At 39.2% G+C, this 130390-nt stretch overlaps 1 protein-coding gene and 1 pseudogene across 1 annotated transcript; one reads left to right on the forward strand and one right to left on the reverse strand.

Moving 5' to 3' along the window:
• Positions 1–26578: 26578 nt before the first annotated feature.
• Gab3 (GRB2 associated binding protein 3) lies at positions 26579–121339 on the reverse strand. The gene is made up of 10 exons (XM_060374772.1): positions 121252–121339; positions 71201–71504; positions 63217–63436; positions 62187–62665; positions 51810–51865; positions 50700–50907; positions 47985–48066; positions 46098–46194; positions 30692–30808; positions 26579–29610 (listed from the first exon to the last, which is right to left on the reverse strand). The coding sequence occupies exons 1-10, from the start codon at positions 121321–121323 to the stop codon at positions 29494–29496; spliced, it is 1752 nt and encodes a 583-aa protein (XP_060230755.1). The 5' UTR covers positions 121324–121339; the 3' UTR covers positions 26579–29493.
• LOC110539966 (cyclin-dependent kinases regulatory subunit 1-like) lies at positions 65045–65346 on the forward strand (annotated as a pseudogene).
• Positions 121340–130390: the final 9051 nt, after the last annotated feature.

Here is a 130390-nt window from a genome sequence, read left to right on the forward strand (position 1 = left end):
TCAGGTGTCCATAAGTGTGTGGGTTTATTTCTGGGTCTTCTATTCAGTTCCATTGATCCACCATTCTGTTTCTATGTCAGTACCATGCAGTTTTTATTACTGTTGCTCTATAGTACAGCTTAAGATCAGGGATGGAGATATCTCCAGAAGATCTTTTATTGTAGAGGATTGTTTTAGCAATTCTGGGTTTCTTGTTATTCCATATGAAGTTGAGAATTTTTCTTTCCAGGTCTGTAAAGAATTGTGTAGGTATTTTCATGGGAATTGCATTGAATCTGTAGATTGCTTTTGGTAAGATGGCCATTTTTACTATGTTAATCCTGCCAAGCCATGAGCATGGGAGATCTTTCCATCTTCTCATATCTTCTTCTAATTCTTTCTTCAGAGACTTAAAATTTTTTCATACAAGTCTTTGACTTGCTAGTTTAGGGTTACACCAAGGTACTGTATGTCATTTGTGGCTATAGTGAAGGGTGTTGTTTCCCTAATTTCTTTCTCAGTCCTTTTGTCTTTTGTATACAGGAGGGCCACTGATTTTTTTGAGTTAATTTTGTATCCAGCATCTTTGCTGAAGGTGTTTTTCAGCTGTAGGAGTTCCCTGGTGGAGTTTTTGGGGTCACTCGTGTATACTATCATATCATCTGCAAATAGTGATAATTTGACTTCTTCCTTTCCAATCTGAATCCCCTTGATCTTCTTCATCTGTCTTATTGCTCTAGCAAGGACTTCCAGAACTATGTTGAAGAGATGTGAAAAGAGTGGGCAGCCTTGTCTTGTCCCTGATTTCAGTGGGATTGCTTTAAGTTTCTCTCCATTCAGTTTGATGTTGGCTATAGGCTTGTTGTATATCACCTTTATTATGTTTAGATATGTGCCTTGTATCCCTGATCTCTCCAATACTTTAAACATGAATGGATGTTGGATTTTGTCAAATGCTTTTTCAGCATCTAGGGAGATTATCATGTGTTTTTTTTTCTTTCAGTTTGTTTATATGGTGGATCACATTGATGGATTTCCGTGTATTGAACCACCCCTGCATACCTGGGATGAAGCCTACTTGGTCATAGTGGATAATATCTTTGATGTGTTCTTGGATTCGGTTTGCAAGGATTTTGTTGAGTATTTTTGCATCAATGTTCATAAGGGAGATTGGCCTGAAGTTCTCTTTCTTTGTTGAGTCTTTGTGAGGTTTAGGTACCAAGGTGACTGTGGCTTCATAGAATGAGTTTGGTAGTGTTCTTTCTGTTTCTATTTTGTGGGATCGTTTGAAGAGAACTGGAGTCAGCTCTTGTTTGAAGGTCTGGTAGAATTCTGGGCTGAAACCATCTGGTCCTGGGCTTTTTTTGGATGGGAGACTTTAGATGACTGCTTTTATTACCTTGGGGTATATAGGACTATTTAATTGATTTATGTGATCCTGATTCAGCTTTGGTAAGTCGAATTGATCAAGAAAATTGTCCATTTCATTTAGATTTTCAAATTTTGTGGCATATAGACTTTTGAAGTAAGTCCTAATGATTGTTTGGATTTCCTCAGTGTCTGTCGTAATGTCCCCCTTTTCATTTCTGATTTTATTTGGATGGTGTCTCTCTGCCTTTTAGTTAGCTTGGCTAAGGGTTTGTGTATCTTGTTGATTTTCTCAAAGAACCAGCTTTTGGTTTCATTGATTCTTTGAATTGTTTTATTTGTTTCTAACTGATTGATTTCAGCCCTGAGTTTGATTATTTTCAGCCATCTACTCCTCTTTGTTGTGTCTGCTTCTTCTTTTTCTAGGGTTTTCAGGTGAGCTATTAAGTTGTTTGAATGAGCTGTCTCAAATTTCTTCTTGAAGGCACTTAATGCTATGAACTTTCCTCTTAGCACTGCTTTCATTGTGTCCCACAAGTTTGGGTATGTTGTGTCTTCATTTTCATTGAGTTCTAGGAAGACTTTAATTTCTTTCTTTATTTCTTCCCTGACCCAGCTGTTATTTAGTAGCAAGTTGTTCAGTTTCCATGTGTGTGTAGGCTTTTTGATATTTCTGTTATTGTTGAGGTCCAGCTTTATTCCATGGTGATCAGACAGGATACAAGGGATTATTTTAATCTTGTTGTATCTGTTGAGGCTCACTTTGTAACCAAGTATATGGTCTATTTTGGAGAAGGTTCCATGAGGTGCTGAGAAGAAGGTAAATTCTTTTGTGTTTGGGTGTAAGGTTCTGTAAATATCTGTTAGGTCCATTTGATTCATGACCCCTGTTAGAGACATTGTTTCTTTGTTTAATTTCTGTTTTGTTGACCTGTCCTTTGTTGAGAGTGGGGTGTTGAAGTCTCCCACTATTAATGTGTGGGGATCTATATGTGGTTTAAATTTTATCAATGTTTCTTTTACAAATATGGGTGCTCTTGTATTTGGGGCATAGATTTCAGGATTGTGATGTGTTCCTGGTGGAATTTTCCCTTGAAGAGTATGAAGTGTCCTTCCCCATCTCTTTTTATTAATTTTGGTTGAAAGTCTATTTTATCAGATATTAGAATGGCTACTCCTGCTTGCTTCTTGGGTCCATTTGCTTGGAAAGTCATCTTCCAACCTTTTACCCTCAGGTAATGTCTATCTTTGTGCCTTAGGTGTGTTTCTTGTATGCAACAGATTGCTGGGTTTTGTTTACGTATCCATTCTGTTAGTCTGTGTCTTTTACTGGAGAATTGAGTCCATTGATGTTGAGAGAGATTAATGACCAGTGGCTATTTGATTCTTGATTTTGATGTTAGCTGTGGTCATAAGGTTGTGTGCTTGATTGCTTTTTGTTTTACTGTAGTGAGGTTAATTATTTCCTGTGTTTTCTTGAAAGGAGCTAGTTTTCTTGGGTTGTATTTTCCCTTCTAGTGTCTTCTGTAATGCTGGATTTATGTATAGGTATTGTTGGAATTTGTTTTTGTCATTAAATATCTTGTTTTCTTTATCTATGAGGACTGAGAGTTTTTCTGGGTATAGTAGCCTGGGCTGACATCTGTGTTCTCTTAGGGTCTGCATGATATCCGTCCAGGCCCTTCTGGCTTTCATAGTCTCTGTTGAAAAGTCAGGTGTGATTCTAATGGGTTTGCCATTATATGTTACTTGGCCTTTTTCCCTTGCAGCTTTTAGTATTTTTCTTTGTTCTGTATACTTACTGCTTTGATTATTATGTGGCAGAAGGATTTTCTTTTCTGGTCTAATTTATTGGGTGTTCTGAAGGCCTCTTGTATTCTTATTGGCCTCTCCTTTAAGTTGGGGAAGTTTTCTTCAATGATTTTGTTGAAAATATTTTCTGGGCCTTAGAGCAAGGAATCTTCTTTTTCCTCTATTCCTATTATTCTTAGGTTTTGTCTTTTTGTGTTGTCTTGAATTTCTTGGACTGTCTGTGTCAGGAATTTTTTTAGATTTAACATTTTCTTTGACAGATACATCGATTTCTTCCATTGTATCTTCCACACCTGAGATTCTTTCTTCCATCTCTTGTAGTCTATTGGTTATGCTATCCTCTGTAGTTCCTGTTTTCTTCCCTAAGTTCTTTCTCTCCACAATTTCCTCTATTTGTGTTTTCTTTAATTTTTCCAATTCTATCTTCAGATCTTGAGCCGTTTTTTTTATTTCCTTCACCTGTCTGACTGTATTTCCTGTTTTTCCTTCAATTCCTTCAGCTGTTTGTTTGAACAATCCTCTGTTTCTTTTATTTCTTTCAGTGATTTAAGCATTTCCTCTCTAAAGGCCACAAACTGTCTGCAACTTCCTGTATTTCTTTATGGATGGCCATAATCTGTTTGTTTTTATCTTCCTCTAATTCTTTACTGATGGCCATAATATGTTTGTTTTTATCTTCCTCTAGGTCTTTACGTATTTTATTTGTTTCCTCTGTTATCCTCTTCATGAGCATAGATGTTAGGTCATCTTCTTGAATTTCAATTATGCTGGGGTGTCCGGGGTTACTTGCCCCTGGATAACTCGGTTCTGGCAGATGCCATATTGCTCTGTCTTTTGTTGGTTGAGCTTTTATGCTGGCCTCTACCCAATGGGCTATCTTAGGTATTTGAAGTTAGTTTCTGGTGGTTCCTGGAATCCTGTGGTGGAGAGAATCCCCTTGGCAGGAAGATGTTTTTTCCTGAAGGAAGCCTTCTCAGCTTTTTGTGTATAATCACTGGATGGCCTGTGTTTTTCAGGAGTTGCCACTGCTCACCTCAGGCATAGAGACCTGAGTGGTAACTGTGGTCCTTGTTAGTCGAGAGGGCTCTCCTCTCACCCGGAGAAGTCCTGGAGACAGCTGTCCTGCTTCTGGGTTTCTTGCTGTAAATTTAGTGAGCTGCTGCTGTAACCTGTGTGTCCCTTGGTTTGGTCAGTTTTGTTAGGGATAACTGGTTGCCCCTTGGTGCAGTATCTAGGGGTTGATCTCGGGGATACTGGGCTGTTGTATGTCTGAGTTTGGGGCTCTGTGCCCCAGTACCCAAGTGGTAATCTATGGCGGGTAAGTACTGCTCTCCTGGTAACAGCAGGCTATCTGGTGCACAGTTGATCCCTGGGTTGGGCCAGTCTGCAGGACCTTTTCTGGAGATATACTGAACGGCCTAATTTTGTCCCCTTTGCTTCGTTCCCTGTGAGGATCTCTCCTAACAGTGACTCCAAGTCTCTGGTGTCTTGGGGCGCACAGTTCTGTCTGAGTGGAGTAGTTGGTACAAAGCAGGTCTCTGGGCTGGCGGAGCGTGCCAACCTGCTATTCTGTGGGACCTTTTCCAGGGATATACTGGATGACCTAATTCCGGTCCCCATTTCCTTCCTTCCCTGTGGGGTTTACTCCCGACAGGGACTCCCAGTCTCTGTTGCCCTGGGGCACACAGCTCTCTCTGTGCCAGAGAGCTGTGCGCCCAACAACTCTCTGTGTTCCCAGCTTGGGCCCAGTTCAGTGATGGTGGCTCATGCTGGCTGGTCTGTGAGACCTTCCCCAAGCAAAGCCTGGGTGCCCCAAGTCAGCACTATTTCCTTCCTTCCCTGTGGGGGCCTCTCCCGACAGGGACTCCCAGATTCTGTTGCACTGGGGTGCACTGCTCCATCTGTGCCAGAGAGCTGGGCGTGCAGCCTCTCTCCGTGCTGGCGGCGGGAGGCCAGTTCAGTGATGGCGGCTCATACCCAGTGGTCTGTGAGACCTTTTCCAGGTAAAGACTGGACGACCCAAGTCAGTCCCACTGCCTTCCTTCCCTGTGGGGTTTTCTCGTGACTGGGACTCCCAGTCTCTGGTGTTTTTGTGCCCACCGATCAACCTGGGAAGGTGATCAGGACACGCAGGCTTGTGGCTCTGGTCTGGCGACCTAGTGCCTGCTCTACCCGGGATCTCTTCAGGGTTCTGGCTGGGGGACCTGAGAGTAGATCCGACTCATTCCCACACTGTGGGGGTTTCCTCTCACCTGGGAAACACGATTGCTGTTGTTTTAGGGCCCAGAGTTCAGTCTCTTGGTCGCTGTACAGAAAATGTTGTCCTGCTGCTCCTCAGACGCCCTGTTCTCCTGGTGCCACCATCTTGTCCTCTCCTGGTGTCTGATTTCTTGAGTTCTTTATGTATTCTGGATAGCAGCCCTCTATCGGATGTAGGGTTGGTGAAGAACTTGCCCCAGTCTGTAGGCTGTCATTTTGTTCTACTGACAGTGTCCTTTGCTTTACAGAAGCTTTTCAGGGAGTAAGAGGTGCTGTGCTGACCTAGGTTGGGCCACTGATGCTGGTTAGTGCCAGAGAGAGGGTGATGGGTTTGGAGCTGGGATTGACTGCTCTGTTAGGATCTGGCTGCTATATTCTATCCTGCACTTCTGGGGTGGGAGAACTGGTTTGGTAGCCCAAGAGTGGAGAAAGGTGGAAGGTGCGGGGTTGCCCCACACAGGGTGCATTTGCCTTCAGCCTGTCCCTGAGGTGTGGAAGTATGCTTTTACTAGCTGACACTGTCTTGATGTTTGCTGCGCTCATGAAGATCTTGGCCTATCTAGAGGAAGTGGAATTTCTGGGCTCTCCTGAGCTTATAGCCTGCCAGAGCTTTCTCTGAAGGTTACTGATGTATTGGAATCCTAACACAACCTAATGTCACTTGGAGATTGTCTAGATTAGATTGGCCTAGGGGATTGCTTTGCTTATGTAGTTGATGTGGGAAGACCCAGTCCACTGGGAGTCTCACCATTCCCTGAGTCTTGGACTGTCTAACAGTAAAGAAGCCAAGCTGAGCACAAGGAAGCCTGTGTGCATTCCTTCCCTCCCTGTTCTTGACTAGGGTTGTGACTAGCTGCTTTAAGTTACTAATGTCTTGACTTCTTGCCAGTGATGGACTATAACCTAGGACTCTGAAGTTTTTTTTCTCCTGTTTTATTTGGGGAGAGGGTAAGTTAGGGCTCTGGGTATTTTATCACAGCAACTAGAAATGAGATTGAAACAAATGACTGCTAAACCCTAACATATTAGTTAAGACAGGACCTAATCACTTCTCTAATTAGTTTCGGAAGTGGAAGAATTCCCTTGGGGATGGACACAACATTTGAGATGTAGGAAGGAGATACTTATATATGTGTGTGCTTTACTTTATAAGAAATTATCAGTGAGAGATGTTTAGAATATTTGTTGTTATTAGATCTGAAAAATTCCATTATAGCTCAGAATCATTGATCAAGGCATGGTGCCATGTTACATTTATAATGTGTGTGGGTGTTTTTGTGCATTTATTGTTGGATTTCCACCAGAGAATTTGTATTAAGAAGAAAGTCATATAGTATGTATAAAAGCATAAAGTGGAATGCTAAGATCAGAATAAACTAGATAGTCTGAAGATATTTCTTACACGTTCCAATAGTTAAGCATTAGTGCTGACTCTACTCTGCTAACAATATTTGTTGATGTCCAGAGGTATTTATGATCATTCTACATAGAGATAGGAAACACAATCTGTTTCATCTGTGGTGTAGTGCGTAACACAACTAAGAACTACTACCAACAGCCTGATGACTTCTCTTAATGTATTAGGGACATCCACACAAGTAAAGTTGCTTCTTGGGTTTTGTCATAGAAAATAATGTTGGGATGAGCCAGTGTGAAGCAGAGAGTTGGGAAGAAAAAGGCACCCCAGAAAGCATGGGTGTGAACTTCTCAAAATAGTGTCTTTGCCATAGCCATGTGTAGCACTTTGTTATAATTCAAAGGGCTACTAAGAAATCTCAATTGAGAAAATGCCTCCATAAGACCTGGCTAGGGATCTGGGGTGTAGGAACATGGATATTTTGACCTGATGATGCTTTGTTACCTTAGAGCAGCTGTTATTTGGTAACAGTTCATTCAGGGTTTTTTAAGTAGAAAGATTTTTAGGATTTTTTCTTTCTCAATGGAAAGACCTGTGAGCCGTAGCATCTTTAGTTTCTCCTTTCTCCACATAGTTGCCATTTACCTTTTAGTTTTCTAATAAGTGACAATGACCTCACTGTGTAGAGGATGGGAAAACAACAACAACAACAAAAATAAAACAAGAAGCTTTTTAGTTTCACTAGGTCCCATTTGTTAATTGTAGATCTTAAGAGCCTGGGCTGTTGATGTTCTTTTCAGAAAATTGTCTACTACACCAATGAGCTTGAGTCTCTTCCCCACTTTTTCTTCCAACAGATTAGTGTTTCTCTTTTTATGTTGAGATCTTTGATCCTCTTGGACTTTAATTTTGTGCAGGGTTATAAATATGGGTCTAGTTCCATTTTTCTACATGTAGACATCTAGTTAGACCAGCATTTGTCCATTGTATGCTTTTGGTATCTTTGTCAAAAATCAGGTGTCCATAGGTGTGTGGGTCTATTTCTGGATCTTCAATTCGATTACATTGATCCACCAGTCTGTTTCTACACCAGTTACATCCAGTTTTTATTACTGTTACTCTATAGTACAGCTTGAGATCAGGGGTGTAAATACCTCCAGGTGATCTTTTATTGTACATGATTATTTTTTTAGTTATTCTAGGTTTTTTGTTTTTCCATATGAACTTGAGAACTTTTCTTTCAAGGTCTGTAAAGAATTGTGTTGGTAGTTTGATGGGAATTGCAGTGAATCCGTAGATTGCTTTTGGTAAGATGGCCATTTTCACTATGTTAATCCTGCCAAGCCATGACCATGGAAGATAATTCCATCTCCTGCTATCTTTTTCTATTTCTTTCTTTTGAGGCTTGAAGTTTATTTCATACTTGTTTGGTTAGAGTTACACCAAGTTACTTTATGAAATTTGTGGCTATTATGAAGGGTGTTGTTTCCCTATTTTCTTTCTCAGCCCTTTTGTCTTTTGTATGTAGGAGGGCTACTGATATTTTTTGAGTTAATTTTGTATTCAATGACTTAGCTGAAGGTGTTTATCAGTTGTAGAAGTTCCCTGGTAGAATTTTTGGGGTCACTCATGTATACTATCACATCATCAGCAAATAGTGATATTTTGACTTCTTCCTTTTAAAATTGAATCCCCTTGAGCTCCTTTGTCTTTTTGCTTTAGCAATTACTTCAAGTACTATGTTGAAGATATATGAATAGAGTAGGCACCCTTGCCTTGTCCCTGATTTCAGTGAGATTTATTTAAGTTTCTCTCTGTTTAGTTTTATGTTAGCTATAGGCTTGCTGTGTATTGCCTTTACTATGTTTAGAAAAATGCCTTGTATCCCTGATCTCTCCAAGATTTTAAACATGAACTAGTATTGGATTTTATCAAATGCTTTTTCAGCATCTAAGGAAATGATCATGTGGGTTTTTTTTTCTTTTAGTTTGTTAATATGGTGGATCACATTGATGGATTTTCATATAATGGACCACCCCTGCATACCTGGGATGAAGCCTACTTGGTCATGGTGGATGATATCTTTGATATGTTCTTGGTTTCAGTTTTTCAGATTATTTGGTTGGGTATTTTTTCATCAATGTTCATAAGTGAGATTGGCCTGGAATTCTCTTTCTTTGTTGGGTCTTTGTGAAATTTAAGTATCAAGGTAACTGTGGCTTCATAGAATGAGTTTGGTAATGTTCATTCTGCTTCTATTTTGTGGAATAGTTAGAAGGTTGTTGATGCTAGCTCTTCTTTGAAGGTCTGGTAGAATTCTGTGCTAAAACTGTCTGGTCCTGGGCTTTTTTTGGATGGGAGACTTTTGATGACAGCTTCTATTTCTTTAGGGGATATAGGGCTATTTATTTACCTGATCTTGATTCAGCTTTGGTAAATGGAATCTATCAAGAAAATTGTCCATTTCCTTTCCATTTTCAAATTTTGTGGCATATAGTCTTTTGAAGTAGCACCTAATGATCCTTTGGATTTCCTCAGTGTCTCTTTTTACGTTCCCCTTTTCATTTCTGATTTTGTTGATTTGGATAAGTGTCTCTCTGCCTTTTAGTTAGCTTGGCTAAGGGTTTGTCTATCTTGTTGATTTTCTCTACAAACCAGCTCTTTGTTTCATTGATTCTTTGAATTGTTCTCTTTGTTTCTAGTGTATTGATTTCAGCCCTGAGTTTGATTGTTTCCAGCCATTGTTTCCAGGAAGAGGAGGAAGACGACGATGATGACGGCACATCATCATCGTCTTCCTCCTCCTTCTCTTCTTCTTCTTTCTTTTTCCTCCTCCTCCTCCTTCTTCTTCTCTCTCTCTAGGGCTTTCAGGTGAGCCGTTAAGTTGCTTGTATGAGATACTTCAAATTTCATTTTGAAGGCATTTAGTGCTATGAACTTTCCTTTTAGCACAGCTTTCAGTATGTCCCATAAGTTTGGATATGTTGTGCTTTGATTTTCGTTGAATTCTGTTTAAGTCTTTAATTTCTTTCTTTATTTCTTCCCTGACCCAGCTGTCATTGAGTTGTTCAGTTTCCATGTGTGTGTAGGCTTATTGCTATTTCTGTCCAGCTTTAGTCCATGGTGGTCAGATAGAATACATGGGATTATTTCAATCTTCTTGTATCTGTTGAGGCTTGCTTTGTGACCAACTATATGGTCTATTTTTGAGAAGGTTCCATGAGGTGCTGAGAAGATGGTAAATTCTTTTGTGTCTGGGTGAAAAGTTCTGTAGATGTCTTTTAGGTCCATTTGATTCATGACCTTTGTTAGTGTCATTGTTTCTTTGTTTAGTTTCTATTTTCTTTACCTGTCCTTTGTTGAGAGTGGGGTATTGAAGTCTCCCACTATTAATGTGTGGGGATCTCTGTATGGTTTAAATTTTATTAATGTTTCCTTTATAAATGTGGGTGTCCTTGTATTTGTGGCATAATCAGAACTGTGATGTCTTCTTGTTGTAATTTTCCTTTGATGAGTATGATGTGACCTTCCCCATCTCTTTTGATTAATTTTGTTTGAAATCTATTTTATTAGATATTAAAATGGCTCCTTCTGCTTGCTTCTTGGGTCCATTTGCTTGGAAAACCATTTTCCAGCCCTTTACTCTCAGGTAATATCTATTTTTGTGACTTAGGTGTGTTTCTTGTATGCAACAGATTGTTGGGTCTTGTTTATACATCCATTCTGTTAGTCTCTGTCTTTTTATTGGAGAGTTGAGTCCAATGATGTTGAGAGAGATTAATGACCAGTGACTGTTAGATCCATTTTTATTGATGTTGGTTGTGGTAGTGTGTGTGCTTGGCTACTTTTAGCTTTGCTGTAGTGAGGTTATTTATTTTCTGTGTTTTCCTGGATGTGATTAGCTTTCTTGGATTGTATTTTTTTTTTAATTCTAGTATCTTCTGTAAGACTGGATTTGTGGGTAGGTATTGTTTACATTTGTTTTTGTTGTTAAATATCTTGTTTTCTCTGTCTATGATGACTGAGAGTTTTGCTCAGTATAGTAGCCTGGGTTGACATTTGTGTTTTCTTAGGGTCTGCATGATATCCGTCCAGGCCCTTCTGGCTTTCATAGTCTTTGTTGAGGAGTCAGGTGTGATTCTGATGGGTTTGCCATTACATGTTGCTTGGTGTTTTTCCCTTGCAGCTTTTAGTATTTTTTTTTCTTTGTTTTATATATTTCCTGTTTCGATTATTATGTGGCTGGCAGATTTTCTTTGCTGGTCTAATTTATTAGGTGTTCTGTAGGCCTCTTGTATGCTTTTAGGCTTCTCCTTTAAATTGGGAAAATTTTCTTCATGTTGAAAATATTTTCTAGGCCTTGGAGAAGAGAATCTTCTTTTTCCTCTATTCCTATTAATCTTAGGTTTTGTCTTTTCATGCTGTCTTGAATTTCTTAGATGGTTTGTGTCAGGAATTTTTTAGATTTAACATTTTCTTTGATGGATACATTGATTTCTTCCACTGTATCTTCCATACCTGAGATTCTTTCTTCCATCTCTTGTAGTCTGTTGGTTATGCTTACCTCTGTTGTTTCTGCTGTCTTCCCTAAGTTCTTCCTCTCCGTGATTTCCTCCGCTTGTGTTTTCTTTAATTTTTCCAGTTCTTTCTTCAGATCTTGAACCATTTTGTTGATTTCCTTTACCTGTCTGACTGTATTTTCCTGCTTTTCCTTCAGTTCCGTAACCTGTGTGAACAATCCTCTGTTCCTTTTATTTCTTTCAGTGATTTAATTAATTCCTCTCTGAAGGCCACAAACTGTTTGGCTGCATCTTCCTGTATTTCATAATCTGTTTGACTTAATTTTCCTCTATTTCTTTAAGCATTTTATTTGTTTCCTCCCTTATTCTCTTCATGAGTATAGATGTAAGGTCATCTACTTTAATTTCACTTATGATCAGGTGTCCAGGGCTACTTGGCTTTGGGTTCTGGAAATGCCATACTGCTTTGGCTTTTGGTGATTGTGCTTTTACACTGCTCTCTACCCAAAGGGCTGTCTCAGGTGTTGGCTGTTAGTTTCTGGTGCATGCTGGAATCCTGGAGTGAGGGAATACCCTTGGCAGAAAGATGATTTTTCCTGAAGGAGGCCTCAGCTTTTTGGGTATGGTCATCGAATACCATGGTGTCCTTCTCAGGGAATTGCCACAGCTCTCCTCAGGTGTATGGACCTGTGGGGTAACTAGGCTTGTTGGAAGTCCAGAGGCTGTCCCCTCACCAAGAAAAGTCCTGGAGACAGCTGCCCTGCCACTGGGTTTTTTGCTCTGAATTTAGTGAGCTGCTACTGCTCATATACTGTGTTTGCTGGGTACAGCCCTCTTGAAGAACCAGGGAGGCCTGTGGTTTGGTAAGTTTAGCTAGGGGAGACAGGCTGCACTTTGGAGCAGTGTCTGGGGGCTGATCCCATGGGTCCGGGCTTCTGAAGGTCTGAGGTTGGAGCGCTGTGCCCCAGTACCCAAGCAGTAATTGGTGGCAGGTGAGCATAGGACATAGGCATGAGGCTAGAGATGGGAGCCTGCAGGAATCCTGGAGCTTTTCTGGGGGTTAGCTGGGTGTCCTGGGATCTGATGTTTCCCCCACCGTGGGATTTCCTCCCCAAAGGGAGACTCAGTCTGTGGTGTTTTGGGGTCCACAGTTCAGTCTGGGATGTTGAGTAAAGTACACAGGAGCAGGAAATCTGCTCCCCGCTGGCAACTAGGCACCTGCAGGATCCTGGGAACTTTTCTGGGGCCTTGGGAGGGGGTGGCTGGGTGCCCTGAGATCAGCCCTGATGTTTACTTCACTGTGGGGTTTCCTTCTGACAGGGAAACCCAGTCTCTGGTGTTTCAGGGCCCACAGTTTTTCTGGGACAGTGAGTAGTGAGTGGGCATGTGTCTTTGGGCTGTTGACTGAACCTGCCGGAGCCTGAGACCTTTTCCAGGGATTGTCTGGGTGACCTCAGGTTGGTCTCAATTGCTTCCTTCACTGTGGGGTTGTCTCTTGGCTAGAAAACCCAGTCTGTGGTGTTGTGGGGCCCACAGTTTAGTCTGGGATGGTGATCAGAGCACGCAGGTGTGTGGCTCTAGCCTGGTGACTGAGTGTCTGCCAGGACCCGGGAACTCTTCAGGGGTTTAGTTGGGTGACTTGAGAATGGACCCAATTCCTTCCCACACTGTAGGGTTTCTTCTCATCTGGGAAACACAATCGCTGGTGTTTGAGGGCCCACAGTTTGATCTGTTGGTGGCTATGCAGTCACTGCTGTCCTGCTGGTCAGACATAGTGTGCTCTTGGCACCACCATGTTGGATCCACCATTGATGATTTCTTTTAAAGAATTAATAAAATTATTGCAAAATAAATGATATAAGCTTTTAATTACCCAGGATAACAGGTGCTAATTAAAAGGCATAGGAGAGGCAATCAGGGTTAACAACCAACTCCTCTTTGGAAAGGCCTTTTGTTTTTGTATTTTCATCTTCTTCAGCCATCAAACTCTGGGAACCTCGAGCTGGATTTATCATTTCTCAGTTGAGGCACACTTTGAAACAAAATTCCCCAAAATACTCAGGTGAGTTCTTGGGACAATAAATACTAAGTGACCTAAAATACCTGTTCAAATGAAAAGATGAGTAAATGTTTTATTGCTTGTTCCTTCCTCATTAAAAAGTCATGTGGTATTGCTTGTCTTTGGTTCTGGGTTTTAATTTCTGCCTTCCTATGGTACCCAAGGTGAACAATAATTTCTTATATAGGTCAAGGTTATGCCCCCAAAAGTACACAAAATAATTGTTTGATCTATGGACTCTAGTATTTATGGTACTTCTCAACTTCCGTGGTTGGTATCCTCTCTTCTAAGGGATGGTTAGAACCTATTACAACAGTGCATTAGAAAGTTTTTCTTTCATCTGAAATGTGGTTGATGAATAAGTTGTTTTCCAATGACCTATTCATATAGCTCAACATCAAAAAGGACCCAGAAAGAACTTTTCAAAGGAAACTATGATGTAACCAGAACTTTTGTTTACTTTATTGGGTTCTTTTATCTACCACCCTTCTCTGCTCCAATCCCTTCCAACTCCACAACCCTAGGTAGGCAAGAAAGAAGGTTAGATGGAAAAGGAGGGGCAGACCTCACTAGACTACTTCCTGTTGGTTAGGGGCATCCACTTCCTTGGGACATGTCAGAATATCTTTGTCAGAATTTCTCCAATAACCAGCAACCCTGCAACAAGCCAGCAATAGCAAAAGCAGCAGCAGGGACCAGCAGTAGCAGCCACCACAGCCCTTCTCAGGGCTCTCACATTTATACCCTTTCCAGAGTCCTCAGAATTCCAAATGTAAACTATCCTCAACTGACAAAATTATGCCCCTGCTAGAGCACAAGACACATTATCATTAGCTGTTGTGGACAATCTGAAATAGCCCCATATATCACCCATGGTATTAAAATGAAAACATTCACGTAACATACCTGGGCTTTTTAAGAGACCAAAATTCTCACTACATTCTCCCCCGTTCTGTCTTAAACCATAGATTTATACTAAGCTTAGTGAGAAATTATAAACAGACATTTTAAATACACTAAATGCTTTTCAGATCAGTGGCCAAGGTTTTTTTAATTAATTAATTAATTAATTAATTAATTAATTAACTTTGTGACAGAGTCTCAGGTATCTTAGGCCTGTGGTTTGGTGTGTAGCCTGGGATGGTCTTGAACTCCTGACCCTCCTGCTGCCATATGGTTCCTAAGTGTTGAGATTACAAGTGTACACCACCAGGCCTGGTCTATTGGTAGCAGGGCTTCATTCACGGTAGGGTGTCTCCCAGCCTGAAAAACATTTTCTTTATTTTAAAATTTTAATTTTGTGTATGTGTCAGCAGCTGTGTGCAAAGAGAGGTCTTCGGAGGGTGGAAGCCAGCATCAGATCCCAGGATCTGGAGTTAGAAGAGGCTCTGAGCCACTGTCTGGGTGCTGGGATTGAACCCAGGTCAAGGTTTTTTCTATGAGCTAGCGAGTCTTCGGCTTTTCTTGTTTGAAAGGGCTCATACTTTTTACTGGTAGCTTGAGGCCGTCTGTTTTGTTCGTACAAATCTCAGGAAGCCTAAGTGTTCTTTTTGAAAACCCCTTGCCACCAGAAATGGCTTGTTTGCTTCTCCAGAGGCAAGTACCATATTTTTCACAGCTGCCACACCTAACAGTTTTGAGATCTGAGGCTTTTAGTGGCATGGTCCTAATTTCTTTGTTAATGGCTGAATTTACCACAATTAAAGCACTGGGCATTTTGATACCAAAGACCATTAGTTTGTTCTATGATATTGGCATGATGCTCTTGAAAGCCAATATCAGTCTTGTCCCTTATCCACTTGTCCATTAGTGCTGCTCATGCCTTTAACGTTTTGATAACATTTTATATTCAGTATTCACATTCTCAAATACCAAGGTCTCTATCAACACCTGTCTCAAATCAGGGTCTGATATGGCTTTGTTTACAGCTGAAACCAGAGCCTTGTACAATCCTAGCAACTGAGGTGGACCTTTTCCTGGACTCCTCGACTTTGCCCCAAGCTCTTAAAGCTGCCAAGTGACATTGTTCTCTAACAGCATCATCAAAACAAATCAGTTCTTCTACTTCTTTTCACCAAGCAATTGGTCATCTTTTTTTAAAAAAATTATTTTTATTTATTAATTTTATATCCCGTTCATATTCACCTCCCTCCTCCCCTGTCAGTCCCACCCCCTCCCCATTTCCCCTATTCCTCCTCCCCTACTGCTCAGAGAAGTGGAGCCCCCCTACCCACCCACCCTAGCATATCAAGTCACTTCAGGACTGAGCCTATCCTCTTCATCTTTGGCCTGGCAAGGCAGCCCCACCAGGGGGAAAGTGATCAAAAAGCAGTTAACAGAGTCCATGTCAGAATCAGCCCCTATTCTCCTTACTAAGGTACCCATATGAGGACTGAGCTGCTCATCGGCTACAACTGTGTAGGGGGCCTAGGTCCAGTCCATGCATGGTCCTTTGTTGGTGCTTCAGTCTCCACAGGCCCCCTTGGGCCATGGTTAGTTGGCTCTGTTGGTCTTGTTTTGGAGCTCCTGTTCTCTCTGGTTCCTTCTATCCTTCTCCCCACCCTTCCTCAAGATTCCCTGTGTATCTGTTTCTATCAGCTCCTGGATGGAGCCACTCAGGGCAGCTAGGCTTGGCTCCCATCTACAAGCATAGCATAGCATCTCTAATTATGTCATGGAGTGGTTCTCTCCTGGGGTGGGTCTCAGGTTGGGCCAGGCATTGTTTGGACATTCCTTCAATCTCTCTTCTACCTATACCACTGCACATCTTCTAGGCAGGGTCAATTTGGGGTGGGTGGGTTGGTGTTCCCCATCTTCCACTGTGTCAAGAGGGTGACCTCTTCAGTCTCCATGACCCCTGCACTAGAAGTCTTAGCTAGAGTCACCCTCATATCCTCCCAGGAGTCTATCCTGTCGTACGGCTCCAGCTTGTCTCAGAGAAGTCCCAGTCCAAGGTTTCTCTTCTCTCTGCAAGTCCTCTGTCTCCAACCACCCACTCTCCCCAGGTCTGAACAATCCACTCATTTCTCTTCATGTTCCCTCTCTTCAACCACTTCCACTATTTATTCTATTTCCACTTCTGAGTGGGAATTAAGCATCCTCACTTGGGTCCTCCATGTTACTTATATTCTTCAAGAAGTTGATCTTTAACAATATTCATTCTCCGTGCTCCATTTCAATATTCATGGTTCAAAATTCATGTTCCCTCCCTTCACCACATTAACACTTGTAACTGTTGACCAGGCTGTAGCACCACTGTGACCAGATGACCTTTCCAGTCTTGAGGAATAACTCTATTTTGGGTAGCATGGTTACTTAATATCTTTTACATAAGAGGAAGGCATTCTGTAGGAAACAACAGACTCTTTAAAATGCTTCAGATCTATCATTTCTATAGGATGGCATATTATCTCATCATAATCATGACCAGCATCATTAGCAGTCAAGTGATATTCAATTACTAGAAAAACTGATGGTGATTTTGTAATCCCAGTCCAGCAAAGTTGGTTCAAGAGTAAACTTTTCTCTCTAAATGGGTTGTTTTTCATTAACCCTGTCACCCTGCATGGCCTTCCCCTCTTTCCAGCTTCCCACCCAACCCAGAGGCTTCCCAGAACTTGAAACTAAAAGTGCACAGTGCTGGGTGGGGCCACAAATATGCCTTCTAGCCCAGTTTGTTTCCCTCTTTTATCCTTCGGGGAGCTTCTGTTTTCTTGTTCAGTCACCAGGTCTAAGCTCTTCTATTCTCCGTTTTCCAGTACTACTCACTTTCCAAGTGATTCCTCTTCTACCCATAACTTTTCCAGCTACATAGTCAACTCTGCAACCTTTTCAGAAATGATAGAATAGAGTGACCCCTTTTGGGTTTCCATTTTTTTCCCCTCAGATTCCTTCATTTCCACACATAAATTTTCAAACTGTTCAACCATTCTCTCAAGTTTTTTGAAATGGAATATATAAATAACAATAATATATAGAAAATCCCCTCTAGGAGCATAGCAGGAGAGAACCCAGTGGCTTCTACAATAAATGTTTAGCTGATGTCCTGAAACAAAATATTCATCCCTTCTTCTTTTGCCCCTTCCACTGGTATTAGAAACCAAGTTTCACATTCTGCCTAGCCAACATGAATGGTGCACCTGGTTACAGGTGGCACCTGTAACCAGGATTTTTGGCTACTTATTTGGGTTCCTATACGTACCACCCTTCTTCACTCCAACCCCTTCCAACAGTTATTTGCTGTGGACAATTTGAAGCAGCCCCACATCCCACACCAGGGATTAAAACAAAAACATAATCACATAACATAACTGTTTTTTTTTTTAAGAAATCAAAATTTTCACTACACATAACTAAAAAAACAAAAAACCAAAAAACCCCATCTATTTTATGCTAGACATCCATCTTGTTACCCACTAGTCTCTGACTCCAGTCCCTGGAACATCAGTTTCCAGTAACTCTAACTTAGTGTCCATTCCCCACAATCCAAAAATGTACAGACATGACTATCTTCTTGTCATGTTATGACTAACTGCTTTTTGGCTTCTGTAACCTTCTACAGACATTCAAGTTGCCTTCACTACTTAATCTGGGCAGTATGAAACAACTCTTGGCTTGCTTGTGTAAATATGCAAGGTCTTCTTGTTGTTTTTGCCTTTTAAAATCCTTTACTTGCCCTCCTTCTCACAGCAATCTCAAGTTTGGCTTGAGATTGTTGCTCTGCTAGCACTAATCAATAAAATCTTTACTTATAATTGCATTGAGTCTATGGTCTTTTCACAGGGATCAAGAACTCCATGATATACAAACAACACAGTTATATAAAAATTTCCTTTTCTAGTACTCCTCTGCCAACAATTAAAGAAAATAATAATAGATATCAAGGTGGATATTTTCAAATGTTCTGTGTATGGATGATTTCAACAAAAAGCCATTTAAGCCAGCTAGTCCCTTTATGCTGTCAACAACAAAACCATCCTCAGTGGATGTATCCTAGGTGATCCATATCTAAGATGAATCTCTCCTGACTTATTAAAACATTATTGTCACCACTAGGGAGATAGCTCAGTCAGTAAAGTACTTGCCATGTAAGCATGAGGATTTGTGTTTGAATCCCTAATGCCCATATAAAAAAAATCCAGGTATAGTGGCAGGTGCTTGTAATCTAAGTACATGGAAATAGGCATATTCCTGGGTTCTCTGGCCAGCCAACCTGGTCTAATCAGCAAGTTACAGGTCCCAGGGAGAGGCCCTGTTTTGTTTGTTCGCTCTTTTAAAAAGGTGGACAGCACCAGAGGAGGAACACTCAAGGAGATATCGCCATCCCTGATTTCAAGCTGTACTACAGAGCTATAGTAATAAAATCAGCATGGAATTGGCATAAAAACAGATAGGTTGATCAATGGAATTGAATCGATAACCCAGAAATAAATATACACACCTATGGACACCTCATTTTTAAGAAAGAAGCCATAATTATACAATGAAAAAAGAAAGCATCTTCAACAAATGCTGGTCTAATTGTATGTCTGCATGTAAAATAATGCAAATAGATCCATATATCTCACCCTGCACAAATCTCAAATTCAAGTGGATCAAAAACTTCAACATAAGACAAAATATACTAAACTGATAGAATAAAAAGTGTGTGTTGGGGGGAGCCTTGAACTCATTAGCACAAGAGACAACTTCCTGAACAGAACACCAACAGCTCAGGCACTAAAATCAACAATTTATAAATGGAACTTCATGAAACTGGAAAGCTTCTGTAATGTAAAAAAATACAGTCAAAAGGAAAAATGTCAGCCTACAGAATGGAAAAAGATCTTCACCAAGCCTAAATCCGACAGAGAGCTAGTATCAAAAACATATAAAGAACTCAAGAAATTAAATATTAACAAACAAAATAACCCAATTTAAAAATGGGGTACAGAGATAAACAGAGAACTCTCAACAAAGGAATCTTGAACGGCTAAGAAGCACTTAAAGAAATGCTCAACACCCTTAGTCATCAGGGAAATGTAAATCAAAACAACTCTGAAATTCCATCTTACACCAGTCAGAATGGCCTAAAATAAAAAACACAAGTTACAGTTCATGCTGGTGAGGATGTGCAGCAAGGAGAACCCTCTTCTATTGCTGGTGGGAATGCAAACTTGTACAACCACTTTGGAAATCAATATGATGGTTTCTCAGAAAATAGAGAATCTACCTACCTCAAGAGCCAGCTATGGTATTTCTGGGCATATATCTAAAGGACGCTCCATCTTACCGCAAGGACACTTCCTCAACTATGTTTATGGCAGCTTTATTTGTTATAGCCAGAATCTGGAAACAACCTAAATGTCCCTCAACTGAGGAATGGATAAAGAAAGTGTGGTACACAATGGAATACTACTCAGCTGTTAAAAACAAGGACATCATGAAATTTTCAGGCAAATGGGATAGAACCGGAAAATAGCACCCTGAGTGAGGTAGCCCCATCTCATAAAGACAAACATGGTATGTATTCACTTATAAGTAGATATTAGCTGTAAGGTAAAGGATAATCATGCTACAATCCACAGACCCAGAGACGCTAAGAAACAGGGAAGGCTCAAGGGGGAATGCATTAATCTCTCTAGAAAGGGGAAATAGAATAGATATTGTGGGTGGACTGAGGACAGGTAAGAACAAGAACAGGAGGGATCGGGTGGGGGGGAAGATGAAGGGAAAGAGTACTGGGAAAGACAATTGGAGTTGAGGGGCATTTGAGGGGCAAGGTAGAAACCTAGTGCAATGTAAACCCCATAACCTATGAGGATGACCCCAGCTAAGACTCCTAATAAGGGGTGTTATGGAACCTGAACCTGATATCTCCTGTAATCAGGAAATACTTCCAGTCAAGGGATTTGGGACATCAACCTGGCCACAAAACCTTTGACCTATAGTTTGTCCTGCCTACAAGATGCACAGGGGTAAAGATGGAACAGAATTTGAGGGACTGGCCAACCAAAGACTGGCCCAGCTTGAGACCCATGCCATGAGAGGGAGCCTACCCCTGACACTGTTAGTGATGATATTCTGCTATACTTGCAGACAGGAACCTATCATAATCATCATCAGAGAGGCTTCACATAGATGCAGAGATCCACAGACAAACATTAGTCAGAGCTTGGGGAATCCTGCAGAAGAGGGGGAAGAAGGATTGTAGGAGCTAGAGGCATCAAGGGTACCACAAGAACACAGCCCACAGATTCAATGAACTTGGGCCCACAGAGGCCCACTGAGACTGAACTGACAATCAGGGAGCTTGCATGGGTCTGACCTAGGCCCTCTGCATATACATTATGGTGGTGTAATTTTGTCTTCTTACGGGAGTAGGGGCTGTCTCTGACCCTTTTGCCTGCTTATAGGACCATTTTTCTTCTACTGGGATGCCTTGTCCAACCGAACATGAGGTGCCTACTGCAACTTGATATGCCAAGGCTGGATGATATCCATGGGAGGGCTGCCCGTTTTTGAAGAGAAGAGGAGGAGTGGATGTGGGATGGGGAGAGAAGGACTGTGAGGAGAGGAGGGATGTAGGCATTATTTTTTTAATCTCTTTTATTTGTGTTCTTTTATCTTTCTCCCTTCCAAGCCTTATTCTACCCTAATCCCTTCCAACCTCTGAACACGAGGTAGGAGAGAAAGATTAGAGGGGGAAAGGGGCCTAGACCACTATAAGCTACTTCCTGCTGATTAGGGCTGTTGAGTTCCTTGGGGCAAGTCTGTCTTGTCAGGATATCTCCAACTTCTTGTATCTTTTCTATTGATCACTTAACAAACCAGCAACAACAGGAGCCGGAACCAGCAAGAGGAAAGCCGAGCCTCCTCTCTTGGGACAGTGGTCTTTTTATACCCTCTCCAGAGTCCCCAGAATTAAACTATCTTCAGCTGGCAAAGATCATGCCCCTGATAGTGCATAAGATCATCAGAGTTAACTGCTGTGAAAAAAAACTGAGTCAACCCCATTTGGGATTAAAACAAAAACATAGTCACATAACATAACTAGTTTGCTTTTTTTTTTTTTTTTCAAAGAAACCAAAATTTTCATTTCTGAGGCAGTGGAAACTGCTATTGGGATATAATGCATGAGAGAAAGAAAAAAATTTAAAGGTGGACAGCACTCAAACAGTGATCAAGGCTGATTATACTGATCTTCGCAAATATTGCATACTTGTACACCTAAGCACAAACAAACCATTATTGTCTTTCTTTCACCAAAATCATTTGCTACTGAGGGTGTCATGAGGTTCCAGGAATATATGTTGGGGAGTCCCTAATGGCACCCAGTGGCACTGTAGTACTTACCTTTGGCCCTGGTTATCCCCAGGATAGACTGGCAGATGTCCTCCAGGATTTCTTTGGATGCAGGGTGACAGATTAAAATATCTAGATCTTGAAATGTTTTCTGTTGGTGTCAGTGCTTAACTTTACTTGTATTCTATCTGTAGATATAGATTATGCCATTTGGCATATTGGAGCTCTTACTAAACATATTCAGAAGGCTTTCAATTACACAACCAAAGGAATTTATGTTCGTAATTCTGAAGTTCAAGTGTTAGGAAAACCCTAATTATAAAACATTGAATGTTATTAGATTATCTTCATGACTGCTCAGGATAGTACTTGCGGTATTATCAAGATTAAATAATGTGTGTGCATTTCTGGTGTTCACACTAATGTCTCATCTCCCTTACAAAATCTACAATATCATATGCAAAATATGTCAAACTACCTCCTTTGGCAAATAGCTTTGAAACTGGGTCTCTGCATTGTGGTGGACAGGGGTTGTATATATAGTTGTTATATAAATCATAGTTGTTATTCCATTAATCTTTCGACCTTGTGTGCTTAGCTGTTACCTTGATTTTATCTCCTCTCACTTATAGTCAGTTCATCATTAGATGGCCCTGTGGCAGTCTAACTCCACGTACTTGGATCCCTTTCATCAAGGAACCAGAGCAAGATCTTGTGACATATGGAATATGTCTTGAACTGTAGTTCTTGAGCTGCACCTTTGAAATAGTATAAATCCAAAGCCTGAAAGTCAGCAAGAGCGGAGGCCCTAACCCTTCCATATTCCATTTCAGCCAGAAGCAACTGACTGGCTTAGCACTAATCTCCTAAATGGTTTTTGAGTTGTTGTTTTTGAGGGGTGGGTTGTTTAGGCAGCTAGTTAGATATTAGCAAGTTCAGAAGACAGTAAGGATGGACCTTTTCCTAATAGTCATCAACTTATAAAACCAAGGATTGGAATGCTAGTATTTAAATTGTTGACTTGAGTAATTTAAATAAAATTATGATTGAGTCCATTGTCCTTGGAAGGTAATGCGACACCCTGAATTATCTAGAAGGTCACTGATGTCTCTCCTGGCTAATTTTATGTCGACTTGACACAAGGTAAAATCATCTGAGGGAAGGGAGTCTCAATTGAAAAAAATACCTCCATAAGGCAAACCCGTAGGGTGTTTTAATAACTTGTTATTGATGTTGAAGGATAGTCCATTGTGGCTGGTGCCATCCATGGGCTAGTGGTCCTGGGTCCTATAAGAAATCAGGCTGAACAAGCCATGAGGAGCAAACCAGTAAGCAGCAGTCCTCCTGGCCTCTGCAACAGCTCCTACTTCCATGTTCCTGCCCTATTTGAGTTCCTGTCCTGATTTCTTTCTATGATGAACAGTGCTGTGGAACTATAAGCCAAATAAGCCCTTTCCTCCCCAAGTTGCTTTGGTCATAGTGTTTCATCACAGCAATTGTAATAAACCTGCTTCCAGGAGCCCTAAACCTTCTAAAATTACAGTGCAGCATGAAGCTTTCTAATAAAGAATAAAGAACATACCATTGTCCTAAGAACTGTCTATATTCTTATAGCACAACTCAAAGTGAACTAGTCTCCTGAACAAGATAAAGATACTCAAGAAAAGCTACCTGTCCTAGAGACTTTAGAAACAGTATAAAACCTGCCATAACAGGTATAGCAACAATCCCTTTAGACCTCTTCAGAGTGTCTTTCACTTTTCTCTGAAATAATCTCTATCTTCTACACCATGCCCTGTATGTCTTGTCTGAAGTCTTTGCTTTTGCCTGCATGTGTATGTACATGCACCACCACCACTTGTATCCTAGAAGTCCAGAAGAGGGCGCTGGATCCTTTGGAACCTGAGTTACAGGCGGTTGTGAATTGCCATATAGTTCTAAAAAACAAACCTGTTTCCTTTTCAAGAGCAGTAAGCGCTCTTAACCACTGAGCCATCTCTTTAGCTTCTTGTCTGAATTATTTTGACCAAGACCACAAATACCAGAGAATCAAGGGAAAGACTAGAGCAAGATCCTAGTGACATTAGGACTTTTTCCTGCTTTAAAATTTTTGCCTCAAACATACAATGGAGGTTGCAGGAGGGCAAAAGGAAAGGAGAGAAATGAGTAGGAAGCAGTATTGCCTTGTATGATCCTGCCTTAGGAGTCAGTGTCCCCTCTGATGTTCACCAGAGACCAAGGTAGTGACTGTCTAGTCCTATCCAGGTTCCAGGTAGGCACACAGTCTCCACCACTCAATGAAGAGTGGCTTGAGTTGCTAGAAAACTAAGCAGACAGGAAACATTTCTGTGGCCATTTCTCAAGAAGGGCATGCATTGAAATTGGGTTCTATAAATTGGGAGAAATGAAACAAGAAAATCCAGAGTCCCAGGAATGCTGGTTCTCTGAATCAGGAGCTTATTGAGGCTGGGAGTACCACTGCAGACAGAGAAAATGGTCACTGGAGCCCTATTTAGTGTTCACTATATCCTACTACAATGTAAGTGACTTCATAAAAGATCCTTAGTTCACTAACTAATGTATCTCTAGTGTCATCAAGAGGGCCTGACACAGAGTAGGCAGTCATTAAAATTTGTTGAACTGAATGGGACTGTCAGTAAGAAATGTGCATTTTTTAATGCCTTGCTGCTTAATGTCTTCTATATACAAGACAATAAATGTTTCCTGTATATTTTAGTTGTTTTATAGTTGTATATCTTACAGGGACTTGCTAATGTCCCAGGAGCCTTATTCTTTCCTCTTCCATGGTAACTGTTTTGTCATGGTATACTTTATATGCAACAAAAGTACAAATTCAGATTTTTGTTTAGTTTTGTTTCACTGTATCTACCACCCATACTGAGAATCAGAACATTTTCTCCATTCCAGTTTTTTTCCCCTTTCCAATCAATAATAATTTCCCCAGGAACTAGAAAAATGGCTCAGTAGTTTGAGCTTCTGCTGCTCTTCCAGGAGACTTGAGTTCAGTTCCCAGAACACATGTGATGTAGCTCACAACTGCCTAAAACTTTAGAGTATGTTGGTAGCCATGGAGGGGGGTCCCCTTCTCTGAGGATAAGGGGATGGGAAAGGGAGGAGGGATATGAGGGTGAGACTAGGAAGGGGGGCTTCTATCAGGCTGAAAGTAAATTAAAAAAAAAAAAAAAACTACCAAGCCAGGCACGGTGGTGCACACCTATAATCCTAGCACTCTGGGAGGCAGTCAGGCAGATCCCTGTGAGTTCAAGGCTAATCTGGCCTACAAAATGAATCCAGGACAGCCAAGGTTACACAGAGAAACCCTGTCTCAACCCCCTCAAAAAAACAAAACAAAAAACAAAAGCAACAACAACAAAAAACCCCCTACCAAACCCTTCTGTTTACTTCTGTATAATCAAATTAAATGTATACTAAATATCTTCAAAATTGAAAAATGAAAATAGAGACGGTGGGGGAATAGAAGCAAACTGGGTTTGACAAAGTAGAGGTAATATGTGAAGTTGATCTCTTCTTTCGCGTGTGGAGGCAGCATTAGGAAAGGCCCATTCTGTCATCTGGATGCCCACCCCATAATGGGGCTCCCTGTACTGGGAAAGCCATCCTATTGCAGTGGCTCATCAGCACCCCCTGTGTCATAAACGAATCTAGAGTGTTATTTAAAACATTTAAATTTTTTCTTTGTTCTCCATGAACATGTGTAAAATATATAGTGTGAGTATGGACATAGATTCATGTGTGAGCCTGGGTGCAACCGCATGCCATGATGTCCATATAGAAGTCAAAGGACAACCTTGGATTGACAGTCTTTGCCTTTTACCTTGTCTTTCTTTTAGTTGTTCACCATTGTGTATATCCTACTAGCTGACTTGTGAGTTTCCCGGCTCTGGCTCCTGGCTCCCATCCCCCCTCCCTGGGATTATGGACAACTATGCCCAACTTTACACATGTAAAATATCCTCACACTTGCAAAACAAACACTTTTAACCCACAGCCCTTTCCACAACCATGAATCTAGTTTTTTTAAAACTTTTATTAATTACACTTTATTCACTTTGTATCCCCCCTTAAGTCCCTCAATCCTCCCTTCCCAATCCTATCATCCCTCCCCCTTCTTCATGCATGCCCCTCCTCAAGTCCACTGATAGGGGAGGTCCTCCTCTCCTTCCTTCTGATCTTAGTCTATGAGATCTCATCAGAAGTGGCTGCATTGCCATCTTCTGTGGCCTGGTAAGGCTGCTCCCCACTCAGGGGGAGGTGATCAAAGAGCAGGCCAATCAGATTATATCAGAGGCAGTCCCTCATCCCATTACTACGTAACCCAAGAGAGGGTCATCTCTCTTGATTAGTTTCTTTAGATGTACAGATTTTAGTAGATTTATTTTGTAGCAGCTTTATTTGTAATAGCCAGAAGCTGGAAACAGCACAGATACCCCTCAACTGAAGAATGGATGCAGAAATTGTGGTACATCTACACAATGGAATATTACTCAGCAATGAAAAATAAGAAAATCATGAAATTTGCAGGTAAATGGTGGGACCTGGAAAGGATCATCCTGAGTGAGCTGTCCCAGAATCAGAAAGACACACATGGTATATACTCACTCATATAGACATATAATATAGGATAAACCTACTAAAATCTGTACATCTAATGAATCTAGTTTTTGATGAAGAAAAAAAAAGATGTCAAGATTTGGCTGAGTAGAAGCATTGTTTGTGACAGCCACCTACTCAACTATTTGCACTCAGATAACATGGGTATGTCATTGCACCTGAGTATGATTAAGTTTGTCACACTTGAAAACTGTAATGAAGTCTTTTTTCAAATGCCCAGCTTTCCAAACATGCTTCTTATTTACAACGAGTGCCACCACTTAAAATTAATGAGAACTTCAGTCACAATTCCTCCTTATAAAACTTTTATTAATGCCAGAAATGAAATAGTAAAAGTGAAATAAAATTGAAAAATCAGTGTCATTGTAGGTACAAAAATTATATGAGTTGGGGGACTACGGAGATCATTAAGAAGAGGAATGCTTAGTGGGCTTCTTAAGTTTGGACACTGAACTACAAGTCATGATGGTTCATCTGATTCCAGCTGTATAGTGAAACAACTATAGCTACATTATTTTTTCCTTCTACAGGCAGGCTGTGTGTGCCTCAGGCCTCCTTCCCTAAGGAAAGCTAACTCCTCACTGCTCCTGGATTTGCAGCTTTCCCACTTGCAGGCTGAAGGCCTCCTGTTCCCCATCCTGCACTGGGAATAAAAAAGAAAGGAGCCACAGAAAACAGAGTAAAATTGACAACAGCACTGTCTTATTGAATTGGTCCCTAGAGTTCTCAGAAAGGTGTCCGTTGAACAGTGTAAAGCTAAGCCATGTACATTTAACTCAAAATGTTCTCTGCTATCATTCCTATAGCAAACACCAGGCCCTCGGCTAAAAACAGAAACCTCTCTTACATATATGCTGCTTCCGTAAGGAAACAAGATTTAGATGGCACTACTCTGACTGAGCGGTAACTTTCTTAGGGGCACTTGTTACTTCCAGTTTTACAAATTCCTTTGCTTTGTTTCACTGTGCTCTTAGGCAGCCATCTTTTAGCAGGTTTATCAAAGCAGGCCATCCTAGAAATAACATCTTTTACCTTGTAAAAAAGTTATTACTTAGGGTACTCTTGTTTTTAGCATATCCAAAAGGGTTGTATTAACTTACATACTAATCCTGAAAATACATCCTTAGAAATGTTTTGTAGGTAAAATAAATTTATACGTTGACTTGACATTCCATGCGGGCAACTTGAGCTATAACTTCTGTCTTCATCACTGTGTGGTTCCTGACCCTTCACTAGCTTTTTCCAGGTAATCAATGATCCAAACACAAGTATCTTATACCTGGGGAAGGTTGGCTCCTGTCTATAAGCATTTATAGCTTTGGATTTCTGCTTGGGATTTATGTGGTTGTTTGTCTATTATAGGGAGAAGAAGGAAACTCCTCACAGGCCTGTGTGTTATGGCATGGGGCTGGATATGAGGTCCAAATATACTAAGATCCTTGAACTTGTTTAAAGCCTCTGGCAATTTCTCCACTTCCACATGAAAAAAAAAAAAATAAATGATGTAGTAACCAGAACCCTGCTCTTTTGAAAATCAAAGTGATTTCTTACATGGCATTAAAAAAATTTTTTTTTACTTATTTGTATTTGAGGTAGTATGAAATGCTGACACCATATGACAAAGCCTGGCTATGCTGTCTCTCATAGAGATGGCTGCCTATTTGATCTATTTTCATATATAACACACAATAGCCAGGTTGAAGTGGCAGAGCTGGATCTATTAATTTCGTAGTTCATTTATATCGTCTAGTTATAAGTTCTCTGAAAGATCAGAAAGGAAATTAAGTAACACTCCAATCTCTAATGAGACCTTTGGTTTGGGTTCCTCAGCCTCCAGAATCATAAAGGGAAACAAGCAAATTTTCAGTCTTAGGAGTTAGTCATTTCTCAAGTATAGGAGAAATACAGTCAGGAAATCTGAGAGTAGAACTTGTTTTTAGATTTTTTTCAGGTCATTTTTATCACATAAAAGTATGAGTCATTCACAGGGACTATTGACAGCTTATGTCTTCCCTGAGGTGCTAAAAATTCCTCTGCCAGCACCAATCATCTCACAAAGCAAAGAAAAATGTTGATTGTATATGAGACTATGTGGTCAAGAATGGATCTCAGACTGGCCACCAGGAGGTACTGTAACATCATACAGAGGCCCTCACTGCAAATGTTTCCCTTTCAAATATCAAAAGCATCTGTGCACATCATCATGAAAAGGTGAGGTGATGGTTCATCTTATGTCTGCAGGTATCTCCCACAGGTCACCAAGACTGACTCAGTTGGTGGAGCTCTTCTGACTTCTCAAGGTAATATAAGGCAGAAGAATAAGCCTGCAGCTCATAGTCTGGACAGCCCTAAGCCTGACATTATGTCTCAATTTTGTGAGTAATCTTGAGCAATATGTTTACTCTTCTGCTTTTCATTTTTCTTTTCTTCAAAGTGAGAGTAACAGTCTCTGAATGTCTTACTTCTGAAGTCTTTTGGAAGATATGAGATGATACACACAAAAGCATGCTGGGCAAAGGGCAAACAGCTACAGAATAGCAAACAGAAGCCATGTTTTCAGTTCTCCTAGTGTCATCTGATATGTTCATCATGGAGCCTTTACTGAGGAGTTACACTTCGACTTCTGCCATCCCTTAATGCCTAGACAGATCCACTACCCATCACTTCAGTTATATTGCTTTGGGAACAGAAATGACTGGCCCAATGAAATCTTTGTTGTAAAGATATAAAAGCACCATTGCTAGACTTGATCTCCTCAACTATGTCTTCAGGGGTTGTGGCAAGACCATCACTAAGTCCCCTTCCTTTGCTAGGATAATTTATTATTACAATCAAAATGTAGGGGATAGGAGAGAATTTCAGATACTGAATGCAAATAACATCATCCTGTTGCTGTTAATACTGGTTCCAAATTTGGCCTCAAAAACTCCATTTGACAAAACTTTAACAGAGTGTTTGAGAAAACACTTTTGTAATCCTTTCTTGTTGTTCCTACTCTGCCTGAATGAATTACTTTTTTTTTTTAAACATTAACATCTGTGACTATAGCATTCACTTTCTCTTTTTCTGTGAGTTTTTGCCAAGACTCCCCAAACGACACTCTTGGTTTTGCCCCATACCGATCACTGGTATATTTTTAGTGGAGAAACTGAAAACATATTCGTAAGCTTCCATGTTGCACACTTTGCCCAAGCCCACACCTCTCACGCTTTGGATTGCCTCTCATCGGTCCACTCCTGCTTGGTGCTCTGGAGAGCTTGTGTCTTCTGCTCATCCACTTGGACATAATCCACTCTCTGCTCTTCTGAAAGGAAAGGTTTCTAAAGGGGGAGGACAAAATGGTTTTAATTTCATCTCAATTTAGACGTTCTTTGGCAGGTTACATTTACTTCCTCTTCTCCCTATAGACACTTGATATTACATGTATATGTGTGCTTGTAAGCATCTCTTTAGTTTTTTGATTTGCTTAGATCAGTAGGATGCAAGTGGAAGTGATGTGTACTGACGCTAAGTAGAAGGATGCTGGAATTCAGTATCTCTGTTTTTCCCTCAGCCAAGAGCCCTAGGTTGAAGTCTGTCTGTAGCACAAAGGCCGTGGCCTGCAATAGTCTTCCTTACTAGTAATAGCTAAATGCTTCTTTTTTTCCTATAAGCACCTGAGCTTGTCTGCTTTGAGTAGATAGTATACTCAAACTGACAAATGTGCCTTCTGTACTTGTTGCTCTTACTTGTCTCAATGACTTTTCTTCAGCATCGGAGCAGTGTTTGGGAATGTAAACAGATACACAAATGGAATCATTGTATATACACTATGAAATGGATTGTTTTTTACCTACCAAACAATACATTCTTAGTGTGAATCATGACTGCCTCTTGCTTACATACCATCATCCATTTTATGACTATTGCTGTTAACTAAGTGACATCAGTTAATAGCTAACACCACTTATTAATCACTCAGTCCTCACAGTCCTAATGATGCCTACTATACAGACAATAATACTACCCAATGGAGTTGAAACTGCATTCAAGGACTTTCACTGAGATCCACTTCAACTTAGAGCTCCTTTGTATCATTCTTTAACAACTAGATAGACTAAGCTATTATTAGTTCTGTAAACTAGCCCTTCCTATGCCTCAAGAGCCCTGTGTACCCCACTCTCATATCTGCAAAAGAAATTTTTCTATAACTTTTGGGGCCCCCAAATTTGAAAGTATGAATATAATATTACATGTATCTATACACAGGTACCCAAAGAAAATACCATAAAGGAAATATAGTGGAACTTCATTTTTTCTAAGTTGCAGGACTAAGGTTAATTTTAGTATTTTGATTAAATACATGATTTGATCAATAGAAAAATCTAAGCAGAAATAGAATTACCTAGGAATCGTTCCTACCTGCTGCACAGGAGCTGGTGATGCTGAATTGAAGTCCAGGGCCAGATAATCCAGGCTGAATTTCTTTGTCCAAGTAAGAGCACTACTGCTCAGGGAATTGACTGCTCTGTATTCCTCCTGTGAACAAACATCACAAGACTGAGTCAAATAATGAAGAGCTAAGCTGCATTTGGGAAAAAGGCTAGTTTGTGTGATCTGAGTTCTTCACATTTGAGTAAGAGTAGACATTTCAAACACAGTACAGCAAGGGGATAGAGGCACCTGTTACCATGTCCAGATTTTTCAATGTGTGATTTTTCTGGGGATCTGAATTTAGATCCTCTTGGTTGTGCACTAGGAACTTCTGACCTGTTAATGTTCTTAATTAATACAATAGATATTCCTGGCTTATTATTTTAATAGCTCATCTTTGAGTATTAGTAATAATATAATTTTTAAAGGTTTATCCTTCTAGCACAGTTTTATTTTCTCCCATCTGTTTTGGGCCCTCTCTTTCATGCCATAGCTTTTCAAAAATGTCAGATAAAATTTCTGTTCTTATTTATATCTTACTTTTTTATTATTTTTTATTTTTTAATATTAGTTACAGTTTATTAACTTTGTATCCCAGTTGTATCCCACTCCCTCATTTCCTCCCAATTCCACCCTTCCTCTCTCATCTCCTCCCTGCCCCTTTCCAAGCCCACTGATAGGGGAGGACCTCTTCCCCTTTCATTTGACCCTGGTTTATCAGGTCTCTTCAGGACTGGCTAAAAGTCCTCCTCTGTGGCCTAGCAGGGCTGCTTCTGTCTCGGGGGGTGGGGAGAGGTCAAAGAGCCTGCCATTGAGTTCATGTCAGAGACAGTCCCTGTTCCTCTTACAAGGGTACCCACTTGGATACTGAGCTACCATGGGCCACATCTGAGCAGGGGTTATACGTTATATCCATACATGGTCCTTGGTTGGAGAAAGAGTCTCCTAAAAGACCCCTGTGCCCAGATATATTTGGTCCTTGTGGAGCTCCTGTCCTTTCCAGGTCATGCTAACTCCCCCTACTTTCCCCCTTCTGCACTCTGCCGAAAGTTTGGTTTTGAGTCTCAGTATCTATACACCTAAAGAAGATAAACAAGAAAGAGGACCCGGGGTAAGATGATCAATCCTCACTTAGAAAGACAAATGGGATGGACATCAGATGTACGAGAAAACAGGCAACAAGATAGGAGCCTACCACAGAGGGCCTCTGAAAGACTCTACCTAGTATTGTATCAAAGCAGATACTGAGAGTCATAACCAAACCTTACTTATATTTTAAAATGAAAGATCAAATCCAAGAGTGGTGGCACACATCTTTAATCCCAGTACATGGGAGGCAGACACAGTTGGTTTGAGGCCAGCAGGTCTACATAGTGAGTTTCAGGAAAGCCAGGGCTTTCATAAAACAACAAAAAGCAAGCTAACCAACCAACCAACCAACAACAAAAGCAAATTGTAAGATTAACATATGGGGCTGGAGAGTTGGCTTAAGAGTTAATAGCATACACTGCTCTTCCATAAAGAAGAGCCAAATTATGAATCTCATGACTCTTGCCTCCAAGAATACCTACAATCAAGAGCACATAACTTCCCCCTACACACACACACACACACACACACAACACACACTTTAAATATTTTTTAAGGTCTAACACAAAGGTATGTATATGTGAGTGAGGTTTGTCAGCCCTGTACTTTACTAAAGGGGATTTTACTGGCTGGTTTTCATGGCTAACACCTAATATCAGAGCCTAGGACCTCTAGAGCTGCTGATAGAGCCCAGAGAACTATCATCTTCCAACTTCCAAAGCCAGTTGTAAAGGTCTAGTTGTCAATTAGACCTGAAAAAGAGAGGGCTGAGACAGAGGGAGAGAGAGAGAGAGCTTGGTATTATTCTCATATCCACTTTCTCACCTTGATTTTATTATTGTATCATAAGACAAAGGGGGGAATGGCAGATAACAAAGAGTAATACACTAGTGTGTATGCTCAAAGTATATTATACATATAGCGTAAATGTCATAATAGAACACCTTTGTACAATCAATACACATTAATAAAATTTTTCTCAACATAGTATTTACATGCTAGTTTGCTTCCTAGCACACTGTGGCTTGGATGGATGAGTTGGCAGATCTTGAATGGTAGGCGGCTCATATTGCGTAGCCTTCCTTGCTGGGGAAAAAGAAAGAGAAGCATAATTGCCCTGGGCCTGGTAAAACACTGACGGAGCTGTGCAGGGCATAAGGGCCCAAGACTCTGAATGTAGGTTAGGATAGCTACCTAATCCAGCTCCTTCTTTCTTTTCTTTTTTTCTATTTTTTTTGGCGGGTGGGGTGGGGGTTGAGACAATGTTTCTCTCTGTAGCTTTGACTATCTTGGACTTGCTTTGTAGACCAGGCTGGTCTTGAACTCACAGAGATCCACTTGCCTCTGCCTCAGTGAGTGCTGGGATTATAGGCATGCACCACCACAGCCAGTTCCCAGCTGTGTCTTATTTGTCCTTCTATTTTTTCCATGTCCCCTTATGTAATTTCCTGGTATACATTGTGTAGCATTTAAAATCAATATACATAATACATAGTTTATATCCCTAGTATATAATAATGCCTAGAATTGACCCATTTTCATTTCACCCTTTTTTTTGTTTTTGTTCCTCTTTATATTGTTCATATGACAGAAAACATGATATTTATCTTTCTGAACATGACTTATTTCAGTGAACAAATCTACAGCCAGCTATATACTAAATGGGAAAAAAAACTAAAGCTTTTCCTCTAAAATTGGAAACAAGACAAAAATGTCCATGTTCAACTTTTTCAATATAGTGTTTGATGTCTTATCCAGAGCAATAAGGCCCACAGTGACCTTTGACATATGTTCCCGTCCAAGGAAGTGGGAAGACTGAATAGATTTATTTTTATTAGCCACTGATAGTGTGCCAGAGAATCTTAAATATAAACAGATAATTTTTAGAGTGAGTAGGAAAGATCTCAACTGTTTGTATGCTTGTCTTACTTCAGTGTGCAGTGAAAGTAAAGTACCCTTTGAGAAACAAAATTGTAACTGTTCCTAGATGCAGAATGTGGTAGGAATTGATTATTACCAACTCTGTAAGAAGGAGATAGGAATTTGATGGTGACTATAACTAGATGAATATTATATGGGAGCATAAAATTGATTAGGAGGGCTAAAGAGATGGTTCAAAGGTTAAGAGGACTGGTGGCTCATAACCATCTAGAGTGAGGTCTGTTGCCCTCTTCTGGCCGGCAGGCACACATGCAGACAGAATACTGTATAAATAATAAATCTTTTTTTAAAAAAGTAATTAAGGATAAAAATGTCATAATGAAATTTAATGTTTTGTATAAATAACAAACATGTGCTAATTTTTTGCAAAAATAAGTACTAAAGCTATACTGAAATATCACTGTACACGTATTAGAATGTCAAATTTAAAAAAAATCTGGTAATTCCAAGTGTTTAGAGAAGGATGGAGAAACACTGAAGTTCTCATATTTTACTAGTCAGGAGAGTAAAATGATGCCAGTATCTTATAAAGTATGCTTTAGAAAGTGTCTTATAAAGACACAAAGGTACTGTATAGAGTATTTTACAAAGTTAAACATACATTTGATGATGTAGTCAAACACACAGCTAATAACCAGCAATCTAACTTCCTAGTGTTAATTTTGGAACCCATTCTCTTCAGAGCAGCATCTTTACATTTGAAGCTTGACAGTTTTGTGCTTCCTTCCCCCTCAGGGGTTGTGCTGTGTATTATAGAATATATAACAACATTTATTTTTTATATATTTTACTTATTTTTATTTGTAAGAGTGTTTTTTCTGCATTTATGTATGTGACCACCTGCATGCTGGGTGCCCACAGAAGTCAAAAGAGGGAATCAAATTCTCTAGAAGTAGAGTTACAGATGGATTTGAGCCATAATATGGGCGTTGAGAGCTGAACACAGGTCCCCTGTAAGGATAAGGGCTCTTGATAACTTGAACCATCTCTTTAGCACACTAGAAACTAGTCACACCACTCTGTGACTCTGTGAATCCTGATACTGCCTGTGTCCTTTAAGGGGCAAAGTCATAGCCAATTTGGAACTATTGCCCTTAAGAAAATAAACTTTCTATCTACGTAGGCAGAGAAACACTTAAAGAAATGCTCAACGTCCTTAGTCATCAGGAAAATGCAAATCAAAACGACCCTGAGATTTCACCTTACACCCATCAGAATGGCTAAGATGAAAATCTCAATTGACAACACATGCTGGGGAGGTTGTGGAGAAAGGGGAACCCTCCTCCACTGCTGGTGGGAATGCCAACTTGTACAACCACTCTGGATATCAATCTGGCACTTTCTCAGACAACTAGGAATAGCGCTTCCTCAAGATCCATCTATACCACTCCTGGGAAAATACCCAAAAGATGTTCTACCATTAAGGACAGTTGCTCAACTATGTTCATAGCAACTTTATTTGTAATAGCCAGAATCTAGATGTCCTAGATATCAACCTAGATGTCCCTCAATAGAGTAATGAATGGTTGCCTGCTCTTTGATCACTTCTTCTTGGCAAGGTGGCCTTAATAGGCCACAGAGAAAGGGTATCCAGACAGTCCTGATGAGACCTGATATTCTAGGGTCAGATACTAGGGGAGGACGACCTCCCTTATCAGTGCACTAGGGTAGGGACATAGGGTAGAACCAGGAGGAGATGAGGGAGAGGGCTATAGCTGGAATACAACATGAATAAATTCTAAATAATAATAATAATAATAATAATAATAATGAAAAATAAATAAAAATAAAAAAGAAATTTTGGCATATTTACACAATGGAATACTGCTCAGCAATTAAAAACAAGGAAATCATGAAATTTGCAGGCAAATGGTGGGAACTAGAAAAGATCATCCTGAGTGAGGTAATCCAGAAACAGAAAGACATGCATCGTATACACTCATTTATAAGCTGATATTAGCTGTATAGTATAGGATAGCTATCTATAGACCTAAAGAAGCTAAACACTAAGGAGGACCCTAGGGAGGATGTTTAAATCTCATTCAGAATGGCAAACAGGATAGACACCAGAATAAGTGGAAGAGAGGAAACAGGACAGTAGCCTACTATAGAGGATCCTCTGAAGGGCTCCACCCAACGGGGGATAGAAGCAGATGCTGAGACTCATGGCCAAACTTTGGGAAAAAAAAACAGGGAGTCTTATGGAAGAAGAGGGGGTGGGGATAGAAGGGCATGGAGGGGACAGGAGCCCCACAAAGCTGAAGGATCTGATCCCAGAGGCTGATGCACTAGAGACTGATGCACCAACCAAGGACCATACATGGAGATGATCTAGACCCCCTGCTCAGATGTGACCAATTGGAAGCTCTGTCACCATGTGGATCTCCAAGTAAGGGGAGCAGCGGCTGCCTTTGTCATGAACTCAGTTGCCTGCTCTTTGATTACTTACCCCTGGCGATGCAGCCTTGCCAGGCCACAGCAGAACAGGATCCAGGCATGCTGATGAGACTTGATAAGCTATGGGCAGATGGCAGGGGAGGAGAACTGACCCTTTCAGTGGACCAGGGAGAGGGGGTAAGAGGGTAGAGGGAGGAAGGGTGGCACTGAGAGGAGTTTAGGGAGGGGGCTTCAATCGGGATATATAATGAATAAATTGTAAAATAATAATAATAATATAAAAAACAATACAACTTGCTCACAGGGAAAAAAGACTGTAGAAGATCTGTAAGTTTAGGGAACAGATGAAAGAGAGAAAAGTTAGCTCATAGAACTGGAAAAACATCAATAAATTATACATCTGATAAGGGTTAATGTTCATAACATATAAGTGCCTGCAACTCAATAACAAAAATGGCCTCATTAAAAATTGGCAATATATTATAGATATTATTCCAAAGAAGATAAAATGGCAAGCAAGCATATTAAAGATACTTAATATCACTACTCATTTGGAAAAGACAAATGAAAACCACAATGACAGTCTACTTGATATTGATTAAGATAACTATTATAGAAAGGGGAAAATAAAAAAAGTTATGAGGTGAAAAATTGGGAATTTTTATGTTTTGCTGGTAGGAATGTAAAATGGCGCAGTGACTGTGAGTGACAAGTTTGGTGTTTCCTTAAAATGTATACATACATAGAATGTATGTTTACGGTCCAACAATTCAACCTGTTCTCAAACACTCAAAAGATTTGAGAAAGCAGGTGCTCAATTAGATTCTTGTACCTGATGTTTACAGCATTATTATTCATGGCAGCCCAAAGGTGGAAACAACCCACATGCACATCAACAAATAAATGGACAAAGAAAATACAGTATGCTCTTATTAAAAATTATTTACACACATACTATATAGAGATATAGATATCAATCTTAAAAACACTATGTTGAGTGAAAGACAGGTACAAAAGAATAAGTATCATATGCTTTCACTTTTTAAGTCTGTTTAAAAGCCACATGCCATATGCATATGGAGGTCAGAGGACAACTTGTGGGAGTTAGCTGTCTCCATAGTGGAAGAGGGCTCAAGTCATAACTGTTGTCAGGCCAAATACCTTTACCTGTTGAGCCATCTTAACAACTCTAGTTTCCCTTTTATAAGGGACCTAAAATATAAAGATATAAAATAGACAGACGTTACAAGGAGCTTGGGGAAAGGGAAAGAGGAGTATGTGTTTAATGGGCGCAGAGTTTGTGCATGAGCCGATAAAAATAGCCTGGAAATGAGCAGTGGTGTTGAGTATGTAACATTGTTAATCATACAGCTAAAATGGTAAATTTTGTGCTATGTATATTTTACTACAATAAATTGTTTATTAAATACTATAAAATGTTTATAACTGTTCTACTTGGCCCCAGATTTGAAGAGTCCAAATGTCCTTCAGTGGGTGATTTAATAGACAAAATGTGGAACATTAGTACCAGGAAATGCTACTCAGCAACAAAACACAAAGAAGTACTGAAACATCTGATTGAATTTCAGATAATGCTCTGAGTAAATCAATCCAGACCCAAAAGTATTGTATGATTCTCTGTATGTAACATTCTTGACAAGCCAAAATGATAGTTATGAAGAATAGATCAGTTACTACAAGGCGTTAAGAGTAGCAGTATGATATAAAGAGATAGAATGAGTATTTGAGGTTGATGCCATGTTCAGTATTCTGATTGTAGTAAAGTTTACACAAGTTTTACCTATCTATCTATCTATCTACCTATCTATCTATCTATCTATCTATCTACCTACCTATCATCTATATACCCGAACTCAAAGAACTGCAAATCAAGAAAGAACAATTTCCCTGAATGGTGAAAAACTTAAAAGTATTATAGGAGATACGATAGTAGCTTATACAACCCATCTTCAGAGGCCCAACAAGAAAGGAATGCACTTCAGCTTTTTCCTCTAGCAAATCTCCATCCCTTTGTGTTACCTACTGAATTATGGAAACACTTTCTACTAGAGACCCCAGTGGCCAGACTAGGCTAAGAGTCTTCCCAACTCCATTCCTTTGCAGCACTGCCAAACCACAAAAACACTCTACCAGGGATGTTACAACTACAATATTTGGCTAAGATCCAGAGAAGGTAACAGTAACCAAAGAATGGAACACCTGCCCAACAAAGACAAGAAACACAGGGTCCTACCCCTAACTAAAAAAGTTATTAGCAATTGTTAAAGGTTTGCAAAGGGAAAATCTGTTTTCTCCAATGGAATATCAATGGATGTATCAAACACACTCTAGGGTGTCAGTTCAAGGTCAAAGAATGACCCATGGTGAACAACACCTTGGAAACTGTGAGAGAGGCTCCAGAAAAAAGCCAGTTGGGTCTTTTACCTCAGGTGGATTTTGTTTCCTGGATTGTTCTTGGACAATGATCTCATGTCTCCTGTGACAAACATTTATATTCAATTCACAAGACATGTTTATTTGTATTGGATGTCAGAACATAGCTATAAAACCCAATCTGGTCAGTGTACACTGAATCTGGCTATCACCTTCTGCCTTGATTTCATTTTTTTTTTCAGATATAATCTATAGTATGTGCCAGACAATTGTGTTTAAATTGGTCTGTCCTGACAAAGTTCTGGGAAAGGGCTACTTTGTTAATATTTAGTATGTGCTTACTGGCGTTTATTTACATATTTTTCTGATCGTGTTTTTCTGAACTAAAACAAACTTACTTGGATCATTACTTTCTTTGTTACATTTGTGTATAAAAGTACACTGAAACTGAAGTAAGATTGTCTACAGCATTAGAGTGTAGTCCACCCCATTTTTTCAGGTCCTCAGATCCCAAGTCCACAGACAAGATCTGCATAGGCCAAACACAAAGTCAACACCAAGGTAATTTCTATGCTCAGAAATCATTAGCCAACACTATATGATTTATTTTGTACCTTTTGTTTTTTGTCATTTTTTGTCTTATTGTATTTTTCTGTCATTTTTTTTCTTCTCTGTTTTTGTGTATTTATCTTGTGTCTTTGTTTTTCTGGATCTCTCTCTCTCTTTCTCTCTCTTCTCTCTCTCTCTCTCTTTCTCTCTCTCTCTCTCTCTCTCTCTCTCTCTCTCTCTCTCTGTGTGTGTGTGTGTGTGCGTGTGTGTGTGGTTTTTTTCTTTTTTGGTTTGGTTTCTTTGAGACAGTTTCTTTGTGTAGCCCCGGCTGTCCTGAACTCACTTTGTAGACCAGGCTGGCCTTGAACTCACAGATATCCACATGCCTCTGCCTCCTCAGTGCTGTGATTACAGGCATGTACCACCATGCCAGGCTTGTGTGTATCTTTTAAGAGAGATAGAAAGAACATAAATTTGGGGATTTGGGGAGGTGGGAAGGTGGGGGAGGATCTGGAAATAGTTGGAGAATGAGAAAATAATGCTCAAAATATACTCTATGATAAAATAACCTAAACTAATAAGAAGGAAAAAAATATTTTCTTCAAAATGGAAAAAGAAAGTATAGGACAGGAAGATAGTTAGCAACTGCTTGCCTTTCAAGCATGAGGACCTGAGTTTAATCCCCAGAACCCACATAAATAAAAGCCAGGCACGGTGATATGAATTTATAACCCCAGGACTGGGGAAGTGGAGACAGGTAAATGCTTGCAGCACACCTCCCAGCCAGCCTAGCCTACTTAGTGAGCTCTAGCTCAGAGATGCTGTCTCAGAAAGCAACTCGGATAGCCTTTGAAGAATGACACTTATGTTTTCTATCTTCCACATGAATGTACATGTACACATGCATTGCTGCACATAAGAACATACATATACACTCATATACACATACAGATGTACAAAGCATTGTATAGCTAGGGGTTTATTTTTTATTTATTATTTTTATATTAATTATAGTTTATTTACTTTATATCCCAGCTGTATCCCTCTCCCGTACTCCCTCCCAATCCCACCCTCCCTCCCTCATTTCCTTCCTGCTCCTCTCTAAGTCCACTCATAGGGGAGGTCCTCTTCCCCTTCCATCTGGCTCTAGCCTATCAAATCTCTTCAGGGCTGGCTGCAATGTCCTCTTCTGTGGCCTAGTAAGGCTGCTCCTCCCTGGGTGAGGGGGAGATCAAAGAGCCAGCCATTGAGTTCATGTCAGAAATAGCCCCTGTTCCCCTTACTAGGGTACCCACTTGGACACTGAGCTGCAATGGGCTGTATCTGGGCAGGGGTTCTAGGTTATATCCATTCATGGTCCTTGGTTGGAGAATCAATTTCAGAAAAGACCCCTGTGCCTAGATATATTTGGTCCTTGTGGAGCTCCTGTCCTCTCCAGGCCATGCTAACTCCCCCTTCTATCATATGATTCCCTGCACTCTGCCCAGTGTTTGGTTATGAGCCGCAGCATCTGTTTTGATACAGTGTTAGGAAGAGTCTTTCAGGGGCCCTTTGTGGTAGGCTCCTGTCCTGTTACTTGTTTTCTCCTATTTCCAATGTCCATCCCATTTGTCTTTCTAAGTGAGGATTGATCATCTTACCCCAGGTCCTCTTTCTTGTTTATCTTCTTTACGTTTATAGATTTGGGTACAGTTATCCTATCTTACAGATCTAGTACTGACTTATAAGTGAGTATATGCCATGTGTGTCTTTCTGCTTCTGGGATACCTCACTCAGGATGATCTTTTCTAGGTCCCACCATTTGTCTGAAAATTTCATGATTTTGTTTTTAATTGCTGAGTAGTATTCCATTGTGTAAAAGTACCACAATTTCTGTATCCATTTCTCAACTGAGGGACATCTGGGTTGTTTCCAGAATATTGTTTACGAACAAAGCTGCTGCAAACATGGTTGAGCAAATGTCCTTGTTGTGTACTTGAGCATCTTTTGGATATATGCCTAGAAGTGGTATAGCTGGATCTGGGAAGTACTATTCCTAATTGTCTGAGAAAGCACCAGATTGATTTCCAGAGTGGTTGTACAAGTTTACATTCCCACCAGCAATGGAGGAGGGTTCCCCTTTCTCCACAACCTCTCCAGCATGTGTTGTCACTTGAGTTTTGATCTTAGCCATTCTGATGTGTGTCAGGTGAAATCTCAGGGTCGTTTTGATTTGCATCTCTCTGTTGGCTAAGGACTTTGAGCATTTAAGTGTTTCTCTGCCATTCTGTATTCCTCTACAGAGAATTCTCTGTTTAGCTCTGTACCCCATTTTTTAAATCAGATTGCTTGATTTGTTGCTTTTTAACTTCTTTAGTTCTTTATATATTCTGGATATTCAGCCCTCTGTCAAATATAGGGTTGGTGAAGATCCTTTCCCAGTCTGTAGGTTTGTCATTTTGTTCTGACAACAGTATCTTTTGCTTTACAGAAGCTTTTCAGTTTCATGAGGTCCCATTTATTGATTGTTGCTCTTAGAGCCTGTGCTTTTGGTGTTTTGTTCAGGAAGTTGTCTCCTGTGCCAATGAGTTCTAGGCTTTTCCCCACTTTTTCTTCTAACTGATTTAGTGTATCTGGTTTTATGTTGAGGTCTTTGATCCACATGGACTTTAGTTTTTTGCAGGGTGATAAATATGGATCTATTTCCATTTTTCTGCATGTACACATCCAGTTGGACCAGCACCATTTGTTGAAGATGCTGTCTTTTTTCAATTGAAAGGTTTTGGCTTCTTTGTCAAAAATCAAGTATTCATAGGTGTGTGGATTTATTTCTAGGTTTTCTATTCGGTTCCATTGATACACCATTCTGTTTCTGTGCCTGTGCAATGCTGTTTTTATTACTATTGTTCTGTAGTACAGCTTGAGATCAGGGATGGAGATGTCTTCAGACGATCTGTTGTACAGGATCGTTTTGGAAATTCTGGGTTTTTTGTTTCTCCATATGAAGTTGATAATTTTTCTCTCAAGGTCTATAATGAATTGTGTTGGTATTTTGATGGAAATTGCATTGAATCTGTAGATTGCTTTTGGCAGAATCGCTATTTTCAGTATGTTAATCCTACCGATCCATGAGCATGGGAGATCTTTCCATTTTCTGATATCTTCTTCAATTTCTTTCTTCAGAGACTTGAAGTTTTTCTCAAACAGGTCTTTCACTTGCTTGGGTAGAGTCACACCAAGGTACTTTATGTTATTAGTGGCTATTGTGAAGGGTGTTGTTTCCCTAATTTCTTTCTCAGCCCTTTTGTCTTTGTTATACAGGAGGGCTTCTGATTTTTTTTTAAATTAATTTTGTATCCAGCCACTTTGCTGAAGGAGTTCTCTGGCTGAATTTTTGGGGTCGTTCATATATACTATCATATCACCTGTGAATAGTGAAACTTTGACCTCTTCCATTCTAATTTGTATCCCCTTCATCTCCCTTAGTTGTCTTATTGCTCTAGCTAGGACTTCAAGTACTATATTGAGGAGATATGGAGATATGCCTTGTCCCTGATTGCAGTGGGATTGATTTGAGTCTCTTTCCATTGAGTTTGATGCTGGCTATAGGCTTGCTGTATATTGCCTTTACTATCTTTAGGTATGTGCCTTGTATCCCTGATCTCTCCAAGACTTTAAACCTGAATGGATGTTGGATTTTGTCAAATGCTTATTCGGCATCTAAGGAGATGATCATGTGGTTTTTCTCTTTCAGTTTGTTTATGTGGTGGATTACATTGATGGATTTCCGTATGTTGAACCACCCTTGCATGCCTGGGATAAAGCCTACTTGGTCATGGTGGATGACATCTTTGATGTGTTCTTGGATTCGGTTTGCCAGTATTTTATTGAGTATTTTTGCATCAATGTTCATAAGAGAGATAGGTCTGAAGTTCTCTTTTTTTGTTGGGTCTTTGTGTGGTTTAGGTATCAAGGTAACTGTGGCTTCATAGAAAGAGTTTGGTAATGTTCCTTCTGTTTCTATTTCGTGGAATAGTTTGAGGAGGATTGGAGTTAGCACTTCTTTGAAGGTCTGGTAGAATTCTGCGCTGAAACCATCTGGCCCAAGGCTTTTTTTGGAGGGGAGACTCTTGATGACTGCTTCAATTTCCTTGGGGGATATAGGGCTATTTAGTCTTTCTACCTGATCTTGAATTAATTTTGGTAGATGGAATCTATCAAGAAAATTGTCCATTTCATTTTGATTTTCAAATTTTGTGGCATATATGCTTTTGTAGTATGACCTAATGATTGTTTGGATTTCCTCAGTATTTGTAGTTATGTCCCCCTTTTTATTTTTTATTTTACTGATTTGGATAGTTTGGCTAAGGGTTTGTCTGCCTTGTTGATTTTCTCAAAGAAGCATCTTTTGGCTAGGGGTTTATTAATAGTTCACTTAGTACAGTGCTTGCCTGACGCTCATGAGGCCTGGAGCTTTTATTCTCCAGCACCAAATAAACCTGGCATGATGGCCCATGTCTGTATTGGGCGGTGGGAGCAAAATGATTTGAAGTTCAGGGTCAACTTGGGATACATACAGAGTTAAGGCCAGCCTGAGTGACAGGAGACTCTTTCCAAAAAGGGTATTATAATACTATAATGAAAATTAATTAATGTGAGTTTTAACATTATAGTATTCTATTCCCACAAGTTGTCCTCTGACCTCTACATGTGCACTGTGCCATGTGCACACAAATACATGCAAATGTAGATACATAAGTAGATAAGCACATAAGTAGATACAATTAAAAGAGAAAAGTCTTACAAATTGTTTAAATTACAAGGTTTGAAAAGCCGATATGTAGAAATAGCATTAAAATTATGTTTAGTCTTCTAAACTTTCATTTCATAAGAATTTGTAGGATATATAAAAATATTTGCATAGTGATAAGAAAAAACCTGTATTTCAACTCCTGGCCTCACTTTTTTTAAAAAATATTTTTTATGTATATGAAATTTTTGTCTCCATGTGTATCTGGCTACCGCTTCTGTGGCTGATACCAGCAGAAGCCTAAAGAGGGCATCAGATCCTCTGGAACTGGAGTTTCAGATGGCTGTGAGCCACCATGTGGGTGCTGGATCAAACCTGGCCAGTGATCTTAACTGCTAATCTAGCCTCACTTTTTAATAATAAGATGAGAAGTTTTCTTTAGTGGAAAAAAACCACATTTGATTACTTTCAAAATCAAATAAATCATGTTAGTTCTGACTATCATACTGGGCCACTGTGTGGCACAAAGTAGAGAATATAAACCAGTTATTTCAGAGTATATTGTTAACTGAAGCTAAACACAGCTGTAAGACACGCCTTTATTTTTTTCACATAGTACTTTACTCAAACCTACCATCAACCAGTGTTGCCTGCTGTTCAATGGCTGTGTCATATTGTTCGGTAATACACGTTCATTGACCACCTGTACACACTTAGGCAAGCAACCAATGTTTAACTGTGTTGTTTTACTGTCTGAAATATCAGAAGCAAACTGTTGGTGTCTGAAATAACTTTGCACTTGCTTCCATAATGTTTTAGGTTCACTTCCTTTTTCTGCTCTCCAGAGACAGAGCACAGCTGTTCAGAATCATTTATAGGAATGTTTTCTTCTAGAAGTTTCCCAAGGGCCATTACTAAGTGTAGAAAATATTGGGAAGAACACAGCAGATTTATAGATGAGTCACTTCCCACCTGCATATGGTTAAGTACATTACAGCACAACTTTTATCAAACAAGGCAAATGAAGCATTCAGCTGTTGCTTTCCTACAGACAATTCATTTTAGACTTTTATTTTGTTATATTTTAATATAGTCTTTGAATTCTTTTATAATGCATACAATTGTTTTAATTGCCTTTGTATCCTCATGCATTGAAGAATAAGATTATCTTCTCAAGAGCATATTATCAGTGCCTTGAACATCATTCTGTTAAGACCTCTTTAAAATCTAATGTTCATACTGAAGGTCTCTCTGGAACTCCCTGTTTCTATGTTGTGAATAGACAGTTCAGGCTAAAGTGCTCCATAATTGCTAGAGATGCTAAAAGCATTTTCAAAATCCATGATCTCAATAGAATCCACATTAAGAGAATAGACAGGACAATAGGAAGGAAGGAGATATTAGTACTCTTAGCTGTGGATGGCTAATCAAAGAACAAAGTTGTCACATCTCTACCCACTCAAGTCTACAGAAAGACTCTAAAACACGAATGTCCAGAGAATTCAGAGGCCATTGTTTTTTACAAAATAAAGCCTCCAATAAATATATTTTCACAGCCTGGACTTTGGACATTTAGAGAATTACAAATCCACTGGAATAAAAAAGAATATCACAGTTTCTGAAAAAAGAATTGGCTACTATTTCTATTTTCCATAACGTAGTCTTCAGTCCTGGGTTCTCCTGAAATATTGTGAACTTCAACTGGTATAAGATGCTAAACACTGCAAAAAGAAAACTAGCTTCAAGGTTGCTGAGAAGTGGCTCAGTAAATAAAGTGCTTTGCACTCAAATGTTAGGATCTGTGTTCAGATTTCCAGAACCCACATAAAAGCTAGGCACGATTACATACATATGTAACTCAGGTACGTGCTGGGAAGGAGAGACAGATGAATCCCTGAAACTTTCTGGCCAGGCAGTCTAGCCAATCCTAAAATTAACTTAAACAAAATAAAATATAAGGTGAAGAGAAATAGTAGAAAACTCCTAATGTCAACTCTTGGCTTTCACACACATGTGCATACACATATGCACATGCACCAATATGTACATATACATACTTATACTGTAGCCATGTACACACTTATAACACACATTAAAATGAAAAATAAAAAAGGAAATTACCTTCAAAATTATTTTCTCCCAATCTAAAAAAAAAAAAAATGGTGACCTGGTTTTATAATCAAGTGTGCTTTATGACTGTACAGAGACTTTTAAGGAATGTGCTTTCATCATAATGAACTCTCAAGATCATAGATTTGAAGAAAAAGAAGAACACACAAAAAAACACAAGATTACCATTTGGATGTAGCTTTCTTCTTCTTTGGAAGGAGTGGCAAAAAATCTTGCAGAATTAATACCATTTCTTTGTGGAGAGAGAAAGCTTGTTCGATTGCTAAGACGAAAAAATACAGATGAGGTCAATGCAATGTCTTACAGCTGCTCTGAAACACAGCCAGGAACAGACACAGCCCTGTGGGGTTTGAGCCCTCCCCTTCCAGACACAGCTTCCTTTTGGTCCAAACAATTCTTGAAGAAGACACTTCCCAGCAGCCCTGTCCCACTCTGGAGAAAATGTTTCCCAATTGCTTTTTCCAAAACCCTCCATGTAACACAGACAAATGCATTGTATTTAACAAACAACAAAATTAACAAAAAATGATCCAAAATAATAAAGCTGGCTGATAGAATAAAAAAAATACTCCACAACAAAATCTAATCAACCAACTAAACAACCAGAGGTCCTCCCCACTTCCTTGGGGTCTTTTTGCTTCCAAAGTACACAGGAGACGTAAGAAAGTGTACTCATTCATCTGACAGGAAAAGAAGAGACAGTGTATTAATTTCCATCTTCCTCCTAAGACAGAAGACAGGATAAATGTCTCTGCAGCTTGGCCTGGAAATAAAACTCTCTGCAGAATTCTGCTTTACAAAGTTAGCACGTCCACATGAGCATGGTGGTACATGCTTTACCTTTAATCCCAGAAGTTGGGACACAGAGACATGCAAATTTCTGTTAGTTCAAGGCCTTCCTAGTCTACGTAGTGTGCTCCATGCCAACCAGGTCTACATAGAGAGACCCTATCTCAAAAAAGTTACCATGTCCTATCGTATTTGTCATGTGCTAGGAAACTCCTGGGTCAGCCTCGGATTCTGAAAGTGCAGCTTTTAGAAGGTAAGATGACCAGGCACAGATGTGTTGACGTTTGTCCATCCAGCCTGTAAACTATAGCACTTTCTCTGAGAGGTCTTTTCTCAGATATAAATCATGAAGTTGAGCTTCTGGAAGTCTAGTTAGTAGTACTATCCATGCATTCTGTGTCATAGTTGATTCCAATCTGCCAGAATCCTAAAATTTGTCTCCCTTGGGTATCTGTACTGGGATTGAAAAAGAATCCATCTTTGTTGATACTGCTTGAAGTATGTCATGGATAATCTTTGTTGTCAACTTGACTACATCAGGAATCAACTAAAACCCAAACAGTTGGGCATACCTGTGAAAGACTTTCTTTATTAGATTATCTGAGGTGGAAAGACCCACCCTAAATCTGGATCACACCGTCTGAAAGCAGTTCACATAAAAAGATGTGGAAGAAGAGCACTTTGTTTTTGCCTGCTTGCCTTCACTCTCATTGGCAAGTTCATCTATCTTATTCCTGAGGCATTCCTTCACTGGTGTTAGTACCTACTTCCTTGGGATCCCAATGTAGAATGAAGAGCAACATCCCTCTAGGAATTCCCTGAGACTCTAGTACCAGATTGGGACTGTTGAGACATCCAATATCTTAGACTGAACAGCTACTGGATTTATTGCCTTCCCATTGTGAGACAGCTGTTGTTTGACTACTCGGATCACAGACCGTAAGCCATTTAACAAATGCCCTTTTAACATATACACATTCGTTCTCTGGGTACTGTTTCTTCAAAGAACCTGCGTAAAATAGATCAGGGTCATGCAACAAAAAAAAGAGTTCTGCAGAGAACAGGTGTAGCAGGAATAGAAAGAAATTCCCAAAACTGCTCTATTTCCAGGCTTTAGAATCCAGAGAAACTCAGTCAACACACCTTCCTTTGTGGTCTAGAAATCATGTGTGACTCTTGATAACAAGACCAACTCCTCCTTTGGTTCCTTTAAGCAAGATTAAATGAGCTTCAACCATAAGAGTCTTAAGGTCTGAGGCTTACCAAGGCACAGTGTGAGTCCTGGTTAGAGAGGTGTGTTCTCGGATGGTGGAAAGGTTTCTCAGGTCCAAGGGAGGCGGCCGAGCTAAAAAATAAAACAACAAACAAAACAAACAAACAAACAAACAAAAAACAGTTCACAGTATTCAGTATGATTAGTACTCAGGAGCTTTAAGAAGGGAATCCAAAAATTGAAAAAACTATCAAAATCCGCTTTCTTTACATGCAAAATTCAAATGTACTAATGGGAATTACTGGTGATGAGTGAGAATTTCATTATCTTATTATTGCCTGATTCCCTGCGGATAAGGACAACTACTGAACAAAAGGCCTTATAGCATGCTAAAGGTAACAAAATGAGACCATACATTTAGTCAAGATGCAGTTTTTGGAGGCTCAGTCTATCAGTCCCGAATCAAGTGTTGGAAACACAGTATTAACCAAATATACAGAAAGCTGTAGCCCCAGGAAGATCAATGTATTCCAGACAGTAGATACATGTCTGAGAGACCAAGATATTCACAAGGCTGTAGTCCCCATGTCTTCACCTAATGGTCCTCCCACCTAAAATATTCTTTGTCATGATGTTGCCCAGTTATTCATCTTCAAATCTCAGTTCAATGCCCCCTGCCTTCAGTGGTCGCTGGCCTCATCACAGGCCTTGTGCTTTTGTTTGCTTATCATCCATGCACTCCTCTCACAGTTTATGATGAAACAATATCTGTGATTATTTGACCATATTTGACTGTGATCGTAGATGGCAGGGTTTCTTTTTGGCTTGCTCAATCCTCTGTACTTCGTACTTGCCTCAGTGGCCTGTCTGCTACTTTGATATTTTTTCCTCCACTAACTAACAAAGGTAGAAAGACATGCTGACAGAGACTTTCCTGCTGCCCAATTATTTTCTCAGGTATCATGGGTCTTGGGCTGGGGAGACAGAAACACATGACTGAAGTCCCTGGAGAGGGTGTCTCTCCTAGTAGCCTGAAAATAGCCAGCTGTCTTCAGTCTTCACCACCTGTTCACCTATACAAACTCCAGGATTCATTCCACAATTCATCTGTTCTTATATCCACTTTCACCTACCTACCAAGCCGCTACCTCTAAGTCTATCAAATACCTTCCCTTTCTTTAAAATGGTCTGATGATGTTTATGACTACACTAGCTAGTTATTTCCTCCATACTCTACAAGACAGAGTCTGTTATATTTAGTACTGACTTTTTAATGCTTCTTGTTTCTTCCAGGTGGCCTTGCTAAATGATCATACTCCTCAGACCAAAGCTCCTCCTTGATTTTCATCCCTGTATACTACCCAGTTCCTAACACACCACTGCATGTATGGCTAATGCTATACATATGTGGTTGGCTTACAACCAAAAAGATGTGGCTGGAATGAACTATATCTGAGTAAGGTCTCAGCATCTTTGGGCATACCACCCAGAAGGGGTAGTTTTTCCAAAGAGCAATGAGAAGCAGAAGCAGACCATTGTATGTCAGGGATCACAGTCCCCGCACCAAATGTTTCCTTGTAATCACAAAGCATAATGGGCAGGTAAGGGTAAAGTAAGAATGAAGCTAAGCATTCACTTTGAGGGAGAGATGGCTCAGTGGTTAAGAGACCTTGCTGTTCTTCCAGAGGATCTGATTCTGTTCCCAGCACCTACATGATAGCTCACACACACCTGTAACTCCAGTTCCAGGGGATTTGATACCCTCTTCAGCCTCCATGGACACTGAATGCATGTGGTACCCAGACATAAATGCAAGCAAAATACCATCATATATAAAGATAAGAGAATCTAAAAAAAAAGTTTTAAGAAGAATTCACTTTGATGTATCTTTTTTCTTTCTCTCTTTTTCTACCAGAAGGGCTACCTGGGAGTTAATACACAGGGACTAAAAGTTACCCTGTGTACACAGGAATCATGTGGTTCATAGTTGAAGTTCTCCACTACCACTGCCTTTACTGACATACGGTATGCACAGAGAAAAAAAAATTCATTGTACTTGAGTATGAAGGACATTAAGAAATTTTTGTCAAAGACCATGGTTGGCTGCCTTCCAAAAGGCCAGCTCTATACATTCAAGCATTATTTAAATTAGATATCTGGTAGCTTCCGTTATGGTTATCATCACTTACTTCTGAGACTTCATTATAGAAGTAGGGAAAAATGAGCCCTCTGGTGTGAACTTGGCTTTGTAGGTTGCATTTGCAGAGCCGCAGTACCCTTAGGTCTCCTGACTCTTTTTATCATAACAATCTTGGAACACAAGAAAACCCCAAATTATAGCAGGACTTTCAGACCTGCCAGCAGTATGGAACTACATCCTGCTACATGGCTACCTCTACCTCTCTGTTCCACTCTGGTCCATTTGTTCACCTCCATGTCTGCTGACAAATCTTTCTTGCCTCTTTTCTTCTCCCAGTCTCTCTCTGTCTCTGCGTTCCATTTCCTACCCAGCTATTGGCTGTCAGCTATTTATTACAACCAACAGGCAAGTGAGGATAGACAAATATTTATAAAGTATAAAACCGGTGGTGGGCCAACATCCAGGTAGTACTTAGCTCTCTAACAGTTTAGCAATCAACAATTGAAAATATAGAGACACACCTTCACACAGCCAACATCCTAATTCTTCTCCATCTATTTCTTTGTAATAATCATAAGGAGATTGCCCTCCTACCCAACACAGCAGTCGTACTCAAATGCCTTACATTTTCTCTGGGGCTTGAGGTCTCTGTTCACTGGGGGTGGCTCCAAGTCTGCAGGCAACTCGGACAGCATGATTGAGCTCATTGGGATGTAGTCATCCTGGCTATCGTGGGGTATAAGACCAGAAGTAGTGCCTTTGGGGCTCATGGGCACATAGCCATCTTCAGCACTGGGTGAAGCTGTGGGATACATCGGTGAAAACTTACACGGCTACAAGACAGAACAAGTATAGGTTAGGAAATATAGACCATAAATGCAAAACTGCGACTAGTAGGTACTACAACTACAATATTGTTTAAGTTCCAAATTACCCCAAAGGAACTCTGAATTTCTTTGGAAAAACTGGACAAGCATGTAGTTAAAGTTCTGCTTCAGACTCACATGAGGATAGGTGATAACTCCTCAAGATCTGATGCCAGGACACTAAGGTTTTGAATTAATGATTTGCTCTGTGATAGTTAACTTGGCTAGACCTGGGATCCCCTGGAGACATATCTTTGAGGGCATTTCTAGAGAAGTTTAACTGAGAAAGAAAGTCTCACTCTGATGTAGGTCATATCAACCTTCTGGCTGGAATCCTGAACTGAATAAAAAGGGGAAAAGAAGAAATCCAGGTGAGTGCAAGCCGTTATCACCAAGAACTCTGCCAGGTCTTCCCTTTTAGACCATGAAGCAAAATAAACCCTTATCTTATGTGGCTTCTGTCAGATATTTTGTCATAGCAATGAGTAACAATATATGCTTCAAGTAATATATAGTGCTTTAACAGCTACCCCAAGTAAGCAAAAGTTTAATTTATTGTCTCTGAAGGGTCTAACAGCAAATCCAGTAGTTTCCAGAGAGATGGAGAGATGGTTTAGTGCTTAACAACATGTTTTGCTCTTGTAAAGCACCTGAATAGCACCCACATAGGGTAGCTCACAAGTGTCTGTAACTCCAGCTTCAAGGAGATCCAATGCCTCTGACCAGTTCAAATTTTTGAGGTTTACTCAAAGAGTTCTCAGATAACTTCAGAATGCTGAATCTCAGAAGACTTAAAGAAAACATCACATATAGGTCAGGTTGTTTCTGGTCAAACTGAAACTTAAAGAAATGCAAGAGCCAAAACCTACCAGATTTAAACTGAGCCGCTTATCTCGGTGTCTTAAGGACTGGCTTTGTACATCACCTGAAAGACAGAGGCTGCAGAGGTGAGTGCTGCAGGACAATATCCACCGAAACTAAAGTCCAAGCCTCTCTCCTCCCAGGGCCTATGCCTAGAGCTCCAGAGTATCTGGGAAGGATAATACATAATTTCCATACAGAAGGTTTGCAATTAAATGTAGCTGGAAGTCAGAACCCATTTCCCAAGTGAAGGAAAAAAAAAATCAGGCCAGATTCTAATGAAATTTCTATTGTCTGATGTTTTTTGTTCTCTGCATAAATCAGAAGGAGATACCGGAAGGAATTAACAAGTGTTTGCTGAATTTATTAAAAGAATCTTTTCTGAACTTTGAGACAGTAGAGATAGACCTTTGGGTCTCAGGAGAAAATGTTTGAAATGTCCATTGTAGTGAGTAAATCAAGTTTAGCAGCACTGTGGGCAGCATTAAGGGCCCAGCTGAGCTCTGCCATCATGAGTCTCTGACTGTGATCTTTCCAAAACAATAATCAGAGACTCAGGTATAGGCATGAGAAGACAGAGTATCTGAACTGATCTAGAATTGGAAACTTGTTATATGGACTTAAAAATGAGACAAAATTTAGAATAGTTGTTAAACTAAAAGAAAAAATGTCCATACACATATTGAATACTAAACTCATTCAATAAGGCTGGAATTACTTTAACACAAAGCCAAAGATATTATAAGGAAACTATAGATCAAGATATTTCACAAATATAATGCAAACATTCTAAAATATATATTAACAAATTTGACTTGATGATGCTTAAAAAGAACTATATAAGATGATCAAGTAGGATTGGTAGTAGTTATGCAAGTCTTGATTCAACATTTGAAAATCAATTACCATATTCCACATTAAGTACTAGGAATACTGTGGGGCTTTGATCTCTTTATGAAATTGGGTTGTGTGCATTTTCAAATGACACTTTTTGCTGTCATTTGTAATACTCAAAGAAAAAAAGGCTAACAAAATCACATGATCATATCCACAGATCCGGAAAAAAGCATTTGACTATACCCATTCATGACATAAAAGGGGGTGGGGCTGGAGAGATGGTTTAGTGCTTAACAAGATGTTTTGCTCTTGTAAAGCACCTGAATTCAGTCCCCAGAACCCACATAGGGTAGCTCACAAGTGTCTGTAACTCCAGCTTCAAGGAGATCCAATGCCTCTGACCCCCATAGGCACCTGCACTCATGTGCACATAACCAAACACACACACACACACACACACACACACACACACATATACACAACTTTAAAAAAGTAACCTTCAGTAAACTAGGAATAAAGAGAAATTTCCTCAACTTGATAAAGAAAGTTGCAGGACAGAAGATGTAACTAGGTAGTGGAGTGCCTGCATAGCATGCTCAAGGCCTTCAGTTCAATCTCCAGTAATAAGGAAGAAAGGTAGTGAAGCAGAGGGGATGAAGAGAGGGAGGGAGGAGAGAGGCAAGGGGAAGGAGAGGGGGAGGGAAAGAAAAACCTACAAAGAAATCTATAGCTAACACTATACTTAACGGCAAGAAATGGGCTGCGTCTTTGATCACCTCCACCTGAGGGGGGAGCAGCCTTACTAGTCCACAGAGGAAGACAAAGAAACCAGTCCTGATGAGACCTGATAGACTAGGGTCAGATGGAAGGGGAGGAGGAACTCCCCTATCAGTGGACTTGGACAGGGGCATGGGAGAAGATGAGGAAGAGTGGGTGGGTTTGGGAGGGACAGAGAGAGGGAGCTATAGCTGGGATACAAAGTGAATAAACTGTAATTAATATGAAAAATAAAAATTTAAAAGAGAAAAAAATAAAAGTAAATATCTTTAAAGTAAATACTAGAGAAATATCCCATTCTCATAAAAATTTATTGATTTATAAATAAATCAATATCATTATAATGTCCATTCCCATGTTCATTATAAATACAGTGTAATTCTGATTAAAACACAGAAAGCCTGGGGATGGAGAGATGGCTCAGCAGTTAAGAGCACTGGTTGTCCATACGTAGGACTTTGGGTTCAATTCCCCTCACCCACATGGCAGCTCACCATAGATCTGACACCTTCACACACACATGTGTATTTCAAGGCACATAAAATAAAAATGAATAAATTTTAAAATTCAGAAAGCTATTATGTCTATATAAGTAGTTTCTATATAAGGTATATGTGGATAGAAAGGCAAAAAATACAGAAATGTTAACACTATTAAAAGAGATGCACAGATGTAGCCCATGGCAGTTTAGTGTCCAAGTGGGTTACCTAGTAATGGGAAGAGGGACTGTCTCTTATAGGAACTGATTGGCCTGCTCTTTGATCACCTCCCCCTGAGGGGGGAGCAGCCTTACCAGGCCACAGAAGATGACAATGCAGCCATTCCTGATGTGATCTGATAGACTAAGATCAGAAGGAAGGAGAGGAGGACCTCCCCTATCAGTGGATGTGGGGAGGAGCATGCATGAAGAAGGGGGAGGTAGGGTGGGATCAGGAGGGGAGGAGGGAGGGGCTTATGGGGGGATACAAAATGAATAAAGTGTAATTAATAAAAAAATAAATAAATAAAATAAATAAAAGAGATTAAGAAAGTTAAGGAACTGATACTATCTGACTGCATGACTTAGTAATAAGTAATATATTAATATTACTATAAGTAATATATTACTATATTAATATAGTCATCAAGACAGGGTAACACTGAAGGAGAACTCAGTCACTATTCTACCTCTATTTTACCTCTCTCTATCTTTATTGTGCCTTTTTAAATTCTTCCCTCTTAAGTCATACTCTTCTTTAGGTACCTTGAATTCTAAGAAGGTTAGGACTAATGAACAAATGTCATTATAACATAGGGCTGAAACTATCCTCAAGAAATGAACAGATTAATCACCATGATTAGGTTGTTCCCAAAATTTTTCCATGAATGAAACAGAGGCAACTCCCTGGACCAGAAACAATCATCTTTTGGAAATCAGATTATTTCCTTCAAGTGATGACTATAATAAAAAAAAAATAATAATAATAAAAACTTTTCTAAAACCAGAACTGAGACAATGATTGATCAGATCACCATCTTGAACAAGATTATGTACTCTGTCAGCTATGTTACATTGACCCCCAAATCCGCCAACTATGCAAACTAAATTATCTGATTTATTTCCTCTCCTATAAATTCTCAAAGTTTCCTGGGGTCAATGAATCTGTCTGTTTTGTTTTCATTGTTTTGCTTTGTTTGATATACTGTGATCCCATTGGTTAAAGTTTCTTTCTCTATTTCTTTAAGTAGCATGTTCAAATAAGAAGCTGAACCTGGTCCACTGGAATCTTCCCTGAAGCCTAAAATTTGTCCTAAAACCCTGGTAAGGGTATTGGTGAAAGGACAGAGAAATATTTCAGTGAGTTAGAACAGAAAACGCAGGGCTGGAAAGATGGATCAGCAGTTAAGAGCACTGGATGATCTTCCAGAGAATGTGGGTTCAATTCCCAGGACCGACATGGTACCTCACAACTGTCTTTAACTCCTGTTCCAGGGGATCTGACACCCTCACACAGACGTACATGCAGGCAAAACACCAAACTACGTAAAACACAAAGAAATCAATAATTTTAGAATCAAGAACACTAAAGTCGAGCCACACAAATACGTTCGTCTAAAGTTTGAAAAAGAAGTGACCACATCTTTCACAAAAATGAATTCAAAGTGGGTCTGAGGCTTAAATACACAATGAAAAACTGAGGTACGGCTACTTGGATAAATCCTAGATGATCTTGTATCCAGTAGGAAAAAGCCAAAAAGAACTGATGTCATTAATTAAAAATATAAAACTATCAAGAGAAAAGAAGAAAGCAAATACGAACTAGGAAGAAAGATTGCAAAAATAAAACACACCTGATAAAAGACTGCTATACAACACATAAAAAAACGTTAAAAGTAAACAATAAGAAAACAATCTTACTAAAAATAAGCCAAAGACCTTAACAGACACCTTACCATAGACTAAATATATAGATGGCAAATAAATCTATGAGAAGATAGATTTATAAAAATCTATGAGAAGATTTATAAAAAATCTATGAGATTTATAAAAAATCTATGAGAAGATAGATTTACAAAAAGGAAATAACCAACAGAATGGCTAAAAGCCAGACTATTGACACAAACACACACTAGTGAAGATGTAAAGTGACAGAAACTATAATTCCTAGCTGGCAAGAATGCAAAATGATAAGACCACTTTGGAGGATACCTTGGCATTTTTATAAAAACCTAAACATATTTCAACCAGATGGTCTAGCAATTGAATTATTTGCTATTTATCCAGAAGAATTAAAAATTTACCAACATACAAAAAGTTGTACATGATGTTTAATAGCTTTATTCATAACTGATATGGGAGTTAAAAGTAAGAACATGCGACTGCTATTCCAACCAAGGACTATGCATGAAGATAACCTAAGACCCCTGCACAGATGTAGCCCATGGCAGTTCAGTATCCAAGTGGGTTCCATTGTAATAGGACCAGGGACTGTCTCTGACATGAACTGATTGGCCTGCTCTAGAATTACCTCCCCCTGAGGGGGAAGCAGCATTACCAGGCCACAGAAGAAGACAATGCAGCCATTCCTGATGAGACCTAATTGACTAGGATCAGAGGGAAGGAAAAGAAGACCTCCCCTATCAGTGGACTTGGGGAGGGGCATGCGTGCAGAGGGTGGAGGAAGGGAGGGATTGGGATGGGAGGAGGGAGAGAACCACAGGGGGGATACAAAGTGAATAAAGTGTAATTAATAAAGAATAATATATATATATACATTTAAAAAAGTAAAAGCATGTTATTATTACTACAGATAATATATCTATACAAAAATAAAAATAATCTACATATTAGAAAAATGTATGAAATCAAAATGCAAAGTCAATTTGAATTTTAAACAACAGCAAAAGAGTCAAATGAATGTCTGTGACAGTACACAAAAAATAGTAAATATATGAGACTATAAGAAACTCAAAAACAGCAACAAAAAAAGCAAGTATCTAATTTTAAAATGATCGGTGGTTGGAGAGATGGCTCAGCAGTTAACAGTACTAACTGTTCTTATAGAGGACTAGGGTTCAGTTCCCAGAACCCACCTGGGGGCTCACAACCATCTGCAACTCTAGTTCCAAAGGGTTGTACACTTTCTGAACTCTGAAGGTGCTGCATAAACATTGTACATATACATGCAAGCAAAAACCTATACCCAGGGAATGAGAATAAAAAATAAACCTTGAAAAAGATAATGGATGTTTCCAAGAAGGCAGTAAATGGTCAACAAATACATGAAAATGTCCAACATTGTTAACCATCAGGGAAGTTCAAAATTATATCATCTCAATCCAGCTACACCTGTAATCCCTGCACTTGGGGAGGCAGAGGCAGGTGGATCTTTCTGAGTTTGAGGCCAGCCTGGTCTACAAAGTGAGTCTAGGAGAGCCAAGGATATACAGAGAAAACTTGTCTTGAAAAACAAAACAAGGCAAACCTTTACATGCCATTGGTGGGAATGTGAATTAGTGCAGAAACTATGGAAAATATCATAAATCTTCTTCAAAAATTGTTTAAAAAGGCCTACTATATGGCCCAGCAGTCCCAGTACAAGGATTATATGTCCAAAGGAAATGAAATCATTATGTCAAAGAGATACCTGCAGCCTCTCACTTACTAACTATTTTAACAGCAACAGGTAAAAGGGAAAAATGTGTCATAGATACATGCACACATATGCATAGGTACATACACACATGAACATCATATATACACATAGTAATATATACATGTATATAGTGGAAGGTCATTCGGCCATAAAAATAGGAGATCTTTTAATTTGCAAGGTCATAACAAGTGAAATCAACCAGACAAAGAAAAACTGCTGCATGAACTCACATGTTAAATCTAAAATGATTAACTCATAAAAATGGGGCCTAGACTTGTGGTTGCCAGGAACATGGAAGTACAAAGAAATGAGATATTGATCAAAAGATTTAAACTTTTAGCTATACATAAGCAAGTTCTGAGGATCGAATGTAAAACATTGACAATTACAGGTATGCTAAATAATCTACGATCATCCTTACAGATTGCATATAAATAACTGGAGGTGAAAAAATTTTCTAACTGACTTCTTTTTTAAATTTTTATATTAATTACAGTTTATTCCTTTTGTATCCCAGCTATAGCCCCCTCCCTCATCCCCTACCAATTCCACCCTCCCTCCCTCATCTCCTCCCATGACCCTCCCCTAGTCCACTGATAGGGGAGGCCCTCCTCTCCTTCCATCTGACCCTAGCCTGTCAGGTCTCATCAGGACTGGCTGCGTTGTCTTCCTCTGTGTCCTGGTAAGGTTACTTGCCACTCAGGGGGAGGTGATCAAAGAGCCAGCCACTGAGTTCATGTCAGAGACAGTCCCTGTTCCCCTTACTAGGAAACCCACTTGGAGACTGAGCTGCCATGGGCTACATATGTGCAGGGGTTCTAGGTTATCTCCATGCATAGTCCCTGGTTGGATTATCAGTCTCAAAAAAGACTCCTGGGCCCAGATTTCTTGGCTCTGTTCTCTCATTGTGGAGCTCCTGTCCACTCCAGGTCTTTCTATCTCTTCCTTCTTTCATAAGATTCCCTGCACTCTGCCTAAATTTTGGCTATGAGCCTCTGTGTCTGCTTTGATACCCTACTGGGTAGAGTCTTTCAGAGGCCCTCTGTGGTAGGCTTCTGTCTTATTCCCTGTTTTTTTCCTCTTCCAGTGTCCATCCCATTTGCCTTTCTGAATGAGGATTGATCATCTTACCCAGGGTCTTCCTTCTTGATTATCTTCTTTAGGTGTACAGATTTTAGTATGTTTATCCTATATTATATGTCTAATATCCACTTATAAGTGAGTCTATAGCATGTGTGTCTTTCTGCTTCTGGGATGCCTCACTCAGGATGATCTTTTCTAGTTCCCACCATTTGCCTGCAAATTTCATGATTCCCTTGTATTTGATTGCTGAGTAGTATTCCATTGTGTAAATATACCACAATTTCTGTATCCATTCCTCTGTTGAAAGACATCTAGGTTGTTTCCAGAATCTGGTTATTACAAGTAAAGCTGCTACAACCATGGTTGAGCAAATGTCCTTGTTGTGTACTTAAGAACATTTTGGATATATGCCTAGGAGTGGTATAGCTGGATCTTGAGGAAGCACTATTCCTAATTATTTGATAAAGTTCCAGATTGATTTCCAAAGTGGTTATACAAGGTTACATTCCCACCAGCAATGGAGGTGGGTTCCCCTTTCTCCACATCCTCTCCAGAGTGTACTGTCACTTGAGTTTTTGATCTTAGCCATTCTGATGGGTGTAAGGTGAAATCTCAGGGTCATTTTGATTTGCATTTCCCTGATGACTAAGGATGCTGAGCATTTCTTTAAGTGTTTCTCTGCCATTCAACATTCCTCTATAGAGGATTCTCTGTTTAGCTCTGTACTCCTTTTTTTAATTTTTAAAATTTATTTTATTATTATTGTTATTTTGTATTTATTACAATTTATATTCTTTGTATCCCTGCTGTAGCTCTATTCCTCATCTTCTCCCAGTTCCACACTCCCTTCCTCTTCCCTCCCTATGTCCTCTAGTCCACTGATAGGGAAAGTCTTCCTCCCCTACTATCTGACCCTAGACTATCTTCAAGTCTGTCTGGATCCTCTTTCTCTGTGGCCTAGTTAGGCTGCCTTGCCAGGAGGAAGTGATCTGAGCAAGCAACTGTATTCATGCCAGAGATTGCCCCTGCTCCCCTTACTAGGGAATCTCTATGGAGACTGAGATACCCATAGGCTACATCTGAGCATGGGGTCTAGGTCCTCTCCATGCATGGTCCTTGGTTGATTCATCAGTCTCTGAAGGACACCCTGGGCCCAGATTTTTTGGCTCTGTCTCCATCCCTGATCTCAAGCTGTACTACAGAGCAATAGTAATAAAAACTGCATGGTACTGGCATAGAAACAGAATGATGGATCAATGGAACTGAACAGAAGACCCAGAAATAAAATCACACACCTATGGATACTTGATTTTTTATAAAGAAGCCGAAACCATACAATGGAAAAAAGACAGCATCTTCAACACATGGTGCTGGTCTAACTGTATGTCTACATGCAGAAACATGAAAATAGATCCATATTCATCACCCTGCACAAAACTAAAGTCCAAGTGGATCAAAGACCTCAACATAAAATCAGACATGCTAAATCTATTAAAAGAAAAAGTGAGGAATATCCTAGAACTCATTGGCACAGGAGACACCTTCCTGAACAGAATACCAGCAGCACAGGCTCTAGGAGAAACAATCAATAAATGGGACCTCATGAAACTGAAAAGCTTCTGTAAAGCAAAGGACACTGTCATCAAAACAAAATGATTGCCTACAGACTGGGTAAGGATCTTCACCAACCCTATATCTGACAGACAGCTAATACCAGAATATATAAAGAACTCAGGAAGTTAAACACCAACAAACCAAGTAATCCAATTTAAAAGTGGGGTACAGAATGGCTAAGATGAAAAACTCAAGTGACAATACATGCTGAATCCTATTTTTAATTGGATTACTTGATTTGTTGCTTTTTAACTTCTTGAGTTCTGGATATCAGCCCTCTGTCAGATATAGAGTTGGTGAAGATCCTTTCCCAGTCTGTAGGCTGTCTCTAACTGACTTCTATCAAGACAGAAAGATTCAGCGTTTAAGAAAGTGTGATCCTAGTGCAAGCTGAAGACAGGAAGCAGAGCTCAGACTGACACCATGGGTTTTATTTAAGACAGAGGAAACAGGACAGCCTTCCTTATGCAGGGATCACTGTCATCAGATGGACATCCAAATTAACAAAAAATGAGACTTTGCCAAACATTGCCTTTGTACACAAACCTAATATCCTGGTGGATGGCAATGGGGAAAGGAGCAGTCAACTTTACATATCCCTCTGCTTTCTCCAACACAATTTGCTTCTACTTCCACTGATGTTTCATGGTGAAAAATCTCTACTTCTCATCTATTTTAACCTGTCTAAAATAGGCAGGTTGTATTTTTTTCATATATTTGTCTCAAGACTTTCAATTTATTTTCATACTCTTATTTTTTATTATTATCATTTATTACAATTTTTTTCAATTTCTATGTTACACTCTTATTATTCTATTATCTTTATTCATTTCAGTTTCTAAATTTTGTTTACCCACTTATATTTGTCCCCACTTTTTGTCACTATTCCCGTGCATTAAAAACCTTTGTTCAATTAGCATCCACCCATTTCACTGGGGTTGTCTGAAGGAAGCAACATGTGTCATGGTTAGTTACATCATTAGGGATTTTGAGTGTTTCCAGAGTGACATAGTTCTTTATTCAGAATAAGATATTTGAAAACCAATCGCCTTACTTACACTTTGACTAACTCCTTTCATATATGGTCTTAGTAAGTAAGAGTCTGTGATTGCATTTGGAAGGAGGGAGGGAAAGAGAATAAGGGGATTTTGTGTCTGTCTGAGACCCACTGGGTAGCATAAAAAGAAAAAGAATATGATACTTAGGCTGACAAATTCATGACAAAACGTGAGAATCCCTAAAGAAGCAGTAAGGTGTTTACTAAGCCACAGTGAGGAGGATGCTTATGTGTCAAGCGGCTTTTGAAAGCCTCAGAGAGCTGAAATGCAAGGGCAGAGTAGTAGAAAATGACGGTATATACAAAACTGCAAGTCATTCACACTGGAGGGTATTCCAGTAGCTCAAATTGATGAGGCTAGGTGAGAACTACATATAGCCAACTAGGATCTAGAAAGAACGTGTGAATTGGGATGCTGAAATGATACTAACAAAATTGAAATACGAGGGGCTATGATCTAGTCTCCAGGATCATTATGCCGATGAGAGGCAGAGAAGAGAATGGAACTGAGCTGAAACAAAATGATATGACCTTCTGTGCTAAAAAGTACATCCTCAGGTACTCCGAATAAAAATCATTAGCCTAGTCTCAGATGAGCTGATTACAACCTGGGCAAGGACTCACAATGGGCAGGGGCTCTGGCCTTTTACCCAGTCTGTAGCAACCTAAGAATGTTCCCTGGTGGCTAGGCTAAAAAGAGGAGTGGGTGTACCTAGAAACAGGAGAGTTCTGTGTGCTCTCACCACACACTCAGCTTCATTAGAAGATTAGGCTGGTTTCAACAAAGAATGCTACCATATGGACACAAAATATGATAAGGAATTGTGAATGATAGTCCTTGCCCATAATTTTGTATCTGAATATTAGTACCCAACACTTACCTTTCCAGGACCCCACATGGTCTAAACCGGAGAGAGAGGTTCTTCTTGGCATCATAGTATACCCTGGCTTCTTGTTACTGCTGTGCCCAGTCAACAGGAGCTGATCTTGGAGCCGTTCAGAGAGATAACTTGGCTTAGGGGGACGAGGAGGTGGAGTGTTGGACATAATGTTTAGTTCCTTTGCCCCACTGGGTAAGCAAACTTGCTTTTTTCCCACATGAATTGCAGGGTTTAAGGAAGATTCCAGCAATGATGAAGAAGGCACATGGTTCCTGGACGGGCCATTGATTTCTCTATTCCAGATTAGAGCAGGCTGGGGCCTTGTGGAAGGCACATCTTGAGATCCATTCCCATAGTACAAGGGGTGGACCAAGTTATTAGAGGTAAACGGCTGCAGACCATCAAGAAAAACATCATCAAATGAAGTCTGTTCCAATGAGCGGTCTGAATTCGACCAGCTTTCACATCTGGTAGGAAGACTAAAGGAAAAAAATATATATAAACTTGATTGAAATATAGACATCCACATGTGCCTCATTCTAAGTTTCCATGTATCACCTTTTTATTCTACTTATAGAGATTTATTCTTTCTACAGCCCAAAGTTATACCAACTCCTTAGTGCAGAAAGAGTCTTCTGGGTTTTTTCATCCTATATAGCAGACGAGTATGAAAATGAGTATGATAATGAGTCTGTTGGTTTTTTTTTTTTTTATCCTATATAGCAGACGAGTATGAAAATGCAGGGTTAGAAATGAAAGCCACAATGCTGAAACTCATGACTCATTTTATTTAGTATACTACCTCATCTTTAATAGTGATACTGATAATCATCTACCATTGTTTTTGGCAATAGTAAGAAAGAGATGAGAGTAGATTCACCTACTAGAAAACACTCTGGCTAAACAGACTTATTTGGCTATGTGGTTTGAGCATATCTCATATGGACAAACTCTACAAACGGCAATGTGAGTTCTGTGAACAGAGTACAACATGCTAGAAGGCCCAACTGAGTCTCAAAAATAAGCGTACCTGCCATGGTGCAGTCTTCCAGTCTCACAGTTGGACAGGATCAGATAATCAGGAAGGAAAGGAAACTCTGACTCACTTCTGGTTTCCTCAGTAGCTACAGTATTAGCATTTGGGTCATCTTTTGGCAAGGCAGAGTTGGCAACATGGGCGGTATGAAGTGAACTGGCAGGGGATGGCTGGAGGGAGGAGGGCATGTGAGAGAAACTCTCCACGGAATCTGCTGGAAAAATCATTTCCCAGGTTAGTGTTTTAAGAATGGCTATAACATTCACTCAAAGTTTCTCAAACAGCATCCAAGAACCAAATAGAAGATGTGAATCACAGCTGGTGTTTGTACGGGTGGAGTCAACCATTTCCTCAAGCTATAAACAATGTCTAGGAAAGAAGACCAATGTTCCAAGAGTAAAGTGTTGAGTCAATTTAGAGTAAAATAACAACAACAACAATATTTTTAAAATCCAAGCATTTTTGGCCTGAAAACCTATAGTTCAATAGTCTACACAGCTTAACTGTCCTCAACAACAACCTTGTATTACTGTATATTTACTCAATAAATATACGTATATCTGTGCATATGTATTTTTATATAAGAAGTTCACATGTATATACTTACATATATATTCATGTATATAAATGTTATGGTTTATATATGATATGCTCATATGTTGAAGGCATTGACACTGACTAGTGAATCCAATCATTGAAAGGTGACTTGATCATGTAGACATTCACTTAAGAATGGATTAATATACTAAGGGATAATTTAGTGGCATTGTTTGGAGGTGGTGGAAACATTTGAAGGAAGGGCCTTTCTGAATGAAAGAGGTCACTATGGAGGCATGTTTTGTGAGGCTGCATTCTATCCTTCCTCCACCTCCTTCCTGGCTATAACAAAGTCGCCTCTGCTAAACTCTTCTACTGCTATAATATTCTGTTTTATCTCAGGCCCAAAGCAATGGGTCCAGTTGATCATGGTTTAAAGCTTCTGAAATGGTAAGTAAAACATGAAGATTTCTACTTCCAAACTGTTTCTCTCATGTATTTGCCACAGCAACAAAAATCTGGCTAACACAGAAAATTGGCACTAGGGGTAAGGCTGTTGCTGTAATTATTCCTGAACATGTGGTTCAGAAGCCTCTGCAACTAGTTTATGGGAAAATTTTGCAAACTTTGAGACCTTAGCTAGAGAACATCTAGAATTTTGTAAGCAGAACTTAATGATGACTCTACTGGGAACTCAGAAAATCAGAATGTTGTTAGAGTCTAGACAGAAAAGACTGTACTCCTTAGGCATCATATGAGAAAGAAAATTCTATCTTTTGGGGATAGAAGTAAAGGCAGTTCGTGTTGCATAGTAGAAAAGAACTTTACTGCATTTTGTTATGCCTTGAGACTTTGTGGACGGCTGAACACAAAAGGCAACACAACTTTCAGCCTGTTCCACATGGGTTACTATCTGATTTTAGTCAGGTTTCCAGTGAGAATCTATGGGAGCTGGAGGAGCAAAATGGAAGGACTGATTTTGTTTTGTTATTTTTTTAAATTTTATTATATAGGATTTTTGTCTGCATGTGTATCTGTGTATCCTGTGTGTGCAGTGCTTGAGAAGGCCAGAAGAGAATATCAAATCTATGTTGGAACTGAGGTTGTGTGTTTGTGAGCTGCTATGTGGGTGCTGGGAACTGAACCCAGGTCCTCTGTAAGAGTCAGTGCTTTTAGGTGCTGAGCCATCTCTAGTACCAGAATGCAAAGACTTAAAAAATGTTTTCGTTTGGCCTGGGAAACACACATAAAGTTGTGATTAAAGAAGTCGTGATTGGAGTGTTGCTGGAAGTTGTCTGGAGGCCAGCAGCTCGGGGCTGAGTACACTCGGGCAGAGCAGCTATGTTGAACAAATAAACATACTCTTCAGACAAATACAAATATAACAATGAGGACTTTGAGTACCAACATGTTGTGTTGCCCAAGAACACAGCCAAGCTGGTCCCTAAATCCCATTTGATGTCTGAATCTGAATAGAGAAACCTTGGCATGCAGCAGAGTCAGGGATGGGTCCATTATATGATCCATTAACCAGAACCTCACATCTTACTGTTCTGGCGACCACCTCCCAAGAAGCCAAAGAAATGAAGCTGACAAACCAGCTTTCTGCCTCAAGTTTTACACAGCTGTCCTCACTTCCTACCATCTTTCTGATATCGTGATCATGTTGCTTTATTTCCCACTTTGATATTTAAAGGATGTTCATTCAATACACTGCTTGAATGTGCTGATACCTACACTGCTTCTTGAATTGAGCCACCAATGCCCCAGCTTTGTCAGGTGAATGTGACCTCAAAGCCCTAGTGTGCCCTGTATCAGCAGGACATATTCACCATCTCTCTGAAGTACGTGAAAATCAGATCATGGCTGTTACAAGGATAGTGTGAATTTGCTGTTGTGGTTTTTACTATTGGGTGTTGTATTCATGGTAACTTATGGATTTGTGTCTCAATGTATTGGAAACTTTCCATTTTATCTGTTAAATCTCTTCCGTGTTACAAGCCTTGATTAAAGGAAGTTTTTATAATTAAAAAAAAGTCATGATTACCAGGTGGTGATGGCAGCAGTGGCGCAAGCCTTTAATCCCAGTGCTCAGGGGGCAGAAGCAGGTGGATCTGTGAGTTTTACTCCAACATGGTCTACAGAGCAAGTTCCAGAACAGTCAAGGCTACATAAAGAAACCGTGTCTCAAAAAAACAAAACAAAACAAATGTCATAAAGTCTAAAAAGATTAGCATCATTAAAAAGAGATTAAATGGAATGAGTATGAATATCAGTGACAGAGCACAAACAATGCCTACCACAAACAAGGCTCTGGGCCCAATCTCAAAATGTTTAGTAATGACAACAACATTAATAATGTGAAGCACTTTCCACCAGTAAAATAGGAAAGGCATCTTGATTATACCTTAGGAATCAGTGTGACCCTACCCATTACAGGGCTAACGTGTTAAAATATAAACTCATTTTACAGACTTCCCCTTGAGAAGAGAGTGCTGACATGGTACCCTATTCACAGTTCAGCGGCTCAGATATTTGGATGTTGCTGCAGCCATGTTTCAGGAAGGACTAGCTACCACCATCAACGGATGGTAGAGACTACTGAATCTAAGAATCTTGGTGTGTTGGAGGTGTCTATCTAGATTTCAAAGGAAAGTCTGAGAAACCAGACAATGTGCATCAGGGTCAATGGAAGAAGCTATGAGAGGGCACTGTATAAAGCTGTGAGAATGAAGCTAAAGATACAGGGGACAATCCAAGAAGCTGGAAATGTCAAGAACATGGAACATCTTTTTTGGAAGGAAATTGGTTGTTTTTCAAGATAGGGTTTCTTTGTGTAGCCTTGGCTGTCCTGAAACTCTCTCTGTAGATGAGACTTGTCTCAAATTCACAGAGATCTGACTGCCTCTGCCTCCTGAGTGCTGGGATTAAAGGTGTGTGTCACCACCACCCTGCCATTGAACATCTAAAGAACTAGAAGCACTAGGAGCAAGTTGGAGCCATCATAAGGAGGAAATGAGATGGGCTGTAGTAGCTAGCAAGGTTGGATGGGGCATGGCTCTCCATACCCTGAGGAGTTCATATCATATGCTCCAGCTGAAAGACATGCAACTCTAGGATTTCAAACTTGACCTGAGAGGTTTTGTCTTTCCTTATGTACCCATCCTTGCCTTTGGGAATGGGAGTGGTTACTCTGTGCCACTTTATGATGGGAGTACATAAATTGTTTGACTTTTATAGGAATTCACAGACAAGAGATTGCCACCAGGCTCCAGGTAGACTTTGTTCTTGGATTTTTTTGTGTGTGAATCTGTTGATACTTTGGGAAAAGAATTTGGGTGGTTTCAGTTGTATATAGGATAGTTATAGCATTCTAGGTAGAATTATGATCATGTTGCTGTCTTTATTTGGAATTTAAGTATAGTTTAAGGTGATTTGATAGGGTATCAAATGGACAGAGTGGGGGATCATGACGATTAATCTTATAATTTTGACTGGATTTAAAAATGACTAAAAGGTTTCTCAGGCACAATTCTGTACGTATAGGCATTTTCACAGGTGATTAAGGGGTGAGAGGCGTGTGCATAATGCAATGAAGTAGGGTCCCAAATAAAAGAAAAAGACAAGAAAGAAGCACACAAATGTAGGCACTCATTCCCCTTGCTTCTGGCTACTGTGAGGAGAGCAACTGTGATGAGCACATATTCTTGTAGCTATGATTATCTGTCTCACAATAGGCCCACAACAATAGGCCTACAAACAAAGGAACCAAGTAATCATGGGCTGAAACCATCAGCTAAAATAAATCTGTCCCCCTTTGTTTTTATCCACTGCATCAAAAAGCCTAACATATTGTTTATGCATAAATTGTTTGTATATTCATGTTTATACAGAATATCTAGTAGTGCATCGAAGTATGTGGCTGGAATCTTTCTAACTCTGATGATATAGCTGAAACAAAGACTTGCCTTTACTTGAGTTTACACTATACCAGAGGAGTCACATAAGCAACACATAAATACAGTGGTGTTAAAAATTGTTATATATAAGGAGAAAGAAAGGAATAGTGTGTTGTGACAGCTGGGTAACACTATGTTTCTCATTAATCTCACCAAAGCCTGAGAACAGGGTTCAAAATTAATCAGGATTAAGAACTAATGAGCCCTCCAGATCATAAATAGCTTGCTTTCTCTCTCTCTCTCTCTCTCTCTCTCTCTCTCTCTCTCTCTCTCTGAGAGAGATTTTATTCTTCTCTCAGATATTCCATCCTGACTACGGTTTTCAATACAGGGTTTTTCAGTCAGACTCACCCCAAACTTCCTGGGTCATGCCCAGGTTCTAGTTATCTGTCTGTCTCATGTGTCCCCTACTGTAAAGGAGAAATGACAGAGTCAGTATAGTAGAAGACAAATTCATACAGAAGATACAATGTTGACTAGCCTGTGGCTATCAGAAACAGAAGCAAATGCTGTACAGTTGTGCCCTCTTATTGTACTTTCCCTTTCTTTTCATTTTTTTTGGCACTTTACCTTTCCATGATTTTATTTACCTGAAATCAACCTTTGTCTAAAAGTATGAAATGGCAATTTTCAGAAATGAGGTAGGATAATTTTTAAGCAAGCACACACACATATTTGTGTATATATATATATGTGTATATATATATATATATATATATATATACACATATATATGAAGTGACTGTGAAGACCAGAAGAGGGCTTTGGAGCTTTCGGAAGTTATGAGTTATCTGATATGGGTGATAGAAATGGGTTTTCTGTGAGAAGAGTATGCATTCTTCACCAATGAGCCATCTCTCTAGCCCCAGAAGTCATAAGTTTTACATTATGAAGCATTATGTATAGTACAATAAACTCTTGTGCCATCTACTATGTGCTGCCTGGGATATGACTCTTCTCTTTGGCCAACATATGCACAGTCTATACTTTGTGTCCATCAGGCATTTAACATTCTCTTTGTTAGCGAATTAATTGTTATGGCACCACAGTGATGATTTTTGCTCGTTTTGTTTTTCAAGACATGGTTTCTCTATGTAGCTTTGGATGTCCTGGAACTCATTCTGTAGACCAGGTTGGCCTCAAACTCAGAGATACGCCTGCTTTATTGCTGAGATTACAGGTGTGCACCACCGTGCCTGGCTCTATGTGATTGCTTTTGAGTAGCTTTTTTTCCCTCAATAATAGCCTCAGTACAAGAGTAGTGATCTTAGTAATTAAATCATGTAAAATAAAAGATATAAAGTGCATCTGTTAGTACAAACAGGTGACTAATAAAAAGTAAATAATACTTTTCTTAATAAGAAAAAAAACACCTTATACTAAGATTCTAAGATTGACATAGGAATTAGCCTTCTATTCATGTAATTGTGAAGAAAAAAGAAATATGTACTAATCTTTCTATCCCACTTCAAACTGCAAAAGTTTCTGGTGACTTTCATAATATATGATAAACACTTAATGTAAGTTGGAAAGGAATAGCTGGTCATAGTGGCACAAGACTGTAATCCTAGCACTCAAGGAGGCAGAGGCAGGAGGATCTCTGTGAGTTTGAAGCCAGCCTCGTCTACAAAGCGACTCTAGGACATCCAAGGCTACAAAGTAAAACCCTGTCTTAAAAAACAAAAACAAAGATGGAAATACATTAAATTTGTCTGTGTGTGTGTAGAGAAAATGATTTACCATTGAAAATAGAGTTTGGTACTATCTGAGGCATCAGACATCTACTAGGGATTTTGAAGTCCATCACCTGTAAATAAAGGGGGCTGCTGCATGTGGAAAACTGCAAGAAAACCTTTATAACATAGATTTCAGACTAAAAAGAGTCGGCCTTTACATTCTCCTAAAAACTCCTTTTGGAGTTGTGGGGCAGTGTTTTCTAGTTTTTTCCTGGTGCTTTACTCCTGTTCCTTTTGAGCCACTGAGAAATATACTACACATATATGTTTTACGACAACTGCTGAATGAGAAAAGAAAGAAAGAGGAGACACATAACACGGTGCATGAAAAATACATATGTAAAAGTTTGATTGAAAGTAGGAATTAGGGTAGTGGAGAGCCTACAGCAAGTACCACTGAAAGAGTTGGTCAGGGAGGCTCTGCTGGGTTTGTTTGACATCAGGCTCTAGGCATGTACTGCTATTTTGCAAGCTCTATCTGTTGTACCAAGGATAAAGTAATTGCTGTCACTTCATTTCCTTTTATTTGAGTGCTTTCAAAGCTCAGCAATGTTACTAAATAGTATCACTTAATAAGCTTTGCTGGCTCATGAAAAAAAAAAAAAGGAAGTACACATGCGTGTTTGCCTTAGTGATCCAATCCTGACTCTCCATTGCCACCTGCTGTTATAATGTGGCTATTTCCTTGGTAGATGGTAAAAAAAAAAAAAAATTGAAATGTTGAGGTATGTGCCAAGATTAGGGATACAATTTTTATCTACTAAACAAAGAGGCTAAAAGAAGCCACATTCAAAATCCCCTAATTTAAGTGTCAGAATATGGTGCAATAATACTAGACTCTGTGATGGCTAATCTTGATTGTCAAATTGTCTACATCTGAAATCAACTAAAGCCCAAGTGGCTGGGTGTGCCTGTGAAAGATTTTTTTGATTGGATAGTTTGAGGTAAAATGGCACACCCTAAATCTTGACCACACCTTCTGGTAGGAGCCCCCATAAAAGAATATGGAAAGAAAGGGCTTTTTGCCTGCTTGCACTCATTCTCACTGGCAAGCTTATCTAGCCTGCTCCTGAGGCATTCCATTGCTGGTATTAGAACCTACTTCTTAAGGATTCCAATTTAGACTGAAGACCAACTGAGACTTGCATCCTCATGGATTGAACAACTATTTGATTCTTTACCTTTCCATCATGAGATAACCATTATTGAACTGGTCAGACCACACTTGTAAGCCCCTCTAATAATCTATGTGTGTTCTATTAATTAAGAGAAAGTTGATTAATATAGGCTCAAAAAATCTATGAAGGGAAGTGAATTATAACCCTGGGCTATAACCACCTTGTATATTAAATGGGAATGGTAGTATGTAGAGACAGGGTGAAAAGGGAGAAACGGAACAGAAGAGTAATTGGGAGGATGAGGAAGAACAAGAGAAAAAGGAAGAGGAGGAAAGAATTGAGTCAACTGCTCCCAATGCCCAGAAGTGACCCAGAGCCAACTTCCAGGTTGTTTACTACTAGAGATCTCCAATATTACATGTATGGGCAGATTTTGTCTTTCCACATTTGGACTTGAATCCTACTACCAAGTGAAAGACAGTGCTTTCCAGTGTTGTATTGAATTTAGTAGGAGTAGCTCTGGTAGATTGCCAAAATACCTACACAACTTATTTACAGTAGCTTTCCAGCACCAGGAAAACATCTTGGGCTATCCCTTTGCTCACAGGAGTTCCGACCCTGCTCTTACCTGCACCATCTTCCAGATGACTGAAATTGCAAACTTGACTGATGCTGTGTACCCACACCTGCATTTCTTCCTCAGTCTTGGCTACTAGGTAAAAGGTACGGGAAGCAGTCTTGACAATGAACACAAAATTGTTTTGAAATTCTTTCCTAACGAAGCCAGGGCCTGCATGCTTCCACACAGTGCATTCGCTGAGGTCTATCACACGGATGGGCTTGCTGGAGTGCTTGTTGCGGTAGTATTCTAAGACATCAGGATTGCCACTCATGCGGCCACGACGGAGCACAAACCAGCGCTTGCGCCAAGCCTGTAGAGGAAATTTGACATGAACTTATTAGACCAGCTGTTCTTTTTTTTTTTTTTTTTCTTTTCAAAATCTGCCAAGAACCTTATGGCAGGAACAAGGACAGCAAGAAAGACTGCCATTCTGAAGTAGCACTTCTTTTGAGAGAGAGGGAGGCCAGGCTCAAACTCACTGTATAACCAAAGATGACCTCAAATTCTTGATTTAAGGAGCCGGAGGATGGGCTGACACTAAGTGGTTAACAGCACTTGCTGCTCTTGTAGAGAACCTGGGTTCTGTTCCCAGCATCCACATGGCAGCTCACAGCCACCTGTAAATCCAGGTTCAGGGGGTGCCTTTTCTGACTTCATAGACACCAGTCATACATGTGGTAAAAAGATTTACAAACAGGCAAAACATTTATAAACATTAAATAAAGTAAATAATTGTGTATGTGATAGATAGTTTTATGTCAACTTGACACAAGTTAGAGTCATCTAAGAGGAGCTTCAATTGAGAAAACGCCTCTATAACCTCAGGCTGTTGCCAGGCCTGCAGGGCATTTTCTTAATTGGTGATTGATGGGGAAGGGCTCAGCCCTTTGTGAGTGGAGCCATGCCTGGGCTGGTGGTTCTGGGTTCTATAAGAAAGCAGACTGAGGAAGAAGTGATGTACAAGCCAGTAGGCAGCACCCCTCCATGGCCTCTGCAACACCTCCAGGTTTCTGCCCTGTTTGTGTTCTTGTCCTAACTTCCTTCAATGATAAACAATAATAGGAAGTATAAGCCAAATAAACCATTTCCTCCCCAACTTGCTTATTGGTCATGATGTTTTAATGCAGCAATACAAACCCAAGACAATGCTTCCTGATTCTCTTGCCTCCATTTCCCAGGTGCTAGTATTACAGTTCATAACCATACCAAAGTTTCACAGGGTTGTGGCGGTGTATGCCTTTCATCCCAGCACTCAGGAGGCAGAGGCAGGTGAATCTCTGTGAGTTTGAGGCCAGCCTGGTCTACGGTACAGAGTGAGTTCCAGGACAGCCAGAAAAACCCTGCCTCAAAAACAAATTAAAAAACAAAAAAAACAAAACAAAACAAAAAAAAAAACGAAACCACATACCAAACTTTCTAATAATACATCTGGTACTAAATGAAAAGTGTACAGTCTTCAATCTGCTTTACTGCATAGTTTTAAGGACAGGTCAGTATTGGGAAATCTAATAATACAATTTATAGACACAGTCTGGAGAGAGAAGTAGGGAACTTCTGAAATCTCCATCTTTTTACTTTTAGGTATCCCTTAATTATCTCATGCAACTGGACCAGACAACAGGATAGCCTAAACTTATTTTCTGTTGCAGAGATTGGTGGCATTAGCCCCAAATGGGAAAGAGCACAGAAAAGTTCAACAGACTGACAAAAAAAATGCAAGAGGAGAGATTTATAGCTCTGTGGTTTTTCTTTCCCATGCAATGGCATGTGTGACAGCCAGATGTGTGTTTCTGCCAGGAAGCATGGTGACCAATCAGATAGGAAGTCTTCTGTATCTCTAGTAGTTAAAAAAAGGATTGGGTTTTTTTTTTTATGCGTATGGATGTTTTGTCTGCATACCAGAAGAGGGTATTTGATCCCATGGAAGTACAGTTATAGATGGCTGTGAGCAACCATGTTGTTGCTAAGAATTGAACTCAGGACCTCCAGAAAAGCTGCCAGTTCTCTTAACCTCTGAGCTAGAGATACAGCCCCTGTATCTCTAGCTTTTAAGCCTACTCTGACCAAGACTATGGGGGTAAAAGAAACCATCATTTGGAATACATTCAACTTTCTCGCTATAACAAGACATTCAGGACAACAGAGAATCCAAAGATGTACTGAAAAGCAAAGACCAGTTGTCATAAAAGACCAACAAGTATATGTCAGAATCAAAAGCGCTTCTAGGCTGTGACAAGAGACACCAAGCATGAGGACAGTCACTGATTTGGGTTGGGGAAGATAAGCCCTTCCCTTGTTCTGTCTTTACATTCATGTTAAGCTCTTAGAAGAGATTTGACTCTCAGAAGATGAAGGAGGCAATGTGATTGTGTTTTTATAAGACAGAAGAAATAACAACATGCATGTATGCTTATGGGCATGATCTAAGAGGAAGAGAAAAATGAATAACTCAAATGCCTGTTGCAAAAAAAAAAATACCAGGCATGGTGATGTACACTTTAATCCTAGAACTTGTGAGGCAGAATCAGATGGGACTACATGAATTCACACCTAGCCTACCTTACATGGTGAGTTCCACTTCGGTTGGACAACAAAGTGAGACCAAGTCTCAAAAAAACAATCACAACAACAAGAAACTATGGCACTGAGTGGAAGTGAGCCATTAACAAGGACAGGAATTCACCTTGTTCTGAGGTTTAGAATGCAGGAGGCAGGAAATTTCAGCTTTGGAATCAACAGGGACAAAGAACGGGACGATATCATGCATGCCTGTTAAGAAAGCTTCCATGGAAAGCCTGGAGTACCCCAAACTTTCCAAAGGCCCCTTTAGTAAGGAAATGCAAAGAAGAACTTTGTTTTAGTTCTTTAAAAAGGACTTCAAAAGAGGAAATCAAATTGAGCACAGAAGCAAGTTTCATGTTAAGTGCTTTTTACACAGAGGCGAGATGACACAGACAAGTTCATAATTCATTCATTTAAAAAGTACCAGTTGATCTACTAAATATGCTGGGTACTGCCATATACTAGAGAAGCCAAGTTGAGCAAGTCACACATCATGCCACTCCCAGTCTTGTGTGTGGCAGGGGAAGTGGGCAGATGGCTAATCAGATAATTGTCCTCAATGAGACAAGTGTTATAATAAAAAAGAGCCAAGATGCTAAAGGAACACATAAGAGAAAGACCACTGTCAGATGAGGTCTAGGAAGGCTCCAGGAAGAAGTGGCAACTACACTGAGACTAAAGCAATCCAGAGAGAAAAGCATGCACAAAGACACAAAGAAAGAAAAGACATGAATCTGCCTGTAAGTATTTAATCAGGACTGGAAGGAAAAAGAAGAGTTATATAATAACTTGAGGAGGATATAAAGCAGTCTTTATGCTAAATCATACAAGATTACCATCATGAATTTCCTTAGGTTTTAAAATGTCTGCCTAAGAGCTATGGTTGTGAAAAGGCCAAAACAATGTGTTCTAGAAGTTGTTTGGTAAGTAAGTAGGTTAAATACCAAGTTTCAACACATAATAGAGAAGAAAAGAGCTTCTGTACAGCAAAGGAAATGACATATGGGGTTTTTGGTTGTTATTTTGTTTTTTTGTTTTGACACAGGGTTTCTCTGTTTAGCCCTGGCTGTCCTGGAACTCCCTCTGTAGATCAGGTTGGCCTCAGACTCAGAGATCTGTCTGCCTCTGCCTCCAGAGTGCTGGAACTAAAGGCGTGTGCCATCTGATTAGATTTAACTTCTGAAATTTATAAAAAAAAAAAAAAAAAAAAAACAACTTCTAGTACTGGAAAGATGACTCATTGCTTAAGAGTGAATGCTGGCCTAGCAGAAGACCCAGATTCAGTTCCCAGTGCACACATCTGTTACCTCTTATAACCCTAGGTCCAAGAGCTCTCCAGAAAGCCCTCTTCTGGCATCTGCACCCAGGTACACAACACCATACATAAACATAATTACAAATAAATAAATATTTTAAATGAATAAAAAGTTTGAAATGGAATATTCACAACGCAATAGCAGGGCAACAAATAACCCCATTTAAACTGGATAGGTTTTAATTGCAGCACTTTTAATTCCAACACTCAGGAGACAGAGACAGTAAGATCTGTGGGAATTCAAGGCCAATCTGATCTACATAGTGAGTTCCAAGCCATTCAAAACTACATAATGAGACTCTGTCTCAAGAGGAAAAAAAATAGCAAAGAACCTGAAAAGAAACATCTACAAAGACATACAAATGGCTAAGATATTTTTAAATGTTCAACATCACTGATCATTAGGGAAACACAAATTAAAATAAAGGGTCATCACTTCAGCCCAGTTTGATTATCTATTATAAAAAGGAAAAAAACAATTGTTTGTGAAAGTGGAAAAAAGGGGGGTACCCTTGTAAACTTAGTAGGAAATATAAACTAGTATGACCACTGTGAAGTTAAACCTATAACTAGTAGATGACCCAGAAATTCCTTTTGTGGATATATACCAAAAGAAGACAAAATAAACACCTTATAAAGATTTTCTACACTGCCATTTATGTTCATTCCAGAGTTATTTGTTTAACTGTAAACAAATGGTTAAAGAAAATGTGGTACTTCTACAAAACAGAATGCCATTCAGTCTTTAAAAAGGAAGAAGTGTAGCATTTATGAGGTGTATTTGGAAAATGTCAGGTGAAATAAAACCAGACACAAAGAGAAACATTATATGACCCCATTTATACATGGAATCATTTTTTAAAGTCAGATGCCCAGAGATGATGAAATGGTGGTTAGTGAGGGTAAGGCATAGAAGGAAATGGGGAGATGTAGGTCAGAGTATACAAAGTAGCAGAAGATTAGGATGAAGAAACTTAGATATCTAATGTTTAACTTATAGAGGACTATTATTTAAAAATACATTGTATCAGATGTAGATTTTAGCTGCTCTTATCACAATGACAATAATTGTGAGATGCATGGTAATATACCTCAGTATGGTAACCATTTCACCACCATAAATATCATGTTATGAAACTAAAATATACATATCAAAATTTATTTAAAAAGACAAATAGTGTGATAGAAAGGTGATCAGGGAATTACATGAAACTTAAGAGATATATCACAGTCTTAAATGTGCACAAAAAATGTTCTTTTTATTTGAAAATAAAATAAAAAGGCTGGTCTGGAGCTCACTCAGTCTGGCCTCCAACTCATAACACATTCTCTATGGAAGAGGGACTGATACTTCAACCTGTGTGACTGACATGTCACCTGTTATAGGTGAATTGTATTCCCATACTCAAATTATTGTATTCCCCTTTCCAAATATCACCCTATTGAAAAACAGGATCTTTACCAAGTTAAAGTAAAGCCATATGGGTAGGCTACAATGACATATGACTGATGTCCTTATAAAAGGCCATGAGAAACAAAACCAAAAAATCTGGGCCCAGAGGTCTTTTCTGAGACTGATACTCCAACCAAGGACCATGCATGGAGATAACCTAGAACCTGTAGAACCCCTGCACAGTTGTAGCTCAGTATCCAAGTGGGTTGCCTAGTAAGGGGAACATTCTCTAACATGAACTCAGTGGCTAGCTCTTTGATCACCTCCCCCTGAGGGGAGAGCAGCCTGACCTAGCCACAGAGGAAGACAATGCAGCCAGTCCTGATGAGACCTGATAGGGTCAGAGGGAAGGGGAAGGAGGACCTCCCCTATTAGTGGACTGGGGGAAGGCAAATGTATAACTTGTAGTTAATTAAAAAAGAGAAAAAGTAACTTGAAAAAAATAAAAGGCCATGAAGCTGTACAAAAGAAAAACATTGAAAATACATAAAGATAAGATAGCTACTCAAAAGACAAGAAGAATCCCCCCCCCCATTCCTCAGAAGCAATGGATTATGCTGCTGGTAACTTGATTTTGGACTGTAACTTCTCAAACTTGGAATCAATAAAATTCTGTTAAGAAAGTATTTTTCTGTAGGAGCTGTTCTCCAAACTTTAGCATATACAGAGGGCATATTTTCTGCCACCCATACTGGTATACCTGGCATGGTATACCTTGCTTCCTATCCACCAAAACAATTTTAAAAGTATCTCAAAATAAATGATGCTGTGTGAAAGGCATACAGTGCAGGGCTGAATACTATAGTATACAATGAAACTCCATTATACAACTCTAAGAACTATTACAGGAGAGTCACAAAATCTACTAAAACTCACATAAACATTTTGTTGTTCAGTATATTTCTTTCCATGAAACAGCTTTGCCGCAATAAACTACCCCAGTTCCTATCACCACTGTCTCTTACATGGGTAACTGAAATAGTCCCATTGCCTTCCCATATCCACTCTTAACTCCACATAAATATACTCTCAATAAAGGAAAGATATTTCTTGAAAATTCCAAATCTAATCATCCCTCCTTTGTTGGCACATCCCAAAGGCTTATGATAAATACTGCAACACCATTCTTTACTATTTTACACACCACTTTGTGATATCTAGTAGTGTTTCTTCTTGATCACCACTTTATTCTCTGGGCCATGTAAGACTGGCCACAAAACAGTTGTTCATCAAATAATAATTAAATGATTGAAGTACAAACATGGTACTACAGACGTAGGTTTTAAATAACACTCTCAAGAGATATGGCTTCTTTATGGGTTTATAATGAACTTAATATCCAGGATTTTCTCATATAAACTTACTTGCTAGGAGCAACCAGATACACATTGTCTCTGACCTGAAACTTAAAGTACCAGGAAGTTTTAGTTCCAGGCTTTTAACTCAAATGAGACAAATGCTTTATTCCAAACATTATAGTATGTGCTTGGATGTGAGAGTGACTAGATAGTGACTTTAACCTAGAGCATACCTAGAATGAGAATTTGTTAATCAGTAGGTTGGGAAATTGAGGCTGAAGTTAGACTACTTTATTCCTGCACTCAGTAAAACAAACCTGGCAGTGTTATAACAAATTTCACTTTTTTGGCTTTAGAATTCACTCTAATAAAATGAAGAGGCTTGTCTGGACTGTATTCATTGTCAAAAGACACTGAAATGTACTGGGAAACATCCTGAAAGTATCTGGGGCTGTAAAGAGACGCCTCTGATTTAAACTGCTTTTCTGGCAAGAGTGATTACTGTCCCTTTGTTTCAACGGATTTGGCCCCCTGCCCCTCTGCAGTGGTAAAATCCCTAAGCTATGAAATCATTTCCTTCATATGTGCACAGGATGGGTCAGCAACCTGCCTCTACAACCAGGCTTCCAAGTCAGACTGAGAGGGCAAAACCCACAGCTATCTTAATTTCAAGATCAAGAACCTTAAGATCAAGGTTTTGATCTCTCATTATTGTCATTTCAGCAATGGCAGTTTTTTTTTTTAACTTAACTGTTTTGTTTTGTTTTTAAATGTGAGCCTCTTACTTCCTTGACCTATAGATGTGCTACACACTCTCCTGCCAGGGTCATCTAGGACTGAAAGATTTGTGTGCTTACATTCTGATTGTTCTGATCGCTTACAGGCACTGATATCCCTCTGAGCTGCTTTTTCTGTGACTTTATAAGACATCTTTAGGAGATGTCTCATATTAGGAGAAAATGAGAAAAACCTGTTCTTATGAACCTATTTTCAAATCACATGTGATCTAGCCCAACATTTCTCACTACTACATATGAAGAGTGCTTATTTGGAAAGTAGAACTAGCTTGGAAACATCCGACTTATAAGCAAAACCCTGGAAACCAAGCTATAGCCAATGAACACCAACTGGAATCCATTGCTTTTTGGAAACTTAACCTATGCTGCCAAAGGTATGCTTTATTACAACAGGGATATTTTCTATCTTGGTCTCTAAAGTACAACAGGTAGTTTTTTAATAGACTTGGCATACAAGACATTTTCAATGCATCATTGCTCATCAAATAATACACTGAAATGGGTGCAGCTGCACAAGGACAGTATGAAAGATTACTGCGGTGGCACAATTCTGAATATGAGTTCCAGAGGTAGCTACATGAATCTACATAGTGAGGGGCTGCCCTTGTGCACACCTGTGTACACAAGTGCACATGTCACAAGAGCCACCTATAGTAGCTCTTAAATGGTACCAATGTCCTTTGCTTGTGAGAGATGCTGATACTAAGGGAGCTGGGAAAAGCACTGACCTACTTTCTACAACTTCCTGTGACTAATGATTTTAAAATAATGAATCTTTAAAAAGATATGCATCCAAAATACCTTTAAAATATACATTCTATCTTATAGAAGAACCCTAAAAGGTGAAACAAGTAAAAATGCATAAAATACAAGTGTTGGATTTCAATCCAAAGCATCAACCATTATGTTAAATGGAAATCTACTCAATGTTGTAGTAAAAGAGCACTTATTATATGCCTATTATGGGCTAAACCTTGGGGGTGGGGTGCAACTGCAGTGCTGACAGCAGTCCAGTAAACCAAGTTCATAACTACCAGGAAGTTTGAAGTGAAAGAGAATAAAGCTAGAGAGGTGACTGTGGCCAGATGAAGAAAGACAAATAGGTAACATAATTGACAGGACTTGGTTAACAACTGCATGAGTGCCACAAGGGTTCCGGGTTGAAGCAGTGGTATCTGGTTTGCATTTGGCAGATACTATTATTAAGATGTTATCAAGGGCTCAGTATCTCTTGCTGAACACCGAACTTCCTAATTAGTGCTGTCTACCTAACCAGCTTGCATTGGGGGAATCCTGTCTCTGCCTCCTGAGTACTGGGATTACAGGCAGGCCACAGCATGTGTGTGCTGAGATATGAATTCCACTTCTCACACTTGTATGGCAAGAACTTTATCCACTGAGCTATCTCCCTAGCCCCTTCTCTTATTTTCAATTTTCTCATTCATTTGAAGCAATGTTCCTCAATGCTGTGACTAGAGAAGAAAGACACCTGATGTCAACTTCCGGCCTACACACACGTGCACATGCATTAGCATACCCATGTGCACACATCACACACACACACACACACACACACACACAAATGCATACCTGAGAAATTTAAATTAAATAATAAATTAAAACAAGGCAAAAAATCTAGAGGTACATTAGGAAGATGGTACATCTTTTAAGTTAGTTGATGAGCCTTCAAGATGGCTTAAATGGTATGCCAGAAAGGTTTTCAGGCTAGTTGCTCTTGTCTCTCCCTGAAGTTTACTGGGAAGTACTGGGGGACAAATGTAGACATATAGCAAGACATCTTCAAAGCCACATGTTAGAGCACTTTCAGCAAATTCTGTTCTATCAGCTAGAGCTATCATAGCTGTTCTCCAAAATTTATTTCTATATTCCAAACACTTCTTTCACTTCACTTAGAAACTTCTCCTTTGGACCCAAGAAGACACCGTGGAAAGAAAGGAAAGAAGAGTAATATTTGCTCTTGTCTGATTTACTGACTCTTAATTTCCTTTTTAGGTCCTTTCTCATTCTTATTCCTCTGGCTCTGAACAAGTTTTCTCTATTCCGTTTCTCTTACTCTTTTGTTCCTAATGATATATACTTAGTAAATGCTGGTTACTGTTTAGGAAATCTAACTACTCAATTACTGACTGCAATTTGTAAGGTCTCCAAGAATCTTGGATGTGATCCCAGAACATGAAATGAAAGAAAACATTTGGCAACAACTTGGAGGTTTTTAGTAACTTCCAAAGACCTGCTCCTCTACACTTTTCTTTCCAGTGGTTGCACCTTGAATACACTCAGGAAGCTTAGGTATATTTTTAAGTTGCACAAGATGAAAAAAAAAATCATTGAAAAAAAAAAACAGAATTCTGGTTAATCTTCTATTTTCTGCTGAGGTTTACTATATTTCCTTGCCAAAGGGATCACAGGACCCAAGGGCAGAGGGTTCGGAATTTCCAGGAGCAGGTTGCAATGCTCCTCTCTGTCCTGGCTGAGTTCCAGTAGTCCAGGGATTGCTGGTGACCCTTCAGCCTGATGGTCTGTAACCTTCTGCTCTCTTACAGATAGAGTTGGGACTTGTCCCAGGCATGGAATAACTTCCTGTGATTGTGCTGGAGATGACCTGGCCCACAAGATCTACTTCCATGGTTTGTCAACAGAGGCAGGGAAATCTTGTATCTCTGTAGCAATGTGGGACTTTGGAGGAGGAATCCTGAGACTAAATATTCAGCAGAGATAAATTAAGCCAAGAGGGCTGTGTTCAAGCACAGCCACACTACATGACATGTATTTGACCTTCCTTGTGCATTGTTTCTCATTATTCCTTGAGTGGTTGTCTTAGCAGTCAATAAGAGCTGCTACAAAGATTCACAAAGGTTACAAACTTATGTCACTGGTCACCAATATATTGTGTACCAGATGTAAAATGGTTTGGAATGATGAACTCAAGAATAACGTCATTTGAAACTCTGATAAATTCTATAATTGAGTCTGTAGTGCAATGGGAACGCAAGGGAAATAATAAAATATGTAAACAGATTTAAAGACGGTTTAATCCAGAGATTGTGATGACAACTGACCTTACCAGAGACAATACAAGTGTGGGAAAGGGGAAGATCCTCTAAACAAAGGTATTTTCAAAGGCATGAAAACATAAGAATATGCTTCTTTTATGGTACATATGTGTTTGAAGGGTTGACACTGGAAGTCCCTCTCAATTGCCCCCCCCTCCCTTATTTTTTAAGACAGGGTCTTTCCCTGAACTTGGAGCTCATAAAGTCAGCTAGGATGGCTGGCTAGGAAACACCAGGGATCTGCATGTCTTCTTCCAGAGCTGAGATTATGAGTATGCACCAGCATGCCTGGTTTTTTTATGTGGGTGCTGGGCATCAAACTCAAGAAAAGGACTAAATTGAGAGAGTTACAGGCATAGAAGAAAGATAAGAATGCCATACTAAAGACACAGAAGATGTTTTCACGATTAATTCAGGTCCCCATGCTTGTACAGCATGCATTTAACCGATAGAGCTGTCTCCTGGCCCAAGAATATGCTTTCTAAAAGTACTCTCACACCAAAGTGTTAGGTATAAATAGCAGTGATGTCCACATAGCATGAAGGACTTCACTGTCATTCATTTGCAGTGACAAATGGTTAATATAGTCAATGTTATATATTTTTGGTAGAATAATAAATGAAAAAGAAATGTTATTTTTATACCTCTAAGATGACTATCACAATTAAAATAAGAACAACAAATCCTGGAGTAAAACACTCCTCAAAGCATGCACTTATAATAGTAAACACATATGTCCCAGAATTGTTTCTAATACTTTAAATAATTGATTACATCATTTTATAGTCTCTGTGGCGCCCACATGAGATACATATCCTCTCTATACCATATACTGTAGAAACTGAGGTGCAACAGTCTTAAACAATTTGTCTATAGGCACAAGCTATAATAAATTAAACAAACAAGCAGTTTATAAACTGTTATCTCAAGGTTTGCTTTGGGGCAAGACAATCCCTGATTCCCATTTTCTCTCCCTGTCCCAGCTTTTTCATCAAACTCTAGTCCTCCTTGTCTCACTGCCATAGGAAAAAACAATTATCCATGACATAGTTAGCTCTTCTCCAGCTTACGCTTTTTTTTTTAACTGAAATCCTTCAGAAAACTTTCTTATTTTGTCAAATTTGTGCCATCTCTAAGGGAAGATGAGATGTTTAACTAATCTAAGGTTTCTTCCCACAAATTAATGGGATTTCTTTATTGATTTTAGATGGTTTTTATTATTTTTAATGAAACCACAGAGAGATTTACATGAAGATATATTTAAAAGTCTATAGTAATTTCATTTTTATATCTTTTTCAAAAACATCTTTTTAAGTTTTGTCCATCACATAGTATGCCAAACAAAAGTATCTTGTTTTATTTTATATTTATCTCATGCCTAAGAAGGCTAGATATTATTTCCTATGTGTGGAGTCCTTTCAAAGGCATCTGTAAACTGCTAGTCCTATGTTTTACAATTATTATGTTGATCTTTTTACAATAATTAATAAGCATTATTCCTTGATTGCCACATATGATATGAAAAGGTTTTCATACTTCATCATTCACTTTAAAGCTGATATGACCTTGGGGGAAAAACAGTTTATTATATCTATATCTATATTTGGGGAGGGGACACAGGGTAAGGCACACAAGTGTGGGGGAGTTCCACAACTAAAGAAGGAATGTGGCTGCTTTCTGTCCTTGTCCAAAAAAACCTACCTGATGCTAAAATGACAAGTTTTAGATTAATATCATTGGCAGAGGAGATTTTAAGACAGCCTAGTAATTGACTCTGTTGTGCGGTTATTAATATTCATTCTTACGCAGATCCATACAAAGAAAAGGAGCAAATTGAGCAAGGAAAGATACAAAACATACAGATTTAGGAGAAAAGGAGCACCCGGAAGTGTAATGGAGCTAAGTCCAATGCTCAACAAGATGGAAAGAATAAGAAAATCCTGAGGCTAAATGAAATAAAGGGAGTAGTGCTATCAGGGCAAGAATCCACCTACCTAAACTTACAGCTTGTGAAAAGAAATTAAAAGAAAGCATAAGCAAGCAAATATAAGTGGGTATTAGCCATATAATATAGGAGAAGCATACTAAATCTACAGACCTAAAGAAGCTATATAACAAGAAGAGAAATGCTGAAAACAGAAAACTGGTGAAAATGTATATAAATGAGAGGGCCAAGTTCCAGCCCCAGCAAGCAGAAGACCCTGGTCTCTTCAGCCACATGGTTCTGGCTTTAGAGTCAAAGATACATGAAAGGAGTTGTAGAATCTCCCTCTGCAACTAAGGGAAGCCTCTGAGGCCAGACGTATGTCAGGGGTGCACACCAGCATGGAGGCCCAGAGAGACCACTGTGTAAAGCTGTGAAGGTGAAGCCTGGATTTTGTGAGAGATCCTAACAAGGAGAGCTGCAGACTGGGAATGGAACCAGTGAGAGAGCAAGAGGGGGAGAGAGGAGAGAGGAGAGAGGAGAGAGGAGAGAGGAGAGAGGAGAGAGGAGAGAGGAGAGAGGAGAGAGGAGAGAGGAGAGAAGAGAGAAGAGAGAGAAGAGAGAAGCGAGGAGAGAGGAGGGAGAGAGAGAGAGCGAGAGCACAGTGTTGCAGTCAATAAAGCTGAAAGGCGTTGGAGATCAGACATGGAGATGCAGAAACTGGAGTTCACCCTGCTGGTTTTCAGTTTGGCTTTGGTCCAGTATTTCCTTACTATGCTCCCTTTTCTTCCTTTTGGAATGGTAATGTATATCCTGTGTCATTGTATGTTGGAAGTATGTGATCTGCTTTTTTATCTTTATTTTACAGAACTTACAGATAAGAGATTAACATGAGTCTTAGAAGACACTTTGGACTTTAGGATTTTAACCAGTGTTGAGATTGTGATAGACAATATGGACTTTTAAAGTTGGTCTGAATGCATTTTTGCATTATGATCTGGCTATAAGCCTATGGGGGTCAAGGATTGGAATGTGGTGGTTTGAATAGGAATGACCGCTTAGCTCATATATTTGAATTCTTAGTCATCAGAGTACTTGAGAAAGATTAGGAGGTGTGGCTTTGTTGGAAGAAGTATGTCACTGGGGGGTAGGCTTTCAGTTTTCAAAAGCCCAAATCAGGCCCAGTGTCATTCTCTTTTTGCTGCCTGTGGTTCTGGATAGAACTCTCAGCTGCTTCTCCAGCACCATGTCTGCTTCTGTGTCATCATACTTCCACCATGATCATAAAGCATTAAGCCTCTAAAAGTATAAGCAAGCTCCAATTAAATCCTCTCCTTTATAAGAGTTGCCATAGTCATGTTGTCTCTTCACAACAATAGAACTCTTAAGACACTACAAGAAAGAAAGGTCAAATCGTTTATAGATAGGCTTATCTGAATAATTGATTAAGCAGTGGGAACATTAAATTCAGGAGTGCCTGAAAAGATACATTTTACATTTTGAAAAACCACAATTACCAACCCAGACTATTATTCCCAGCAAAACTATACATTAAAATTTAAAGTAAAATAAAAGCTTTCCATAATATTAATAATAAAAACATATTAAAGGAATTGTGACCACTGGAAAGAATACTTTGGACTGAAGACAAGGTTAAATATAAGAAAACACACTAGTTAAACAAACAATACTGAAAAAAAAAAACCATACAAGGATGGCAAGAAATGGTTTCATGATTAAGAGTGCTTGTTGTTCTTCCAGAGGACCTGAGTTTAGTTTCCAGCATCCATACTAGGCTGCTCATAACCACCCATAACTCCAGCTTCAGAAAGAGAGAGAAAGAATTATAAGCTATTCTCCTTAGTGAACATAGATGTAAAATTTCTGAAAAAAAATATTCACAAACTGTTGGAGGAAGGTCCAACTGTGTTTTCAAATGCTGATTTCAGTGCTTTGAGATCTGGTTACCATGCTGACATGGGCATTGTTATGACTGTTGAACTATCTCCTGTAACCATGTGATGATAAGGAATGTTCCCTAATTATCCCTGGTTGGCTAAATAGAGATGCTGAAGCCTATGACTGGATAAAAGAGGGAGGTGGAATTTTAAGTGCCCTGGCTTAGGGTCAAGAGAGGAAGGGGAAAAAAAGGAGAGAGCAGAAAAGTAGAAGGAAGAGAGGAAGCCAGAGAGAGCTAGGAGTTCCCATAAGGCAAGATGGACAATGAGCATGTAGCTGTAAGAACAGACTGATGGAGAAGAAGCCTCCCAGGAGTCATCAGATTGGTAAGTGATTGGCTAATATGTGGATTTTAAAGGTATTAAAATTAGAATAGCTCAGAATCTGCCCAGCATAGTACTTACAGCTTAAAAATAAATAAGTCCTTCTGTGTCAGTCATTAGGGAATTAGCTGGTTAAAGAAAATTTCTGGCAAAATAATTTTTGCATCAATTTAATTTAGAAAGAATAATTCATCTTTCTACAACAAACCAAATTTAAGATCATATTAAAAAGATCATTTATCATAACCAAGTTGGCTTCATTCTAGAGATTCAGAAATAGTTCAACATATGTAAATAAATCGATGGAACTAGCACATAAACAGATGGAAAAAATCACATAATTGTCTCTCCAGATGCACAGAGTCTCTGACAAAATTCAACATTCCTTCATTATAAAAAAATCATGGAGAGGCTAGGGATGGAAGGAATATATCTCAATATAACAAAAGCAATACACAACATCATCCTAAGTGGAAAAGCTCAAGGTACAATCACTAAAATCAGGAACAATGCAAAGGTATTAACTCTTTCTATTCCTATTCAATATAGTGCTTGAAATCTTGCTATAACCATAAGACAAGAGAAAAAATAAAAATGACAAAAATAGAAAAGAAACAATTCAAAGTACTCCAATTTGCAGATGATATGATTCTATACATAAAATACCCTAAATACTCAACTAAAAAACTCTTAGGTCTCATAAATACTTTCAGTAAAGTGGCAGGATACAAAATTAACATACAAAAATCATCAGCCTTTTTAGATACCAATGACAAACATCTCAAAATAAATCATTGAAATAATCTCATCCAGAATGACCACAAAAATAAAATAATAAAATACAATGAAAATGTTAAGACACTGAAAGAGAAATTGAGGAAGATGGGCTGCTGAGATGGCTCAGCCGTTAAGAACACTGTCTGCTCTTCCAGAGTTCTTGAGTTAAATTCCCAGCAACCACATGGTGGCTCACAACCATAGATGGTTGTGTATAGATACTGGGATCTGATGCCCTCTTCTGGAATGCAGGTGTACATGCAGAGGCATACTCATATACATAAAAATAAACAAATCTTTTTTAAAAATTGAGGAAGACTCCAGAAGATGGAAAGACATCTCATGTTCGTGGATTGTTAGGATTGCTACTGTGATAATGGCCATACTATGAAAAACCATATAGATTCATTGAAAAATCCAGCCAAATTTCAGGGACATTATTCATAGACATAGAAAAATATCTCAGATTATATAGAGATGCACAAGAGCAGAGGTAGTCAAAACAATCTTTAGTGGAGGTTATCACCAATCCTGTAGGAGGTATCATACCTGATTTCAAACTAAACTTTACAGCTATAGTAATAAAAACAGCATAGTACTGATAAAAAAATATATGCATAGATCAATGGAATAAAGGACCAAGATATAACTCCATGTAACTACAATTTTACAAAGATGCCATAATATGCATTAGAGAACAAACTGCATCTTCAACAAATTGTACTAGAAAACTTAGATTTTAATATGTGAAAAATGAAATTAGATCCTTATCTCTCATTTTTTACAAAACTGAACCACAGATGGATCAAGGACCTCGGCATAAGAACCAATATCCTGAAACTACTAGACAAAACATTCGTTGAAGTATGCTTCAACTTAAAGGCCCAGCCAACTAAGTGCTTTCTGGATAGGACTCTGGTAAAAATGAATGAATGAATTAATTAATTAATAAGAATGATGAGTAATCAGATCTCATGAAGCAAAAATCTTCTGCAAAGCAAAGTAAAGTGTCAATCAAGTGAAGAGGTAGCCCACAGAATGGGAGGATAGTATTTGCCAGGTATGCATCTGACAGAGTATTGGTGTCTAAAATAGACAAAGAGCTCAAAAGACTCAACATCAGAAAAATGAACAACTCAACTTAAAATGGGCTATGTGAAAGTTTCCCCAACCATGCTGATATGTTGCCTGGTGTCATTACACAGGTCTTGTTTAGGCAGCCATGTTGTTGAAATTTCATGCGTGCAGCTTCCTGTCATGTCTAGAAGGCATTATATCCCAGCAGGTATCCTGGTCCTTTGGTTCTTACAATCTTTCTGACCTGTTTTCCATGATTTTCTCTGGGCTTTGAGCGTAGAGATTTCATTATAGATGTACCAACTAGAGTTGGACACTCTACAGTCACCTATTCTCTGCATTTTAACCACTGGTGGATCTCTGTAAGTCTCTATCTGCTGCAAAAAGAAGCTTCTTGAGGAGTAAGATTGGCCTCATCCCTAGATGAAGAGCCTATACTCAATGGTAAAAACCTACTGCTGAAGATCCTACACAATTTAGTTGTAGGGCATATAGATACCAGTCTTGAACTGATACCAATCTTGAACCTACTGGTTAGCTTTCAGATTACTGGAATGTTCCATGCAGGTTTCTTGGGGGAAAAAAAACCAGTGTTCCTACCCAGCACTGGACCTTGCATGCTACAATACTGCCTTGTCAGGAAAGATATGACCATTGGTGTAACTGTTAGAGGAGTAACCAACTGCTATGTATTTATTTATTTATTTATCTGCATTTGAGGTCTGCTCCACAGAAAGGAATTCATGTCTAGTACTATAAACCTGGTAAAAAAAAAAAAATCATGACTTAAGAAGTCATTAGGCTTAGAGAAAGAACCTACAATTGTTGTTCTGTCAAATAGTCAAAACATTTTCTAAATATCTATGTTTTATGCATAGATTTGTGCTACTTTTAACCTTGATCATAGAAGCTTCTATTTATAGTAGACAACAGCTAATATGGAAACTCATAACTGGTCAAAATGCTGAGAATAAGTGACTTGCATACTCAGGCCTAGATGGGGTAACTCTATAAACCTAGTTCTCCCACACTGAGGCTAAGGGAACATCAAGAAAGAGGTGAAAAGAATGCAAGAATAGGAGCATGGGGACGATTCTGCCCTTTGAAACTCTGTCTTCTGAAAATGACCATAGGCATTGCAGACATGAACTCAAAGCATTTGTGGCTACCTGTATAAGACCTACATCAGACCAAGTTAGTTAAAATTCCAGGATGGATAGAGGAAAGCCTCCTAAGGCTCCATCCCTAGCTGAGGTTATAGGCCCTTGATGACTGCTGGAGGAAGGAAAGTCTCTTTTCTCTGGTGCTATGGCAACTGGGAGGTTTCACATGCCCTTTCAGATTGCCCTACATCCATGTGCATGTAGGCAGCACTAATTGAATTGAGTGGTTATTTTTTCCAAAAGTGTAATTGGAGGTCTTGGGAAGAGTTGTATGGGTGAAGTAGGTGATGGATACAACCAAAACACATTGCATACATGTATGACATTTTTCAATAATAAATTTATAATATTATTTTTACAAAAGTTTTATTTTTGTATAGCAAAAAAGCTAAAGTATCTCTAAAGTTTTTCTTGTACTATGTTTAGAAATACTCTCTCTAAAAAATTATATAATTTCATTTTTCCCTTAAATAAAAGCAGCTACAATCTATTTCTCATTTCTATATTAATTGATATTTTCCTGTATTGTAATTTCCTTATCCAACTTGGCATTAGGAATGTAGTAGTATTATACAAAAATAAAATTAAATTAGTCTTCATCTTCCTCTGTTTAAGTAGCTTCAAGACCATGGCATTATCCCTTATTTAAAGTATAAAAGTTTTCTAAATCATGTAACTTTCTTTGAGGTCATCACATTTTTATTTACTTTATGATATGGATTGTGATTACATTTTAAGAGATAAGGATTTTAATATGTATAGATTTCTGTCAAGCAAGGAAGTCTCATTTGGTTTGAAAAATTGGATTGAGTGTACTTGTAATTACACTGTTCTCATGGCCAAAAGGCCCCAAACCACTGTGTTCTTGTCAGCATTGAAAGCCACAATGTAACAGACTCACTTGTGAAATAGGAAGTCATGACCTTGTGGTGATGAACTGAAATAACTACACATAAGGATGCATCTGAAGGCATGAAAAAGCAGCCTTGCTATCATGCTGCTGTGTCTACCTTTTAGAAAGCTTTACATTAGCATAAAGGAAGATAAATTCTGTTGTTTTGTTTTGTTTGGGGGAGGGGGAATGTTTCAAGACAGGGTTTCTCTGTGTGGCCTTGGCTGTCCTGGACTCGCTTTGCAGAACAGGCTTGTCGTTGAACTCAGAGAATTCCTCCTGCCTCTGCCTACCTAAGGAGTACACCGAGACTGGCTTGAAGATAAATTCTTACCTGAAGAAAAGACAGACACCGTAAAACTGATATACGCTGATATAAAATCTTCAGTGAAAGGCTTTGTTTAGTACTGAGGCCACAGATATTAATAAGTCAAACAAATAATCACAATATATCTTGATAAACAGTGTGACAAAGAAAGGTCAAGGGCTTGTGATGGAGGAGAGGAAAGTTTTTGCCAATACACTTTGCAGGTCATTGGGACATTTTTATAAGGCTCTATCTGGAAGGAAAACATATGTTTCAGAAGTACTGGGTATAACCCACAAGGAAAGGAGCCCTGACTTTGGTGTCATCCACTTTGGGACTTGGGGAGACAATGGCATTGAGCAAATCTACCACAGCCCCTGTGCTCATAGGCTAACAGCTCAGGGAGGGAGACAGACACAAACAGAAAGAGTGATCCACAGGGAAAGGAAACCAACTTTGATCCTGGTTTCCACTCCAGCACCACCCTTAACTATGGGTGACAGCAGATCTGCATTCCGCATTCATCCTTTCAGGGCTTCATAGCACCCTTCATTCCTGCCTAGCCTGACTGAATTAGGGGGTGCCCCACAAATCGTCTCTGCTTCAAGACTATAAAAATAGTCTTTAAACTTTCATAAGTAATTATTCCATGGATGTCATTATAAAGGGCTAAACAAATCCCAGAAGTTATAAAGGAACAGATTTACTGAGAATTAAAAATTCTATGGTGAGGAACAGCTATGAACAGAGTTGAGATTATTAATATACAATGAAACGGACAGTTCAGTAAGTAAAACATTAAAGAGCTTCCATGTTGCAGCATGATAAATATAAATGAATGATCTAATAGGAAAAAGGTCAAAAGACATGATTAAGCTTTCATAGAAAATAAAACAGAATAAAAATAAATAATAAGAACTATTTTATGCCTTGAACTTACAAACTGTCCTGCCTGCAAGATGTACAAAGGAGTTGGTGGCACTGAACTTGTGAGAGTGGCCGATCAATGACTGGCCCAATTTGAGGCCCATGCCAGGAGAGTGAGCCCACACCTGACACTGCCTGGATGGCCAGGAACCAGAGGTAGGACAGCCCAAAGACCCAGGGAAGAACCAACACATCTAGCCAAAAGAAAAAAAAAATGAAATGATTCCCAATGATATGCGGCTATACTCATAGATCAGTGCCTAACCCAATTGTCATCAGAGATGTGTCATTCAGCAAATAATGGGAGCAGACCTAGAGACCTACAGCCAAATATCAGGCAGAGCCAGGGGTGATATATTTACACAGAAAATTTAGTAGCTGCTTTGGGGACCCCGCATAAGAGTGGGTGTGGGATTGTAGGAGTCAGAGGGCTCACGAGGACACCATGAGAACAGGACCCACGGAATCAACCAAGTAGGGCTCAGGGGGGTTCACAGACACCGAAGCAACAAACATGGGCTCTGTATGGGTCTGCACTAGGTCCTCTGCATATACCTTATGGTTGTGTAGCTTGCTAATTTCGTGGGACTCCTAACAATGGAAGTAGGGGCTGTCTCTGACTCTTTTGCCTGTTCTTGGGACCCGTTTCTTTCCAATGGGTTGCCTCATCCAGCCTTGATATGAGGGTTTGTGCCTAGTCTTATTGTATCTTGTCAAGCCATGTTCGGTGGATGTACCTGGGAGGCCTGCTCTTTTAAGGGAAATGGAGGTGGAGTAGATCTGGAAGGGAGTGAAGGTTGGGGAGGCCCTGAGAGGAGTGGAGGGAGGGGAAAGTTGTTCAGGACATAATGTATAAGAAAAGAATAAAAGTTAAAAAAAAGAAAGTAATATTTTATGTAGCAGGACAGAGGTGGTGCATGCCTTTAGTCCCAGCACTCAGGGAAGCAGAGGCAGGTGGATCTCTTTGAGTTCAAGGCCATCCTGATGTACAAAGTAAGTTCCAGGAGAGCTAGAGCTACACCTAGAAACCCTGCCCGCTCCCACCCCCCCCCAAAAAAAAACCCAAACAAGAAATTTTTATAAAACATCTTTGTCATATTGGCAAAAAAAAAAACATTTCATATATGTACACAATGGCTAAAAATAAGAAGCTTAATGTCTATGTAAAAGGTTAAATTCTGATATGAATAAGCAAATCACATATTCCCTTTTATCCTAGTCTGTTCTTACATTTTTATACCTTCAAAATCTCAGTGTTTTTGTATGTAATGAAAGACCCCTTGAATTATAGTTTTCTTATCCTATTTGTCAGTGTAAGTGAAATAAATGGTAAAGATTTACAAATAAAAGAATGTTTTTGTTTATTTGTTTGGGTGGTTTGGGGTTTTTTTGTTTTTATTTTTGTTATTGTGTTGTTGTTGTTGTTGTTGAGACAGGATTTCACTGTGTAATTCTGGCTGTTCTGGAACTCACTTTGAAGACCAACCTGGCCTCAAACTCACAGAGATTCACCTGCCTTGCTTCTGCCTCCCTAGTGCTGGGATTACAGGAGTACACCACCACATCTGGCTAAAAGAGATTTTTAAAAGCAGAGACTGTTCATAAGATGACTTTCTAGGCTTCTACTGGCTCTACCCAGTATATCATCCTCTTCCTGGTAGAAACCATCAATCACTCTCACTCACCTATAGCACTCCAATCACTCCTTACCTAGCCTCTCTGTTTCTGTACTAGTCTTTATATTGCTTGCAGCTGCCAGAGTAGCCCTGTTATATAAGGGGTCCTCATCCCTTTCTGCTACTTCCTTCACTTTATCTATTATATCTCTCACCCCTGAGCTTCAGACAAGCCTTCTACTCACAGAATATGGTCCATTCCATCTCCTAATTAAGGGATGGGGCATACAATCTCCCAGGCACTTTCACTTCTCTCAAGTATAAGTAAAAAGATTTCTGCCATGCGAACATCAGTCTCTAAAACAGAAACTGCAGGTGGCTGCTACTAAAAGAGAAAGAGTATACTCAATGTAAAAGGAGCATATCAGTCATATTTTTCTGCAGAAAAACTGAAATCTATCACTTTCATAGACTACTCACAAATGACTTTTAGCGTTGTCCTTCCCCCCAACCCCACTTAGATCATTTCATGCAGCCATGATTTCATGTAACCAAAGGCAACCAAAATTCTAGCTGGAGTTCAGGTCCTTCTCTACATGTTTTCAGTTATTTCAAACTCACATGCTCTGGCTTGAATATATCTCACCCATCTGCCCTCCTAAAATCCCTTCCCAGTTCGTATTGTGATATAATCACTGTCCAAAATAAGTTTGACTGTTGAAAAGAACCAGTGTGTGTGTGTGTGTGTGTGTGTGTGTGTGTGTGTGTGTTGATGAAAGAGAGAGACAGAGACAGAGACAGACAGACAGACAGAGGAGAGAGAGGAGATTTAATAACATAAGATATTGTTCCCTGACTTAAAAAAAAAAAAAAAAAAAAAAAAAAAAAAAAAAAAAAACCACCAATAGCACAAGAACAGCCTGGAGAATAGATAGCTTAGAAAAAGCACAGAGGAAAACTAAGTTGACAGGAAACTCAATGTGAGTCAACAGTATAGTGTAGCTGCCAGAACAAAGCTAATGGAATCTCCAGCTGCCTTCTCAGAAGCAGCCTTGATTAGGAGTGATTGTCCTTCTCTGCCTTCCCCTGGAGAGTCTAAGTCTGGGGGAGTTTATTCAGCTCTGATATCAGTTCAAAGGAGGCAGACAAGGGAGTACAGGAATTCACAATGCTGTTTGCTGTGCTATCCTAAGGAATAGTGGAATATACTGTAAATATTTAAAACAGGTAGTTACAGTGCTTTCAAACTGAGTAAGAATTCAATGAGACCAATTTCTCACAAACAGAACTATTCCACAATCACTTGAGAAGGACATTATTATCACCACTTTCTTGCCACAGAATTTATCTAAGTAACAAGTGGCTAGTAAAAAAAAAAAAAAAATGTCTGAAAATTGCTGAAATTCACCCTGGGATAATCCTAATTCTCATTGTTCCTTCTCCTGTTACATTCAAAAGCTTATATTTCCTCTCTCACATACATTGTAATTGAGCAAGTCTTATTTATTATTTCTCTAAAATCATTTTCGTCTTTCCTTTGTTGCTATATTCACACTAATAGCATCTTGAAAAGGAAACCCTGTCTTGAAAAGATAGAGAGAAAGAAAGAGAGAGAGTAAAAAGAACAAAAAGAAGGACACTTTCCAATTTCATCTCAATTGACCTGACTTCCAGGCCGTAAGCAGCCATCTGTGTAAGTAACATTGTCATTTGTTTTAGTTACTCCAAATCTGCACTTTTTATGAATCCCTTTCCTTGTACATTTTTAGTAAAGAAAGGGTGAACTGCAGTTACAGAGGCTGAGAGAAAAAGTCTTTTCTAGTTTCCCTTCCAGCTAGAATTCAGAGTTTGAGAGCTGATATAGCTTTACCTAAAGGAACTGTTCTCAACCTGTGTGTCATGACCTCTACAGGGGCCACATATGATATCCTGCATATTGAATATTTGCATTATAATTCGTAAGAGTAGCAAAACTACAGTTCTGAAGTAGATATGAAAATGATTTTATGTCTGGGGTCACCACAGCATCTGGAACTGTATTAAAGGGTCACAGCATTAGGAAGGTTGAGAACCACTGGTCTAAAGTATAGTTCTGCAGCCCTCCACAGCAGTTTTTTGCTGCCTAAAAACAAAAACAAAAAATCACATGTGTGAATTAAGGAAAATGATTCTATAGGTGAGGAGTGTTGGATCCCTCTGTCACAACCACGGGATAATAATGAGACCAGCAGACATTCTCGAACTCTGAGACAACCATTGTTTTCAAAATAAAATACAGTAAGTTCAAAGGCTCTTGGCTCAAAGCATGGTTTTTAAAAATGGAGTTTCTGGCTCTGATCTTACAGTGATGTGCTGAAATAATACAAAACCAAATTTCAGAGTTTAATATTTCAAGTGGTTAAATTATTCTATCACATCTTATATGTGAAACCAGGAGTATGCTGAAAAAGGCTTGGGGTCTTGAGAACTGGGATAGAGAACTCTTGAGTATTAGTGTTCTCTGAGTACTCTCTAATCTCCTAATGCCTGAAACTCCTGGATGATCTCCCAGAACTGAGGGTTTAAGGTCCTCTCATGGGTAGAGCTTGGTTTAGCTGATGTATTGGATGAGCAGAGGGAAATGTGAATTATGGAGTAAAATAGCCATTGTTTTGCATTTTTATGACATTTTAGTAAACAACCTTTTCTTTCTTCTTTCTCTCCCATGCTACTTTGTCTAGATAATATTTATAACTGAATCCACAGCAGAGACAAGAACCATCACTCAGACCATCCCATCTCCTTTCATACAAAAGAAAAGGAACAAGTAGGCAGTAGTGGCAGTAGATTTCACACCAGTACCAGATCTGACATGTGGTTTGGGGTGTTTTTTCCTGGCTGTTTAACCTCAAAGTTTGTTCTCCAGCCCTCTCAGTATTTCTGTGAACTACTCAACATTGTTTTGATAAGTAACTTTTTGCTGTTGTTTAAACCAGTCAGGGTCAGCTTGCTTGCAAAGTAAAACCCTGACTAGCAAATACAGTATGTTATGGAATGTGGTCAGACCACATTCCTCATCTCTAAAACACATCAAAGCAAAGGGGCAGAATTTACAGTTTTTAAAGAAAAAAAAATTAAAGATTCCAAAAAATTCTTTAAAATAATTAGAGGGCTGGAGAAATAACTTGGTAGATAAGAGCACTTGATGCTCTTGCAGAGGACATAGGTTTGGTTCCCTGTACCTATGTGATAGTTGGCAATTACCTGTGACTCCAACTCCAGAGTATCCAACTCCCTTTTATTGACCCCATGGGGCACCTGCACACAAGTTGTATACATCTAGACAAATTCATAAACTAAAAGCAAATATTTTTTAATTAAAACTAATGAGTCAACAAAAAACTGTCACTGAAAAAATAAAATAGAAAAAGTACAAGCAAATTTAATTCATGGCAGGGAAAAGGAGACAAAATACAAAATCATAATGTCAATGAAAAACATTTTCTAGAGAAAACAAAAAAAAATCATAGAAATTTTTTGTGACATTATACCTAGAACTGACCACTAGAATGATATGGCCATGTTTCTAGGAAAGTATAATTTACCAAAAGTGACTTAGAGTGGCTAAACAGATTAATTTCCACAGGAAAAAAAAAAAAACAGGGAAAGTTGACAAACACACAAAAAAACACAAAACAGAATCAGTCTAAACACACAAATAAGTACCAGTACAGTTTTAGAAAAGAATTTTGCTGGACATGGCAAGTTTGTAGTTCGTATTTTAAGTTAAATATAACATTTAAGCCAAAATCTTCTAAAGGTTTACAGAAAATAAACCAAAGACTAATCTCACTTATGAATATAAATATCCAGGACAACTAGAATTTACTCCAGAAATGTACAAGTAGATCAGTATTAAATAATCCACTAATAGAGTCATTGCTCTAATACAAAAAAATGGGAAAATAATCAGATGATCTTTTCTAGAAATGCTGAAATATTTTAATCAGTAAAATGTTTCACTAATGTGGAAAAAATGCAACTTTCTTAGCCCTATAGAGCCAGTATCCTCCATAGCAGGAAAACAGGGGTAGCAGACCTATCAAAGTGATAGGTCTATCTTGAGTAGTTTGGCTTCCTAGGAGTAAAGACTGGGCTCTGACACAGCTTCTGCCACATCTCCTGGCAGAAACCACAACAGCACCTATGTTCTGACCAACCCCAAATGAATCCTCAAAAGCTTTGCTAACTCCTCCTGCCATCCTTAATTCAGGTAAGATACAGAGAGAGAGGGGGAGGGGAGATATCTGGCTTCCCCAGTGATTTCCTACAGCAACGTGAGAGAGAGAGAGAGAGAGAGAGAGAGAGAGAGAGAGAGAGAGAGAGAGAGACCTAAGGGAAATGGCAGATATTTTTTTCTTCCTTCCTTGTTGCAAAACAGTGTTTTGAGATGCCGTGGCTTTTATCGAACCTGTTCAAATAGATCCTCCATAACTCAATAGCTGGCTCTATTTTCTTGTAAAGCTGTAGCAAACCGTGTATCAAAACATTTTTTCTGTTCTTATTTTCCATTATCCTCACTGCACTGGGTTTATGATTTAAACATTACATTGGCTGAAGTTCTGTTTTCTAGGAAACCCAGCTGAAGACACAGCAATAGTTTTATACAGTTAAACAACAACCAGTTAGTAGATACAATGCAGAAAGGTCTCAATTACAAACAACCAAACTGAAAAATGCTAGACATAAACTTAAGAAATGTATACAAGTCAATGTGAAGAAAACAATCAAAATAAGCTTTAAATTACAATTTTTCATACAATTTATTTTATCACATTTTCTCCTCCACCAACTTCTCCCAGATCTTCTCCACTTTCCTACCCACCAAATTTCATTCTTCATTCTCTCTCTCTGTCAAAAAAAAATGTAAACACACACACACAAATCAAAGCAAATATCCAAAAAAAAAATACAATATATATCTGTGTGGAATCCATTTTATGTTAGGAATTATTCTTGGGCTCAACTCATAGAGACTATGACAGCACATACAGGATTTGTACAGATTCAAGCCAGGACTTACAAGGGAAAGTGAACACAAAGTCTCAACCTTAACCGGGAAGCTATTTGTGATTGGTATCTGCTAGGAAAAGGTGAATAAACATTTTAATAAATAATGTCACAAAACCACATACCTATTTGGGGAAAAAAGTTAATCTCTATCCCTTATATCTTTTGGATCCCTAACATCGGCACTAGGAAAATCTCCAAATGTATCATGGATATAAGAAAAATAATGAAGAGAAACCACACAAACCGTCAAGTGTGAAAGGCATTACAAAAACTACTCAAAATCTAGATGTTGGTAGCTGAGGAAACGTCTCACTAGGCAAAATGCTGTGTAGGCACGAGGACTAAAGTAAAAAGCCAGGCTTGACAATACAGGAAAACATAGGAAGATGCTGGAGTTTGCTGGCCATTCGTTCAATTTAGGCAATCAGTGAGCTCCAGGTTCACTGGAATAAGAGACATTGTCGTTTTTTGTTTGTTTGTTTTTTGAGACAGGACTGTTCTGTTTATGTAGCCCTGCTGTCATGGAACTCAATTTGTAGACCAGGCTGACCTCAAATTCACAGAGATCTACCTGCTTCTGCCTCCCTGAGTACAGGGATTACAGGCATGTGCTACCATGCCCAGTGAGACACTGACTTAAAAAATAAGGCTAAGGGTAATTAAGGAAAACACGCAGTGTTGGCCTCTGGCCTATACACATGAATATGAAACACACACAAACATACACACACACACACACACACACACACACACAAACACACACCATACATACATAGATACATACACACACATACATACAAACATACATACATAAAATTCTAGATGCTGCAAAAGAAAATATTGGCAACTTTTACTAAGATACAATTTTGAGGGCATGCATACACACCCAAAACAACTTTAGAAAAGTTAAAATGTATCAGTGGGATGGCTCAGCACTTGCCCCCAAACCTGATGATTTTGAGTTTAATCTTTAGGACTCACATGGTAGAGGAAAAGAACGAGTTCCTAAAAGTTATCACTATATATATAAAGTTTGTCTCTAAACAAACTCAATAGTGTACCCCCCAACTTAATAAATAAATGTAATAAAATTTTAAAGTGAAAGTGAAAAAAGACAAGTGGAGAAAAATCTATGCACAACAACTCTTCTCTTTTTCTCCAAAACAGAGACCAAAACATGGAGAGAAACAGGACACAGGAAATGGTAAATAAACAAACATATCAAGAAATTTTCAGAAATCATTTGGCAAGCTGAGGGCAAAGCTATGGTAAGGAACTTTGTCGTGACCTTACTCCAAGAGAGAACCTCTTTACAGAAAAGGTTCTGTGGAATTTGAGTTGCTGTAGAGACTGCAGCCAGGTACAGCGTGACCTCTCCACTGATTACTGAACTATAGATATTTATTGCTATTGCACTACAAAGCCCCCATAAGCACAGTTAACATACACAGGTATATAGAACTGAACTCTGTAGAGTATTTAACAGGTGCTTCAACCTTCATGGGATAAACCTCAGTGCACACCTTTGCAGTGCCTCAGTATACTGGAATGAAGGACCGCTGTTGCTTAGTAGGTGGCATGTTTCATTTCCCTACCCCCAATTTAACACTCCCAAGCACTGAGAACTTTCAAGTGGAGTATACTGTAGCACCCTTCAGTTTCTTTGCATCATTTCTGTATTAAATTTTTAAAAATTCTTTCATAACCTTATTTGAGTGTTTTTAAATAAATTATATGACTTGAATGAACAGTCTGTTCCAGTGGAAGTCACATACAAGGTCATAGGATTCCTTATTACATACAATGCTCTAAAACCTTAAACACCTAGGTTAAGAAGCGTGACGTTATCACAACAGTAAGAGTATGTAAATCAACTTGTGTCACTACTTTTGTGGAGAAAGGTGTCCACTTTGAGTGGTCATTTGATGGTTCTATACCACCAACCAACCTGATTATCAATGGCTGGTTAAGTATCATAGCAGTTAATTATCATTTCAAAATTGACAGTTGTATTGTTGTGTATCACATTGCACAACTTGGGATATCTCCAGGATGAATTGAAAGTGAAATGAAATATGAAGATGTAGGGTTTTACCACTCACATGCTTTACAGAATTATAGTCTCCACGTAGTCTCTCAATGTAGAGACTATTTGAGCATTTAGCAAAAGATTCTTCCTAGTTAGCATTTTAAATGTTCTTGTTAGAAGCTGGAGAGATGAGTGTGTTCTTACGAGTACTTTAGGTATAAGCATAAGGACCTAATTTTGGATCCCTAGAATCCATATTAAAAACAAGATGTAGCCACTGCATCCGCCAACAACCTCAGTGCTTTACAAGGCATAGAAAGGAGGAGAGTTAACTCAGCCTAACTGCAGGTTCAGTGAGAGATCCTGACTCAAGGAAATAAAGTGGAAAGTGATAGAGCAGGCCACCCAACACCTTCCTCTCACAGCCTCTATGCATACACAGGACACAGGAACTTGGATACACACATACATACATACATACACACACACACACACACACATATACACACACGCATGATCATTATTTAGTCCAAATGAAAATTTCTTTTTTAAGAGTTTATATGTCTGTCTGCGTGTATGCATCTTTTTGTTTGCATAAGTGTGTGTGCAGTTGCATGTGCCTAGGTGTGCACAATGCTAGAAGAGGATGTCAGAGCCTTCAGAGCTGGAGTTCTAGGAATCTGTAGGACATCCAGCTTGTGACATAGGTGCTGGAATCTGAACTTCAGTCCTCATGAATGTGCAGCAAACACTCTTAACCACTAAACTGTCTTTAGTGCCCTCCCATCATGGCCATTTTCAAAACTATACAGTATTAAGTTATGTACTGAAATCTATTCCTGTGCCAGAATCTTATTAATATGTAAGGATGTAGAAAAATTAGGTGTATAAAAATTAAGCATAAACATAAACAGCATGTTTTTAGTATTACATAGAACTAAAATTCTAGAAACTAAGAACATTTTCAACCCTGTGTGGTTTGTTCCTTCAGTTATTTCAAACATTGTACGGCCTATATGGCTATCGCCTACCCATTTTATGTTCACCTCTTCCACAATCATACCAGCACACAGCAGTTTTGCTCACTTTTTTTTTTTTTTTTTTGGTTTTTCAAGAGAGGATATCTCTGTGTAGCCTTGGCTATCCTGAATTCACTTTGTAGACTAGGCTGGCCTTGAACTCACAAAGATCCAACCTGCCTCTGTCTCCCTGAGTGCTGAGATTACAAGCGTGCGCCACTGGCCCTGTTTCAACCATTTTCTAAACCCAAGTCTTAGGTTGATTTTTTAACTCTTTCTTTCTCTCTCTCTCTCTCTCTCTCCCTCCCTCCCTCCCTCCCTCCCTCCCTCCCTCCCTCCCTCCTTTCTTCCTTCCTTCATTTCCTTGCTTACTTTCTTGCTGAGAAAAGATCTTATTCCATAACTCACACTGGCCTGAAATTCGCATAGCCCATGGTGTTCTCACATTCATGGCAATCCTCCTGCCCCAGCTTCCTAAGTACTAAAATTACAGGTGTGAGCCATCATGCCTAATTATTTAATATCTTTCAAAGTCTTGCTATGTGAATCCTCAATTTTGAAAATACATATTGTTAGAAAAGTACACATCTTTATTACTGTCTTCCGAAGAATGGCAGATAGGATTTGTGGAGGATAATTCCTGTACAGGGTAGTCTAAGCATAGAGGCCTCCAGCTGCCATGTGACCATGACCCAAGGAATAAGCTACTATTTCATCCAACCCAGGGCCCTGGCCTTCCTCTTCACCATAACCAGAAATATACTCCTGTAATTAAAATGGATGCCTGTCACCACAATTCTCACTTAAGCTGAGGAAAGTCACTACTCCATATAAAACAGAATTTCTCACATTCATCACTATTGACACTTGGGCCTGAATTCTATTTTTATTTGTTTGTTTTTTAAGTAGCAGACAAAGTAATAGGTTTCAGTATGCATTTTCTTTTGTACTTTGCTGATATTCTTCCCCACACTCCCCTGTCCCTGTTCCCTTCTACCACCTCCATGCCCTACGTGTGCCCTCCACATCCTCTTCCCTAAAATCTCTTTACTTCCTCTCATGTCTCCCTTTCTAGTTTCCTGACCTCTATTCACACTCCTACCCACATAACTAAACATATATTAAAATTAAAGTCTATGTTTGATATATGAAACAGAACACAGAGTATTTGTCTTTATGAGTCTCAGTTAATACAGTAATGTCCAAATCCATTCATTTTCCTGCACATTTCATAACTTCATTTTTTCTCTATGGCTAAAGAAAACTACATTGCATCTATGTGTCACATTTCTGATGGGAGCTATCTTATGTGTTTGTAAGGTTATTTGACAGCATGCCCGGTCTCTACCCACTAGATGCCTAGAACATTCTCAATACCAATTTTAACAACAAAAGCATCTTCAAATATGCTTTTTTACTGTATCTTTTTCCAAAGGATTAACACATTTATAGTTAACTAATACTAAAAAAAGGTTTTGATTTTATTCTCTGAAATCCAAATCTCAGTGAATGTATTATGGCTTTATTTTATTTTTTCAAATGGTTACTCTGCAGGCACAAATTCTACTCTCATTGAGAACCCCTGATTGAGAATGTCAGATCAGATAAAAACAAAAGCAGATAATCAAGCTGCTTAAAAGACTATAAAATCAAACTCCAAAAACTATTCTTTAACACCGCAAATACATTCTTCCTGCTTCAAGAACTTTGTACCTGCTGCTCCTTCTTTCTATAAATCTGTTCCTGTAAGTATCTTAGGCTGGCATTCATTCAGTAGTCCTACCATCTGAGAAAGAAATGGACTCTATTGACTTATATTTTTGCAGACAGAGCTCAGAGCCTTGCTCAACCTTCACAGCTGCCTCCCTTTTATATGTGGCTTAATGCCAGATAGGACTGAGAGCTGTGAGATCAAGTACACCGAATCATTTCATTTCCTCAGCTTTTTCCTTCTCATGGAGGTAGGGTAGGGTGGAGATGGGGGAGTTACCACTGGGTGTAGTCTAATAGCACTAAGCCCAGCAAACTGCATTCAGTTTCTTCAGTTTTCCATATCTAATGAAGAATTCATCACTGTATCCTTACGCAGCTCTGATTCTCTGAAGGAACACTCTGGGTCAGACATTTGGAGATCCCGGGTACACAAAAATGGTGATGAGAACCCACAGAATATAAGAATATAAGAACTTCTCAGGACCAGTAATGCTCCTGGTATGAAAAAAAAGAAGCTTCTAAAGTGCATACCATTCTAAAACTGACAACAGACCCTTGACAGGCCCAATCCTCAGTTTGCACATACAACCAATCATTGTAATAGAAACAGAGAGGAACCACAAGAGGCCCACTTAAGAGACATTCCTTCTCCCTATTATTTGGCAGAGTCCAGTGTTAAAGTACCTAGGAAAAAACCCTCTAATTCATTCTCATTTTTTTCTTTTCTATTTTTAGTGTTTCCAGTATAGCTTTTGTTCCATTTTTTAAAATCACTTATGTCTATTTTTTTTATTTATTTAGACAAAGTCTCATGTATCGGCCTTGGACTCAGACTCACTATGTAGTTGGTGCTGGCCCTGAAACCTTCTGCTCCTCCTGTTTCCACCTCCCAATGCTGAAATGGTGGAAGTGCATCATTATGCCTGTTTTATGTGTGTAGTGTTTGTAGTTGATTACAGGGCTTAGTACAAACTAGGTTAGGCCAGGAGGTGATAGCACACACTTTTAATCCCAGCACTTGGGAGGCAGAGGCAGGTGTATCTCTGAATTTGAGGACAGCCTGGTCTACAGATCAAATTCCAGGACAGCCAGGGCTACACAGAGAAACCCTGTCTTGAAAAACAAACAACAAAACAACAAAAAGGCAAGCCAGGTAAGTAAGCTAGCATTCTACCAATTGCGCTACAGCCTCAGTCCATTTATGTCATGTTTAATCCTCTCTTTACTTTTACCCAATATTATTTAGGCAGTTTTCCTGATTTTATAATCGGATGTTTTTTTCCTTTTATTGAAAATAAAATTTTTTCTTGCATAATATACTCTGATTTACAGGTTTCCCTTCCCTCTACTCCTCCCAGTTCCTCTTCATCTCCTCTCTCATCTGGATCTATTCCCTTTGTCTCTCATTACAAAGCAAATAGGCTTCAAAGGGACAATAGTAAAATATAATTAAAATATAATTAAAATATAATATAATATAATATAATAATAAAGCAAAACCAAACACATCAGAATTGGACAAAAAAGAAAAAGAAAAGAGCCCAAAAGAAGGCACAAGAATCAGATACCTACTTGTTTGTACACTCGGGAATCCCATAAAAACACTAAACTGGAAGCCAAAATAATATATACACAGAAGACTTGGTGCAGACTTGTGTGGGTCCTGTGCTTGCTGATTCAGGTTCTGTGAGTTCATATGAGCTTTGATCATGATGATTTGGAGGGCCTTGTTTCCTTGGTGTCCTCAGTCCTGAGCCTCTGGCTCTTATACTCTTTTTGGCTCCTCTTCCTCAGGGTTCCCTGACTCCTGAGAGGAGGGATTTGATGGAGACAGCCCGTGTAGGGCTATGTATGCCAAGGTCTTTCATTCTCTGCATAATGTCTGGCTGTGAGTCTCTGTATTTGTTCTCATCTGCTGCAGGAGGAAGCTTCTCTGCTGAGAGCTAAGCAAGACACTGGTCCTGAGTAAAGCCTTTATTGTTACGTTTTTGGATGTGTGTGTGTGTGTGTGTGTGTGTGTTTAGACCAGAACTACTTGGTTTTACCCAAGGTCTCTGGACAATCTAGTCTCAGGTTCTTGGTCACCCAAGCAGCGTTGGGTATGGGTTCCATCTTATGGAGTGGGCCTTAAGTCAAATCAGATTTTAGGTGGTTACTCTCACAAGCTTTGTGCCACCATTGCCCCAGTGTATCCTGCCGGCAGGACAGTATCATAGATCAAAGGGTTTGTGGCTGGGTTGGTGTTTACATTTCTCATTTGGTAGTATGCAGAATACCTTTCTGTATGAAAGACAATAGCACATAGGGGTGAAGGCTTTGTGTAGGTACCCGCTCAATTTCTCTGTGTTCAATGAGTTGTATAGGTGTTGTCTTCAGCAATGTGGCCTTGCTGACAGCTTGTGGAGAGCGGCCTATAGGCTGTACAACAGCCGGGTTGTTTGAGGATTCCCATGGGGGCCCTCTGGCCATCAACTCAATTATATATAACCCAATCCCAATACTGGAAGCTTCATTTGGTGACAAGAGATATCCAGTTGGGGCTGTCTTCCCCATTACTTTGGTGACTTCATTTAGATGGCCTTCATAAATGTATATATTTTAGGAAGCTTCTACTGTATTAGGTTTCAACACTATCTCTCAAATGGTCCTAAATTTTATATGTTCCTCCCATATTCTTTCTCATCCCCCTCTTCCTTTCCTCTCCCCTCTTGATTCTCCCTTTCAAGGAACCACCCATCCATCCATGACTATACTCTATAAACATCTGTTAAGTATTGTAGCTTGGTTATCATTGACTTATAGCTAATATCTACACATAGGTTAATAAATACCATATTTCTCTAGCTGGATACCTCACTCAAGATGATTTTTTTCTAGTTCCATCCATTTACCTGTGAATTCCATGATTATATTCTTTTTGACAACTGAGTAATATTCCATTGTGTTAATATACTACATTTTCTTTATCCATCATGTGTTGAGAGACAGCTAAGTTGTTTCTAATTTCTGGCTATTATTGAATAGAGCAGCAATTTAATTGGTTGAACAACTGTCTCTGTGGTAGGATGAAGCATCCTTTGGGTATATCTCTAACAGTGGTATAGTTGGATCTTGAGGTAGATCAATTACCTATCATCTTCCTGAGAAACCACCACACTGATTTCCATAGTGGCTATACGCGTTTATATTCCCACGAGCAATGGATGAGTGTCCCTCTTATTTTACATCCTTGCCAGCATGTGAAGCCATTTGTTTTATTGATCTTGGCCATTCTGACTCTCAAGGTAGTTTTGATTTGCATTTCCCTGGTGGCTGAGGATGTTGAACATTTCTAAGTATTTTTCAACCACTTAAGTTTTCTCTTTTCAGAATTCTGTTTAGATCTCTACCCTGTTTTTTTTAAAAAAAAAAAAAAAATCTCAAACATTTTATTTTACAATAAAGACTCAGAATCCAGATGATGGGGTGAAAGCCTACTAGCTCAGAAAGACAGCGAAAGCACCTAGCCTGTCCTTCCTATTCTCTAATGTTCCAGAAGGGGGGAAAAAAGTCCCTTCTCTTTCTCCATGCTGTCTTTAAAAACCTTTCAAACTGAAAGTCCATCCTCTCTACTTCCTGTGTGTCTCTCCAACTGTCCTCTGGACTTTCTTTCACTCTCTATGTTATTTTCTTAATGTTCCCTTCCTTTCAACTGGTTGCTTGCTCTGCCTCTTGACCTAGGGTTAACTTTAATCATGTTTACAGAAAGCTCATGTGTTAAAGGTGTGTGTTAAAGCTGAGCCACATCACAATTACTTGTTTACAAAAAACAGAAAGCTCTTGAGGGTTGCGCCATACCAGAACAAGAAAACAGGTTTTTTTCCAGTTCATAATCTCAGGGTTGACAATGTGATCAATTATCCTGCAACAGTACTCCATTTTTTAAATTAGGTTATTTGTTTTCTTGATATCTAGCTTTAAAAGTCTTTATATATTTTGGATATTAATGTTCTATCAGAAGTGTAGTGGGAAAAAAATCTTCTCCCATTCTGCAAGCTGCTGCTTTGTTCAAATGATGATATCCTTTGCCTTACAGAAGGTTTTTAGTTTCATGGGGTCTCATTTATTAGTTATCTTAGAGTCTGTGCTAATGATATTCTGTTCAAAAAGTTTTTTCTTGTGCAAATGAGCTCAAAGCTATTCCCTAATTTTTATTTTATGAGTCAGTGTATTTGGATTTATGTCAAGGTCTTTGATCCACTTGGACTTTTGTGCAGGGTAATAAATACGAGTCTATTTGCATTGTTCTTCATGCAGATATCCAGTTTAACAGGTGCCATTTGTTGAAGATATTTCTATTTTTCCAGTGTGTATTTCTGGCTTCTTTATGAAAAAATTCAGATGTAAATCAGTGTGTGAATTTGTCTGCATCTTTAATTCGATTCCACTGATCAACATGTTTTTGTATTATTACCATGCTGTTTTTATTATTATATCTCTGAAGTACAACTTGAAATTGGGGTTGCATTGGATCTGTAGGTTGCTTTTGGTAGAATGGCCACTTCAATTATATTAATCCTATCAATCCTTGAGCATGGGAGATCTTTCCATCTTATGTCATCTTCAATTTCTTTCTTTAGTGTCTTAAAGTTTTTATCATACAAGTCTTTCACTTGTTTGGTTAGAGTTACCAAAGATATTTTATATTATTTGACACTATTGTGAAGTTGTTTCCCTGATTTCTTTCTCAGTCCATTTGTATATTGTATATTGGAGGGATATGGATTTTTGTTAGTTAATCTTATATCCAGCTACTTTGCTGAAAGTGTTTATCAGCTGTAGAGTTCCCTGGTATAATTTTTCAAGTCACTTATGATACTATCATATCATCTGTGAGTAGCAATACTTTGACATCTTCTGTTCCAGTTTGTATCCTGTAAGGGTAATCTTTTTGTACACTGTGTGAAGATTATCTTTGCATTTTCAAATGCTGCTTTCTGTTCCAACGGAGATCTGATTACAGTCTGAGACTTTGGAATTGTCATTATTATGAACCATCTCCTGTGTTAGCATTTTGTAAACACTGTTCTCCATCACCTTCTGATTGGTTAAATAAAGAACTGAACTGCCAGCAGCTGTGTATGGGAGGAACTTCCAGACCCAGAGAGAGGGAGAGAGGCTCTCAGGTAGAAAGAGAGAAGGATTTGCCATCAAGACATGGAAGGAGTCAGATTATGAAACTGAGGAGAGGTAAAGAACCACGGGACAGAACAGTATCTCTGTCATTATTCAGAGCAAGGGAGGGCCTAGACAAACCATGCAGTTCCCCTTGATCTCCTTCATTTACTGATGTAACTCGGACTTCTAGTTCTATATTGAATAGGTATGGAGAGAGTGACCAAACTTGTTTTGTTCCTGATTTTAGTGGAATTGCTTGAGTTTCTCTACATGTGAGTGATGTTGGCTATGAGATTGCTGTAAACTGCCTTTATTATGTTGCAGTATCCCTAATCTAATTTCTATCCCTAATCTCTCCAAGATTTTCATCATGAAGTGGTGTTGGATTTTGTAACAGGCTTTTTTTCTGCATCTAATGAAAAGATAATGTGGTTTTTGTCTTTCAGTCTGTTTATATGGTGGATTTAATTTATCAATTTCTGTATGTGGAGCCATCCCAAATGAATGGATTTGGAGGAGTGGAGGGGCAGGTGAAGATTTGCAGTTAACTTTCTGGCTTTCCTGGCCTGAGTGGCCTGTGTTTTCCCAGGAAATACATGCTGGGTTTGGGGATGGAACAAAGCAATGGGTCAGTGAAGGTTGGAGGAGGAAGTTTGTAGGGGAAGTGTGATCCACTGGAGATGGGGGCATACAGAAAGTGTCAGCAGCAGTTTTGTGTTCTGCTACAGAGCTGGAGATAAGATTTGGGGGATGGACTTGGCAGAGCTGAGGTGAAGGTGAAGATCTTTAGTTGTGTTACCTGCCTCCCTGGCCAGAATGGCCTGCTGGTGCCAAGGGAGCGCCTGTTCTAGTTGGGGGCTGGGGTAAAGCAATGAGTTGGGGTTAAGAAGTTTGGAGGGAAAGATTTGTGGTTCACTGGAGAAAGAGCAAAGGCTGAAAAGAGGCTACAGCAGGTGGTCTGCTACAGAGCTGGGGAATAAGCCTGGGGTATTGGTTTTGGAGGAACTGAAGGACAGGTGATGGTCTGCAGCCTACCTTTGCTTCTCTAGCTAGAGCAGCCTATAGGTTCCCAGAGAAGGCCTATTGAAGTTGGGGGCTGGGATTAAGAGTGGAGGGAAGAAAGTTAAGAGGGGAAGATTTGTGTGATCCGCTAGAGATTGGTGAGGGACGGTGGAGGGAGGCCTCAGCAGGTCTGCTGCAGAGCTAGGGATGCGTGGAAGGGTGGATTTAAAAGAGAAAAGGGATAGGTGAAGTTCTACAGTTAGCCTACCTGTTTCCCTGGTCAGATTATTAACAAGCAATGTAATTTGAATAGTAATTTTAAAAACTCAACAACAACAACAAAAGAAGCCCAGGATTTTGTAGATTCATACCGAATTATACCAGAGTTTTAAAGATTTGATATTAATGCTTCTCACATTACTCAGTAAAATAAAAGGGACAGAATTTTTTTCAAATTATTTTACAAATAATAAAAAAGAGAAAACTATGAACTAATTGCTTCATTAAATACAGATGTAAAAATGCTCAGCAAAATACTTGCAAACTAGCCAGGTGTGATTGCACAAGCCTTTAATCCCAGCACTCAAGGAGGCAGAGGCAGGTGTATCTCTGTGAATTCAAGGCCAGCTTGGTCTAGAAAGCAAGTTCAGGACAGCCAACACTACACAGAGAAACCCTGTCTCAAAATATCAAACAACAAAACAAAACAAAAAAACTTGCAAGCTGAATTCAACAATGTATTTAAAAGATGGTGGCAGAATCCTTTAATGTTTTGAAGCATAGAACAAGAGATTATTTCATAATAATAATTGGGCCAAATAACCAAACCTGAGATCTTTTGATCTCAGGTTGTAAGGTGGTCTATGAATTTGAAATATGGGGAGACACAGAAGCCAGCAAAAAGCAGCATTTGCTTACCTGGCCAGTGAGTTACTATCAGTAAGAAAAATTCAGCTGAAACAGTGAGTTGGAAGCAAGATGTAGTCCAGTCCAGGGCTTCTTAAATTTTTTTTCTACTTGTGAGCCTCCCCCACTGCCCTTCATCCTAGAAATTTTATTCAGCCCCAGCATATATATAGATATAAATCGAACATCCATTGATAATAAATCATAAAGAAAATATTTTTAAATAGCTTTTTGGTACACATATAATCTTATTTACTTTGATAAAAGCAATTTTCAAACTAATACATTATATTAGTTTCAAACTAATACATTTGCTTGAAACTGTAGTTTGAAACTAATACAGTGTATTACTGCTTGTTTATTTCTAAATAAAGAATGAAACCTTGGGCCTGCTTTGTAGGTAAAGCCACTTGTTACCAACTTTGAAGACCTGAGTTGGATCTCTCACACCCCCATAGTAAAAAGAAAGAACTAACTCCTGCAAATAGTCCTTTGACCTTCGTATTTGTATTACGGTTCATGTGTGCACATACTGTCAAGAACTTGTACACACATACACAACAAATAAATATAGAAATTACAGTTACCTGAATATTTGATTCTGCAGGGCTTAGAGCATTAGTATTTTTGAGAGTTGATTAATGCTTTGATTTTATAATCATCAATGTTCAGAATACTACTTTGCATAAATTATAGTTAAAAAAGTGACAAAAGTTTAGGACCATTCAAGAAAGTGTTGGAAATTTTGCACTAATCCTAAGTCTTACTGATTTATTTATGAAATGCAAACCAGCACACAGCAATTTTAAAAATCAAACATTCAGGAGCTCCAAAAGGATACCATCAGAGCCAATAATACTGAGCCCTAGGGGCCCTGCAGAGTCAGATATCCCAAACAAGGACCATGTATGGAGAGGACAAAACCTCTGCTCAGATATAGCCCATAGACTCAGTCCCCAAATGGAGCAGGGGATTTCTCTGGCATGAACTCAGTGACAGGCTCTCTGATCACCTCCCCATGGGGGGGAGGGGTGTGCAGCCTTGACAGGCCACAGAGGAAGACAATGCAACCAGTCCTGATGAGACCTGATAGGCTAGGATCAAATAGAAGGGGAGGAAGACCACCCCTATCAGTGGACTAGGGGAGGGACATGGGGGAGAAGAGGGAGAGAGGGTGGGATTGGGAGGAGGTGAGGAAGGGGAACATAGTCTGGCTACAAACTGAATAATTTGTAATAAATAATAATAATTTTTTATTTATTATTTTTTATATTAATTACAGTTTATTTACTTTGTATCCCAGCGGTAGCCCCCTCCCTCATTTCCTTCCTGCTCCTCTCTAAGTCCACTGATGGGGAAGGTCCTCCTCCCCTTCCATCTGATCCTAGCTTATCAGGTCTCTTCAGGACTGGCTGCAATGTCCTCTTCTGTGGGAGGATGCTCCTCCCTCAGGGGTGAGGGGTCAAAGAGCCAGCCATTGAGTTCATGTCTGAGACAGTCCCTGTTCCCCTAACTATGGATAGAGTCTTTCAGAGGCCCTCTGTGGTAGGCTCCTGTCCTGTTTTCTCCTATTTCCAATGCCCATCCCATTTGTCTTTCTAAGTGAGGATTGATCATCTTACCCTGGGTCCTCGTTCTTATTTATCTTCTTTAGGTGTACAGATTTTAGTATGTTTATCCTATCTTATAGGTCTAGGGTCAAATAGAAGGGGAGGAAGACCTCCCCTATCAGTGGACTAGGGGAGGGACACAGGGGAGAAAGGTTGGGATTGGGAGGAGGTGAGGGAGGGGGACATAGCCTGGCTACAAATTGAATAAATTGTAATAAATAATAATAATTTAAAAAATTTTAAACCATTGTAATATAATACAGTCCAAAGATACACACTGAGGAATAACAGGAAAATATTAAAATTAAAATTTTCTGTCTAAATCATTATCTTTCTATAAGAACAAAATTTTATGTACTATAGAAAAGATATAATTTATAACATAATAATACTATAATAACCCATGCAAGGGAAGTATTTTAGGAAGTATTTGTTGGTATAATGGTTCTCATATGAGAAAATATACAGGTTGTATGTTCAGAGCAAAGGCTTGAGTGAAGTTTTAGGATGCAACATGGAAGAACACTACCAAAAACATCATGGATTCAATATTCATTTGGTTTTTAATTATGTTGCAGGATATTTGATCCTATTATGAACCCCCAAATTGTGAACTATAAAACCCTGTTAATTGTTTGGTGTGGTTGAGTCCTATGACACACCTTTAATTCAAGAACTTTCTGTTTATTGTAAATATGTGATTATGGTATGGTTCAGCCAGCCCTAGTACACACCTTTAATCCAAGAGCTCTCTCTTAACAGGATCTCATAAAGTTAACCCTAAATCAAGAGACAGAGAAAGAAACCAGCTGACAGGGATTAAAGAGTAGGTTGGACTTTGAGTTGAGGGGTATTTAAGAGAGTGTGGAGAAGAAGAAAAGCCTTTTAGCTCAAACTCTGGCTTTAGGTGTCAGCTCCTTGGCTCTCTGGATTTTTGTGCTTTGATCTAGCAAGCCTTTGGCCTTGGGTTTTATTTCTTTTTGTTTATTTATTATTTGTTTGTTTGTTTGTTTATTTGTTTATTTATTTTGGCCTTTTCCTCCTGGACTGTCAGTTGAGTTAGTGAGCCTTTTGGGTTGTTTTTTTTTTTTTTTTTTTTTTTTTCTATCCAGACCTGAGCTGAGAAAGAAAGTCAGCTTACTCTGCCTCTGTGAGCTAGCTGGTTTTCATCCCAGCATCTGGCTCCTGAGTCCTTTTTGGTAAAACAGAATTAATTTTTGATAGGTACACATTTAGCAAGGTTTCACTGCTGCTAAATTTTGCTCAATATCCATATTCGGTTATACAACCTATATTGTGTAAACCCACAGATTAAGAAGGTGTGTTGTACTGAAAAAAAGTGGAACCTTTGGATATTCTATGAAAAAGTTGAACTCTGGCAGGCTTTTCCTCTACATTTCCTATCAAGTACTTATCAGACAAACAACCATAGAAACCAACAGACAGTGAAACACTGCTATGAGTACTACAAGAAACTGACTCTACCAGGAACAGCACCCAGGGATAAGGCCCTGGGTTTTTCTCTTGCTTCACAAACACCATCACATTTTTAAAGTTAAATTTATTTTATTTACAAAAAAAATCTAGGAAGAAAAATGGGCAATTTGGCCAGGAAGTCATGGCACATGCTTTTAATCCCAGTATTTGGGGGGCAGTGGCATGCAGATCTCTAAGTTCAAGGCCAGAGTGAGTTCCAAGACAGCCAAGGCTACACAGAGAAACCATGTCTTCTCTTGGAAAAAAAAATAGAAAAAGAAAGAAGAAAAATTTAAAAAAAATGAAGAAACTGTAGCCAGACAGAAAAGTACAAAATGGAAACTTTCACATGCCTCTTTCTATAACTGATAACTCTATAACTGTAAAAATAAGCAGAAAAAGCTGTAAGGATATGGAAAACTCTGAAAAAAGTATAAATCAAATGGAACTAATATCTATAGAACATTCCATCCAATAAAAGATCCATCATAATGTTCACCAAGTGAAACTATATTGTGAATTATAGTGTAACCCTATATTTTAAAAATATATTAATCATATAGTTTGCTCTTGAATCATATTATAATTTAATTAGAAACTAATAATAGGAAGAAAACTAGAAATTTTCAGAATATTTGGAAGTTAAACAGAAAACTTTTATGGCTTAAAAAAAGAAACAGAAAAATGAAGAATAGTAACAATTTGTGAAAATAAAAACAATATATCCATTTTTTGGGATACACCTAAGTTTACAGTCTTGAACACTTGCATTAGAAGATAAGAGTTGACAGATCTGGATGTGGTGGCACACACCTGTGATCCCAGCGCTCAGAGAGGCAGAGGCAGGTGAGTTTGAAGCCAGCCTGGTCTATAAATCAAGTCCAGGACAGCCAAGATTACATAGAGAAACCCTGTCTTGGGGAAAAAAAAAAGACAAGCAAGCAAGAAAGAAAGAAAGAAAGAAAGAAAGAAAGAAAGAAAGAAAGAAAGAAAGAAAGAAAGAAAGAAAGAAAGAAAGAAAGAAAGAAATGGAAGAAGATAAAGAGTTGAACCTAGGGGTGCAGACCTACAATCCTAGCTACTCTGCAGGATGAGGCAGGAAGAATGAAAGTTCAAGGACATCTTAAAGTACAGTCTCCTTATGCCCAGGAACAGTGTGATAAGGGAAACTCTTCCTTTACAGGGACATTCAGGGTCTGCTCCAGAAGCATCAGACCCCCCACAAACTGCTCCCCTGGTTTAGAGACTGATAGCCCAATCTCAAAGCTCAACAACTAAAATTAATATTTTTATATTTAAAGAAACCAAACCCAAAGCAATCAGAAAGAAATAATAAAGATGAGAGAATAAACCAACAAAATTAAAAGCAAAGAAAATAATAGAGATTGATGAAAATGAAAGCTAGTTATTAGAAAATACCAGAAAGTTTAACAAAACTCTAGCCAGAGTGATCAGGAAAAAAGAAAAACAGACAGCCTAAGTTACAAAATAATAAATGAAAAAAGAAGCACTGTTAGAGATATCGTAAGGGAAAATGACAAAAAAGAATACAGCAACTAACTTAATTTCAATAAATCTGACAATTCAGTAAAAACAAAAACAAAAAACTTGACAGGCTAAACTATCATTCAAGAAGATATGGATCCTCCAGCTACTTCTTTAAAGAATGGAATTCTAAATTAATAAATAACCTTCCCAGAAAGAGACAATTTCAAATTGTTTCATGGTAAATTCAACCAGATATTTAAGGAAGAAGGAATACTAATTCTATGCAGTATCTTTCAGAAAATGCAAGAGAACACTTCCCTTTTCATTTTACTTGGCCAGCATTATGCTAATATCAGAACCAAGCAAAGAGAGTCTCTCACACACACCACAACACACACACACAGACACACACACACACACACACACACACACACAAGGAAAACTATGTCTGTATCTTCTATGAACAGAAGCACAAATACCCTCAGCAAACTACTGGCAAAGCAAGTCCAAGAATACATGACAACCATATGAAGTTTACCCTGGGAGTTCACAGCTGGCTCAGGATTGAAAACAAACAAACAAAAACAGATGAGTGTAGGAATATGTCTTGGCAATAGAGTGCTTACTAATAGCATGTGCAAGGCCGTGGTTTCCATCTCCAGTATCACAAACATAACAAGTAATCCCAGCCAGGTGTGGCAGTGCATACATGTCATGCCAACATTTGGGAGGCTAAGGCAGGGGGACTGTCACAAATTTGAGGCCAGCCTGAACTTCAAAACAAGTTCAAGACAAGTTGGGACTTCAGAGCAAGATCCTTCTCAATAAACAAACAAACAAACAAACAAACAAAAACGGTCAGGAACTCAGCATAGTAAGAGATCAAAAAAGAAAGCTACTTATCACTTTATAGATTAAGAAGTATGAATTCACAGTTTTAAAAACATTCAGCAAGCCCTGTGGTGGTACGTGCCTGTAATCCTCGAACTCGGAAGGCACAGGGAGGTAGATCTCTAAGTTTGAGGCCAGCTTGATCTACACAGAGAGTTCCAGAACAGCCAGACTGTTACAAAGAGAAACCCTGTCTTGAAAAAGCAAAAATAAAATAAAAATAAAAAACCTCAGTAAATTGGCAATACAGGGAACATACCCAATTTGGTAAAAAGTGTCTCCAAAATACCTATAGCTCAGGTTGGAGAAATAGCTCAGTAGTTAAGAGCACTTGTTGTCTTGCAGAGGGCCCTATTGTTGAATATTAATATTTATTACTGATTTATCTTTTAGTTAATCAGCAGTTATTCCTAAACCAGCTGTATACCCAAATCACCACACACAGACTGGGCTTTATTTAATTAACCTACAGCACAATGCTGGGCAATAGTTACTCCATCCTAAACCTCCAAGCCCACATAGTTTCCTACCATTCAGATTTCCCACATTAGACTTGATTTTAGTCATATCTTAGGTGGGGCTCATCCCTCCTCAAGATTCAAAGTCCTCTCCTGCTGATCTCTGCTCTCCACCTCTTCCCAATTACTTTTTTTTCCTTGCCTCTGGACCAGGATGTCCCACCTTATTCTCTCCATTGATCAGCATTGTGGCTGGTTGTTTAATTGAAGTTACAGAGAACAAAGGGTGGCATATTTACACAAACTTGAGACAGGTGCTAAGTATCACAATGCAATGTCCTGGTTGAAACCAGATAGTGGAGTAGAGAAATCAGCATTTGAACGAACAAAGGTAAATTATATACATTCCAAAAGATTACACCAACAGGGCCCAGAATTGATTCTCAGAACCCACATGGAGGCTCACAACTATCTATAATTCCAATGGTAGGAGAGTTAGGATTTTGGAACAAAACCTGCTTCTGGGTTGCCTAGCAACTTATGATGTCATCATGTGTTGTCAGTCAGGTGGCCACACCTAGAAGGCATGGTTACCTTGCCCCTTAAAAGGACAACCTGACATGTATCTCTCTCTTTTGGTCCTTTCTCTCTTGGCCTCTCTTGGTCCTTCTTCTCTTTTGGGCGCCCTCTCTCTCTTCCTCCTTCTCTCTGTGTCCCTCTTTCTCTCTTTCTTTCCCCTATCATGTCCTGCTCTCCCTTCTCTCTCTCTCTCCATATCCACCTTAATAAGCCTCTTTTATATATAAGGTCTGTCGTACACCCAATCGTCTTTATTTAATTAGTTTGTCCCATAACCTTACAAGGGGATCTGACCTTTGTAGATATTGCATGCACATGGTGTATATATACACATGCCAGCCAAACGCCCATACCCATAAGATGAAAAAAAAAAAAAAAAAAACTTTGAAAAAGACTTAAATACTTAAAGTATTTGAAATAAAAAAATAAATGTCATTTAGTGTTGTGGTAATAACTAAGTTAATTAATTAGCATAGTGTGGCATGTACACATATGTGTCATGTGTGTGAAGTCCAGAGGTTGACATTGGATGTTATCATTCAATCATTTCTTTACTTTTTTTGACAGTGCCTCTCACTGATCCTGGAACCACCGCTTATATCCAGCAAGCCCCAGTTTCCTCATGTCTCCACCTTCTCATTGTTGGAATGATGGATATAATCACTATGCCCAGCTTTTATGTTGGTGCTGGGAACCTAAACTCAGGTCTAACTGATCTATCTCCTCAACTCTCTATCATTTCTTAAACCAAAGGAACAGATTTAAGCTAAAAGTTCAATGATAAAAAAATTGTTAAGTTATGATTCATCTGTTAAAAGAAATATTACACAAAGGTTTGAAAATGAAGTAAATCTGCACACGCTAACTTGGGAAAATGTATACACTAGTTGTAGAAAGGAAGAGAAAATTATTGGACAATATCATTTATGTGAAAATAAAATTACATATTTTCTAGGAAATGTTCTAGAATGATAACACACATCTAACAGCTCTTGTCCTTAGGGACAATCTGAGAAGGGTACAATGTGGGGGAACATTTCATTCAATTCATTCCAACAATGTTTGAATTTTGATAAGAATAAACGTCTAGATTACATGTGAAACAAAAAAAGGAATCAACTTTGTCTAAAAAGTGGGAAGAGCAATGATAAAAACTAACATTTTGATGGCCTTGGCTCATGTAATCAACCGGATGAAATACAATGTACTGAAAGATGTGCCTGAAAGCAAACTGTGCTTCCATTTGTTACTACAAACATTGATGAACTAAGTTATTGTGGCCAGTTGTGCTAACTAGCTTTGTTACTTTACTGTGTTAAATATATTATGACTATGGAATCTGTGAGGACTGGAACCAAGTCTTTTCTATTTCTTCCAAAAGCCAAACACTGAGACTATTTTAGAGATGGCACCCAGTTAATGGAAGGAAGTAGAAACAACTCAGAAGATCTGGATTAAACAGACTAACAGCACTGCCTGCCTTGTTGAAATAGCTCATCATTGCCCTCTCCTGGCAAAAGGGATTTCTGCAGCACTTAGTGATCAGAGGAAACAATCTTTGAGAAATTTTCCAAGGATTAAAAAAAAAAATGGGACCTCATGAAACTGAAAAGTTTCTGTAAAGCAAAGGATACCGTCATCAAAACAAAACGACTGCCTACAGATTGGGAAAGAATCTTCACTAACCCTTTATCTGACAGAGGACTAATATCCAGTATATACAAAGAACTAAAGAAGCTGAAAAGCAGCAATTCAAGTAATCCAATTAAAAAATGGGGAACAGAGCTAAACAGAGAATTCTCGACAGAGGAATATCGAATGGCAGAAAAACACTTAAAGAAATGCTCATCCTCATTAGCCATCAGGGAAATGCAAATCAAAACGACCCTGAGATATCACCTTACACCCATCAGAATGGCCAAGATGAAAAACTCAAGCGATAACACATGCTGGAGAGGTTGTGGAGAAAGGGGAACCCTGCTCCACTGCTGGTGGGAATGTAAACTGGTACAACCACTCTGGAAAGCTATCTGGCGCTTTCTAAGACAAATAGGAATAGTGCTTCCTCCAGACCCAGCTATACCACTGCTAGGTATATACCCAAAGTTTGTTCAAGTACACAAAAAGGACACTTGCTCAACCATGTTTATAGCAGCTCTATTTGTAATAGCCAGAACCTGGAAACAACCCAGATGTCCATCAACGGTGGAGTGGGTACAGAAATTGTGGTATTTTTATACAATGGAATACTACTCAGCAATCAAAAAGGAGGAAATCATGAAATTTGCAGGCAAATGGTGGGATCTAGAAAAGATCATTCTGAGTGAAATATCCCAGAAGGAGAAAGACAAACATGGGATATACTCACTTATATAGACCTATAAGATAGGATAAACATAATGAAATCTATACACCTAAAAAAGATAATCAATTGAGCGGACATGGGGTAAGATGATCAATCCTCATTTAGAAAGACAGATGGGATGTGCATTGAACGTATGACAGGAGTCTACTGAGCGCATCTGAAAGACTCTAACTAGCAGTGTTTTCAAAGCAAAGACTCATGACCAAACCTTTGGCAGAGTACAGGGAATCATAAGAAAGAAGGGGAGTTAGTCTGATGGGGAAAGGATGGGAGCTCCACAAGGACCAAATATATCTGGGCACAGGGTCTTTTCTGAGACTGACATTCAACCAAGGACCATGTATGGATATAACCTAGAACCTCCACTCAGATGTAGCCTGTGGTAGCCCAGTAACCAATTGGTTTCCCAAAGTGAGGGGAACAGGGACTATTTCTAACAGGAACTCGATGACTGGCTCTTTGGTCTCCCCACCCCCGAAGGGAGGAGCAGTCCTGTTAGGCCACAGAGGAGGGCTTTGCAGCCAGTCCTGAAGATACCTGATAAAACAGGATCAGATGAATGGGAGTCCCCCCATCAGTGGACTTGGAAAGGGGCACGGTGGAGATGAGGGAGGGAGGGAGGGAGGGACTGGGAGGGAATGAGGGATCGGGACACGGCTGGGATACAGAGTTAATAAAATGTAAAAAAAAAAAAAAAAAAAAGAAAACCATTATATTAAAATTATAATACATCCATAAAAAAAAAAAAAAAAAAAAAAAAAAAAAAAGTCTCAATAAAAGGAAAAAAAAAGTTCCAACCAGAGACTAAAAGGTAAAAGTTTGTGCCTTGGAATGTTGGTAATATGGCACCTGGGTTCTCTTCTGTTTTCAGTCTTGTCCATCATCACATCTATTCATAATCTATTCATAATCCACTCTTACTGCAATACGTCCATTTCACCAAAAAATAACAAATTACAAAAGGTCTACATATCCAAGTCTTCCCAAAAATCATCAAGCACTAATAAACTCTCCTGAATCAGCCTGCTGAAGACAAAATACAAACCAAAATTGGGGTATTGGGGAGAGACGCGGTGGGGGGGAGGGACACTCCTGCATAATCCTTGTTCTCCAGATTCACCATCTTGAATCAGCTATTGGAAAGTTTGTGCAACTCTGAAAACTTCCAGTGATCCTTTAAATTACTCTCATTAAGGGCACCAAGGAAAGCCACCCAGGGAACAATACTGCAGGCCTCACCTGCCCATGTAGGGCATAGGAGCATGTTTTTGCTTGCTCAGTATCAATGCATCTTCAATGGAGCTGAAAAGTTAGGCAAGAAGTTTGGTGGTGCAAAGGATGAGAGATGTGGGACTCTGTGCTTTAGAATTTGTGAAATCAAAAAAAAATAATTCAGGGCTGGGTATGGTGGTGCACACCTTTAATCTCAGCGCTCCTGAGAAACAGAGGCAGGCAGATCTCTGTGAGTTGAAGCCAGCCTGGTCTGTACAGTGCATTCTAGGGTTATATAGAAAAAAAAAAAAGAGGGACATACTGGTATTATTCAAAGACATTTTTATATTTCTGCATTTATGACGGCTATTCTTTGATTCAGCAGCACAAACAACAAAAACCTTTCCATAAAAGCGAGGCTCTGTCTAACCCAGATATTGGAGGGGGGGCATTGAGCAACTTGATATTTAGGAAAAACTTCTGTTACAAATTTTAGAAAAATCCATACATACATCTTCTTACGATTCTACCCCCCCGAATTTCTACATGATATGTGCTCTTTCATATGGAAACAAAAGTACAAGCTGGTGAAATATGGGCTAAACAGGAATACCAATTGGAAAACGATGGGCACAAGTACCAGATAGAACCCCATTTGCGGTGGGATGCCTTAGCTGAGTACAAACCTGGGCGGGGTTGTTCCCACCAGCATGCTTTGGTTTCTCAGAGAAATTAGGAACTATGAAAGGCAGGGATTCATCAAGTTACTTCCACCACCTACCACCTACCATCCCCCACCCCCACCCCACCCCACCCCGCCAAAAGGCAAGAAATCCTATTATCTATTTATACGCAGACCCCTGAGGGCTGCTAATGGCTAAAGACAGGTCAGTAGCAATCAGGTCTTTCAGCAGAATATTTTTAAGATCTTATCCTGAAAATACTAGGTATAATAAACTTTTGAGTTGTGTGCAGCTTATTTAAAGATGGTCCTATGATGTGCAGAAAAAATGGACTTTTCTGAGTGTCCCCTATTTCATAACAGTACATGTCAATGATTCCTGTTGAACTAGGAAAGCACGGTATCATCATAAAGAATAAGCTGAGAAGGCACATGATCATAAAAGAGTTACATTGTATAGTAAGAGTGTTCTATGATAGCAACAACGACAGTACTCGTTACAGTCCAAGAAGAATGCAGCAGCTTCACTGAGTGGCCCACACAGGTTTCCTCTTACTGTCCACTTCCCTGTCCCTCGCCCCGTTCTCCTCGCTGAGAAATGGAACTCCAGTCAGAGACAGGGCACCCTTTAGAGATGTGTCTCTGGTTGCTCCAGCATACAAACTGGCATTGGGGGTTTCAGCCCCAACCCACCTCCCCTCTACCGCTGACTGTGGTATTATAGAGACGCTGAACACAGCTGGCAAGAGGCACCAGGCCAGCCTGCAGCAGCAACACAGCTCGACGTGTGATTTCACTTTCCGTCGTCCATTGGCCTCGCCTGCAGCTACAGCGCAGGGAACAGCTACGTTTGGCGCGCCGAGAGCCAGGGACTCCCCAGGACCACGCATGGCTACCCCACCGACAGAGAACCGAGGACCCGAAGGCTAGGGGTGAGTTGGTGCCGCTACTCACATAGCGCTGCAGCTTCCTCTCGGGGGGCGACTTGACGAGCCAGCCCGTGCACACGGCGTCGCCAGTGCTCATCGTGGCCGCCTCTGCCGCTGCCGCTGCTTCCTCCAGCTGGGCTGGGCGCCTGCAGCAGGAGGAAGTCTAGCCAGGGATGCCGCGGGGCGGGCTCGCCCGCATAGCACCGCCCCAAGCAGCCGAGCGACGCCCCCTCTTCTGGGTCCCCCAGACTTGAACCTAGACGGTGGGGGCAAAAAGTAAGCAGCAAAGTTAAGGAGGCCCCTTCGAGCAACTGCTGTGCCCCAAGAGGCTCTGCCTCTGGAGACGCCAAACAGGACGTCCTGCCGCTGCATCCCAGGTGCCCAGAGATGATCCGAATTCAGCAGTCATACTATCTGCAACCTCTTTGACTCTGGAGTTTTAAAACATGAGTCTAAGGTTGGGCCAGGTTGTATGTTGGGTACTTTAATAACAAAAATAAACAACTAATATTTATGGTGACTACTGAGTACCACATGCCAGCCATTTGTCATAAGTGCTTCACAGCATCTACACAAACGCCCTATAAGCTATATTAACTTTGCTGATGCACAAGATGAGAAACAGAATAATGTCTCCTATATAGAGCACACACTCAGGAAGTCTCCTATAGTGGTTAGAGTAAGTTGTCTGTCTCAAGAGTCATCCCTCTAAACACCACCTACTCTTTGTGAACTCACTTTAAAAAACGGGAAAGCACCATAGTAAAGTTAGAATTAACATCCAAGATGTGAATACAAACTGTGTGCTGTTTTGTGGCATCTGGTCAGCTTCCTGATCTGCAATCATCTATTTTCCCTGACTCAGTACTTCTCACTTGGAAATGACATTTAGAAGCAGTAAGAAACTTACACAACTATTTCTCACCACACACATTCACAATGTCTGAGGAGACATGACCATCTATATGGCAGGGTTCGTTATCACTGTACAACTGTACAACCAGGGACCAATGGAGAGAATTCATTCTAGGTGTTACAAGTGGAGAGGGATTAATTTCACAAAGGTAGTGCTTTGCATATTCATTGGCAGTACAGGAGCAATGAAATCAGAGAGTTCCACTAGTCAGGGATTCAGGGCATACCCAGAGTTCAAAGGAGCACAAAGCAGAGGCTGAGAGTCTGTTTCTGTCACAAAGCTGGATTCCAGGTGCTGCCAATTCATTCTCAGACCCATTTCACTCTGACTATCATTGCAACCATCTGCCTCCTCCCTAACTTCCAAGTCTCACACTAAGCCTATGTAATTAGCCAAACACATTTCTTATGGAGAAATCTAGATAAGAGAATGTTAAATAGCTTTATTTAGCTTTCATAACTCTCCAAACATAGAGGGGAATCTAAGTCGAGACACACAGAATACTGCTCTTGCTACTGAATACACACATACTATAGAAACAACTAATTCACACAAAGCAACACTGTTGGGTATAATGTTCTTGTGGAATGTATACAATTTACCCTTGCTCATTCAAATGCTGATTTCTCTACCCCACTAATTGGTTTCAATCCTGACACTGCATTGTGATATTTATCCTAAGCATCACCTCTGTAATTTCAATAAAACAACCAGCCACAATGCTGAGCAATGGAGAGAATAAGGTGAGACATCCTAATCCAGAGGGCAGGAGAAAGAAGAGAGTGGGAGGAGTCGGAGAACAGAGATCAGCAGGACAGGACTTGGAACCAAACACCAGAAGAGATTAACTGAATCTAAGATATGACTAAAAGCAAATATACTGTTGGAAATTCTGAACTGGAGGAAGCTATGTGGGCTTGGAGGTTTAGGATGGAGTAACTATTGCCCAGCATTGTGCTCTGGGTTAATTAAACAAATCCTAGTCTCTGTGTTGTGATTTGGGTATGCAGCTGGTTTTGGAATAACCGCTGATAACTAAAAGATAAATCAATAATAAATATTAATAACCCACAACAAAAGGTGCCCAACATGGGGCAGAATTTACAGGAATATAGCAAGAATTTACACAGAAAGTAAAACTATAGAGCAGTTTTTTTTTTTTTTTTAGTTCTGTTCCTTAAAAACAAAGCAAGGGCAGTTCCTAAACTAGGAGCTCAGAGATTCCTGATTAGACAGACCCCCTGCAGAGCAGCAAGGCCTTCAGCAGGCTGCAGAAAACAAAAAATGATACATACAAACCCCAGAGAGGCAGTTTCTTTAGATAGAGAAAAAAAGTGGCTCTTAATAAGGAAGCTTCCCAAAAACCAGACTTTGCTAGCCAAGGCAGAAAGCAAAATCCCTTAAGGGTTCTTGCCGGTCTGAAGAGCAAACATTTGTGGACCCAATTGCTTCCCAGAGTGAGGAAGGGGTCAGGTTCCAGTGAGGAAGGCAGAAAAAATACCTCTCCCTGGAAGCAGGAGTCAGAAACAGACTGAGAAGCCTTAAGCATCTTAACTGGTAAGGTCTAAAAAGGAAGTTGGGTCTAAGAAAGTAAAGTCCTTAGGGAAAGGTTTTGAGATTTAAAAAGATAATTTTCTTTGTTGAATATGGAGAAAGACATAATGGCAGAGTGCTTCAGGATACCATTTGAGTTTGTTTCTCTTAGCATACAAATAATTTTTTTCAGTGAGGATTTCAGTTTTGTATAGATCAGGACCAGACAGGCTTGGAAAAAGAAGAAATTTGAGAAAACAAATGAAAAATTAAAGGCCATAGAACAGAGGTTGGGGGAATCATTGAATAAAAAGAGAAAGCCTTCAAAGCAATCCAATCTGGTACTAATAATAACACAAAAAGAGGTGGTTCCAGATGAGAAAAGTCTACAGAGGCTTAAAGATATTGCAAAATGGCAGCCCATTTGAGATGCTGGAGAGAAAGTCTTCAGCTATAGGCCAACTTGGTCAGACTAAATATTATATATATATATATATATATATATATATTCTTAAGGTTCAGTTACTAGATAAAGGTCTATATGCTAAAGTAGAAATGCAGATCCTGTTTAGTTTTGTCTTGGAACAAGGTCAGTGGCTGGTGTGCTCCATTTTACAAAGTTTGAAGAACTTAAATACATGCATCATGCTATAGATTCATATTCAGAATTCCAGTGGGCTTTTGCCTTAAATTCTGGAGAGTATGATCCGAAGGTTTTGTTAGAGATGGTGAAGGTTTTGGAGATGCCCTTGCAAATTGGGGCTGATGGTCCTTCAGCATGTATATCCATTGGAATTCAACAATATTTTAGACATGACATGAAACCTGTTACAGATATAACTTATAATCCTACAGGCCAAAAATTATAAAAATATCTAATAGTAGTTTTTAAAAGATGGTCATAAAACAGAAGGGAAATATATCTCCCCAAAAGAGATTAAATAATGATTTATCAGTTTTAAAATGTTTAAATAAGTAGCACACCTGCTAAGACACAATGGAATATAGAAAGGACTGCTGAATTAGAGCAACATGTAAAGGTCCTAATTTCAAAATGGAAAACAGTGACTATGTTATGCTGGAGAAGAGGTTTTATGTATGTTCATACAGGAGAAGAAAAATTACGGGTTCCATCAAAACTAATAAAAACCAGATATGGCAAAGGAAGACCACCTGAAGATCTTGGCCACACACAAGAAGAGAGAAATCAAGAAGACTAAACAGAACAGGTAACATAAATTGCTGATTCCTTCACATGGGAACAACTCTGAAACTGACTGAGACATAAAAAAAAAAAAAAGTCTCCAGCCAGAACTTCAATATTACATGGCCGATAAATCTTTGGTCTCAATATCCTCAATATTTATTATGTCATTTTTTAATGGCATAGATAAAATTGGTTTACAATTTAGTTTCATCCTGCACATCTTACACATTTAAAATTTTAAGACTGTATAATGCTTGTGAGAAATTTATGCAGAACAAAAGGACTAGACACCTGAGACCCTGGCTCAAACCTGACAGAATTCATCATCCTCCCAGCATGCTGAGACATTGACACATCTGTTCCAGCATCTTGTATGTTCCAGCATTCTGTTTGTTCCTGCCCCAACTGCTTCAATTGCTGTTTCTCATCAAAGTCTGCTCTCAAGAGAGCTTTGAAGAAAGCTGCTAATCTCAATTGGTCCATCACTTTAGACTGCTTCAAATAGGGCTTCCATTAAGCCTGAAATTTCTCAGCATGTAAAGACTGGACCACAAATGTTAATGCTTGCTTAATTAACCATTTTTCCTAATTTCCTTTGGGCTCCCTAACAGGATTTCTGCATGTCCAAAAACTCAACTGGAAAAAAATTATGAGCACGATGTCCAACTTCCTTTAAGGGGGACTGGATAGGTTTTTGGTTGTTTTCTGTGACTGTTTATTCTGTGACAATAAACTGAATGTTTATTGTCATTGGGAGATAGTTATAAATTATTAATGGTCTTATTCAGAGAGAAAACAAGGTTACACGCAGGGATTTCTCTCTTTTCCTTTCTCTTTTCTCTATCTTTCTTTCTTAGATAAGGAGAAAAGGGGTTGAAAAGGAAGAAAGGGGAATACAGGTATATCTTATAGGAATAATAAGACAAAAGGTAGATTATTGAATCTACTCAGGTTAGGGTTTTATTTGTTAGTCTCAAATAAGGTTATTTTTTAATTCTGGTATAGGATTTTGTATATTGATGCAAAATAAATCTATTTTTAATACATTGGTAAATTTTAGTATATTAATACAAACTCAAGGTTACTTCCAATATTTTTAAACTGCTATTACAAACTGTTTAGGTAATGCAAGTTAATTGCTAGTTAATCAACTCATAGTCATGTCTATAATTTATCACAGGAGTATACATCCTATGTTTAACAGATAGATATGATTTTGTAAACAGGTCGATTGCATAAAGATAGGTAATTCTTCAAAAACTTCAGAGACCTACAGAATATGGCATTTTAAAATGCCTTTATTATTTTAAGGATGCTTTGACAATGAGACAGGCCATCTCCTGGCAGCACCCCGCCTACCTCAAAGAAGATGATAAGCATCAAAGAACTTCCATATGGAGATGGCTTCAATTGTGACAAACAAGCCACCCGGGCAAAAAGAAAACGAATGCCCTCATTTCAGGACAGACAAAATGCTGCCAAAAATGGGCAAGCTTAAATGCAGGACAAGTCAGACTGCTGAACTTTGCCAAGACAGGGTAAGCAAGTCCTAAATAGTTCCTGTTTCACATATATGTCTGTCAAATATACTGAGCCAGAAGGCCGAAGATGATGCTCCAGCGTTATAGAGAGTTATGGGTGACTGTTAAGGCAGCAAACTGTCTCTGTCAATTTTTTAGTTTTTGGTATGAAGGTGTCAGAATCCATGGAACTGGAGACAGTTATGAGCTGCCATGTAGGTACTGAGAATTGAACTCAAGTCCTTTGGAAGAGCAGACAGTGCTCTTAACCACTGAGCCATCTCTCCAGCCCAATTTTTTAGTTTTTGGAAGCTGCTAACATACAGTTCCTATTTACTCTAGTAACTAATTTTATTCCTTCTGAAGTCTCTGGTGGGGTTGAAGACCAAATAGTTACTGTAAGGTTATGGGACAAACTAAATAAATAAAGACGATTAGGCATGCCACAGATCTTATATATAAAAGAGGTTTTTTAGGTGAATATGGAGGGGGGGGAGAGCAGGACATGATGGGGGAAAGAGAAAAAGAGGGAAAGAGAGAAAAGGGGGAAGAGAGAGGGAGTACCCTGATAGAGTGGAAGGACCAAGAGAGAAGAGACCAAAAGAGGCCAAGAGAAAAAGGACCAAGAGAGCAAGAGAGAGACCGTGTGTCCGGTTGTCCTTTTAAGGGGCAAGGTAGCCAGCCATGCCTTCCAGGTGTGGCCACCTGGCTGGTGACACATAATGACATTTTAAGTTGCTAGGCAACCCAGAAGCAAGTTTTGTTCCAAAATCCTAACAGTTATAGTTCCACAATTAAGCTTAAGTTGTTTAGAATTTAAGAAAATGTTTTCATATAGGCAATACCAATAAGAATAAAAGTTAATTTAGGTATAGAACTCCAAACTTGTCAAGATAGGATAGATAATCAAATATTTTCTCCTTAGTTGCCAAATGCAGATGGACTGGACATTGCATATGTAAATCTTACCTAATAGTTTTATAACTGTTTTATAATTATTATTGTACTAAAAGAAAAGGAGCCTTTTATTAGACTTTTATTAGGGGAAAATGTTGGTATAATGTTCTTGTGGAATGTATATAATTTACCTTTGTTCGTTCAAATGCTGATTTCTCTACTCCACTATCTGGGTTCAACCAGGACATTGCATTGTGATGCTTAGCACCTGTCTCACGTTTGTGTAAATATGCCACGCTTTGTTCTCTGTAACTTCAGTTAAATAACCAGCCACAATGCTGATCAATGGAGAGAATAAGGTGGGACATCCTGGTCCAGAGGCAAGGAGAAAAAAGTAATTGGGAGGAGGTGGAGAGCAGAGATCAGCAGGAGAGGACTTTGAACCTTGAGGAGGGATGAGCCCCACCTAAGATATGACTAAAAGCAAGTATAGTGGGTGAAATCTGAATGGTAGGAAACTATGTGGGCTTGGAGGTTTAGGATGGAGTAACTATCACCCAGCATTGTGCTGTAGGTTAATTAAATAAAGCCCAGTCTCTGTGTGGTGATTTGGGTATACAGCTGGTTTAGGAATAACTGCTGATTAACTAAAAGATAAATCAGTAATAAATATTAATATTCAACAACAATATATCATTATCCTTCCTACAACCTAAGAAAATATAACTAAAACAATTTTGTGATTATTCCATGTAGCCAAGTCTGTGGAATAGTTATTCCTCTCCTATCAATTACCTACAAACTAAAGACAAATTGTAAAGCCAAGTTCTATGAACTTTTATTTGACATGCACAAAATACAGATAAAAGGAAGACAGGAAAACTTAAGGTGAGGGAGAACACAACTACAATATTTCTGTGACTTGCTCACAAGACTATAATTAGTATCTCTAATTTCTTTCCTCTATTTACTTTCCAGCCAGGACATCAACTGATCAAAACTATTTGCCCAATGCAGTGATTCTCAACCTTCCTAATGCTATGACCCTTTAATACAGTTCTTTATGTTGCGGTGACCCCTAATCATAAAATTATTTTCTTAGCTACTTCATAACTGTAATTTTGCTGCTCTTATGAATTGCATATCTGATATGCAGGATATCTGATATGTGATCCACAAAGGAGTCACGACCCACAAGTTGAGAATCACTGGACTGAAAAAAAAAAAAAAAAAAAAAAGAAGAAGCCTTTCTTTCTCGTAGGTCTAAATCCCTAGTGGCCTTGTCTGAACATACCGCTGTCTGGAGATGTCCCAGAGGGTCCTGCAAGTTCAAAAGCAGAGTTCTCTGATCTCTTTGCTTAAATACAAACTTTGATAAAAATTTCCACTGGATAAACATGTAAGTCACACAACCAGGTCAGTAGTATCCATTGTCACAAAATTTCCTGGCATAAAGAATGTCAAATGGAAAAAAAAAATGTCAGATGGCCAGGCAACAGTCTCAGTTTTCCATGTATTAAAACCAATGTCTCATCCTTGGAGAAGCATTCTTCCCATTGGGAACCAAAACACTCTAACCAGAAGAGCTCAAAGTTCTGGTTATGGAAATAAACACTTAGAGAATGATTTGTTATGTGTGATCATGAAAGAAGCTAATGTAGACTGCAGTTCTTAATTCCAGACTCTTATCAATCCTGACCTTGGGGAAGCAATGTTGTATGGTGGCCAATAGTTCAAAGTATAATGATGATTTCCCTGGCAAGAAGTACTGTTACTTGAAGTATTGCAAATGTGACTAGATTGATGATCCATTAAGTGAGAGGGCCAGCAGAAATGTGGCTTTGAAAATAAATCCATAGCCCAGAGTGATGGCACACACCTTTAATCCTAGCATTTGGGAGGCAGAGGCAGGCAGATCTCTGTGAATTCAAATTCATCCAGGTCCATAGGTCTAACCCTGTCCTGAAAGATAGATAGATAGATAGATAGATAGATAGATAGATAGATAGATAATATAAAAAAGAAAAAGAAAAGAAATCCATGAAAAAAAAGTGTCTGTTCAGCTGAAAACAAATTGTTGTCTTTCCAATGGATGTGGTCCAATTTCTGCTGCCAGGTGCCTAATTGGTTCCTCCAGAGAATGCAAATACATTAAGGAAGTTCATTGTTGGTCTTTGTTGTAGGATATTGAGCCATGAGCATTGACTGTGAACATATAAACTGTTTCTCATCTTTTATGGCTGGTTCTCAACCTTGTTTACACTTCTGTAAGAAAGATTAGCCCAGCCCTGAGAGGGAAAAAATTCAAATCGTGTTTTGAACCTGAGATCACTATATTGTCTTCCCATTTATAGTTTGCTTAAAATAGGTCTAGTAAAACTGGGTAGGATAGCATTGTATTCATCCCTGGGTTTACTTTTGTAGTTCATTCAGTATTTTAAATCTTACAACTAGAAAGATTTATAGAAATGAATGATCATAGCTACAGAAGAGTTTCTTTGTCAGTTAGGTCAAGAAGGTCATGAGGATGGTTCAGTAGTGAAAAATATGTACTGTTTTTATAGAAGAATTTAGTTCAGTTCCAAGCACCCACAATTGTGTAGCTCACAACTACGCTTAATTCTAGTTCGAGGAGATCTAATGTCTTGGGTCTCCATGGGCACCTGCATTCATAGTCACATGCCACATTTTTTTTTTCAATGCAGTTTATTCAGGAACCTTGAACAATCCTCGGACCCTGGGGAAAACCAGCCCACAGCTTAAATAGCCTCTGGGTAGCCAACCCAGGCATGCCACGTGGGCAATGCAGATAGGTCCACATACATGGAAGCAAGCCAGATCCTCAGCCTTAGCCAAATGTGGAATTGTTCGTGACAGAGAGCACTCACCATCGGGAAGGTGGAAGGCAGAAACCAGCTCCATCTTTAAGGCATAGCATTCCGCAGCTCTCTACAGTTCCCCCTTTTTGTTTTAGACGCATCAGGCAAGAGTAGAGGTCTGATCTCTGATATTAGAAATAAATTGGGACTTTGTACCGATGTTCTTTTAGGTGTCATCCACCCAAAGAGCATCAGACCCGTCTGATACCTTT

This window comes from Meriones unguiculatus, chromosome X, assembly GCF_030254825.1.
Source record: "Meriones unguiculatus strain TT.TT164.6M chromosome X, Bangor_MerUng_6.1, whole genome shotgun sequence".
NCBI classification, from domain to species: Eukaryota; Metazoa; Chordata; class Mammalia; order Rodentia; family Muridae; genus Meriones; species Meriones unguiculatus.

Excerpts from the sequence above, each read along its gene's own strand:
- Gab3 (XM_060374772.1), bottom strand. The coding sequence starts at position 121,323 with ATGAGCACTGGCGACGCCGTGTGCACGGGCTGGCTCGTCAAGTCGCCC. Across the intron at positions 62,666-63,216 it reads GGAAGACTGCACCATGGCAG|TCTTCCTACCAGATGTGAAA; the intron begins GTACGCTTATTT and ends TTTTTCCTTTAG. Across the intron at positions 51,866-62,186 it reads CCATGTGGGGTCCTGGAAAG|GTGATGTACAAAGCCAGTCC; the intron begins GTAAGTGTTGGG and ends TCTGTCTTTCAG.